This window comes from Stylophora pistillata, chromosome 4, assembly GCF_964205215.1.
Source record: "Stylophora pistillata chromosome 4, jaStyPist1.2, whole genome shotgun sequence".
NCBI classification, from domain to species: Eukaryota; Metazoa; Cnidaria; class Anthozoa; order Scleractinia; family Pocilloporidae; genus Stylophora; species Stylophora pistillata.
In genome coordinates this window covers 1,215,705-1,351,064 of record NC_142522.1, presented here as the reverse complement: position 1 = coordinate 1,351,064, position 135,360 = coordinate 1,215,705, and the positions used below count along the sequence as shown (strand labels likewise).

The window sequence follows — 135,360 nt, the reverse complement described above, 5'->3', positions numbered from 1 at the left end:
GTGGTCAGTCACTTGTTCTTCAATCGCCTTACTGTGACGCAGAAGAAAGCAAATTGGTCAAGTGAAGCTACTTGAAAGGTTTCATCTCGATTTGACTGTACTCCGCGCCTGTGCTGGTTTGGAATGATATTTTTAGAAACGGCCGGGGAATACATCTAGAACGAACAATCAAACGCAGTTTTAGAGGAATATGATAACAAAATGGCGTTCAGTTATGTCCTTAAACAATGACTCTACTCTCAAAACATTTCCTTTGATAAGTGAACTTTCTAGAAATCATTAAATGACGAATATCCGAACCATCAACAAATGTTAGCGGCAAGATCCGGAAATATGTAAGATCAGGAAGGAAGAGAATTGCTCTCACACAGTATGGAAACATAGTTTATTTAACCCGCGAGCCTACAATAAAATACTTTTCATTTTTCCAGACGTCAATGACGCGAATTCACTAAAATATATAACACAAGAGAGGCATAGACGTTGGAGTGTCTCAATGGGGTCAAACGGCCAAAATTTTACCACCAGCCCGTAAAAAGGATAAATTTTAACCATGAACCGTCAAAAAATAGCTCAAAGTTAGCCGTCAAACGGTTCAAAGTCCTTTCAAATCTCCGCATTATTTTAGTTGCTTGCCACGAGTAGTTTAAGATCCCGAAGAATTGAGGAACCAGTAGTCTCAGTCAAACATATTTCCCTTACAGTCATTTTGTCTAATTTTCGCCTTAACTGGCAATTTGAAAGTATAAATGTATAACTTGTTACTGTGATATCTGAAAAAAAGCTGACTCTTTCTGACCACGTCTCGCCTCGCCAATCTCGCCGTCCGACCAAACAAAAACTTATAGCAAGTTGGGATCATGTCGAACGTCCTGCAATCCGACGGTCTTCACCTTTTATCGCAAAAGCGGGAGAAAAACCTCGTGAGGGATACAAGAAACGAGTTTTACAGTCTAAAAAACCAACAATAATTCGAGTGGAGCTATCACAATTTTTGTCCGGCCGAAGACACGCAGAGAGCGGGTTAAACGGCGAGACGTGCTCATAGGTATTGACTTGTTGCAAATGTTATTGTTGCGAAGTGTCAAGGTTCAAGGTTTTTCAAGGTTAGCATTATTGTTGAATAGTCTAAAAACCCCACAAATCGAGTTTCCTGATTATCGTCTGCTTTGTCTACTTGTCTGAATTGTCTTTCTGAATTGGTCGTGTTTTTTACTTTATTATGAGTTCTTTTTCTTAAAGCCGTTTAGGTTTGATTGATTATTCTGAGGTCCTCATGTCCGTCTTGTGCACGAGAGCCTGCAAGACCGAACTCGTTGTTTTTACCTTTGAGTAGTTTGTTAAACGTGCTTCTGGAACAATGACTTCCAACGGAGGTCATGTTTGGATTTATCTACCGACCGGCTTGGTTAGGACCAACACCAGAGTTCCTGTTTTGGTTACAGTGTCCACAGATCGGCTCTTTATTAGGAGAATATCAAACACTTTGTTGCTTAGTTCTACGGTGCCATGAAAGTATCTGGCTTAGCGCCTTGGTCAAGAGATTTAATCCTCCAAAGTCAATCGCCTATAACCCAAATATGTTGGCCAATAGAGAAATATGTTGGCCAATAGAGAACCTAGGGGTATGCACGAGGGAGACGGTTTAGCAGAATAAGTGGTTGGCTTTAGAGGGTATGAAAAATAATAATAATAATATTAATAATAATAATAATAATAATAATTATAATAATAATAATATGAAGAAGAAGAAGAAGAAGAAGAAGAAGAAGAAGAAGAAGAGGAAAAAGCGCAAAGAAGAGTATTGGCCCCTCTCGCCAGCGCGGGTCGGCCTCTCTGACAAAAGTTAGTAGGGAGCTTCAGCAGCCACGACGAAAGGGACGACGACGAAGTCAAGCAATCGCGGAGGGTCTGGAACGAGGACGTCGTTTTTAGCGGGAAAATGAAACTTAGGCAGTGAAGTTGCTCAAGGACGGCGACGTCTGAAATCTTGAAATCTTGTTTATTCTCGCTTCGGATCAGTTTAAGAAATGACATCGTTCATAGACGTCCAAAACCTTCTTCTTCTCACTCATGGATCAAATTTCTTCGTATATATCGAAAGTTCGAGAGTAGGTTATTCAATTCTTGAACATCAACAGTCCAAGGAATTATTAAGCTTTAGCTTTATTTACAATAATTTACGCATCGCAAAAGTTTAAAATATTAAATTTTACGCAAGTTGTTTGAGATTTAAATTCAGTTCTAAGTGTAAACAAACCTATTTTGCACCAGGTTTGTCTGATTTTCAACATGCTTTAGCCTGATTTGTTCTACCTTTGATGCTCCTTCCTTTGGCGAGCAAACGACGTAAGTCTGTCAATGTTAGCTAGCGATCGGCACAGATAGTAGTCGTTGCGCTTCACCCAAGAATACTATTTTTCCCGTGTGATTTTGTCGGAATAATTTTTGTGGCTGTAAATCTATATCAAACATTTTGAAAATAGATTCGGAAAACCTGACAGGTATTCAAACTCATGTTAACACACCGATCTGAAGAATTCTTTGTTGTTTAAAGCGTCTCGATTGAAGAACAGCAACACGCAAAATTTTTAAGTAGCAATAAACCGGCATTTCCATACACAGCTTTTGACCGAGCACAGAGGTGTATTACACTGCCATTTAAAAATTTTCATTTAATAAAAATGATAAACAGCACTCTTACATAAAATATACTCAAATAAATTTAAACCTGACGTGGTCGCTTTCACCGCTTGACTTGACATCTGTTGTGCGGAGGAAGGAATATGAGTTGGTGGGTTTTCGAGTTTTATTTGTTTAGGAAATTGAACAGGGTGGTTTAAATCAAACGAAGAAGCGAATAAAAACTCCAACCGGCTATAGACTGTCTAAAATCTGACAACAAACCCGCACTTTTTGATGAGAAAAACTGCTTTGAAGTTCGGAAGTTCACGACGACGTGAAACAGGTCCGTCTCAAGTCGTCGACGACAAGACGGCGGCGGAATTCTTGGTTCGCGCTTGCGCAGTGACTTTCTTGCTACTTCCGGTCATCGTCCTCCGTTTGTCGTCGTGGTTACTTAAGCTCCCTAGTTTCTCCGTCACTACGACGTAACATAGTATTGCAACGTAACATTGTATAACAGAGTTTGTTTTCTTTGCCGTCGACACCCTCCAACCGCTTTTACGTGAACGGCAAGAGTGACCACGTGACCTTCTTTTTCCCGCCATTTTTTCTCGCTTCCTGGTTACGCTTTGCGGCTTTTACTTGAAAGTAACCTGTTTTGCAGTTGCCGTGTACGTAAGATTTTCTTCACTTTTTTCTCCCACAAAGTAGAAGTTAATGACCGAGAAAAGGGCATCAAAACTTTTCCTTCTAAGTCATACAAGGGCGCCTTCAAATTAACCATGACGTAAGCTCACGCCAAGCTAAAGCAGCAAAGTTCACGCTATATTGCGTGAAACGTGAAAGGGCAAGCCGAAGATTGCCGTTTCACGTAAACGCGGTGCTAAATCTCCCTGTTAACTAAAAATATGGAACAGGTCAACTTCTCTTGGACAATTTTGTCAAACTGAAAGTTACGATAGTGATAAGAACTGCGAAAAAATTTAAAGGGAGACTTCTTTCACAGAGTGGATTTAACTGCCAGTTCTCAAATGAGTCAATAAAGAAATTTATGATCATCGGTTGGCTGAATTGGGTTTTTAGATGTTAGTGAGAAGGTTAAGGGATATCGCGTCAGTGATACCACGTCATTGAGCGTAAAAGACTCAGTGGGGTAGGGTGGGAACCGCCACAGTCTTTCAGTGTTCATTCTCCAAAGTGAAGTAATTGAATTATCCCCCAAATGGTAAAAAAACGAACACAGAGTTTTGATAAAGCAAGGAAGTTATTTATTCATAACTGACTGTTGATTCATATTACGAAAATGAATGGTTTGAATTATAAATATATGCCTTTTTCAAAGGTTTGGTAAATGTACAAGATATCACTCGATGACTATTTACAAGATGAAGCCTATAAAGATGCCTGCAGAACACTATCACTGTATTGAAGAATTACTCGGTAGGGGAATAACAATAAAAACCATAGTTTGAAAATTTCCAGTATTTTGTCGTCTATTTTTTAACTTAAAGTCTGGTTATTCCTGACTATCAAAAAGTGCATCTTGTTTTTTTACAACCTAAATGAGATTTAAATGAGTTGGAATAAAAAAAATTTTTTTCATAACTTAATCAGGTTATTTCTGAAAGACTATTCCCTCTTATTCCACATACTTCCTTGTCTTTGTACAGGGTTGGAACAGGAATATTTAAAAAATGACATGAACTATAAAATGACTGTTGACTACACAGGCGAATTATCTACATTCTGGTGTGTATAAAAGGCGAAAAATCGAAACGTAAGCATAAACTTTAGTCAACGTCAGTAACTATACAATCTGGAAAGACACAGTGCTGCTAAAAGCACTTTTAGAGTGTGAGTTTTCCCTTTACAGAACGTTATCAAATGTAAAAACCTCGTGTGTGTCATGAATCAGTAATTGTCTCTGGGAAAACACTCGTAGAGAGATCTTTTGTGCTTGCTAAGTTGCGATGCTTGTGAAAATGTTTTGTAGCACTTGTTGCAGGTAAAAGGCCTTTCTCCTGTGTGGGTTCGGACGTGGTTGTTAAGAGTTGTTGCTCCGGCGAAAGTCCGCGAGCAAAACCCGCATTTGAATGGTTTTTTCCCTGAATGAATGACAGCATGCGTACGCAACTCGTTAGGATGCGCAAACTCCTGCGAACAGTGGCCGCATTGGTAAGGTCTGTTTGGATTTCTTGCACAGATGTGCATTTGAAGCAAGCTGCGCTGAGCGAAAGACTTGTCGCATTGACCACAATGCCAGATCTTTGGTTCGCCATTTTCCAAGATGAATTCCCCATCAGCAACACGAGGCCATTCACATGGCAACTCCGTCTTGTCCTGTAGGTCCTTGAGACGCGCTTCCTCCAATTTCCTAAGCATCTCCTTTGGTCCGTCAGTCTTGGGCGTGTTCTGCATCTTCGCCTTCTTGTTGCTGCCATTGCTATCTTCACATTTCCTCTTGATGTTTTCCTTTCGAGCCTGTTTTTTTACATGGACCTCTCCTTCTGTCGCGCTTGGAGTCTGCGTAGGTCTTGTCGGAGGTGAGTCACTTGGTGATCTCCTATTAGAAGATGTTTGTAATTGAGCAGAGGCTTGTTTTCCAGCTGTTATTGACGGAGGAGGAATGGGGGAGACCTGTTGTCCATCTGTGTAAGTCGTTGCCATTACTGGGTAAGGCCTGGATCCTAAAGAGCAAAGTAAACTAAAATTAGTATCATAGTCGAACTTCGAAAACTGCCTGACAAGTCTGACATTTCTTGTTATCAATTAAATCGCAAGAGTGTCATGTCAAACTCGTCTTCAATATTGTTTTAGCCATTCGCTTTCTTGTCAATTCTATCTTTATTTTTCCTATAACAACGACAAGGGGAATGAATGGAAACAAAGGCGATATAGCCAGTTGTGTGGCATTCTACGTATCGTATGTCAGAGAAATATCGAGAAAAACTGGTCTTACCCGTTGAATTCAAGTCGTGAATGCTTATTGGAATACCAAAATATTGTGGGTAGATATCTTCGTACCACACAAGCAGCTCTGTTCCTACAGGAATATCCGTGAACGCTCGGTAATAAATGTTGCCACAGTACTGGAAAGCAAACAGGTTTTGCTCGCTTCTGTGGCGTGCACATTTAATGAATCGCATCCAGCTGGACGAGTTCTCGTCCGTTGCATCGAGGTAATACAAAATTTGGCCATCTTTGTAGATCTAAAATGAATAAGAGTCAGGTTAAAAATCATCCATCGAAATGTATGCACAATAGAAAGTTCTTTATACATTCTGTTTACTGTGTTCGTTTAGGTAAATGCAATGTAAACGTGCGACATTAATTGATGAAGTGAATTGACGATTAGAAAGCAAACTGCGTCGTCTTCATCTTAAGACTGCGCGTCCTAGAAATCTTGCTTTTGAGCTTAGTTTTAGGTTTTTCAATATAAAAATCTTCCTCAATACCTAACTTGAAACTGATATAGGTGTTTTTGTTTTGTCTCGTACCTCCCACAGGTAAGAAGAGTCCATACTGGGTTTGACATCTTCGGGATTAATCCGTTTTCCCTCATAGGGTCCGATCCACGTCCCCACAGGAATGTGTTGTTTCGCGGACACTCCATGCTTCTTGCCAGGTATGCTGGACTTACACAGCTGAACTACATCTGGGAAAGATTTCAAGGCGTAGCTGTTCCAGTCTCCTGGCAGGCTCGGCGCCGATTGGCTAGAGGGTGGATGAATAGGGCAGCGGATTGTATAGATCTTGTTACAGATTCTGCAAACTGAGGAAAAGGATTGGAATGAAATTTGTTTTCTTCTTAACTTTGGCGATGATATATGTATATATCCACTCACAAAAAAAAGGAGGGAAGGTGCTTTTGTTATCCAAATTCTTACCAGGAACCATTCGCTCCCAAATTTGCACTTTACGTTTTGTTAGACTTAGGCTTTAGGCCGTGCAAATCCACGAAATCAAGAAACGTTTTTATATGATACTGTTGTCGATTTATTTCGATTTGAAAGTGCTTCAATGAAAACGGACCAGCCATTTTGGAATAAAGGTCAGCAGAATCGTTTACGTCTGGAACCGAACGATGGCCTCACAGAAAGCAAACAAACACTGAATTGATTGATTCAATCAAGAAACAATAATTCGAATAAACAAGCAAGTCTAAAAAAAGACATCAACCTACATGAAGAAGGTTTCTCCATTCCTGAACCATTTTCTTCCAGTTTCTTGCTCTTAGACTCTTCAATGTTAATTGTCTCAACATTTCCAGTTTTCTGGTGCAGATAATTGTACAGGTCCTCGGCCGTGAAGGCAAAACCCCGCGGTTTTATGATTGCTTCTTTTGGCCGTTTTTCCTTGACAGTGCTAAGCTGTGGTCTCGGGAATGCCGCTGCCTTTTCAACAGTGGATGCCTGCATCGCAAGAAAGACAGTAAAAGTGTAACTAGAAGAACAGGATTACTTAGTTACGGTAAGAAGGCCGTTAAATATATCTACCGGTCAAATGCGAGGTTGTTTTATTACAAAGCTACATCCACACGCGTCACAAAGCAAAAATAGCGATAAATATAAACATGAACTCAATATATGAGTCACATATTGGCTTCTGTTGTTTTACTGACGCTTGTTTTTCAGCGCTATTGAAAATCGATAAACCGGTAAGTTTTGTTAGATAATCAAAAACCACTCTTGTATCAACACCTAAACCAGATTCTAGAAACAACAGCACAAACAGTTGCAAGGACGTTTAACGGTAGGCAAATTCTGGGTTGTTTTCAGAGACTCCTCAGTGGTACTTCTAATAAAAGGCGGGATACCTTGACTCGGCATCACAGTCCAAGACTTTTTTAAGAACAATTGCAACGTGTCCTGACAAAGCTATATCATTACTTCTTGCAAGATTTGGCGAAAAAGTGTTAATGTAGTAAAAATAAAACTTCTTGGTGTTAAGTTCAATTAATATTCGTTTCTTAACAACAATCACATCTTATTCAAGTAAGGATACAACTCTGTGCTTTTTCTTACTTCGTTAATTTTGTATCAGTTTCCTCGCCCAGGAGAGGAAAATGTGAATAATGGATTCATCGAGATGTGTCTGTTTGTGGCTAGAGGTTCAACTGGTTCCATTGTTTTTGTTTTCTTTTTTTTTTTTTTTTTGCTCAGTAAGCATTGCTTAAGCAAGACAGCCCTTGGGGTCATTTGGGAACGGAAAAGAGTCATCATAAGATAAAGTACTAATGAGTTGTTTTGCAGAAGTGCATCATTTCAAAGTCGGGAGTAGCTCTGCTAACGTCAGCACTGACGCAAAAACGCATAAAAATGAAAACAATGAAAATCCATTTAATGCGATGTTTGTTCAATCGGAAAATCAGCGATGGTATCATGAAAAAAAACTAAACAATCGTTAACCACCTTATATTGGTATAGCCAAAATGATTCATTCGTCCACCAAATATTTATTTGCATTTCTCAGTTTCTATCAGATAAAGAGTTTTAAAGTGGAATCGGAAAGATGGTGCAAACGTCTTTTTGACATTTTAGGTGTAGATTTCTCAGAGTTTTTATCCAATAATTGAAAAAGAAAATTATGTGTTTCTGTGTTCCTTTTAGAAGATTATCGCTACTCAAGCAACCAATATCATGGTTCGAAACGAACGAAAAATTCAAGGAAGAAAAAACTTAAAGCTGAGAGAACGATTCTGAAGAAATAGATTATCGTGTAAACGGAGAGCACTTTTCTGAATTCTTCGTCTGGAGAAGTTGAAAACTGTGTAACGACAAGCATGTGGAATTCAAAGATATATAACACCTCCCTGATCAATGACATCATAAGCTGTTTTTGGCGCAATCGCGTCTATTATGAATAGACTCACCATCTCTTATAAATCAACAGGGAATCTTTGCTCCTTTCTTCCCACAGGACCTCAGACCTCTTTATCTGATTACGTTTTGGCGACTTTCTGCACTTAAAATTTCCTCGCAGAATAAAGAGCCCTCACTGTGACTCCAATTTGTAAAGGATCTTACCCAAATAAAACGATTATCAATAAAAAGTGGCATTATCAAGGGAGCAATACTTGTTGTTATGTTGTGAAGTACTCTGAATATACTCTAGTTCTTTGCTATGGTAACCTGGCAAAACGTGTGAAAAGGCTTGCATCTTACAAAGAAATTTACAAATTTAACTCTGCCCAAAGGTTGAAGTGTAAGATTATTCAGTAATGTTGTGGTACTCACGTCACATTTCACTTTGACGTAAAGCAGCTAATGATATACATTGCAAGTGTATTTAAAGAAAAGATCATTAGTTTTGATTTTAATAATGAGGCCTCCATAGCGTTGCACGTGGCGTTGAGACAAGGGTAAAGAATAGCACGTGCATTAATTAACCTCAATGACAGTAAACGGCCAAATTGAAGTTGAAAGGCCTAATTATTTCAAAGAAAAACACGAGCAAAACAACCGTACGTGACCTCTCCCAAAGTTGTCTTGTTTTGATATTTTTGTGTTGAGCGAATTTGCAAATAACAAAAATATAGTTCAGCAACAATTAAAAGTATTTTTTCCAGCTTTATGCAATCATCTCCTTACTTGAATCAATATATCTAAAAGGCCCGTATAGATATAGTCATCTCGCCATAACAGTTGGAGATATCGAGAGATAGATATTGGAGTCAACAGCTATGTGTCGAGACGGAATAAGAAAGGAGTACCTGTGAAAGTGGAAGAGCTTTTTTTTCTGGATTGCAGAAGAAAACAACAACAACAGCAACAACAACAACAACAACAACAACTTTCGTTTGAAAAACGAAGGGAGATCGTTTTGTTAGCTTACATCGTAGCCACGAGGAATAGCTGCTGTGTTCTACCACCAAACTGTTTCACTTATCCAATTATAAGAACTCGAGATATTGAACTTTGTATTTTAAGGACAGACGGAGCAATCAAAGGCTAAAAAAGCGACGTCTGTCTTAATCTGTCGTATTCTCAGGTATTTTTAAACCTTGAAATAGTGCCAAAAGATAATTCCGTCTGACTCGTGAATCCGAAAAAAAAATTATATACAGATGAAACGACGGACTTTTTTTTATTAAGCTGTAAAGAGTTAACACAATCCATATATTACGAAGCAGATTTGTGGCAAAGAGATCGAAATTTGCACCAGCCAAAACAAGACATGAGGAAATTGTCTATCGTAGGTATATTGTTTCTGAAATATATTGTTTCTTCGCTGCTTGCCGCTTCAGCCAATACTACGATACTACAAGTTCTTAAAAATCAGCACTGTAACAAATAAGAGCCTTCTTATTCCAGATATTAGGAGTCATTACTGGATATATTGTCTGTTTTATCTCCAAGAGAATTACTCCGCTATGAGTAGCTATACTCTGTTTACACTATAATGTTTTATTCGGTTTCCAAGTGACGAAATAGCAGAACAAAAAGTCCACTATTGAAGCCGCTGATTTTCATATTCATTTGGTCTCAAAATAGTTTGTTTGACGCTTTGATTACCCAAAATAGAAAACTTTTGTTGATTACTTTACTTCGTCAAATTAAAATAATAAAAAGAGATTTTCATAATGGACTATTTTGCTAAAATTACATCATACCTCACAAATAGAATATATCGTTTCTGGCCGTGATTTGTAATCTCAAAACTAAAAGCACACGTCCTGAATTTTCGATTCTTGATAAGACAGGAGAGAAATTATGAAACTCGGAGAATTAAATTAAAAGTTATGATGTAATCGTATATTTTAAAAAATTGATCATTTATTGATAATTCAAATGGACATGACAAACTCAAAGGCGATTTTTCAGAGCTTTAAAATCCTTCGTTTCAAAGGTCTTATCTCTGTTTTTATCTTCATTATCTACTTTGTGATATTGTCAAAGTTTTTGCAACTAAGCAAGATGCAGATTCTTGACATCAATAAAATAGACAATACTTTCTTCAAGGATGTACTGAATAACGTGCATCTCAGGAATTTTTTTAAGAAAGATGACACACCAAAATATAGCAACGAGGTTATTACTTAACTTTGAGATCGCTTTTATAATGCTCGATCATTTTCCTAGTTACGAAAGTGAAATTCAGCTGATGTAACTAAATATTCGAAAGTGAATCAAGTGTTCTCAAGCGCACATTTTTGGCGTGTTGAAAGTAATTAATTTTCCACTCCAGTGATTGCACATGTTTTTATGAATAGGACCGCAGTCATGCGTGAATTGCAGAAGTCGGCCGCAACACGTTATACGGCCTCTGTACTTTTCGGCAGCATTAGCTCTAATATTGAATAATCCATCCATTAGGCGCCTGACCACTGGCACTAAAAATATCCGTCAATCTCCACTGCAAGAAGCTTAATAATAACACACTCCACGACGAGAATGAAAAAAAATTTCCGAAACAGGAAAAAATACCAAAGTCTTTGGGTGTAGTAATGAATAGTAAATAAGGTAGCTGTTTTACACGGGTAACTTTGTGGCAAAAAGACCATCGTTACATGCAGATAAGTTTTGCTGAGTAAAAACGCTACAAAAACTACATTTCTTTCCTTCAGCTACTATGAAGGCAAGCGCTCTCTGATTTCCTCTTTAGTAGTGGTTCAATTCTATGTCATGGTTCGAAAGTTGTCTAAATTATATCAGTTTCGGCGCGAAAACTTACCATCATCTTTGTATCTGTAAACTGCGTCGCCAGACAAGTAAGTTGTTCCTCTTCAAAATCCTCAGATATCCCCTGTTACACGAAGATTGAAAAAATTCTAATGATTTTGGCTCTGAGCACGACTTTTGGAAGAGTAGGAGTGTAACGTATGTTGTTCACCCTGGAGCCTAACGTCTCGCAACTGGCGCGCGCCGTTGAACACTATGGGCTATTATGATGTCAAAACTTCTTCGGTCGTTGCGAAAACAAGTGATCATGTGTCTCTTGTTATGGTAATGGTTCACCACGGTTGAAGGAACAAAGCTCTTTCTAAATACAATATAGACAATAAAAGGGAAAAAAACAACTTAACTATTAATTAACGAACTTTCGTGCGGCTAGATAATTCGATTCGAACCGTATAGGTCGATTTTATCGAGTTGCGAAGATCGCAAGTTTTTCACGGTAGATGAGTCTTTCCCAGTGGCAACTGAGAGTGAGAGGTTTGTATTAAAATGCAGAGGTTTTTGCGCAAATGGGCTTCAAGCTATTCACCCGCGAGGCTTAGGCTTCACTCAGTTTGCATTTTGAGGGCTTTGTCTCAACACGTTTCGAGTTTTGGAAATTTAGCATCAAAGAGAGACGCCTTTGTTAACGTAATAGAATTTAATATCGTGTGCTTTTGTGTTCGCTTTTCTGCGCATCGCTTACTCCCAGCTGCTTTCAAAAGTTTTTCCTGTTTCGCTGATATAATTAACCGACAGAAAATTCTCTGATTTTAAGATAAAACTACTGGCCAAAAACGAGCACTGATAAAGCATACCCTTGAAGATGTTTGCGTAGGTTTAGCTTCTATCAAAAATCGTCCTTAGGCAAATCTTAGAGGTTTAATATTATATTGTCAAAGTAATTTCATTTTCGTCGTTTTCAACTGATCCATTTGGTTTGCTTTCGTCAGCATCTCAGAGGCCACGTTTCAATTGCAAAAGTAAACTCTAAATTTAATGAATGTGAATTGGGTAAATATATCGATGCGCTGTAAGTAAACACGAACTACGTGATATTTCAAAGACTTTTTCCAAAACAGGAATGCCCTAACACAAAGGCAAACGACTTTTTGAAGGTGCAATATGAATAGAAACATGAACTGGTTTCCTGACAGACTTTCAAACAACGAAGCAGGGAGGAAAATATCATTGTTGGAAGAGGTTTTTTTCAGATTTCTTAAAAACATTTGAAAAGCGTATCAGCAGCACTTTTGTATACGATAGACGGTTTTATTTCAACGCAGATAGTTTTCTTCTATATATTGCTTTACGATTGTGTTTTTCCCAGTTGATTAGTAAAGATTCTGCTATCTTTCCCTCTGATGTCAGCTTGGTTTACATCATCAGGTCATGACGGAAACTGAACCTAATCATTCCTAATCAAAGCAAGAATTAACATGGAAAAAATTATGTTCATGTGGAAAACTATGCAATGGAATATAAAACTGAATTTCATCATATTTGCAACAAGATAACAATATCACTTTTATGCCGCTAAGTAGTACGTTATCGATTTTTTTCTGAAACCAATATAGCTTCTTTGTTGTCCTTTAGTTTGGTTTCCAATTGAATGCATAAATTCGATCGAGTTCCGCATTGCCAGGCTTAATTATTGTGAATACTTTGCGCGCCATACCAACGTTAAGAGCTTTTTGCAAAAGAAACTCTCGAAAATGAACGAAATTTTCTCGAGAATTCGGCCATGGAGTTTTTCTTCTAACTGAAGGGTTTTATTGCACGCTTTACGTAATAAAACAAAATCACCAAACTTTTCTTCAAAGCGTTGATTTTGTACCTTTTCTAAATTTGTAAACATTTTGTTGTGCGAGCTGTCAAGTTCAAAACAAGTCAGATTTTCTCGGCCTCGACCGAGCAAATTCATGTTTCATTAACTTTTATTATCCACTAGGTTGTCAAACTTTGAAAAAAAACTAGCCTTCATCTTCTTGAGATTAACATCGCCTACAATAACACATGACTGAGTTCCTCTCATATTTATGAACGCGTGATTAGTCAAGCTCGGAGTTAAAAACGACAGATGCTGTTTAGTCATGCTTGGGCTTCGACCCTCTTCTTAAGAAACGCTGGCTCCGTCGTAACATTATTTCGAAAATTATTCTAAAACTTTACTGAATAAACGTGTGCAGAGAAAATAGTAGAAGTCTCTTATTTCATAACAAAGTTACGAGTTTAAACGAATGAGTGGATTTTGGTTTAACCTTTGGAATTGACGTAGTTTCTTTTTTTTTTTTTTTGTAATCGTTTGGAAGTCAAACAGTACTCGAAATAAATATACTGCATTGTGATAATGATAATTGAGCAAAAAGCCGACCTGAACGAGCGATAAATTGGCTTTAATTTCTCTTATAGTCTCGATGAACTTAAGTTTGATGTTCTGCCTGTTTGTTCAGTTTCTCCCTTTCTCGCCTTAAGATATCATTTAATTGCCCAGAATCATCATATCGCAGCACTGAGTGAAAACATGACAACAAAGCAGAGTCAACAAATTAAAAGCAAATATACGTCAGAGAAACATCTGTTCACCTATCTGCGTATCATATGAAGAGAGGCTGATAGTTTCGAAAGAAACTGTTTGGGGCTGCGTCGGTGGGAGTAACGAAATAATTTGGATATATCAACAAAGATGAAATGGTAAATCGGCCACCGTAACGATTACAAAAGCTGACGTTTCGAGCGTTAGCCCTTCGTCGGAGCGAAGGACGAAGGGCTAACGCTCGAAACGTCAGCTTTTGTAATCGTTACGGTGGCAGATTTACCATTTCAACTTTCTTGATATATCCAAATTATATCATATGAAGAGATCTACTTAACGCCCCGCGTGGCTAACTGGTATGAGCGGAGTTATCGTCCAACAACATTTAGAAACGACGGGTGCTGCCCGGTCAAATTAAGGCTGAGTAACGTAGTCATATCATCTATATGTCAGTGTTAAATGGAACAGACAGACCATGAAAGGAAACGCAAGGTAATAGGTTTAAGCTTAAAGACACTGTTTCTTTAAAAGATAGTTATTCCAGTTTAGACCTGACCTACACTGTACTTAATCAACTGAATACGTTTTTAGTCCATCTTAAATTTTAAAATCCTTTGAGGTTTAGAAAGATTTTTAAGAAAGGAAAACAATAAAAAGCTCTCGTAGCTGATGGTTTGAATTTCTCGGCGTCGTTTGATCCGTTTCTTCCTAGGGGAAAAAAGTGGTCAGTGATTAATAAATATATGGCACAACACGTTGCTACTTCAAAAAAATCCTGATAAAGAAAAAAATTCCGCTCTCAAGTCAAATTGAAACGTAGAACGTGGGAGTTCTAACCGCCCACGATTTCCGTCAGGGTGTAGTGCCACTTTCAGCCTCTTTTTCCTTTAAGATACAATCAAAATTGCACGAGAAGAAGTCGCGACAACATTAGATTTATACGGGGTAAGACGGTCAATTTCTAAACAAAAATTCCCCTGCACATTCCGAACAGACATCTTTATAAGCTGCATCAATTTATATGCATAACTCTGTTGATAAATCCCGTAGGTTTTAGCTAATAAAAATTCAAAGCCCATACGTTTGTAGTTTACACTCAGCTGCACCTCATTGTTCGCGCCACTTGCTACGTGAACAGTTTTTCCGCTTTCATTGACGTCAAGTCGTGAGTAATTGCCCTACACGCTAGAAACCAATTTTACGCTCTGTAAGTTTTCCTGTTTGTGCTCTGGTGACGCCGTCGAAACCGAAAAATGTTTTGCTTGAAATTTTCTGCGAATGAGTTTCGAAGCAGTTAATGTTTTGTTAGTTTCAAAACCTTCGTGGAAGCATATTTTTTTAAAGTTTTTGAACAACATACGAGTATTTCTAATCATCGGGCATTTGTAGCAAGGTGGAACAGGAAGAACGCAGAAACTTATTGAACGGATGTTATATTGCAAATATTCAATACCCCTGATGAACTCGAAAAATTAATCAATATACAAACAACTTCATTAATTTGCTTAATTATACCGCTCATTTGAGCTTCCCGGGTTACTCGTTTTCTAGTGGTAAAATATGACGAATTTAATCCTATTTTGGGAAAAGTTCTCGAAGGACTTCTAAATTAACGTTTATAAAAAATAGTTAATCGTGAAAGAAGGCTAGGCCAAAGGTTAATTGCACTGTTTTGACGGATATGATTTATCTATGAGTATGAGGAAAAAGTGTCTATTTATAACTCAATCAGGTTATTGTCCAATTTCCACTGAAGTCACAGTCTTAACAGAACAGAACTGCCGAGCTCAGGTACGTATATGCAGTACGATGAGATACTGACACCCTGTGGGATACAGCGAGTAGCTGGTCACATCATTCGTTTATAGAGCTGAACCCAGTTGTTCGAAGGCTGATTAGCACAAACCCAAGGTTAAATTCTAATCAGGGTTTCTTTAATCCCTTGTTCAAAAGTCTTTTTTGGGATAATATTCCTTACACTTTTTAGAGCATCCAATCACCAAGGTGTAGACTAAAAGAATTCCACTGAATTTCCTTTCAAAGCTTTCAGATCTGATATCAGATTTTACAGTAACCCTGGGTTATCTTAATCCAGCTTTGAACAACCGGGGCCTGGACGCTAACCTCTGTGTCATGATAACATCTCCTCTTATCTTCTAATCTTATTTCCTTATCAATAATAAACATGACAATATTTTATCCTGCTGCAATTTTTCAAGCTAACACAATGTAGAAGAGGGTTGATTCGGTGCAGTGAAAGATACTTTGGTGCAATAGAAGGTAACAATATGTTAAGCCAGGCTTTGAGCTTTTCGCCGCAAATAACTTATCAATACATCTAAAAAAATGTTGTTTTAATTGAAAGCGACTTTTTTTGACTGTAAGCACACCGTGACTCGCGCGCTTTGCTTCTGCATGATTATGGAAAAAATGTATGTCAATTTTTTTTCCTACATATGATCAATAAGTTGTTACATGATATTTCCCTAAACGCGTATAAATTATCTTGAAGAATACAAATTGCACTTGCCCATGGACTCGTACAATTTCGCTTGCTTTTTTAAAAAATAACTCGTTATTTATCCTAAATTGCATTCGAAATTATGTGATTACCTATATTCAAGTTTATTAGATCTCATCGTGATAAAATCGCACACCTCATCCTTCCCTCAATATAACCAACCACCAAATCGAACCTGGATTCGCTTGGGGCCTGGGATGGATTTTGTGAATGGCTCCCAGATCTAATTGTAGTCAATCGGGATCAGCATTAATTTTTCTGCGCAGGGGAGGGGAGGTGGAACGCGCTCATCCTACTTTCGAGTGAATGTTCATGATACTTACGAAGCCGTGAGGCTAAATGAATTGTTCATCAGCAAATCCATTAAAACACATAAATCGGAGGAGGTCGTCTTGAATGAATTACCCATAGTTTTAGATCAGAACTTTACATTCTATCCTAAGATACCTGAGATAGGTTTAGAAATCATCCAAATCTTAGACTTTCTCGCCTCTTGAGCAAATAAATGATCCTCCTGATCAAGTCTCATTCGAAGACTAAGTTGCAGTTAAAAGAGTCATGAAAATGTACATTCTCCAACGGGTTTCGAACCAGTCACGACTCCCAAATGCTAATTTGGCGCTACCTTTCGCTTGGAAATACCATTTGATCTTCATTTTATTCCAAGAAGTTTCATAAAGTAGAATATTTTGTCACCCTAACATGATGATTCAAAGTACCCTTGATAAGATTTTTACGTCCAGGTATTTGCTCCAAAATTCTTGCATTTCACAAATGAACTAATATGCACCAATAGACACCAATAAACACCAATATACACCAATATACACCAATAGACACCAATATGACAACACTTACGTGGAAACGCTATCGATATGGCAAAAACTTTTCAACCGCAGAAGTATACTGGTTGTATTAGAAATATGAACAACTCTTGTAGCAATACAACCAATATAGTTGTAGCAATAAAGTTACAGTTATCTCGATATCTTAACAATACCTCTTTGGTAGCAGACCGTATTTGCTCCTCCCGATTTAACTCTACAACTTTCTCTTTAAACGAAGTCTACACATCCTAAGATAATCTGGTTTCAGTCAACTGAATTGATAATGTAAGTTGGCCGCCGCAAAGAGTTCCTAAAGCTAACGTTTCGAGCGTTAGCCCTTCGTTAGAGCGAATAACGAAGGGCTAATGTTCGAAACTTGAGCTTTAAAAACCTTTTAAGTTGACCAGTTAAAATTATCAGCTGAAATAATAAAGCCAAGTTTTCATGTAGTCCTCCCCACCGACCCAGCACCACAAATGCTCAGTGCATCCTAAAAATTCCTCACAAGATCACATTTTTTTTAATTGTGAACGAATGAGGTCTAATGACTGATTGATTCAGGGTTTATTTTAGTAATACTTCAGTAGAGTGCTAGTATTACAATATCGCCACTCCAATTTTGCAGACGAATGTCCCTTCCTCCATCCTTAGATTATGTGAATGGGAAACTCATAAATCGACAAAAACAAACATGAAATGGGGAGACTGAGTAACTGGGAAACGAAATATTTTATTACATTATCGTCAATATGATTGAAGGTGCATTACAACTAGCCTTTTTACATCATCAGCTTTTGTACATAGCCACTAACGAGAGATAAATATTCAAAGACGCTATGCGCCTTATCTGTCGGTGCACAACAATGATAAATATTAGCCTTCCAGTGCCAAAAAAGGTTTTTATATTTTGAAAAGTATGAATTGCATTAGAAATTTTTAAAAATGAGTTGATTTGAATATAAGTTAATCAGATGGCCTGAAGAGCAACCAAGTCTGTTTACGACGAGACAGCGAAATAAAAGGAATGTTTATGTATTAAGGATAGGTGAGAGAGAGAAAAACCAAGTTGAATTACATTACAACGTTGTTCATTTAAAGAACTTACTCTAATTCTTACTTACTTCTTGATATATGTTCCTAATTGCTCAATAGACTTAAAAATTTTTACCACCTGTACATGTGAAGCTAAATTCAAACTATAAAACGCCTCTGATTGCAATTCAGTGGTGTTTTGCTCACGCTAACTGGAATTCTTCAACCTTATTTATAATTCATTTTGAGAATTATTACTTTTAAGATTTTCGCCAAAATACGGCTAACTTCATGAGGGCTTAAAAATATTTTTGATAAATTTTAATTTATGCAAATCCTACGATGTCGACTTAGCTGGGAAGCTTGTGAAAAAGACTTTCCACACCGTTCACATGAAAATGGCTTCTCTCCAGTATGCGTGCGCATGTGATTATTCAAAGTAGTCGCTCCGCTGAACGATCGCAGGCAGTAACCGCATTTGAAGGGCTTCTCACTCACGTGAACAACTGCGTGCATGCGCAGTTCTTTAGGTTGCGCAAAAGATTCATGACAATGGCCACATCGATAGGGCTTACAAGGCATGCGCGAACAGAGATGATTATTCAGAAGAGAGCGTTGAGTGAAGGACATTTTGCACTGACCACATTTGAAATCATCGCTTTCCCTGATGTTCTCCAACACTTTATCATATATCTTACGGTATCCTGTGGTCAGCTGAATTCCTGTGGTGGTAACCGAGTTGTTTTCTGCTGGTGAGGTACCATTGCTCGATTCTTGTTGCATTCGGGGCAGCTTGAGGGGTCGTTCTGTTTCTTGAGGGAATGATTTGTCAACCTGCCGCTTACAAGGAGGGAGGCTGTTTTTGACACAAGACTTGCTGCTCCTCTCTTGATGGTTAGTTTCATGACTCATATTAACTGGAGAAGTTTCTTGTTCACTCTGTGATTCATGGGCGCTTGAAATAGTGACATTGCCTGCATGTTGCGTGCTCGATGCTTTCCCTTTAAAAACTAGAAAAGAAATGGAGTTACATTTTGTCATATATTTGCTCGTCGTCTGTGTACGTCCTGTTACAGGACAAGAGTTTGACCAAATCGAATTATGTAATGAATTAAGGCTGATAGTTTCTAAAGAAAATGTTTGGGGCTGCGTCGGTGGGGGTAACGAAATAATTTGGATATATCAACAAAGTTGAAATGATAAATTGGCGACCGTAACGATTACAAAAGCTGACGTTTCGAGCGTTAGCCCATCGTCGGAGCGAATAGAGGAATTGTGGGTTGTGTGTGCTTTTAAACACGAAGGCGCGCTGTATAAAGAAGCCTTCCCTGGGAAGACCTAGGTTCATTTGTCACTCACCGTTAACGTGTGCGGGTCAAATTCAAATGCTGGTAGAGGAACAAAAGGAGCTAATGCATGAGATATCTACTGTTTACTTCCACCAGCATGGTGGCATGAGGTAACGTGCGAACCACCTACTTCAATCTCAAATTTACCGCCACAAATAAAGACAGTTTCCATTGGAGAAAGGAAATACAAATCTCATTCTTGTATTGTGATGAAGAAATAAAACAATTTTAAGGAATGCGCCCGCTGTTCACTGCTTTGGAGGAGCTGTAGCTCAAGCTGACTTGACTCTAAGAGTTCTACATCACACGACGGTTGATTGACAAATGGTCCAGTGGGACCTAAGGCTCCTTTTATAGCGCGCCTTCGTGTTTAAGGGCAGAAAATGGAGCTACGTTATTGGAGGGAACATGGCATCGAGAAAAACACGAATGAATTAGTGGAATGAAAAGCGTTCGTTGATCACTGTGGGATTTAGACTGCCGGTTTGAAAGAAGGCAGTAATTTATTCCTGTTTTTCTCGTTGCCATGTTCCCACCAATAACGTAGCTCCATTTTCTGCCCTTAAAAGCACACACGACTCACAATTCCTCTGTTTGCTCCGACGAAGGGCTAACGCTCGAAACGTCAGCTTTTGTAATCGTTACGGTGGCCAATTTGCCATTTCAACTTTGTTGATATATCCAAATTATTATGTAATGAATTGCTGACACAACATCTAATTCAAAATAGTCAATAAACAATGTCTTAATTCGCGCATTTATATTTTCTGAACTCAGGAATTGAAAGGCAACGTTTTTGGAATTCGTTGTTGAAAAAAAAAAAACTAACGTATGTGACCTCCTTATTTTGGACTACATTTGCTAATTATGGCATCAGAGCCATCTTTTTTTAGGCATACAATGATCCAGTTTCAGTTACTAAGAAATCTCTCACCTGGAAAGTGCTGTGAAATGTCCTTATCCCAGTTACTAACAGGTATTCCCATGTGCTGGAGGTAATATTTGTCATCATACCAGACCAATAACTCCGTGCCACTCGGTATTTCACGGAAAGCGCGATAAAAGATACTCTTGTTGTGCTGGAATGCAAACATGTTTTGCTCCTCCTTGTGACGAGCACAGCGAATAAAGCGCATCCAGCTAGAGGTATCCGTATCACTTCCGTCCAAAAAAAATGCCAGCTTACCGTTGTCGTAGACCTGCAGCAAGAAAGAATAACGTATTAATGTTGGTGCTGGTCTTAGTGCTACTGGATTTCCGAAAGAAATGACAAAAACGAACAAAGAAACAGAAAAAAAATACCATAATCGATGTTATTTTCTCAGCTATTGAGTTATGATTCATTTGTCTAGAGCTTTACAGGAGGAAACAAGTTGAGTGTTGGTTCGAATTCAGTAATAAAACCTAAAAAGCCTGGTGCATGATTTGTCAATAAAGTGAACTTGCAGTGATTCAAGAAACACAGTGTAAGTATGTGAAATTTAGTCATAAGCCTGATTTCAATATTGTAATATTGAAAAATTTAAAAGTCAATTCATTAATCTTAAAGTGATAAACCTATAGTCTACAAGCGAACATACCTCCCACATGTATGACGTGTCTATATCCGGGGTAACGTTAACGTTGTCAGTTTCCAATGAAAGACACTTTCCTTCGTATGGACCAATCCATGTTCCCGCAGGAATATGATGCTTTGCGCAAACTCCGTGGCCCTCCCCTGGGATTCCAGACAGGCAAAGTTTCACTTCATCCGGGAACGAGGACACAGCGTAACATAGCTTTGTATTTCTTGCGGACTTACTTTGACCTGTCTCCATGGCGACGTTAATCCATCTTTTGTCTGGTGCTGTTTTGAGAAACTCGGGTTGTTGTTCTTTTGGATAACAGTGAGAGTCAAATGAAATAAATTGATTATTACGAGCTAATTAATTTTTTTTTCCTAGAAGCTTTTGTCGGAGACAAGCAAATAAAGGATCTCTCCCTATAATTTTCAAAATAAGATAGAGTTTTACTATATTGATTGTACACATTGATCGGTTTCTTTTATATAGAAAAATTAGTTAGCACATATTACTCGGTTTTTATGTAAGAAATGTTTTTTCAATTAATTTTTTTTAATATCAATTTTTATTTCTCCACTTCACTCTATCAGTGGACCCAATTGCCTTGTCAAAAACAAAATATACTGACACTTACACAAAAGTCTACACCATACCATGCCTTAAGCGCAACTGAAATGTTCTTATATGTTAACACATACATTTGATTTGATCAGTGTCACATAATTTCAGTTATGTTAAAAGTTTCATTTTACTTAATAACAGAAAGGTTATTTAATGTTAGTGTTTCAGTATAGAGGATGCTGGTTGGCTGAGCGCGTTTATAAATTTTGTCTTTGAGTGCAAATAGACTCTGTTTGTTGTATAGTTCGTTATTACATATTCCGATAAAATTTAAAGCAATTTTCTAGATACAAAACCTAATTACCGATCTTTCAGTCCCAGGCAGAAGCAAATTTAAATCCGAATCTGCCGATTCTAAGAGAGGTTTTGATTCATTATATTTATGGGAGTTTCAGGGCTCAAAGTTAGCGACCAGCTGGTCGCACATGCGACTAGATTTTTAATTGTGCGCCTAAAAATTCATGTGTGATCGCACTTGCGCCCCTATAAATCGCAGAGATTAGTGCGACTGAGCTTATCGCCACTCAACTCTGTTTTCCTACCTGATCATTCTAAAATGACTCCGACTGGTTGGACATGAAACGGAAGATTGAAATAATAAGTTCAATCGTAGGTATGACATAATCGGGCTGCAAACAATAAAGTTATCATTTTCCTTGCATCAGTGTGCGTTTTATTGGTCTTTATCTGCTGTGGCTTCTCCGAACTCGGAGCTCCATGTTCCCATTCTATCCCAGTCCTATTCGGTTTTGCAAATACTCCGCTGACGCATGCGAGTGAAGGCTACCTATAAAGCACGTGCTTCTCGGCAATCAAGTTCACCGGTCGATGTGAAAGGTAAAGCCAGAGGCAAGAATGTCTAAACAACCTGGTTTAAAAGACTTTTTTTCTTCACGGCGGGAGCAATTTAAATAAAACGACGAATAATAAATTACTTTATTGTATTGTATTGTATTGTACATCTCAGTTAAGTCAATGGCAATCAATGTAATTTATTCTCTTACGAAACGCTCATTTGCATAACTATAGTTTGTTATTGAACAGCCGGCCGGCGCCTTCTTCTTCAGCTTCGAACTCGAAAACTTCTTCAGTGTCCAGCTCCATTGATAGTGCTTTACTCCAAGATATAGAGGACGAACCAGAGACAACAAAAAAAGAAAAGTATATAAGTTTCAGAGAGCATGGCTGAAGGAATTCGAATGGCTTGAATGCGATTCAGAAAAAGAGTTGATTCGCTGCCGATGCTGTAAAGCCTTCCCATCCTTAGTCAATGGATGCAGCAATTTTAAACATGAGACACTTACTAAGCGCTCGAAGAGTAAGAGCCATGTTTATTGCAGGGATTGTTATTTGAACCGTAGCGGTCAGAGACCAAGGCGTCCCAACTTTGCTTAGAGAAAGAGGCCAGATGAACTAATCTCAGTTGCTGACTCGTGGCACTCACAGGATTTCGAATGATCGAGTTAATGTTGTATTAAGGACATGGTTCCACGTCCAAGTCTGTTTCAGCTTTAAACTGAAGGTGTATTCATTGGAAATCAAATGAAAGTTGTGAACAGTAAACTGGCAGTGTATTTTTTCTTAGTTATTCACGCTCATTTCAAAGGAAATGAATACGGAATTTTTCTGTTACCTTGAATGTACCGGGACCATGAAGTGCAATACTTCTTGAGATGGAGAAGTTAATTGAAAAAAAACCTAACAGTATGATAACAGTATTATTGTTATCTCTAGTGTAGAGTAGTAGCCTGAAGGTGGGAACAAACACAGATCCGTTTAAAATAAAAGACAACATGCCGATAAATGATTACTTATACAACGTCTGAAGCTTTCTGTTTTTTTTTTTTTTGGTTCCACCAGTATTTTAAGCTGTGCTCCTAACATTTTTCGCTGTGCGCCTAGAATTTTAGTAGTGCGCCTAAAATTTTACATCTGGTAGCACGAGTGCTCCCAGAGCCAAAATTCAACTTTGAGCCCTGAGTTTTGTAGAATGTTAACTGTCCCTTTTAATTTTATTTATATGATCTTTAACAATGGTTTAACAGAAGATTGACTTTAACTTATGTAACTCTCCTAGTTTTATACGTTGAGCCATAGAATGTTTTTTTTTTTGATAAAATTTAATTACGGTCGTGAAAATTTGATTGCGTAGGTTTCTACATGCAAGAAATCCGTCCATAAGTATTTTACTTCCAATGGTATATTTTTCAGAGGGTCCCAACGGGGTTAACAGTTAGCCGTAAGACAAAAAAATTAGCACCTAGTGCGAGAAATTGGTCCTTGGTGTTTTCTGTAAGTACAGACCTCGTTGCAATAGCTCCCTACCGTTAAGACCTCGCCCTAGGTCAATAACATGTATGCGTGGAACTCGAAGTTTAATTTACCTGAGCTGTCCATGTCTTCTTCAGTCGTCGTTTTTAAAATTTGTACCACCTCCACAGGATTTCTCCCGTACAGAACATATTGCAGATCTTGTTCAGTAAAATGCACACGGTACTGTGAAGATCCTGTTGATGATGGCGAACCGTCCATCTAGTACAAGTAAAGTATAAATTAATGGAATATTTCAGCTAGTATTATTATTCGTTTATAACCAACAGAGTGGGGTTTTAAGTTTGGCAATTCGTCTGTAATGATTTTGCCAAGCGTAAATACGATGAATTTTGCCTGAATTTGACAACTGGGCTGTCGTATTTAGTGAAGATTATTAAAGAAATCCAAATGGCGAGGTACCTTAAGGGAGACTACAGATCACCTTGCGTGAATAAAGACCATTATGATGAGGGACCATTATGATGAGGGACCATTATGATGAGGGACCATTATGATGAGGGCGTCAATGGTGCTGACCGTTAGCCGTAAAATGGCCAAAATTTTAACTGTTAGCTGTATAAGCCATCACCCATTGAGATCCTTGTATTTTGCTGAGATTTGAAACATATCGAGCTAATTATTTTTAACCCAAGCAAGAAAAATGTTCTCTTTGCTTATATCAAAGATTGCGTAACAATTTTTGCTAAAGATAATGTTTTGTTGGTTTTCGTGTAACGGTATTTTCGTTATCCATTTACCTCATTGCCGGACAATGCTGTCATCCTTATTCAAGTGTATAAGATAAATTTTAAGCATACATAATAAATTCTGGAATGTGTTCTTTGAGATACCTTCCCGACACAAATGTTTCAACTTAGTACGGGTTACTTGAGAAATAAGTTGCCGTATTCACCAGACTTTCATTTGTCTGAAAAATCGTTCAAAACAGTGTCCAATGAAATTGTGTCGCATGGTATCGTTTCGCAGTGTTCCAACGAAGTCAATTCCGGAAACGTCTGCGGAACCAATCAGATTTATAGAAATGTTCATGGAAAAGCATTTTCTGTCAATACTGGTCAATCCATCTCATTTTATTTCAAATTAGAGGAAGGCTCATATCCGCTTAATCTAGTGAACTCTTCGTAATTGATCAGTGCGAAACTGCCATGAGTAATTGAAACTCGATCTCTAATTGGTCAAATTCCAGCCGCGCCATTAGAGGAAACCACTTCAGGTGACATCGAAACTTCTTGTTAAATTTAAAAGAACGACGGAGGAAATTATGGGCAATGTTGAGATCCTCTATGATACATCAAAACTTCGGGTTTATCGCATTTTTCTGAGATTCGAAACATATCGAACAATTAATTTTTTTACCCAAGCAGGAAAAATGTTCTCTTCGCTTAAACCATAGCTTGCGTAACATTTTTTTGCATGGTAAAGATAATGTTGCGTTGGTTTTCATGTTATGGTAATTTCATTATCTATTTACCTCACTGGTGGACAGTGCTGTTATCCTGATTAAAGTACTTGATAAATTCTGAATTGTGTTCTTCGGCCGAGATACCTTCCTGACACAGATTGTTTGAACTTAGGACGGGATACTTGAGAAATTGGTTGCCGTATTCACCAGACTTTCATTTGTCGGAAAAATCGTTCTAAGCAGTGTCCAATGAAATTCTGTCGCATGGTATCGTTTCGCAGTGCTCCAACGAAGTTAATTCCGGAAGAAATGTCTGCGGAACCAATCAGATTTATGGAATAATACATGGAAAAGCATTTTCTGTCACTTTTGGTCAATTCATCTCAATTCATTTACAAATTAGAAGAGAAACTTTGGCATGTCAGGTCAATCAAGTGATTCTTATTAACTGATTATTGCGAAACTGCCTTAGGGCTGGGTCGCACTAGAGCGAATTTTAGCAAATTTTGTTTGCATAAGTAATAAATCTGTCACCAAGTAGCGTAAAATAAGTGCGACCCCAGTTTTAAAAACTCGCCAATTTTTTGCGGATTGCCAAATTTTCGCCAATCTTTAAAGAAGCCGAAGTGCTTTAACCACTGAGCTGTCATTTTTCTTCAAAATACTTGGATCAAGTTACGGCGGGAAAAATTACTTTGTTAGGCTAGTGCAGGTTAGCGGTACGATGTCGGGACAAAATTATTTTTTTTCTCGGTCCATCTAACCATTATTTCTATGGATTTTACAGTGGAAACGCGGAATTCGAGCGGCAATTTTTTGGAAATGCCTATGACTCCTACCCTGGATCCGGATACCGGCACCAAATCAGTAAAAAACTAAAAAACGCTGCGTTTTTCTGTTGAGACTGAAACACAAAATTCAACAAAAGCCCGAAAGCCGCGAAAATAATCATCTGTATATCACGATCCATTCTTGCACAATCAGTGCGCGAGATGTTTTCTTGACTGTAGATCTCGTGACATGACATATATGTTAATCAGCAAAGTTTTGGCTCAAACATGTTGGTCCAATGCGACCACCGCCAAAATTTGGCCCTTGCGAAATTTTTGCCAATTTTTTCCTCGCCAATAATTGGAAGTAAACAAAATTGGCTCTAGTGCGACCTGGCCCTTAGTCGGTTTCGCAAGATGCTTAATTAAGGCTAATTGAAACTCGATCTCAAATGGATGTTACTAAAACTGGTAACGGGGAACGGGGAACGGGGAACGGGGAACGGGGAACGGGGAACGGCGAACGGGGAACGGGGAACGGCGAACGGGGAACGGGGAACGGGGAACGGCGAACGGGGAACGGGTGTACAGCGGTAACCCACCTGAGAATTCAAAATGGCGTAGTAAACGATGTTTACAAACACTGATTTTATCGCTAGGTCGCTGCTTGCAGCGAAATTAGACGACTCGCTTTTATTTAACTATTGCCCAGGCGAAGCCACGAGGCCTAGTATTCCGAGGCGAGAATTCGAAGTCAACGTTTCTGCAATGGTTGCCGCCATTTGTTCTGACGTCTCTCTTAGTTTTTCCTTCCTGAAATCTGCATCTTTTAGCAGAGTTTTGGTATGTTGCCCAACAGCATTTTCTGCAGATAAGTAGCAAGGAGGTAACATCTTAGATTAACAGAAATGAGCTAGGAAACGTTATAACCAGCCTAGTTATTAAAATTACTACATGCAGATATCTGCTTACCTTACCGCAAAATAACATCAGGAACATATCTTTGTATCGACCCATAAACTTCCATGTAAACAATAGAGAAATCAAACATTGACAGAACTTTTAATAACTTTTAATTTAACAGGAAAACATGAGTTATGTCTTAAAGAATGTAGGTGTATGAATTCACATTCATGCTAATGCTTACAATAATATTTACACTGCATTGATCATATTCAAGAGAAAGTGATTCCCATAATGGACGTGAAAGTCATTTAGCTGTTTGCTTTACAACATTATTGATATTGCTGGGTTATAATGGTGAAGATATTAGAGGCAAACTTCATTACCTTGCAGTACAATTACTCTGTGAATATAAGAATAAATGCCGCGAGCTTGTAGTTCTGAGTTGATTGTTCAAATGTTGTGCATGAATTGTAAGATACTCACCTCTCCAAGGATTTGATTTCTATGCAACCTGCAATGTGTGCCAGACAAAAACTAAATTTATGAGGCACTCAACATTTAAAAGTAAAATCCTTCAATAAAACCTACACTTACCGTCCATGCTTTTTACTCCGACGATCGCGTTCGAAGAGCACGTGCTCAAAACTAGTTGCCAGACCCTTTTAATTCCCTTTACTCCGCCATTTTGAATTCTCAGGCGGGTTACCGCTGTACACCCGTTCCCCGTTCCCCGTTCCCCGTTCCCCGTTCTTCGTTCTCCGTTCTCCATTCCCCGTTCCCCGTTCCCGTTCCCGTTCCCCGTTCCCCATTCCCCGTTCCCCGTTCCCCATTCCCCGTTCCCCGTTCCCCGTTCCCGTTTCCCGTTTCCGTTCGCCGTTCGCCGTTCGCCGTTCGCCGTTCGCCGTTCCCCGTTCGCCGTTCCCCGTTCCCCGTTCCCCGTTCCCCGTTCCCCTTTCGCCGTTCCCCGTTCGCCGTTCCCCGTTCCCCGTTCCCCGTTCCCCGTTCCCCGTTCCCCGTTCCTCGTTCCCCGTTCCCCGTTCCCCGTTACCAATTTTAGTAACATCCATCTCAAATTGGTCAAATGCTTGATGTTTTCATGAACGTTGAAAATCGTATGCATCACAAGAAGAGGGTCTCAATGGGGCTAACCGTTAGCCGTAAAAGGGCAAAAATTTTGTCGTTAGGCGTAAAAACTGACAAATTTTAACCGTTGGGCGTAAAAAAAGTTATCAGAGTCCAGTTCCTCAAAACTGAAATATAATTTCGATAAGATAACGAGTTTAATGACCCAAAATTAACGGCGTATGATTTGAGTTAGTAACGTAATTGTCAGTTACCAGCTGGTAAGTTTGCCCATCTTTAGAATGAAATGGCTCAAGGAAAGCGTCATTGCTTGAAATGATGACGAATGACGTTAAAACTTAAATGTGTCACTGTTTCTGTTAAAAGTTAATTTTTTAAACGCACAATTCAGCTCTTTATTTCGTCCTGCGGAAAAGAAAAATCCCAAAATTTGAACTAAAATCGTCAAACCAACAAGCGGTATTTAATCGATTACGAAATGAAAAAGACAAGAGCGAAAGTCTTTTTCAATTCATGGATACAATAGTTTATATTGAACAGCTTACGAGAGAGCTTCCATTGACACCTCAGTCACTGACTGGTCTCATGTCTCTCCTAACACTCCGATGTGCATGTTTCAATGACAATTCCAAGTCAAAATACGATTTATGCGCACAGAAATAGTTTTCACTAATCCAACATAATGGGGCTGGTGTATTCTTTGTTTTTGGTGACGTTTTTGTTTAAAGATTTTTGCGAAAGTCAACAAAAGGCGGCCAGGGACCATTACGACGGCTGCAGAACCACTTACATTAGAAAGGAGTCAAGCAAAGGAAGGCTCGCAAAGTAAATAGAAAAAAAAAACTTTTAAGACAAACAACTGGAGAATGATGAACAGTCGAAACTATTATACAGTAATGATGGCAAAACTGAGCTGACTTTTCACCACAAAATTCCCTGAGAAAAGAGGCGGCAGCAAAATGGAAAACTGTGCCAAGAGGGAACCGAACAAAACTCGCTCTCACATTATTCCATTTTGCTCGTATACCTCATGACCGAAACGGTGAAATAATTCCCTTTCTTTCAGTAATCATCAAGAATAAAAAGGCCTACTTTTCCCTACCTTCGAAAACGCTTGGATCTCTTCCAAGTTCCTCGCCGCCTAATCAACCAGCAAGTGTTTCTCGAAACGCCTTGTTAATCTAATGCATACCAACTTTGCCGAATGTAATTCGGTCATTCAATCGACCAATTAGATCATTTGGAGCACGAGGCCTCCTTACATCTAGCACAAATCTGTGGTTATTTTAAGAACAGTCTATTAAGAATCCTTCTTACCCTCGCGGTGTTTAAAAGTACTCTGCATTTGTGGAACATTGTAGACAATATAATAAATATTTAATGAGGGCGGCCATATCAATGGCTAGCTTCAAAAACGAGCGAAAAATAACTTCCGATATCTTGTCTTGAAAGCTGGAATAATAAGTATTTAAACATGAGAATAGTCTGTTAGATTTTTAACACCCTTTTTTAACACCCTGGTTCAGCATCAAAGTGAGATAAATGACCGCAGTAAGTATTTCGCTTTGGAGCCGTTATCAATACCTAAAGCAAAGGGTACGGTGCACGAATCACGACATACTATCCTGTTGCTTCAATCAAACTGCAAAAACAGCAAAAAAGAGACGATTTATGTTTTGCGTTCAAGCAGCGAGGTACTCGTTTATCGCAGAGGGAAGAACAAAGATTTGTCTTTCAGCTCCCCTAAATTGATTTGTGACATGCAACAAGTGCTGTGATCTGACAACGAAGTGGCAAAGTACCGCAAAAATAAAGCCTTGAAAGGAAGTATAAATGCCGCAGTTTAACCGCAGTGCTAAGATATAAAAATTACCTACAAAATTTTTTCTCATAGTGTTTGTCAATTATGTAGCAACGAGATGCAGCTTTAATTTTTGTGCTTTGAATTGCATTAGAATGAAGATGAATGACCACACTTGAACGCACGTGCTGGGCTGGTGGTCTTTCAATGCATGACAGCAGTAGATCAGGGTGGGGTTTATTTGACAATAGTGAGCTGGACTCTTGAATACTTTCTGCTCAAAATAACAAAAAGACAAACAATTGGAAACATTTTGGAAACAGCCTATTCAAATGCTTTTACAGTCCAAAAGAAACGGCTTCGACAAATATTTGTTTTTTCTTTTAAACCCATTTCAAAGAGGAATTCAACATGGCTTTTAAACGGGACAGAATTGCCACGATGCTTTTGATGTAAACAAATGACAAGGAATTCAAAACCCTGTCGTACCTGCATAAAATTGCAAAAATAAAATTCACGCTTTTCTAGAATATTAATGGATAGTAAATCTTACAAATTTCAGTGACATTTCAAAGTAAATAACACAAATTTGTCAAGATAATTAATCGTACCTTGTATGTCAACGAACGTTGCTGATTTGCTTTTAGCAGGGTTAAGGAGGCTAACGTTTCAACAAATTCAACTTTCTTTTACAACGTCTTCGAACCATCAATTCGTTTGACATTTTCGCAATTAAATTGACTGTTTCTCTTACGGCCATATGGCATTTTTCTGAGAGCTAACAAATTGAAAGTTAAGTTTCAAAATTGACACTCTCTATAATGATATCACCCTTGCATATAAACGGATTATAGCACGCGATGTATAAGCTCCAGTTTTTAAATCAAATGTAACAAAAAATTGATCACGTATAAAATCGCTAAACATCCTCATATGAGGAGATATAATATGCCTACGTACAGCAGTTGGTGTGTCCAGCAAAAGCTTTTAAACGATAAGTGCTCAACTAAAATTTACAAGAATCGATTATCTCTCTTAGTGGAGGTCTGATATTTCCTATGAAACCTAAAACAAGGTATGTATCTGTGGTGTAAATTTCAAAATATTTAATGGCATAAAATTGGCTTAAATTAAATACAAAAGCATGTAATACTTCGGTTGTTGCCTAGCACTGCAGTTGGGTTGTTTTACTAGTGGTGTAAAGCAAGAACATATTCTTATAATTCCAGTTGATTTTGCGTGTCTTGTTTCCACTTCCTGTCACTTGAATTAATTATTCATTATAAACATGATACTTTGTAATGAGCTAAGAGTGAAGCCGAAGTCCTAAAATGGAACTCGAAGCTGAAACCTTGGCTGCTGGGTCAGTTAAAGCCTAGGCAAGCCAGCTGAACAAGATGTGGAAGCCACTTAAGAATCTCTTGAAATTCGGTATTCTTGCTTTCATTTCCCGTCTGTCGCAGCTTTTAGTGAGCAAATTCTTCCATTAATGCACTTTTTATCGTATGTACAGACTTCTGCCATCTGTTACTCGTGGAACCTCTCTTCCATATCGAACAGAGACAAACTGTCAGGCACATGGCTAAGGCGAGTTCTTTACGACTCTTAGCTTTGCATGGTGGAATATCAACAAAACCTTTACGCGTTCACAAAGGAGCAGCGTTTTCAAGCGAAAAACATCTGTATCCTCCTTTTTAATCATTAATGAAGAGTTATTGGCTGAAGCGTACTTGTCAGTAGCTTAAAACTTCAACGCTTTTCCTAAACTAAATGGTGTAACATTTACATCAAGGAGGATGACAAAAAGATAGTAATTAACGCAACGAAGACAGCCTTCCGAAGCCGATTGCCTCTGTATTGACTAGCATTTATCATTGCTCACACTTTTGTTCAGTCTAGTTTGAAAATTACTGCATGGTATTAGTTACTTGTAATATTCATCTTACTTAAGCACCCAGATTTTTTCCCGCCATTTTTTGGCGCATGTGCAGAGCCTCTGCACTCATGTGACAAATTTCTGTGATGATTGTAGCCTGCACTCACCTTTGCGCTGTTTTCAAAAGGATCAAAAACGTATCAGCTTCCTTCAGTGAGTGTCAAATAACTTTTTCCTGCCAAGGTTGTACTTATGCTTCAAAACAAATTCTTTCAGTTTAAATAAAGGCTTACAGATGTTCTCCAGACAACACGATTCCATTTGATCCTCCATAAATTGGTCATTCTTTTTACCAATGTTCTTTAGTGTTAAACGCTCCCCAGAGCCAAATGATCGCGGATCACGGGTGAACTTGTGAATCGATGTTTTACCAACATAACAAGCAGTCACTACAACGATCCTATTTGTTACAAAAATACCTAAGAACTTCTTAACATTAAGTACTGTAGTTTAAAACCAACTATTGCAGTAATTGGTTTTACTGAAACGCGCAAATGTTTACAGATATGATTTTATTTCACGCTACCTGAAGTTACTAGTAAATTCAGATAATTCAAGATGCTTCTTTCATTTGCCTCGACCGAAAAAAAACGATGCCAGGTGCTAGGTTTTGCATTCAATTTCAAGGTCATAACTGTCCTTTGATAACCGTCCTTTCAATCAGTTATACTGCTATTGAATTACTTCTGGGAAATTTACGTTTTGCCTCTAATTCAGTTGTCAGGATTCACAATTCTGAGAACTAATATACGGGCATGGTGTTCAATATACAAATATTCAAATATACCGTTTACGCATATTACACTCAGTTTCAGTCGTTTGAAACTTGTTCATGAAGACCAGTCCGTTGGAAAAAGACTAAAAATTTGAGTCGTGGTAAATACCAGGCTTACTAAATCCTCCGGAACTCCTTTCGTGACCAAGCGCGAATAACAAACTTTTTTTTCTGATTTATCAAAGATTTTCCGTGTTGCGGTTAAATGATGTTATTCTTAATGAGGTAATGGCCTAGACGAGAGTAATATTATATAAAACAATCATTTCTATAGTGCAGAATAAATTGCTTGCTGGATAGTACAAAGTTCCGCATACATTGTCCGCGATCAAATACAGGTCCGACTTCAGAAACCCCCACACGGGCGCGTATTCCGTTTCCAATGAGGAATGTCTTATATTGCTCGGGAAATTTTTCAAGTTTTCCGTTTCCAGGTTTCCTATATAAGATGAGCATTTAGATCTAAATATCTCACACGGATATATGTGCAAGGATATTTTTCTTTCAAAATTTCCTTGAATTGTACTTTTTGCCGCGAAGGAATGTTAGGTTAAGCCTTCTTACTCAAGATCGACATTAACAGACAATTCGGTCTCAGAATTTCCAAGAAGGAATTGGCTCTTTGTAGATATGTGTAACAATTTATTTTGATTCTCTGCCAGACTTGAATATAGCGCTATCCCGGTTTAGCTAAAAACTTGTCGCAAAAAAAAAAAAAAAATGTAGATGGTCTTTTTAGTTCTCAATCTATATTTAAACGCACTTGAGAGAATGAGCATTAGATACTGTCTTCGAAAAGCTTCGTTTCTAAGTAAACAAACAAATAAAAACCTAGTATTTCTCTGCCGGGTACTCCATCAACAATATTTTGTAGAGCTGCCAATAAACATGTTCACGTAATGAGTGAGTAATTAAATCTACTTTGCATATACAGACTCTATGAGTCAGCTTGTTTTCGCCACTTTTCGATAACTTATTTTGATGCATTTTGAGTTGAAGGAGCCACCACACTTTACAAACAGGCCTTGATTTCGTATTCTATAGCCGAAATGTTTTTTTTTTTTTAAGAAATTAAGCTGCACAAAGAAGTGTAAACACGCGCAGTCTGCTGAGCCAAACTGTCATGGCGGGTCATGACACAGCCACCGGAATGCGGAATTTTTGAGAACAATAATTATTGTCGGCATGGAAGTACAAAAGGTTAAGGGTATATTATCTTTTTTATGCCCCGTAAGAGTGATACAAGAAAGTTTTCCTTGTACTTCCACACATCTGGAGATCTAACGAAGGCAGCATAGTTTTGCTATCAAAACGAACTAAATGACCAGCTTCGAGGAAGAAGTGAAGAGATAGCTTTATTCTGGTGAGTACAGTTTAACTGGCTTGGACCTTATTTTAATAAATAAGACAGTGGAGAAACATAGAGCTCTACAAAATTAACATTCAGATTGCACTTTGAGCCCATCGACCTAAACCAAACCACCATTGAAGAGTTTTCTGCAATAAATCAACGGGATATTGTCGCCATTTATGTGAGCATGCTTTGGTATAAAGCCTCGTGGGACAGAGTGGTTTGAACATCACTTCCATGTGGACATATTCAGCCTGCAGCAGTTAAATCTTAGAGAAATTTTGCGGTCAGCAGGAGAAAAAATAAACAGAAGACGCGCTCACAGACATGTTCCCTTAAAAAACATACGTGGTGTTTGCTTCCTTTCTTTAACCGGTCAGCCAACATACAGCCATTTGATATCAACCTCGTAATCTCCTCCACGCCTCATGTTAAACAGTGCTCTGTTATACAAGGAATGGCTTTAAAACGATTTTTCCTGTTCTCACTTGTGGTGTGCCTGGCTTGAAAAAACCCTTTGGTTCATGGCCTGCGGTCATGAAAACAAACGGGAAAACTTGAAAAATTAGTTTTTCACTGCACAAGAAAACGAACAAGGAAAAAATTCGAACAAAGTTACGCAGTGAGAAGAGTCAGTGAATAATTCAACACGTTTTTCTCGACATTAGAACAAAAACGGCGGAAAAGGAAAGTGTATCCATCGATCTTGCGCTCCGGAAATTCTTTGCATAAATATAATCCATCGAGATCATATCAAATCATTACATATACGTACAATTCAAATCTGCTTGGGCCAACTTGTTATAAACGCTAGCCAAGTTTTAGCCCCAGTTCAATACAGAGGCTCAACAATATGCATCACTTGTAATTTACTACTTCAATTCAAGGTGAAAGAAAAGGTAAAGTTCTGAAACAAGTTTGATCTTTACGTGACTGTAGACAACACAAAGTTCAGTATTTGATCCAAAATTGTATTTTGTATCCCAGGAGAAATATTAACCTAACATCGTAAATAATACTTTAACTTAAAATATACCCATCATCATTTTAATACCTCTCAGATTCGACGCTGCAGATCTGGTTTGTGTCAACGATTGAGAGGGAATTATTGAACTTAAGTTACTATGATAAGTTAATGTTTAAAAAAGTAGGATGCGCTGCTAAAAAAATACACAGAAAAGGCCTTTTGTGTGTCGCTGAAAAGCAAAATGAGTAAACACCTTCTAAAAATAACCAGTGGAACGAACTTTCCAACCTCACTGCTTTTCAAAATTTACCAGTGCATTCCACTTGATAATGAAATACAGCGTTAAAATGTCTACTTTTGAAGTCCGCTTTCGTTGACACAAAAGAGGTTTAGTGTTATAGTTCAAACATAATGTTTAAATAATGAAATCGTGCATGCTTCTTTCTCACGTAGCATAAACCAGCTGGTTACAAATGGAAGACAAAACCGGCCCAAAACAAGAAAACACAAAGGACTACACTGGAGGAAATGGTTATTGTCTGATCGACGAGAGAACTCTAAATTTAGTCTTATATGGTTCTCACCAAGTCAGGGTTATAGATTTGCAGAAACTGAAACGGAAGGCCGGAGATGAACAAGGTACGAAAATAGCTTATTAACATGACGGTAAAAGCAATCTTTTATCGAGTGCGCCTGACAAAATCGCTAAAAACAATATCACTGATATTTTTGATAAAGGAGGGAATTTAACTCAGCTCTTAAAACTACCATGAAGCAATACAAGCCCGTTTCTACTTCCAAAGAAAACCGTACCACAAAGTGTCTAGAGTGTTCACGAATATGTTAATATTCAGGATAGCATTGATAACGTTGTTATTCTCTTTTGTCGACATTGCATTAATTTGATTGTTCTAAAAAGTTCCGCTTTCAATGTTTTGTTTACGAGGTTTCTGCGCCTGCCCTGAAGGATTACCACAAAAAATTTGCATGGGCAGAAATTTCAAGCCAATATATTGCCTTGTGCGTATTGTTCACTTAAACTTTCCTTCATGCAGAGGTAATACATTTCGGATGCAGTGGAAACATTTGAAACTCGGCAAATCCTGTGCAAAAATTTCATCAAATAAAAATTGCGTAAAAAGGAAAACGTGCGAGTTTTCCGGTTTATCTCGAGGTTTCAAGTGACAATAATACGTCTTTGTCTTTGACAGTTGTCAAAAGAGTTTTATTCATTGGTATCTGGGCCACAAATTAACTGTTCATTTTCGAGATCCTCTTTTCAAATACACATTTTTCAATAGCCATAGAGTGCATTTGAGTCAGAAGAGTTTAGGCTCCGGTGAAAGGTTTTAGAAAGGGGCCTTTTTTAAAATGTAGGTAAAAAACAGATCAGAAATGATCTCTCATGCTGCGGTTTGGTCATGTGTGGTCTGTTTATTCTGTAAGTAAGAGCTCTTTATAAGCATGTCAGGGATCTGCATTTGGTTTGACAGGATTCCTAGCTTTATTTGTGGCACCATTACTTTGTTTATGTCCTTATTGTTTATGCTGTGATCTCGATTCACGGTGTAGAGGCTCTGGTAGTCAAGGTCGTGGCTAGCTCTCTTCCATCGCACTACGCGATCTCGGACTGCTACATTTTTCATGACATCTGACAGGCACGTGATTATGACGCATGTCATGTCAGCCTCTCAAGTATTCTATCGACTTTAATCACTGCCCTACCCGCGAGTGGGAGGCGATGTCCAGACTTCAACACTTTCAAAAATAATTGTTGTACAGTTCTTAAGAACAGAACAAACATGCGTTTGACCTCATAAGTTGTCTCGATAAGGTTTCCTAGTTATGGGTACTCGTGGTATCTAAAGTATTTTAGATTATGTAGTTTTAACAGTTTTTGAGTACTTTATGTAAATAGTGAATGTTTCTTGTGAGTCGTTAGTTTTTAGCTAGTATGACGGATGTAGAGCTACCATGTAGAAATACTGTCGATAAATCATCATTATTATTATCATTATTATCATTATCCTTGTTTGAATTATCATTATTATTTATTACAGGAGGTTTGTCTTCAAAAAAACAGAAGAATACCGCAGACCATGAGATGCCTCGGCTCACAAACGCTATTCGATCATTCCCGGATGAAGTGCACCTCTGTATATCAAGTATTCCTGGGGCTGGTTATGGAGTGTGCGCGAGAGAGCACATTCCGCTGGGCACATGGATAGGTCCATATGAGGGAAGCCGGCTGCCAGCTCGAAATTTTCCGTCAAATTATGAAACAACATATCTATGGGAGGTAAGATTTGAACAGCATTTAGTGTGTTCTTATATGGAGTCTAGGCTTTGGTAGATAGTACTGGCATAATTTTAAGCATAATTCAGCAAAACGAGCATTATTTTCAGCTTTTATTTCAGTTTAGCACTGCTGGCATAATCCGAGCTTTCATGCGTTGAAAACAACAACAACAACAGAAAACCATCATAGCTCTAGAATAATTCAGTTTGTATTTTATTTTTGTATTGTTTTTGGAAAATATTGAGGTCTGTGCTAAGGCCCATGGTCAAATATGGTCCGGCAGGCGGCAGAGGTCACCCTGTGCATAAGACTGAGACTCAGGCCACCACGCTTATGGCTGGGCGGCTCGGCCCCTCAGGCCTCAGATCAAAGATGGTGTCGTCCTCGAGTACATCCACTTCCACCACTTCAAGCACTTCCAGTGCCATACCGAGAGCTTTAATCTCTAGAGAACGTATCATTTGTATCATTTGTTAATCATTTGGCTTTTCGAGGTACGCACATGCGTATTTGCGATGCTAAAGACTGTAAGACTGGAAGGTGGACTATGTGAATGTTCATTAAAGTCAAAATTGATAGAGTTAAGCCACTGATGATCTTTATTTTCCTTAAAATCAGTGTAAAATGTAAGTAGCATAATTTGGATGACAGAGAGCATAATTTTCAGAAAGTAGCATAATTTTAGCATAATTTCTAAAAAATATGAGCACTGCTAGAAGCATAATATGCTTTTTTTTCGAGCACAATCTACCAAAGCCTAATGGAGTGCAATCCTTAATATGGGGCTCAATTCTTAATATGGGGCCCAATCCTCTTGAAGTATTTTAAGATTTTTCTCCTTTTTCGGAGTTCCTAAATCTATATGTCTGTAAATATATTTTGAGCCATATATAACTTGAAAAATAATTCAGAGAACAATTATAAATAGGTAAAATATTCTAAATATATATCTTCCTATAAATATCTGATATGGTATGACAGGTGTCTTAAAGTTCATGTTGTGGATATATTGTTTATCCAAAACAAATTAATCAAAATTGTGCGTTTATTTTGAGCATAACATTATGACTATCAACATATTTCAAGGAAATAGATATACTGACTCCATATAAAAGATTTAAAAGATTTAGGATTTCTTTAGAGATCTAATTCCGGAAAATTGTTATCAATATGTTGGGAGAGAAATGATTAAGGTTTTTTTTAGGACTTGGAAATAATTCATAGTGTGGTAACCCAGTAAGTTACAGGGAGGAGGGGGCAGGGAGTTGAACTTGGAGCGCGTCTAGTATCTTAACCCCACGGTCAAGTTGCCCCTCGTCCTCTTGCCTCGCTACACCTGCGCAACCTGACGCAGTGAGATGTTGAATATTCAGATTCTTGCTTTATAGATCTACAAAGATGGCCGACTAAGTCACTATATTGACGGACGCGATGAACACAATTCCAGTTGGATGCGATTTATTCAATGTGCGCGTCATGTGAAGGAGCAGAATCTGTACGCTTTTCAATACTGTGGCAATATTTTTTACCGAGCGTTCAAAGAGGTTCCGCCAGGAACAGAATTACTGGTCTGGTATGATGAAAAATATCCACAATTCCTTGGAATTCCTCTAGGTATTCAGGACTATGAACTCTTCAGAGAATCTGGTAAGGCAATGCTGATTTTTACCACTTACCTAAAAAAACGATTTCTTATTTTCAATATCGGGTTTAAAGAGAACTAGTTAACGTTTCAGTTGAGAATAATTTGCAAGGTTTTGTTTCGAGTTAGTCAAACTAACAATTAAAAAGGAAATATGTAAGCAGTTTAATAAATGGAGAAGTTACCCCTATATCTTATTGTCATATTTTTAAATCAGCGACCAAGAGTTAGTGTGTAAATCGAAGCCACCAAGCATAACTTTCAAGTGTTTTATCTGTTCTGAGTAACCCAACCTTCTCTTAATGGCCTTTTGAAATATGCTAAGAATTCTTGATTCCTCAGAATGAGAACCCCATTACAAACTCTCACATTGCTTGTAAATTAAGACCGCCTGACTGAGATGTTACGTTTATCTCTCCTTTTTTATTTCACAGTGCCATCTTCCAATGCTCAAAGCTCTCCGGTCAGCAGTCCCGCCAGTTCGTTTGTCGACCCAATGGCACGATTTTCAAAAACCTGCGGATTTCAAGAATCACGTGATAATCCTAATATGGGTAATTTTAGATTCCCTTCACCACGTGAGCCAGCTCCACGCTTCGTGCGCCCCGCGAGTAGTTTGGGTAATGTTTTCCCTCGAGACAAGCTTGGCACTTCTGGAAATAGAGGTAGCCCCAGCATGGCTGCAAGTTCGGTTGAAAGTATAATGGTTAAGACAGATTTAACTGCAACGACGACAGTTGACAGACAATTTTCCAGGAATCTTTTGCAAATGCCTACGTCCAATGATGACAATTTTTATTCATTGCAATTAAGGAACAAGGACTCGCGAGAAAAAGTTTTGAAAACTGAAAATTCAACCCGAGGATATTTGTCTGATAAACATTGGGAACAGCAAAGAGATGAGGATTCCTTGTCTAATCACGAAAGAAGACTGCCACCGAAAATAAACGCTTTGCGTGAAATGCCGCCCTTACAATTCTTCGATAGTGAGTACTAAATTTATTCACTTTAAAAAGAAAGCTTCCACACAGGGTCGATTTAATAAAATTAGGCTTGTTTATGAAAGTCCTTAGCATGTAACCCGTTATTTGCAGGCCGACGCGTTTCATAGAGGCTTTCATTTGCTTTCGACGCATTCAAATATTTCCATGAAATGAGTCCTTTTTTCAAGGGTCGTATTTTAAAGCTTGTTAGGCTGGAACATAACCTCTTATGGGTTAACGTATTGGCATGCCGCTTGTTGATATAAATCTTAAGATAGCAACGCCAAAACTATGACTTTTCCAGATGATCAACAAAATTTTCCACGCACAAGTGAAGGACAAGCTCTCAAGCGGAACGGAGAAGCAGCGAAGTGTGTAATGCCTGCGCTTCGTCCAGTCATACCCCCACTTCTCCACACGCCCCAACATCATGAATACTCAGGAACTAACATATCAGGAATCTCTCTGTCTCCGGACGAATTTGGCATGTGGAGGTGCCGGCAGTGCTTAAAGACTTTCACTCAGCGGGTTCTTCTTCAAATGCATGAGTGTTCCCAGACCCCTGATAAACCGTATCAGTGCGGCCAGTGTACGCTTTCATATGGGACGCCGACAGAACTCAGAAGTCACGTGGACACGCATACCAATGAAAAGTTGTTTAAGTGCGGGTTCTGTTCGCGCTCTTTCTCAGGGGCTACCACCTTAAATAACCACATACGTACTCACACTGGCGAGAAGCCATTCAACTGCGAGAAATGCCACAAGACATTTTCACAAGCCAGTCATTTAGCGAGACATCAACGAGTCCCTGGGGACTGTGTCCCATAGCAGATGGAATAGATAAAAAATCAACTTTCCTGTTGCAAATTAATAAACAGACTCGGTTAAAATGCTCTCTTGCGATCCAAATCAGATCATACGGTTATTTTCTTGGGAGGTTAAAACTGTGCAATTTGTAACACGGGACTAAAAGCAAGGATGTCGGTGCAAATAAAGAAACTTCAACCTCCCAATTGAATAATCAACCGATCTGATCGCTGGGAACACAGTAGCAACCCGCCAAGCGGCCCTATCTTTCCAATCCATGCTTAAGCGATCGAGATGTTAAAGAAATCCAGACCAAACGATCATCGACCAGCACGATCGGGAACATCTCTTGCTTCCGAATAGAATTGGATTTGTGCTTAAAAGAGCACTCTTACGAAACCGCCCTATAATTTGAAAACCCGAAAAATTCAGTTATTTCATTATAACATGAATTTTTAGCGATTAATAAAGCGTTTTCAATAATAATTTTAGTTGAAAGTCAATTCTAGGGTGAGAAATTACGATTTGAAAACCGTTCCGCCATTAATTTTAGTAATCACTTGCCAGACTCAAGAAGACTGGCGCGAGTTTGGAGCGTGGCGCAGATTACTCATTTGACGCGCCGTGCTCGTGGCTAATTTTTAAAAACAGTATTTTGATTGTATGTATTGCTTTTATAACACTAAAACTATTTCACTAAATTTCACGAGGTTTTTGGTGCGCTCGACTCCGGATCGAGTGGTCCGGGTTCGAGCCCCGGCCGGAACATTGTGTTGTCTAAGGGCAAGACACTTTACTCTCACAGTGCCTCTCTCCACCCAGGTGTTTAAATGAGTACCGGCAATTTAATGCTGGGGGTAACCCTTCGATGGACTGGCATCCCATCCTGGGGAGTAGAAATACTCGTAGTCGTTTCATGCTACAGAAACCGGAGTTAAGCACCGGCCTGATGAGCCACTAGGCTCGTCGTAAACAGACTTTACCTTTTACCTTTAAGACTTTTTCATTAAATTTCACGAGGTTTCCGTATAAATATAAAATGACGCCAACAGTGTTTTGAGTAATCTACGTCACAGTGGGAGTGACCGCTGACCGAAGATAAGTTGGCCGTGATTACGAAAATTAATGGCGGAACGGTTTTCAAATCGTAATTTCTCGCCTTAGAATTGACTTTCAACTAAAACTATTATTGAAAAGGCTTTATTAATCGCTAAAAATTCATATTATAATGAAATAACTGAATTTTTCGGGTTTTCAAATTAAAGGGCGGTTTCGTAAGAGTGCTACTTTAAGCCTGATTCCTGGCACTTGGTCGCCTGAATCGTCCCAATCGCCCAGAAAACGTGCGTGAACGAGATGATCCAGATTGTAACATGGGAATCAGCCCTAAATCTAACCGCATATTTATTCTAATGTTTATCCACAAAAAAGTTCAATTAATGAAAATCGTAAACGGTAGCGTTCATTTTCAAACTGAATTAGTCTGAGGTCCATTTCTGTTTCTTTTTCTTTTTTTTTACTGCACTAATACAACTTTGTCCAGATTTTCTAGAGTCTCTAAAATATCCCTCATCCAGTGACACTCATCCACTTCGTTTCTTGAAATATCTAGTTTACGATGAATTACTCAAGAAACGAAGTATTTTGTCATTAGAGATATCTTTTATTAAAAATCTGAAATGAAAAGAGTGACAGAAATGCTGTATGAAGATTCCTGTTTGTACTTGTTTCGACCCGGCTAGCCTGACGTGGCCTCCGATCAAAGTTCTGCTGTCTATTGTAGCTGATGTCTTCGCTGACACGTGTAATACGATCTATAACTTCTCCTCGTAGTGAATACCGTTATCTATGACCTCTTAACAATTGGAAATTGGTTGAACCAGATTGCTCTGGAAATACGTATCCATGCAGTTGCTTAGTATAAACAAAAAGTGGTTTAACATCTTCGCAGGAAAATAGAACATTTACAGATTTAAGATCTTTTTTTCTTTACATGTCACAGGTCTCTGTGCGCCATAATTTTTTTTTTTTTTTTGTACGGTGAAAGATTAACTATTTACAAGGTTTATGTTTCTGGCAAATTTCCTCTATTTCTCAAGTCTGAACTATTACGTGTTTCTCCGTTTTCCTCAGTAACGATGATATGGTAGTGCTCGATCGCCAAATGAAAATAAAAAATAATAATGTCAAAGCTGGATCAAAGAAATAGTAAGTTTAGTTTCTAAAAGTGTGCAAACATAAGGCCAGTCTAAATTTAATAAACTAAGACAATGTCCAACAAGTGGGGGCCTCTTTCTTTACTTCGAGAAATGGATCGAAGGAATTCAACTGCTGCGCTTGCGTGCATAACTTTGTAGACCAGCAATTTTTCATGGAACGTTTTCATTTCTCTTTTGCCAGAATTGAGAAAGGATCAGGCACATCAGTAGTACTGTTTATCACAATGGCTCTTCGCTGGGAGTTTAGGCCCTGTTGTCCATAATGGTTCGTCTGTGAATGGCGACGTTTCTTTCGCTCATGACCAGATTGATGATCATCTGCAGTCACGAGATAATTTGCGTGGTATTGTGCATATTCAGGGGGAAGTGAAACAACTGCTGACCAAGAATTTTGAATCACTGGTGATTTATGGGGTGACATTTGTGGGATGTTTTTCCAGCCAGAGAATTCCTTTGGTGGTCTAAGCTCGACCGGTGAACCACAATGTGCTGAAGAACCTGGGTAAGATATACGATAAGTCGCGATTAGAGTCATTTCAAATTAAACATCGAAAGTTATCCGGGATTGCTTCGGTTTTATTTAGCTTTGCTCTGCGATTGGTCCAGAAAACTTGTATCATCTCCTCAACCAATCAAGTGTACAAAAAACTATCGAAACTTGGTTATTCGCCAGCTTTCCTGCGCTTCAAGAAGTCCGCTTGTTTTCGCTTTGAGTTCTCATTGGCTAAAGCTAATGTTAAGCTTTGGTCTGATTGGTAGCTGGGATTACTATGGTATTGGTTTTTCTACACTCGATTGAAAGCTGCTCTAGTATAGACATGGTTTGATGTTACTCTGGTTTAAAGACTTAATTAATTAATGTAACCGGGAAGTTACAATTCACATACCCAACGTTTCGGTACTCCTGTCTAGTGCTTTTATCAGGGCTGACCTAGGCACTAGATGAAGGCATGAGACAGGAGTGTCGAAACATTGGGTCTATCAATTGTAACTTCTCGGTTACATTCATTAAATCTTTAACCAGAGTAGCATCAAACCATGTCTGATTGTCCACTGGTTGCTATTGGGAACTTTAATATATGCTCTAGTATAGTTTTGCATTGGATTGGTTGACATGATGAGGCAGTGTTTTTGAACAAATCAATGAACGGTAAATAGATCAAAACAAGACAAATTTTCAGTCTTCAGATGCCCTTGATTGTAATTTACCTTAAGGGTTTTTCTGATTAGTAATACGTACTTGCGCCATAAACCTCTAAACTGATATCGGTGATCTTGAGTGGTATACCCATGTACTGTGGGTATGTATCTTCGTACCACACCAGTAGTTCTGAGCCTGCAGGAATGTCTGCAAATGCTCTGTAATAAATCTCTTTGTTATATTGAAACGCGTAAAGGTTCTGTTCCTCTTTGTGACGAGCGCATCTTATAAAACGCATCCAACTAGACGTGTTTTCGTCTCTACCGTCCACATAATGAAGCAGTTTACCATTTTCGTATATCTGAAAAAAAAATTGTTAGATTGAAGACTCAAGATGTTTCCAGATCGTCTACCCATGGGCGCGTGCACTCTGCGTCCAAAGAGGAGGTCTGGGAGCTGCACTTACTAGGGGAACACTGACGATCTTAGGGTTAGTTTCGGTCAACGAGGGACCTCAGTGTTTTTTCTTACTATAGAGCTGGAATTCTTTAAAATGGCACAACAAGACCAGAAAACGTGTCGAGGTTACCCCATGTCCTTTGAGCGTTTCTCAAGAGTTAAGAAATCAGAATCAATTGTTATCGCAGAATTCCCGCCAGTATCCCGAATTTAGCCGCTGACATCCGTCAGTTTACTTTTATAACAGAAAATAGTTGATATTTGGTTTGAGTTCACCACGTTCTATGACTGGCTTGGTTGCATGCCATTTCCCGCACTAAGCGCTGAGTGTTGTATGTACATCAAGTTGTCAATGCTAGATGTTGATTGGCCAACTTGAATTTAAGTACCGATTTGATATTACGATGGCATTACGGTATTACGAAGAAGTAAAACTCCCTTACCTCCCACATGTATGAGGTATCCGTGGCGGCGGTGACTTCTTTAGGTTTTACAATATTGCCTTGATATGGACCCATCCAAGTTCCTTCTGGGATAATTTGCTTTGTGCGGATTCCTAATTGAAAACCAGTGGTTGATGGACAAAGATCGAGTTCATCCGGGCAAGATGATTTTGCAAACGTCGGTTTTTCGCTATTTTTCTTTTTCGTTGTTATTTTAGACGTTGACACTGAACCTTTAAAGGTACAAAATGAAATAAAATGAATTTGGAAAATTATTCGTAATGAGCAGACCAGTTTGGTATAATCTCAAATAAATGCGTGCCGACAAGAATTCCTGAAAGAAGAATCAAAGGTTGGTGGGAATAGAGTCAGACAGATGGTAAACTTTGAGCTTGATAAGCGAACAAAGAAATATCTTTTTCCTTTTGTCAAGAACGTGGAACAAAAAAATTCTGAAACTTCTTTGCACCCCAAGAAGAATCCTTCTTTATACCGCGACCTACATTTAAAACTCAGATGATTTCTGTGTCACGTGCTCGAGACGAAACGGAGAACATCTTCCTTTGAAAGTCAGTTTGTTTTTATCAAGAGTATCCGATGATGTAAAAATTTAAAAGTACGTTTGGGTAAAGGGCAGCCTGATTGAACTTCTTCATAGTGGCGTTTAATTATTTGAAAACCTTAGTGGAATCAAAATACACATCATACTTGGTCCCAGTCTCATATGCTGCGAGGATCCATAGTACCAAAAGGCATAGAAACGATGCTAACTTTGAGCTCAGTTTTCGAATGAATAAAGATGATTTGAAACATTTGTATCAACCTAAGCTTAGCTAGAGGAAAAAAAAACACACTTTTGTTATCAACATCTTCACTATTGATGAGCTGCATCTATTGAAATCCTCACGCTATATCAATTATATTGTCTTGGTTTCAAGGTGAATGCTAGATATACATCATACTCTCAGACTACGTGACCTGAAGATAAGATAAGATTCATTGTCACTAGGCAACAGAAATACTACATGCACATCCTAAAATATCTTTAGCCAGTTTTAAGAATGCTTTACCTTTTCGCCCCGGTGCACTTGTCACTTTCCCTGCAGTTGCTTGACTGGTTGATTCTTCATTACGTTGATACAAACATTTGTATAAATTTTCATACGTGAACGAAAATGGCTCGCATCTTGAAGAAACTGATGGATTGACATCGTGATTAACAAACTGTGAGAAACGCGGTCTTGTGTTCGCCATTGTGACCGCTGTAAATACTGCTCCAAACTGAAAATAAAAAAAATTGTGAGTACAATACTGATGTCATTATGCCAAAAGGCACCAATCTCGAATTTCTATTAAACGTTTTCTAACGCCTTTTGTCGGCATGGAGAGTTTTTCTCGAATTAAGCGGTTCTGCTCGCCGAATTAAAGAGAAAGTCTAAAACTTTTGCAACAGGGCAAAGGCTAAAGTCTCCAAATTGACAACGTTATCAACTTTATCTCAAGGGCCTAATGTAAAGTTCCTTTGCTAATGGATTATAATCGACCTTGCCCGGTTAGATAGTACGTGCCAGTTGCTAAACCTCTATACGTATTCATGTTCTTAAAACCGCTCTGATTGAAATGTCTGGAGGGTAAGACTTGAGCGTACAGAAAGAAAGGTACAGATTCCATAGTCTGCGTCGGAGAGCAGTTCGTCTGCAGCCATTATATAGTAAACCACAGAAATCTTTTAATTATACATAAGTGTGACACTGGTTAGAACATTTTCTCTTGAATTTACCGCTCGTTGTTGTAAACTGAGTACGAAAGTGTCAAGATGACAGAGTTGTTCCAAATGTCTGGCTATTTAATATTCTGTTAGTAAGAAATGTTTAACGTGTCAAAAAACGAAACAAAACTAAAAAAAAACTTACGACTAGGCTTGTTAAATTTGAGTACAAGGTGAAAGAAGATTAGAAGTACCGATGGCATTAAAATTGCTTGTTATGTATATTTCTTGCATAACGAGGATGTGTTTGCTCTGACGGGGGCCAAGGGCCGGCACTGTATATGGCTGAAATCACGTTCGGTTCTCTGATATCGTACAAAGATGATCAGATTAGATGTCGATTTAAAGGAGATATTGCTCACTACTAAAATTTTCACTGAGAACCATTGTAGTTACAAGAAAGAATTATCTAGAACAGTTAAATTCGTGATGAGCAAAGAATGAAAACCGTTCAGTTATACAGAAAAATACTATCGCTATAACACAATATGTTTGTGACAAATATAAGAAGCCAATATCCTTCATCGAGCTAAATGTACTGCGTAGCTGGAGAACGCTTTGAAGCAATATTACTAAATATTGTAGTTTAACAATTCAGAATTATTGTCATTTGAGATGTGCATTTTCATAATTACTTACCGTCGTATTCTGTGGATTGTGAAAGTAATTCTGGCAGGTTTTCGAAGTTTGTAGACTTTTGCTGGTGCGATTAAGAAGTTGTTTATATGTTTTCAAGATCAAAGTCGATTGGCTTCGCGTCGTTTCACCACAAAACAAAACCTTCATCAGTCACACATCGTCAATTCGTAGTTTAACTGCCTAAGTATTTGTCGAATTGTAATCCATGCATTGCAAATTAACAATGTGTGGAAAGCTACGTTATGCCTAAGACTTGGGAACCTCACGCTAACAGTTGCTATGGTAAAATGCTTTAGTGTCAGCATGAAAACTGCTAATTCTTTAAGGAAGCGCAAATATCAGCTTACAAAAATTTTTTACCAGAGTAAACTTACGATCTTCGGTGATTTTTTTAAAGCAGATTTTCAAGTTGGTTCCACCAAGAGGTAACGAAAACAATGGAAAAATTATAAATGACGTATTTAGTCTTACCCAGAAGGGTCGGAAGAGATGAACGGAAGTCAGTGACAGTTTAACACAATACGCACCACTGTTCCATGGCTACCTCAGCTACTTCAATAACACGTGCATTATTTTCCAGGTTTTTTCCCACGCAATTAGTGAATTCCGTCGAAATCGAAAACCTGTTTTATCACAAACTGATTGCGTTTTAGTGACTTAAAAAACTGAATAAAATTGGCAAGCCTTGCTATCGCGTGAGAATGGGGATTGACGCAGACAGAAAAAAAATTAATGTAAATGCTGTTAAAAATTCACTTACCGTGTGGTTTGTCAAAAATGCAGAATATTTGAATAACCCAAAACATATAAATTGAATTAAAGAGAGTTCTGCTATATTCATGACAATTTCATTAGTAAGTTTGATGACATGGTGCGGGCTACACCTCTTCTAAAATAACAGCTAAAACAAACAATAAAAATACGGTGGTCAGATCATATTATCCAAATTGTTTTAAAATTATCCATGATCGTGTAAAAATCACCTTCTTGTTAAGAGATGACATAAATAGATAAGAAATTTCAGTTGCTATAATGATGAAGGCGCGAATTTGACTGCGTAGTTTACAAAGCATTTTCTTAAGGAAACCGCTTTAAGATGGGCAACGAAAAAAATGTATACGTCGAATTCGTACGTAAAAAAAAATTTAAAGGTGATTTCAAAATGACTGACACATTGATAAAGAAAAAAAAATCCAAAATGTGTTGAAGTTATATTTGTTTTCCAGTGACAAATTATGTTCTGTTATTCGAAATTAATGTTTAACATTGACACAACCTTTACTAAACAATACTCTGATGATTCTATCTTGTATCATAAATGCAAAAACGAATAACAAGCAGCTAAGAGTTTTTTTTTTTTTTTTTAAGCCACGCTTGTCACAAATCGTAGTTCCTGGCTATCAGTATTTGTTTTTGAAACCGTTAGGAAGTTTCCCTTGTGAACCAAGTGAATGATAAGAATTTTAAAAGTTGCTTCTTGAAGGCACAAATGTATACGACCCAGCGTTTGTCAAACACATTTGACCCTTCCTTCGTCGCTTTTGAGATCCTCTATTACTCATTTACATGTAACAGACCCGAATGTGTGAATACAGCTTTCTACAGCTTTACATTTTAATCAAAGAAACAATGTTTGTTTGTTTCTGAAATTAATTTCAATGTAAGAAAACATACATAAGAAAACTAAATACATAGCTCAGCTTGAGTGTAATTTTAAGTAGCCTAGTGCGTGTCTAGTGCTATTGCCTTATTCTTACTCACCGAAATATTTCTTGTGGCATTTATCCATGTAAACGATATTCTGTTTTCTGCCGAGCTTGGGTATGGACATGTATATCCCTGGAGTAATATGTAAATGACGCCGGATTTCGAAAGATATCAATCATTTATCTCTCTCGTAAATTGAACAATGACCCGTACTTAAAACTTTAACCCTGTTCTATGTTCCGGTGGTCGGCACTTCCGGTGCACTAACTTTCCCGCGATGCTTGGAGTTCAAGTGTATGTCACTGATAACCTTGTCGGCCTCAGTGAAAGGCCTCTCGGCAAAATTTCTAACGTTTTAAGCTGATTTTGTTCATTTTGCAGGTAACTTGTTTTTTCCTACGCGGAACTGGCAAGAGCAAGCGTTCTACTCAATATTTGAATAACTTAAAATAAATTTTATAAACGACTCGATAGCAGCAGGTATTAGGGTATTGACGTCATATTCTTTATGTAGGTTCTTAAAACAATGTCGGAAGTTTCAAAAGACATAATATCAGCGCCTTACTCGAAACAGTGGCTATGACGTCAATTATTTCGCAACATTTGACACGCTTGGGCGATCACCCCACGGAGTTTAGAACACAACGATTTCGAAATTACTTCGCCTCTGCACATCTTCCTGTTAATTTAAAACGAGTACAAAAATTTTCTTTATCTAAGCAACTTGCCTCAGACTTTCTTGTTTTCAAGAGTATGCGAGTTCAGATTGGAATATTTTCAAGTTTTGGAAGTTAACTCAAACTGTACGTGATCTGTAGCGGCCACTACCTGTGGCTCTATAGAATTTTAGGTAAGTACATTCACTTTTTTTGTTAAAAAAAAAAAAAAATGTATGCTCGAAGAAATAATGTTTTTAAGAAAACAGAATATCACCTACCGAGTGTCAAACACTTACTGTCAATAGATGCTGCCAAACAACAAAGTCCTTCCGATTACTTGGTTAATTTTTGATATGGGAAACTTTTTTTTGGCATGCTAGGACGTATATCGGGACCTTTTTTTCAAGTGAGGACATTGTTATATTATCATTGTAGCGATATTTGCACGATTTTGCAACAATTTATCTCGTTAGTCATGCAAATGAAGCTTTCTGTTATTTTTTTAAAAAAAAAACTTCCCGCCTTGCGAAGGTCAACTAAAAAATACGAATAGCAATTAATTCTGCTTTTTCGTTAAGGCAGATTTTACGTTCGTTGTAGTTCGTGTGAAAAGTTAACGATATTTTCTGATCGGAATAATGACTCTTTAAATGTTTCGGACCAGACAGTAAGATCGTTTGAGATACCTGAGTCACAAAACTAAGAGAGTGAAATAATGAAAAATGGGATAAGCGCCGCGCTGAGATCGAAGTCGAACCATTTTAGCAGTCAATTGGCTCTGGTAAACGAGGATGGAATTTAGATTGAGGGCGTTATCCATTTGTCAGGTCTCAGTGCCGATTTTTTAAAAAAAATAAATTTTTTTCATGGTTAATGGAAGCCAAAAATTCACTCTTGGCGTTTACACATGTTAAAATCCGTTGTACGTATTTTGTTTTTATGGAAAAGCATTAGAATTCAATTTTCACACCAATATTAGAAGCTCATAACCACCGCGAATTTCGCGAGCAGTCTTTGCAAGAGCGAGGAAACTGACTGACCCTACCCCACTCACTGGGTTAGTTTGGCTAAAGCCAATCGATGGAAAGAACGGGACGAATTGATTGCAAGTTTTGGCAAATGGAAACCTGGCATCAGATTGAGGATTGTGCGGCCATGAAGCGCAAACGAGAAAAATTTGACGAGTTTAGCTGTGCATATTGGCAGCTAATGTGGCTCGAAATTTGTCTTAATCTGGTTAGATCTCCTGAGTAAGAAGTTCTAAGCGATAGGAATACAGTCACCTCACTTTCTCTTGGTTCGGATCTTGTTCTGGATCAAATCCATGGCAGAGCGGCTCTACTATTCAACTAACTGAACTTTCCATCGGTTCACAGGCAGGAATAATAACCCACAGCGAACGATGGAAGAACGGTTTTTGGCGTGTTTTCCCAATATCCAATTTCCGACGATAAAGCCATAAAGATTGAATCTTTCGCTTTTCTTTTCTTTTCTTTTCTGTTGCAGTACAGTCAATCCAAGTTAGAATTTTTAGTTTCCTATGAGTTTACCTTAACTGTGGAAAGTAGAGTTTTAACTAATTCACCTCCTGTGGTTTGTGACTAAATATAGGACGACCCTTCCCAACTCATCAGATCATCTGCTGAAAGAATGCCGGCCCTCAAAAGATGTTAAGTCCTTTTAGCAATGGCTCGAGTGCCAGCGACCTGCGAACGTGATTTCCGTTTCTCATAGCCCGCATAGCTTGCGGTTTTGTCTACCCTTTTATGCATTGAGCGGTGGAGTATCGAGAGGTTTGCGATGGAGTAAAATGACAGCTCAAAGTTCCATAGACTGTCAGCTCGGTTTTTTTTTTTTTTTTTTAATTTCCTGAAGCTCCCAAAAACAAATACGGCCAACTATGTTTGCTAAGAGTTCAACGCCAGTGCTGGTGCTTGGCTTTCTTCCAACTGCTGTTGACCCACTTCTCTTAATCCTCCCCCTACTCAATTGCGGCTGCGCATGAAACACCATTTTCGTGCGTACCCGTTTTGATATCTCACTGGTGGCTGCATATGTACTGGTGTGCTCGAGCGAACTGTTCGAGCAATCCAATGAAGCGAATTCATTTAGTCGTTGACTCGGCCATGCCATGCCAGCTTGTCAGTCTCATGGAATTTTAAATAACTACAAAGATGTCGTGTTTGCCTCAACACCACACACCCTTTTTCTGCTAACGCCTCGTTTCAGGTCAGGAAAACACAAAGATAAATTACATTGGGTAGTGCCTCAACTGCGGTGGGAGCTTTATTAGCATCAGAGCTAAAAAAAAGTGGACAGTGATAAGCAAAAAGAGATGTGATGATGAGGTCACGGGTTTGACTTTATCGTTCTCAAACGTGACGATCCCCTTGTTTCCTTTCAGGTTTCGACATCATTGCCTTTCATGGTGCTTTGCTTTCTTCATGTACTGATAATCGTGATTATTACTATTATTTGAATCATTTATGGTTTCCTGATCCTCACAAGGAATGGTTTTTTCACACAGAACCCCGTGGCTGGTCTGCTCATACTTGCTTCTAATTGCTCCACCCCATCAAGTGTAGCGCTCAAACGCTATTTCAAAGCCTGAATTGTGTACACGCACAAAGAATACGTTTGTATACGACCTTAATTTTTTACTTTATCATTTGTTTTGTGTTCATCTTTTAAGTGTCCGGCTCTAACACACCGACAAACACCAAACTCCACCAAGTGAAACTAAAGTTTGCGGTTACGTAATAATTTCCGGGTTATCAAAACAGAAAAAGGATTTATCTCTAAGCTTTTGGGTATGACACCACTTGAAGCTTTTCATTTCTGGACGAATTAGTTTACTTAATACACTTAGTACGCTGAAACTGCAGTGATATATGAATTTTCATGTACTTTTTCATAACAGAAGGTTTGACATAGCAATTTTCCCTGCATTGATCCAAAAAAACAATTTATCACATAAAAAGGAAAAGTTCGCAAAAATATAACGAGTATATAGTTGCATGAAAAGAAGTGCCTAATTTACTTAATGACCAAAAGCAATTAATTTTTAAACCTTTTTTTCAAAATTGGTAATATTTATAGCCATCTAAAACTTTTTTTTCTTTTGACCTTGTTAATCTTCTCTAATCCACCCGCTGTGCATTTTCTATTAAACAGATTCACAAAATTTCGATATATTACATATTATCTATTATATTGTATATTACTTCGCAAGAAGGACATTTTACTTATTTCATAAATACCACCTCGCAATATAAATAGGACAGATAGCGAAAAAAAAATTAATAAATGAAATAAACCGCAAAGTGACGCAGAACTATTTTTGTTGAAACCAAATCTGGTGTCATGTCTCAGATTTACCAACTTTTTAAACTCCAACATGAAGTTATAGGTTTCCAGAAGCGAACAACGTGCACGCGACAAGCAATGCATGTAGCAACAAGCTTATTCTGTCACGGTCAAGCACAGTGCACCTTTACCCTCTTTACCACCTTTCAAGAAAACAAATTATCAGGTTGCATGCAGATTATGCGGCAGATCTAGCGCAAGATGTCAGAAATGGCATTGGTGAAATTCAGTACATGCAGCGTTCGCGCTTTTGTAGATCTGACCTGTGCAATGACTCGGCACGGTTACTTTCATATCCTGCTGTAAGGACTGTTTACCATATAACCCTACGACTGGCTGTTAATATGTTAGTTCAAGGGGAAATCGTGACAGCTCACTTCTTCCAAGCGAAGGACGCACAGAACGCGCTGTGTAAATATTGACAAGACACCCTTATCAGCGAAAATGGAATGGAGTTTTTGATGACTTTTGAAATTTGAAGTTAGCGGACAGACCGAGCGCTAGGAATTGGAAGTTTTATCTTCACAAAATTATATCGCGAAATCTAATTAACAAAGCGACATTTAAATAATGGTCGTCTGGAGTTATCAATTTTCAATCATTTAATTTTTATGATTGGTAATGTCGGCAAATCCAGATCGCCATACCAAACAAGCCTGCACGCAAACAGGACTGCCGCGGCTAAGAGCTCTAAAGAATCCCTTACCTTTAGAACTGAAGTCCCTAAGTCATGATCTATATTGTAATGGCGGTGTTTGGCCTTTAAAGACTTCCCAGTCTCATAACAGTGTTATTCTAATTCAGCATGGTGAGGGACGCGTATACACAACCTATTATGTCGCAGACATGTCGGAATAACATATCAGCCCCCATATCAAACGTGCGATACGAGATTTGGCAGTGTCCCAAGCTGTCAAAAACTTTTGACGTTTACCCAGAATGATTGACACATACCCGACCGAGGTTCAGAGAAAAACGCGAGTGAAAGAACATGCCGCTCACTGTTCCAAGCCAAATGTTTGTTGTGATTATCAAGTGACAAGGCCCTCAGTTTGGCAGAACCAACTAAGCCTGTTTTGAGTGGCCAAACTGAACACCAGACCGTTCTTAAATTGGGTCTTTGATGCAAGAAATTGCGCTTTGAAAAACTGGCGTCCTGGAAAAGATAAGGTTTGTATGTGCCATTTAGTAATAAGTGTATAATGTTTGCGTGAGTAATGCTGTAACTAATTCGCGACAGACTTACACTATTAGAATGTTATCAAAACTTTGACACACACATGCATCTTAATACTGTCTCTTTTATCTTTTTGCCATCACATGTTTTTTCCTTTGTTGAGACCTAAGAAGTGCCCGATTCAAACCAGTCTTTGTGGAGTATTCGACTATAAATTTGATGCTAAATTCATTTCAATTCTTATTGTTTTTCCCTTTTTGTCGAAACAGATTTTCTAGTAACTACTGAGTATTCAGAAGTTTCAATGTGATAAACAGCCCGGGCGTATTCTTTACATTTCTGCCTTTTTTTGCCTTGAGCCTATCCATATCAGTGCAGCAAAGAGGCACTACCCTGCGATAAAAGAGCGTTCTACATCGATCGGTTCTAATCCTCTTCTGCTCTAAAACGGTTTTCACTTCCGCGCGTCCATCCAATTACGATATTTGACATAATGTTTTATTTTCTGACACGCATGCAAACAAGAGTACAAAACTTTTTTCAAAAACTTTCACGAACTTCTTAGTTCTAAAGATTATACTCTCAGCCTGGATGCTATATCTTGCGACATATCATGCATTTTTTCTGTAATCGTTGAGTGGTTAGTTTCAGCCGCGGAAAGTTTATACTGTAAACAGTTATTACATTGTGGCTTGCGAGTTTTTCACTGTGCCTTGCTCATCAGCACCTCGTGGGGCGGGACCTAACCTATCGCATTGAAGCCAAATTCCTTCTCGTACTCTCAACTGATATAGATATCTAAAAAAAAGATTAACTTTTAACTCTTCAATGTAAGTAAAGCCATCTCTGTTTGTCTATAAAAGGGTGTTCTTGTGTTATCTGCGGGAGTTTATTCACCAATTAATCTGGCGTAAAACATTTAAGAAAGGAATGTTTCTCTGCGCATATAAGAAGTCTTTAGAAATATTGTTCTAAGCTCCTATTGTTTCTTTGAAATTGCCGACACAGCCGGATCTCGCGCGCAGTTTGGCAGGTATAAAAAAACAAAAGTTTTTCATCGAGTCTCCATGCGGAAATATCAATAAATTGAATAAAGGTAAACTAAAGCGGATGATTCTCTCAATGGCCATTTTTAGTTGCTCATCAGCCTACTCGTAGATTTCGGTATTTATTCGGACTAAATTCCAACATTTTCGTTCCGGGGTATTAATAGCAAGGCTTTAAAGATAACAAATCTTTATTTGCTTGTGACAGAACTTTTAAATCTATCTGAAATACGAAGCCGTCCTTTTGTTAAATACCTGCTTAATCATATGATAGAGGAAGTTCTTAAACTTTATCTCATTCATGCCCTCTAGCTAGCATTTTTGCCGCAAAATTGCTTGGTATTTCAACATCAATGCATAATTGATTTCAAAGTCGCTTTATTAAGACAATCAAACCTTGTCCGCTTTTCAACAAATGACAAAAAAAAACTATGACACTTTCACTTTTGGCATCTGAGAAGACACAAATTATTCAGTACCGACCCATTGTGTTCAAATGTGTTAAGGAAGTCGCTTCTCATTGCGGCAAGTCTTTGAACTTATCTTCCAGCGGATTGCCATTCCCCTGGGTTCAGTTTTCCTTGGAAAATACGACCCTTATCAAATTGTCCAATTTCCGGCTGAAACAACAAACTTGGCAGTTAATCAACTCATCTCATGAGTCTGAACTTTTTTGGTCTTGAAACGCGACTTTTGTCATTCAAAATAGAGTGACGTAACATCTGGAGAGATCAATATTTCAACCATCCAGTAAGATTAGAAATAAAGAACTGTCCTGCATAGTAGGCAAGAAAAATTCGAGTCCTGTGAGATTCATTGACGCATCTTCTGCAGTAGGAACGAATCTAACACTTGGTAGGTTTTCTCTTAAACTGATTTTGTTATAGGAATTATTGATGATGGTAACTGGTTTTTACAAAAAAAAAATCGGGTATTCGAGTGAAAGTGTCGTTACAAGAAACTCCTTAAAGGTTTAAATTGAATTTTGGTAGAAAAGCATAAGTTCTAGATTGTACAGCGTCAAGTTCCACGCTGGACTTAACATGCTAGTCACTTTGAAAGGTTTTGTGAATGTTATCACAAACATACGTACAGCTTTCATTTAATAGGATGACCACACATGAGGGCTTCATTAGGGGCCTGGCTTACAAACTCATGGAATTTGTCAGACATAGACTGGAAAATCGCTGAAGTTCCTCTGGTTATAACATTAAATTGTAAAAAAATGAATCGTGTAACAGCCCCTCTCAATTTTAAAGTGGTGCGATCTAAATCGAAAGCAATACTTACTAAACTAACTTCTATGTAAGTTCAAGAACGTTGCTGTTTACCCTGAGCGTTTCATTCATTATCGTGGATTTTTAACTTATTACGCCCGTGATTGTTGCGTAAGGTGGCAATTCATTGAGAAATAATACTTTTATTTTTGACGTTTTTGTCGCGATTTTTTGTGGTTTGCTTATATAGCGCCAAAAAAATACATTTTGTTTAACTGTCCTTTATTTTGTCTCCCAAAGAGACTAACCTCGTCACTACAGCTTATCTTGATTGTTTTGTTACTGACTGATAGATGTTATCTACGTTAGCGTCGCTTCAGACAGGATTACGACAGCGATAGATACAAGATAGAGAGACTCGAAAAACATAGATGACTTGAGCACATCGACTCTCTGACGGCTACAACTAAATTTAAGCAGCATAGTGTTTACTACGACCTCTTCCGTTAGCAACAGTTATCTGTTTGACAAAGCTTTAATTGATAGTGAGAATTTGTGAGTTATGTGTTTTATTTTCTTATTACAGATAAGCAGGGAATTTGATTTTATCATTATTTTTCATGTTACATTGAAAAAATGCCATTCTCTACTGTTACAACTTCTTTGTTTTAGTTTTCCGAAGCATATTCGCACGAAAATGGCGCGAAACGGGATGGCGTTCACAGCTCATTTTCCCGCCAGTCAAGCATCTCTGCAAAACACTGCACCGCACAATTCCAAGCATTTTACATTTACTTACGACGACTTATACAACTGTTTATATCGCCACAACGAGCTGCAACTCATCGATATTGAAGCATTCAAAGCACAAAGAAAATCAAGTCAAACAGAGGCGGAAAAACAAAAGGAAACGTCAAGTAAGTGAACAAAGCAAACCGTTTTAATCTTCGTTATATTGCGTGCCATATTATAAAAGTCATGTATTACTTAATAACGATATTAGCTCGAATTCAACCTTGCATCCGGTAAATTTGTCTTGCATTAATCTTATTGCTGCTGTCAATTTGTAATCCAAAGGCCTTTTGCAAGTTAATCTCTCTGTGCATTTTTGTGTCATAGAAACAAGCTGTGGAGAAGTAGCATAAGAAAAGAACATCGACAGCTTGCGTTCAAGAAAGGGAGGGATATTCTTAACCGCAAAAGTAAAACATTTGTTATTTTTTCAAAACCCATTTTTCCGGTTTCAACCGAAAGGGAAGTGAGTTGTGAGTATTTGCTAGTTACAGGGGAAGACCCCCTGAAGTAGAATGTTATGATTACACAAATACCGCATTGAACACGAGAAACTAGAACATTCGAAGGAAAAAAAACCGTTTTCTTATAAAATAGACTTTGTTTGTTGTGGTGATAAAAATAGTACTTGTTAATCTTTATTCTGCCGCCAGACATACCATGGTGAAAGCGGTTTTTGTCCATTGTAGACAACAGTGTAGCTAAAACAGAAATTGTAATTACTTCCTTCTTTATAGAAAGGATCTTCTTAAAAGCGAAAATCCAAAATTGGACAGATTTTCTTTAATAGATTTCCAAAGTCTGCTCTTGTTTGCTTCGCCCGCCCAACTGGACGAATAAATCGCCCGTGAAGCTCGCTTGAACCGATCTACCACTTAAGGTCACGACATTTCCGGCAAGCGGAAACTTCGGCAAATTTTGTTTTATCATCATTGCATTGAAAATCCCCACGATGCAAGATTTGGTGGGCGGAGCTATTATGGCGCGCGAGCACACGCAGATGACAGAACGCTTTGTTGAAATTTTTAACATTTTTCAATTACGTGTCTGGAGATAACTCTCCGTATCCAATGTCGGAAGAAATTTTTAAGCTTTGCCAATGTCGGCACCTTTGAAACTGAATTAGTATCTATCGTTAACAGCGTTCTCTTGATTTCTAAGTGAATAATTCTTGCAATTACCCTGATTATGAAAATAACCTGAACAACTGCTCTTCGAAAAGAAAGGTAAAAAAAAAAAAGGAAAAGAAAGGTAAGACTGAGGAGAGGTATTCACCAGCAATATTTACGACCTCACGCTGGGAGCTCTATTTTAGAATTGAACTGTTACTACATTCTCATCCGTTTTGTCTCTTCTTTTTCTTTAGCTTTGTAAAGGTAACTCCCTGACAAAATGTCACTCTCGTAGTTCCTTCAACAAAGCGTCTTTTCCCTTTAAACTGAATGAACAAATCTTAAGAAATGGTTCCGAACTGCGTCAAAAGCTTCCTTCGTGTAAAGCTCCACGATTCTCCCTTTTTGTCCCGGTCTGCGTGCGTTTGCACTGTTTGAAAATTATCGGGACAAGTAATATTGAAGACAAGAATTTTTCTGTGAACTTCGATGTTTGACTCAAACGACACAGAACAGCCTTTTCGTGAGCACTACCATATGTTCTATGAGAATGCTGAAACCACGAATGTGACTAGCATGACGTGGATTATGGCATAAAAATGATTAGTCTCGTGTTTGTACCGTGGCCCTAGTTTTTTATGGAGAACTTACCTTGAGTACAACTATTTTTCTGCTGAACTTTGTGCCATTTTCGTTCGGTGAGATTCTGTTACAAAACGGAAAGGGTGGTGGAATCCATTTTTTAAGGGATCAGAGGTCAATTTTTTCTGGCACTTTCTGACGTCGTGTTTTGATGATTATAACATTTTAATCAGGAAAAAAGCGTTTCCTCCTGATCAGACTAAACACGTGTAGTTAAGACTGTAAACATATGTTGACCAAAGGTAACTTGTGCGGAATGTGGGCTAATGCATATTTATTTTTCTTTTAATCATTATGTTTTAAAAGGTGTTGATTAGAATGACTTGCGCCAAAACTTTCTCGTCTTACCTGACTTAAATTCACTCTCCTCGACAGTACTTTTTTTGTGTTGTGAGTTTGGATTAGCTCCAACAGGTTTGTTTGTCTGCCAAAAGAAACCACGTCCGAGATAAGCGAGGGTGGGAGAGAGGGGGTGACTCCGTACCCAAGGGGTGGGGAGATTTTGCTACCAATACAAACGCTGCTTGTACAATAATGAAAGATACCTCTTTTTACTGCCGTAAAATCAGATGATAATTTTTCATTTTTGAATTCTCAGACTGTGATGCGTGTCGTTCAAAGCAAGACGTATGCCCAATGCATAAAGTTCCAAATTCTGGGAGGAAACTTCTTATTCCAGGACAGAAACAACCAGTCAAATTAAGTTACGCCATTGCGTCCTTTCCCGAGGAAGTGCAGCTCTGTGTGTCGAGTATTCCTGGGGCAGGTTGTGGGGTCTGCGCAAAGCAACATATTCCTGTAGGCACGTGGATTGGACCATATGAGGGAAAACTCGTCAAATATGATGACGTCAAACCCAACACAGACACCTCTTACATGTGGGAGGTAAGTCACCTATTTTGGAACAAAAAAGAAAGTCAAAATCTAAGTACCCAAAGAAGTATTTAATTTGAGAATGAACACCTCATTACCAAATCTTGACTGAAGTGTTATTTATTTCGACCCCCAGGTCCACTTCACTCGTGCTTTTTTTTTTTTTCTTCTTTTTTTTTTTTTTTTTTTTTTTTTTTATCTTGCTGCCATAGATGTATTGTTTGGTTTAGTTACAGAGTCATAACTTCTTTATTTTTGCACTGACCATTTGTAGATTTACCAAGATGGCAAGTTATCCCATTACTTGGATGCTAGCGACGAAAACACCTCGAGTTGGATGCGATTTATCCATTGCGCGCGATACAGGGAAGAGCAGAACCTTTTCTCGTTTCAGTACTGCGGAAATATCTATTATCGGGCTTTTAGAGAGATATCCATAGGGACGGAACTTCTCGTGTGGTACGATGAAAAATATCCCCAGGATATGGGAATACCACTGGAAGTCCAAGATATGGCATTAGTGGACCCCAACGGTATGTCATAACAATGACGAAGCGACTTAGTTTAGGTAATTGAAAAAATATTACTCTTAAGAGCTCAGTGCTTAAAATACGAGCCAAAAGTGTGAAGTTCTAGGGTCAGTGATCGGCTTGGTGTGATTCCTTTCATATGACAGATTTTATCTTCTCAAAGGGAATTTAAAACTGTAAATGGCAAACACCAATCATTTTTCATTCCGAAGAAGGTCTTCTCACTCTCATTGTGCCCTCGAATTAAAGGGGAGCCCAATCTGCTTAAACGTAATTTTGCTTTAAATCATTTCATCAGATCGCTTGTCCTCCTTTTGCTTATTAAATGGTATTCACAGACTTCACCGTCCTTTTGTCTAGGTACCAGACTGCTTCAAGAGGTATTAGCAGCACAAGGTCAAGCGCAACCCCCAGATCGACCGATCAACACCAGGAAATATTCTGTGCCTGTAGTTTCAAGTCAGCCAACAGTCGTCTCGAGTACTCCTACGATGACATCTTCCCGAAAATCACCCCTCCCTGTCTCACGTGATAACATGAAAGAGAGAACCTCACCTACGTCACCAAATGACACTCGTATTTCATGGCACCACAAGGTTTCAAATCCTGCTATTTCTCACCTCAACATACCCATAGGGAACAATTTCGTTCAGGCTGAGCGGTCAAGAAAAGTGGACCCGGTCACTTTAAAAGAAGAAAGGGTTGTTATTGAGGATTGCGATGACGACAGAAGGTTCAGTTTAGCTGAAGGATCAGAAATGAGCCTTATGAAATGCGGTCAATGTAGTCAGTCATTCGCACAGAAGAACATGCTCCAGGTTCATGTATGTCCACGCATGCCCAGGAGACCTTACACTTGTAACTACTGCTCTGAATCTTTCTCTTTACCTAACGAACTGCGCACGCACGTCGTCACTCATGCTAATGATAAGCCATTCAAGTGCGGGTATTGCTCGCGCACATTTGCTGGAGCGACAACGCTGAACAACCATATTAGGACACACACAGGAGAGCGACCATTTCTGTGTGATAAATGTGGCAAATCTTTCACGCAGGCATCCCAACTGAGCAAACATCAACGAATTCCTCACGAATGCAAGTACTAGGTCTGCAATTTAGTATTACTGTTATCATTAACATCACATTTTGACAAAAGAATTTCATCGCCTACACGACACATATTTTTATTTAGCCTTTTTGACGACAGGATTTTGTCCCCACATTATGAAAACTTTTATCAATATTTCTTGGATTCTTTGAAATAAGATAATTTGATCCTTGGTTACAATATAAGTCGTAACTGGTTTAGTGAGTGTGATAGCTCGCTTGAAATTTTGGCGCATTTTGTAGCAAAATTTATATTCAGCAGGTGCTGGCAAGCGCGACTACACAAAGCTTCAACTGTCCGAGAATGAGACATAATTCAAGCCGACGCGACTACTTCACAGACCGATAGTGGAGTGTTATGATTCTGTATCCGAAATCTGCTTGTTATGTTTTTTATTTGAAAAAAAAAAAAAAAAAAATCACCACAATGGTCATTTCATAGTTCATTTGATCCGCAACCTATTTACTATCAAATTTCTATTTTCATATCTGACATGGTTTTCTTTACACCACGAAGAATTTTTTATCGCTAAACGATGAACCGCGTATCAAGCGAGGAGTATGAAAAAAATGTAAACAAATGTACATTGAATTGTGTAAATAAATAAATAAATAAATAAAAAGATCCTATCCTAAAAAAAATTTCTTGGTACTTCACCTCTATTTTTCCAAGCCTTGCAGATATTTATTAGCCTCAGCTGAACTCTTGGTCAGTGGAGGAAAGGAAAAAGCGGGCGAGCAAAAAAAAATGACTGGATTGTTCAAAGGAAACATTCCTCCCGTTTCCACTTACCAAAGGAGCCTGGTACAGAAACATATGCTTACTATACAGTAAATGGTATGAACCCGGGGGGTAACATGTGAAAATGTAGTCTGATCGTCCGGGTGAGTGTAGTCCTGAGAAGGACAGTTGTCGGTGGTGGTGACTGACGTTTCGAAAACCTGTGTGGAAGTCACCATCAGAGTCAATACGCTTACTCTCTTTACACGCAACATGATTTTACAAACCTCAAAATACTAACAGGCAACGTTCAAATGGGGTTTCTCGCGAGGATAAGCAGTGCAAAGCGTGAACTTGTGGAACCGGATCAAAGAGCCATGTGTAGCCGAGGAGGTAAAGGGGGACGGCAATCGCTAACATGTTTTTAAATTAGTGAGAGGGAGGTGACAATTTTCGCTTTGAGTCTGGTCCCTCTCAAAGGAAACAACACCCAAAAGACAATTAACGTTGGAAAGGGCTCGAATTAAAACTTTTAACAATCAATCGCGCGTAACATCCACGATTTGTCATCAAGTTTTTCCTGAGTTTTATTTTTCAGTTTTTAACGTAAGCCCTTGTTTTACAATATTTAACTAAAGATAATTTAGTGCAATGCAAAGTGGTCTGAAATGCCACACATTTCGTGATACGATATCAAAGTCCTCGTTTATTTTGGTCACGTGGTAGGAGAAAAGGACAGAGTAACTCGAAAGGGCAAGTGCAACCGAGTGGCTTTGGGGACGAGAAAGTATCTGACTCAGGTAAACGTCCTAAACGCTGATTTGAATTCTCGTGATTCGTTTGTTTCTTAGAATTCAAATAAATTTCTTAAATCAACTTAAAATTCTCTGTTATAATTTACCTTTTTCATTCAACTTCAAATATAGTTTACATTAGTCACTTTTACTGAATATAATTTTGTTTAAGTATAACGAGTATAAAAACAAACGAAAAGTGACAATAAATCTTAACTCCAGCTTTTTAACGATAATGTGACAAACATAAGAAAAGAAAAGAAAGAAATAAGAGAAAGGAGAGGAAAGGAAAAGTGCACGTGAAAATGTATGCAAAAGTAAACTAGGCCGTCTTAGTGCCACTCGACATAATAGTTTAAACAGTATTTTAACTTGAATTTCATGATGAACAATTGAACAATCACAACCTAAGGGAGGTGGGGTGGGTTGGCATCATACATATTGAGTCATTTTTTAACCCGCCGGCAGGTTGCTCCTCCCAACCCCCCCCCCCCCAGACCTCTACCCCTTCCCACCCCCTCTCTTTTCCATAAACACCTCCTAAGGTTCATTGACAACTAAAAGAAAAAATAATCATCAACAGGTCTGTAACTTTTGGAGAGATTATATCACATTCTTTGTTTCTAGAGACCGTAAAATTTCTTTTCTTAGCAAATAAACAATTGTGACCAAAAATAATTTTAAAATAAAAACTACTTAATACATTTGTTGTAATATTATTGACTGGAGACTTGTCGCTTAAATTTCCAAACTGTGTTACTGCCAATGTCTGCTACATACACAGCACCATCTTTACTTGAAGTGACGTCATGAGGTTGTGAGAAACCCTAAAATTACAAATTGATTCCAAAATAAGTACAAAAGGTTTAGTCGAGTCAGCAAACAAAACAAAAAACAAAACAAAAAATACACAGCCACAACTGCTCTCGGTTTGCTATGCACTTAATGATTAGACTGAATGTTTGTCCATTGCAAATTATCCCCACGTAATAAGACCGACCCAACCTTCACAAAGTTGAATTCATATTTTAGCGGAGCTCACAAAGCGCGCGAAGCGTAACGCCATGATTAAGAAAATTTGGTAAACCATCAAGCCGAGAAAATACCCTTCGACAGTCCAATCGCACGAACGCAGTTCTACTTCTAACATGTGTTTGCAGCTATATTGCAAGCACATCCACACACTACACTGCCCCAAACAACTAAGCACGACAAGTGCGCAAGATGTAATGTAATTTTCAATCACAAAAAATAACATGCGTAGGGGTTTACTTGACTGAATTTTAATTATAGTAAAACTCATCCTATCCTACGTTTACTAAGTACTCACCAAGACTGGTTCCCAGTGCTGTAATACATTGCCTTTGTTCAAAATGAACGTGAAACCCTGGGCTCCAGAGAAGGAAGGGCCGTTAACCACATGTAACACACCACCTTGCAAAATTTAAGATAGTTATATAGCAACATATCTTGAGCAGTGTAGATTTAGTCATTATTTGATTAATGTAAGGAAATTCCATATGCATACCTTGTTCAGGATGGTAGTGTACGGCGAAAACCCTTTCCCCAAATGCTTTGATTTCTCGAACGAGATGACCGTTAACAGAATCAAACTGTAGCACTCGGCTGTTTTCTCTATCCGCCACAAACAACCTACGGTTCTTCTCGTCGAGAGACAAGCCGTGAGGGATCTCGAAGTTATTTGGAACTGAAAAAAGGAAGACCAATGATCACTGAGGTTTGTCTCTGAACCTTTTGAAATGCTCCGAGATATGTTCTAAAAGATAAAGTCTTTGAACCAAGTAAGGGTGAAAGGGAAAATCGATCTCATCAACAATAATTAACAGTTATTACTTCATGACAAGAAACATTTTAAACAGTTAAACACTGGGAATGGACGTAAATGTTAAAATCCACCACTCAGACAATCGTTTAGAGTTCTTTGGAAAAGAATATTGACCTACCAAGCCCTTGTAAGTTTTCATTTGTTAACATCAAAAGTACTTTTTTGCCGTCGGGGGAAAACTTTATTACCCGACTATTACAGTACCTGAAATGAAAGAAAAAAAACTCAGAATCAGGAAAGATCAAATAATAAATATCATACGACAGTCTAAAACCAGCAAATACAACGCAAAGAGTACACAAATCGAAACACCACAAGAGTGTTATAGTTTACCCGTCAGTAACAAAGATGTTTAACACCACAAGAGTGTTATAGTTTACCCGTCAGTAACAAAGATGTTTAACACCACAAGAGTGTTATAGTTTACCCGTCAGTAACAAAGATGTTTAACACCACAAGAGTGTTATAGTTTACCCGTCAGTAACAAAGATGTTTAACACCACAAGAGTGTTATAGTTTACCCGTCAGTAACAAAGATGTTTAACACCACAAGAGTGTTATAGTTTACCCGTCAGTAACAAAGATATTTCCCTCCGAGTCGACTGCGACATCGGTTGGTTTACAAAAATGACTTTCATCTCTCCCCGGAACAAACTGTGTTCCCAGTGTTAGTGAAGCTCGCTTTTTCTCCCCCGGAGGAAACTTGAAAACCTGTAAAAAGAAACAGACATACTCGAAAACTAATATGTGAAAATTAAGCAAGAAATTGGAGACCTTTTTAGGTAAAACAGTCCCACGACTTTATAATTCCATGAAGCCAAGAATATATCGCAAACCTGATGCATTGCTACATCCGTTAGCCAAATGTTTCCCTTTTGATCAATGGTCAGCCCATGAGGCATGAAGAACCTGGATAGAGGAAGACGAGAAGTTCAAGGAATGGAGGTAGATCAGAAGGAAGGCAGGTACAATATAGGATGCAGGAGGAAGGCAGGTACAATACAGGATGCAGAAGGAAGGCAGGTACAATATAGGCAGCAGGAGCAAGGCAGGTACAATATAGGATGCAGAAGGAAGGCAGGTACAATATAGGATGCAGAAGGAAGGCAGGTACAATATGGGATGCAGAAGGAAGGCAGGTACAATATAGGCAGCAGGAGGAAGGCAGGTACAATATAGGATGCAGGAGGAAGGCAGGTACAATATAGGCAGCAGGAGGAAGGCAGGTACAATATAGGCAGCAGGAGGAAGGCAGGTACAATTTAGGCAGCAGGAGGAAGGCAGGTACAATATAGGATGCAGAAGGAAGGCAGGTACAATATAGGATGCAGAAGGAAGGCAGGTACAATATAGGCAGCAGGAGGAAGGCAGGTACAATATAGGATGCAGAAGGAAGGCAGGTACAATATGGGATGCAGAAGGAAGGCAGGTACAATATAGGATGCAGAAGGAAGGCAGGTACAGTATAGGCAGCAGGAGGAAGGCAGGTACAATATAGGCAACAGAAGGAAGGCAGGTACAATATAGGATGCAGAAGGAAGGCAGGTACAATATGGGCAGCAGGAGGAAGGCAGGTACAATATAGGATGCAGGAGACAGAAGGTGGTGGGGATGAGCGGAAAAGAGGTAGGGAAATTACGGGCAGAGATGGCAGGAGAGGGTGGACATCAAAATATAACGAGGGCAAACGGCAAAGGGGAAGTAGGAAGCTAGAAATTGAGGGAGAAAATGAGAATTTATGCAGCTGGTGAGAGGGAAGGAGGCCGTCAATGCAGGAAGTAACTGAAGCGGGAGCATAAGGAGTTAAATAGAGAACGAAAAGGGATGATCTGAGGATTACGGAATCGAGAAAGAGAAGGAGGGAGAATATGTGTCAATAATAATTGATAGATATGAACCAACACCAAACGAACATACTTACATTCTCTCTCCCCAGCTGTCAATAACTGTCCCTGTTTTTGGATCCAACTTCATCACAGTCGGTTCTGGAATGGGATCGCTTGTGGCGGAGAAGATATTGTGCTCATCGAACGAACTATAACAAGAAAAAAAAAAGGTCTTTAAGTTGGATTTGAGGCGCGGCATGTAATACAGTTAAAAAAAATATGCTGAGTTATCTCTAGGGCGCTTTAGACCCTTTCACCGTAACATCAGCAAGCATATTTTTCTTATTGTTTGCTATACATTTCCAAAGGTGCCGATGACTAGGAACATTTTTAACGATCAAGAGCTTCTTTAGTTGGTGATTATTTCCTTTATTCTTGTAACCTTAATGTGTGATTCAGGGCTGATATTGTAAGGAGAAATTAGATGCTGGTCACTCTTAAGGGTTAAAGAGTTTAAACCGGACTTTCGTTGCAGACACTTACTCAGCTCGCCATGTTCTTGACGCTCGATGGAATATGAGCACTTTTCCTTCCGAATCAGTGTCGACTGCAGTAACTTGACCAAATTTACTCGACCGCCTCATGCCGTCAGCCAGCTTATTTCCCTGCCAACTCTGATCTTCTTCAAGTAGCGAAGGCGAACTCTTGTCATCGCAATTCGGTTCGCAGAATCCTGAAATTAGGCACAGCTTTATAAGATTAAACGGTATTACCTTGAGTACTTTCATCTTTCAACACTATGGCGAAGCAAGATCTGGTATAACCCAAACAAAAAATGGCAGAGATCACCAAAACCAACTCACACCCACCCGAAATGCCTTTTTCATACATCCAACATTAGATACTGACCATTCAAGTCATTGCTAGTCGCTTCTAGAGTACATACGAGGATAAGAAGAAAGAGTGAGATGGTAAGATAATTTATTACCACCTGGTTAAACCCTTTACAACCTAACATCAATATGCATACTCTCCAAACTGTTCTCTATACATTTCCTAGGGTACTGACAAGGAGAATTTGTCCAAAAATCAACAACTTCTCCAGTTGGTGATCATTTCCTCAACTCTCACGACCTTAATGTGTGATTTAGGGATGATATTGTAAGGAGAAATTACATGCTGGTCACTCTTAGGGTTAAGGCGCGCGTTACTATTCCTTATCTATGAAGAGATGAGATCTTCACATCCTTTATCAAATTAAATAAGCAGTCATTATTCTCAGCTAGTCTGGATGTAGTTGTTTCCTCCGACTTTCTCTTCATATCTCTCGTCCAACTTTTACTTTACCATGAGAAGTCCTGAATTAATGTAAATTGACTATCGAACTACCGTGTGAAAAGGGATTAGGGGGGAAGGGATTGCACAAGGGAGGAGGGGAGGAAGCAGTGCACAAAGGAGGCAGAAGGAGTAGAAAAAGGGACGGGGGAGGAATCACACAAGGCACAATGCACAAAGGAGGGAGGAAGTTGAGCACAAAGTAGGGAGAACGAATAGAAAAAGGGATGGCGAAGAGTTGCATAAGGGGGAAGCATTGTAAAAGGGGAGAGGAATTGCACAATGCACAAGAGAGGGCGAGGGTATTTACGAAGGGAGGGAGAAGAAAAAAACAAAGGAAGTGGGAAGGATTGCAGGAGGGAGAAGGGAGGAGTTGCACAAGGGATGAGGGAATAACTCCATGTTTGGGAGGAGAGTTGATCTTGTTTCTGAGAGTAACAAAACCTTAAGGTGAAGGATTAGATGGAATGGAAAAAGAAAAAGTTGACACCAGTTATTTAATATGGGTATGCTGAATGTGATGTTAGCTGGTCATCATTTCTAATTGTTAAATACATCATAAGAAAGAGGGAAAGATGCGATAACATCTTGATCAAATAAGACAGACAAACACGGTGATCATGCAGGAAACAGTACGTTTATTCTTAATTGTGGTGCAATCTAACTTCAATAGAAGTTATAACAAGCCATCAGTGTTTTAACACTGATGATTAAAATTAGTTATAAACATAATTCATAATCCAATGGGTTTAAAATAAATACACAGCACTGGGTGCAAAAATATATTGTCGGTTACATTAATCTTTAAAATCATAGGCGTTCAAGTTAAAATTGTTAAATTCTCGTTAATTAGTTTTTTAAATAACATCGTTTATTAATATCTTCTTTCAAAACATTTTTCATCCAGTTCTTTCATCAGATCGCGCCTTTTAATGCTGATCACTTTCATCAAAGCTGGCCTGCGATTAAAAGAAACGAAACAAAAAAATCAGCGCTTTGTTTAGCTCGACCACGAGAAGGATTTTGCGGTCAGAGAGATGAAAGTGATGGCAGCAGAGTCAAGTGCGCAGAAAAGGGCAGATAAAACTGGAAAAATAGAAAAGCGCCAACCAACCACTCCGCATAGAACCCGAAACCACCCATGTAAAACCCAAAACCTCCTGGGCAAAACCCGAAACCACCCGAGCAAAACCTGAAAGATCCTAAGAAGCCTACTGAAAACGACTTGAAACCGAAACCCGCTAACAATCAGAAAATGGCCAAAACCCACTGCTAGCAGAGGCTTTATATACTGAAAAGCAAACGAAATAGAAAAACAGAACAATACGCGATCGACTGATAATCACGGGTTGAATTCACGTGCTAATTTCCAATAAAAACAAACAGTCTAAAGCTTCATTGTATCAACCACCTACTTTCGCCAAGGTTTCTTTTCATCTCCATTTTTGGTCCACTGCCCGGTAATGGGACATCAGAATCTGAGGGGAAGTCAAGCTGTCCCTCGTCAAGAAACTGACAAGCGTCTTCGATACTGGCACCTCCAAAGTCACTCAATTTCGGGTCATACCAGTACATCATGTAAAAATTACACATTTCGTCATTCATAGTTGCTCTGCAAAGTAAAGGGAATAAGTCAAAAAGTAAGCTGTAACTTAAGTGAGTGATGTACAACTATAGTAAACAATAAGCTACTTCGGAGTTCTAACCTTCTAGCTTCTGGAATGTGGCTTAGTGCGAAACTTTTCAAGTGATAATGAGTTGTCTTTGTGAAATAATGAAACATAATTTTCGATCTTAATGGCTTCGCACTCACTCCTATGTAACCTTAACGACATCTGCTTCTAATTTCTCTCTTCTGGAAACTATAAATGTCCTTGTAGAGAAATTTCCAATCGAGTTTCGAGGGTAATCAAAGATCACATTTGTTTTAATTTAGTACGCTGTGTAATTGGTCCAGAGAACTCGCGCCATTCAATCAACCAATCAGATTAAAAACCAAAACCACTCGCACCTTTTTCACGCGCATTTTCCCGCGCTTTGAGAAGTCTGCTTAATGTGATGTTTTCCTTTCTTCTTATTAGCTGTTTGGTTTAACGACATTTAATTGAAATGCACTCTAAATTAACAGTATCTAGTTTAAAGGTAAATATACCCGATATCTGTTACTTGGTCTCTCTGCATGGAATTGTAAGTGCATCGGGCAGCCTGGCGATTGAGAGTATTTCAAATTAGACATCAAGGAAAACAACACAGGTTCTGCTACAAGTTTCACGAGGAAACAACTTCTGAGTCGTGAACCACATACAAGACACATAGGTTAAAACAGACACTTGTGAAACTAGCAAGAAAGCCGTGCGAAATGAGAGAGATGGAATACAAGATATTTAAAGGAAAGAATAGAATACGACGAAGATGCCAGAAACAAAACGAGAAACGCGCAAATTACGAGTGGAAACGAGGGAGAAGAGAGAGGGGCGGGAGAAACGAATCATGCGAGGAGAAGCCCGAAAGATGAGGGAAAAAAGCGCGAAATAGAGAGGTGTCCATTGAAGAGAATAAGGAGACAAACGAGGTGGAAAAATGGAGCGAGTATCGCGTTCCATCTTTGCACATACGTTCAAACTAGCTCCGTTTGTTGTTCACTGCACCCACGACCAAAGCCGCAACCAAAACAGGGACACAACATTTTAGAAAGAAAAACAAGGTCAAGTTTTTTTTTTTTTTACCATAGAATCCCCGCTTCTTATCTCCATATCTTTATCCACTGGGTAAAATGCCTGAAAATGATTAAAAAGATAAATTAGGGCCAGAATACACTGGGAAATGCCAACAAAGTTTACACTATATCCTGTTAGTTGTGTGCAAGAATTCAACGTCCAGCCCATCTGAAGAATAAAACTCCTTTCAATAAAGTGTTTAAACTCAAAACTGAAAATGTATCACGCAAGAACACGGGCTACCGTAACCATCAAGCTTTCATTTTTTGGTTTACATAAAATCATTACAAAATGTGGTAGTTGCTTTTGTAAGCATGTGATAGTCGGTGGTCATTAATCTCTGATTTACCAAAGGTCGCTAAAAGATGACTTTACCTGTGGCCGCTGTGGATCCCCTTTCCCTATGAGAGTCCATTTCCCATCACGTATTCTGTAGCCAGTAATAACACTACCTGTAACAATTCCACAGTGAAAAAATAGAAATACTCCTTAAAATATACCTGCGTTCGCACATAATTACCGCATCATTCTACGCTTTGAGAACTCCGTAACGTAAACAGTCCCACAATGACCGAGGCTAAGCTTACCAAGAGAATGGGCGTGGACTCTGAAGGCAAAAGGGTGTAAGACTGGTCCAGAGCGGTAACCACATCCAGTGTCTAAATGCCAGGCTAAGTGTGGAAAAAGGACAGGTAAAGTAAAAAATATAGATATGATGATTTGCCGTACTTAGACTGGTCACCAGTTGGTAAAATAACGAAAATTAAAAGGTACAAGTAAAATAAATATCGTCTGTGTATAACTTGCCAAATGCTTTTGTTGAAACAATTTGCAGTTCAGCTCAGAATACTATCGACAAGGAATGTGTTTATTTCAATATGGAACAAGCCGACCTCGCTATAGATAGTCATCCGACATATTGACAACATACATGTACCACAACTTCTACCAATGAACACTATTCACTTGAAAATGGACTTCAGCCAACCATGCCTGCCTTAAACGGTCCTGGCCTTGATTACAGGGTTTCTAGTTGTGTGACTATTTGAAAGTGTGAACCAAGCTGTATAGCTATTTCAGAAAGGGTTGCTGTACTTTAGCAGTACGTGTACAATTTTCCCAAAATTAATTCAGCCTTCTCATTGGCAGATATATGATACATAATCAACTTTAATGCCAGAAGTTAGGGAGCATCAGCAATCAATTCGTGCAATCATGTTGTCTGGTTGTCCAGACAAAGGTTGTTCTGAGATGGGCTGTTGTCAGTAGTAGTGACTAACGTTTCGACAATCAGAGCGGAAGTCATTATCAGAATCAAGTGGAGAGTTGCTGTCTGTAGAGTGTATAAAGTCCAGTTGTTGCTACAATAATTTCAGTAGTTGTTTAAGCTTATCAGGCGATGTCAGCTGTCATTGCTCTTACAATGTAAAGATATGTGTTCAATTGGTCAAGTTGAGTACATTGAAACGATTTGGATAATGAGATAAATAACATTAGTCAACCTTTCTGCCTTGCAGGAATAAGTCCACCAGAGGCTAAAAGAAATATTGCAGCCAAATGACTAGGTCTGTGATAAGAAGAGAAACAAAACTGTAAGAATGGAGTTTAAAGATCAAATCACAATTAGACTTATTGTCATGGAAATGTTGGCGCATGAGGATTTTATCTCATTTTTGAGCAAGTTTTGCCACAGAGAACTTGAAAAAATGAAAAAGAAGAGGGGATTTGTGCCAAAATTAAGTCACATGGCTGAAATCAGTATCGCTATCAGGGTCAGGGAGTTTCTTACAGAAAATATTTGCTGTTACATCAAGTTGCCAGTGGATTTAAGATGAGTTTCATTCAGTTGTGGCTTTATTTGGCCCTAGTGTGAAGTATTAAGCTGTTTCACAAATCCAATCATGATATCCAGAGAAACTTTCCTCAATAACAAATATAACAATGCTACATTCAAACAAATAGTAACAACAGCAATTAAGACACCTAAAATTACAAGCAAAATCACACACAAAAAAAAAAACTAACTGCAGGCTAGGAGAGGAATGATTATTTTAGACCAAAAAGTCACAGTGTTTGCATTGCCCCAGACAACAGGTCAGCCATTAACTGACACCAAAATTAAGATGCTGACAATTTTGATGGGTGAATGGGAAAGCATTTATGTACTTTGTTGGAGAGGAGACTGTCAGAAATAAAAAAACAGAAAGATTGAAGTGAAGAATATCTTGCAAACACACAACCAGTCCAATCTGGCTATTAAGCCACATTTTAGGTTTCAAAGTTCTTTGAAGGATGGTGTAATCACCATAGAAAGTGCAAATTTAAGAGTAAAATCCAGCTCTTATACCTAGATTAACAGACTTCATGTGGAAATGATTTCTTTGGCATCTCAAAGAGGAAAGTGAATAAGTCACCACATTATCACCAACTCATTTTGTTGGCAACAGTTTTATAATTACAAAGATTTGCATCAGACTGGCCATTGACTAGCCTTTTTTGGTGTTCCACCATGTAGCTAATACTAATTATGTTTTTATCTGCAACTTACTGCAGAAACAACTGCAGTAATTTTGATCTACAAGAACCTCTTAACTGATGAATGGAAATTTGACAACAGGATGAAAAATCATAAATAACATTTTTAGATTTTAGAACTTTTATATGTATAGTTTAAATACCAGTCCTTCAATTGAATGCATTTTTGAAAATTTGTGGATTTTAGTTTATGTCATGTCCAAACAACATTTAGTTTCAGAAAACAATTTAGACATTTTAGTCAAAGAAAAGGAGAGAGCATTAGGCAAGTTATACACTTAATATCATGCAATAAAAAATTGATCTTTATTTTTTAAAACCTGAGTTTTACTGTCGCGTTTAATTTCTGAAATAAACATTTTATACTTTGAAGTTGTCACTTTAAAAATAGTTTACTTGTTTTATAGTGACTGATTTTATGTTATAATTCAAAATACATTCATAGTAATTTAATTCATTATTTCAACCTTGTTTTTTAGGTGGAACAAGTGACCAACTAACAGCCAGGATCTTGATGCCAGCCTTGTACTGCGGCCTACATGTAGCAGGAGGTGCAAGGGAATCTGTTTTATTTGTGACTATTTCCTCACAAGACAAAGTGGTAAAGAAGGGAACAAAAAGAAAGAGGGAAGGAAGCAAGCAAGGTGAAAAGAAGCAGAAACTGAAATGAAGGGATGATGTAGGAAAGACAGGGGGGTGAGTGAAGAAAAAAGAACAGGAGGGAGGGAAGGGTAAAGAGAAAAAGAAGGAAGGGAGGAAAGGTAACAGAAAACAATCAAAGGAAACTATGAATAAGTCATGGACACACTGCATTTGAATGAGTTTTGAACATAATTAAATTCCAATGAGTGACTCCCAGATACAGTTGAAACTACTTGGTATTACTTTGAACTGCTGGGGTGATGTTGGGTGAATGGTCAGAATTCACATTTTAGCTATCGGTCAGTACAAAATAGAGACTGCAAACCGGGTACGAAATGCAGACTAGGTACAAAATGCAGACTGCAGAATGCAGATTGGGCCAGAATATAGACTGGAAATTTTGAAAACTGTTATTTTGTCAGACACTTGATAACATATGACTTGTCATCTTACAACTTACTGAGTGTCATGCAATTGCCTTTTAGCAATCACTTTCATGATCATTTGCACTATTTGGGAATATTCCTTTGCCTGTTTCCTTGCATATTTTGTTTTTAACAAGGTGACCACTGAATTCTGTTTTTAAAAAAGTGACCACAATCGTTCTCAAATAGAATTTCAAGCTGTCGTATAGTCTTCTCATTTTGTGCGCGAGATGTCAGTATTGAGAAAAAAAGACAGCTTTTGTATGTGTTACGAACTCTTCACCTTTTAAACCAATATGAATATATTTTAAATTTTGTTGTCAAAAATGTGGACTTGGACCAAAACTGTTCCTTCGACTTGATATATTTTTAACGTTCAGGGGTGTACACACAATGATTTTCACAAATTAATGTTTGTGTAGTCACCAAACAGATAAGATGTAAAACCATCAGAAAAGTAAACAACTGGCCAGTCACGAAAACAATGTTTCGCATTCCCCTATAAAAATTCGCCGCTTACTCATTTTAGCGATAGATAACGATATAAATACTGACGGCTCACAGTGAGAAGAATGAAGGCTTGAAATTGTAGAGCAATTGTGGCCTGAACACTTTGTTAAAAATAAAACATGCCCAGCAATGGCATGGAATATTCCACAATAATGCAAATGATGGTGAAAGATAATCACAGAAAAGCGATTGCATTAAGCATTTTCAGCTCGCAGTGAGAAGAATGAAGGCTTAAAACTGTATTTAAGAATGACTATGGCTTGGACACTTTGTTAAAAACAAAATATACCCAGGAATGGCGAAGAATATTCCACAATAATGCAAACGGTGGCGAAAGATGATCGCGGAAAAGCAATTGCATTAAGCGTCTTCACTCATAGTTACACCTTTAGTCTTTCAAAGAGCTTTAACTCGGTTACACATGTGCTAACTGCTACGAGTATTTTAATTAAACTCAAAACTCCTTTGAACAAAAAGGTTGAGTTAAATTTTAATGTTGCAGCATAATACTTTGGAAATGTGATAGAGGCATTCCCATATAATTTTGGAAGGTTGCTATCAAAATTATTGGTCTGCTGTTGACATATCGATTTGTTTACATCTGAGTAAGTGACACATTCGCATATTCTGCCCCATTCTAATAGTCATTTGTACGCTTTGTGTACAAATGGCTATTAGAATGGCTAAATATGAAGGAAGAGAAGACGACAGATAGAGAAATTTATGGGAGGGGAAGCAATCTCATAAAGCTATTTCAGAAAATAATAGCAGCCCATTTGTCTTTGATACAGCAAGTATTTGTTTTCTCTAGTTATTGGTACTTAAACCAGCACTTGGACAACACCAAGTCTTTTTACCTCAGTCTTCAGTTTGTGATTATCTTTCCATGACAACTAATAGGTTAAACAATGTATGACCAGCTACTTAAGGTGAGTTTTAGGTGTCACTCTGCCCTGACTCCTGCACTACCTAGGAAGCAATTAACCCATAAAAGTACTTACTGCACTCTTGTAGTTTGAAGATCCACTCCTGAGTAGTCTTTTAGAGAAGTATTTGCTGTGGAAAGTTCAAACATATACCTCAGATGCACACTCACAAGAAATTTTAAAAAATTTTTCTGTTGGCCTTAAATCCCTGTCAGGAGGGACATGAAGTAGACAGTTATCATAAAACTCACCCACAAAGTTGTCCACTTTTCCATAGTGAACTTGAAGTACAAGATAATTGACACCAACTTTGCCACCCACTTCAAAGGCAACATCTATAAAATCAAATCAACAACTGTAATTATCAAAGTCTACTGCAGTTGAAGAATTTGTGACCAAAAACATAATATATGTTCTTAACCTACATTTTCATCGTAAGTACTAAAAGAAGGAATGACCTAAAACCACCTACAACCATCTAAAACCACCTACAACCACCACCTACAACCATATAAAACCACCTACAACCACCTTCAGAATACTATTGTGTGACAATTTGTGACAATTTAAATGCACACCGGAAATGTTGTCCCATGTCTCACATGTCATGACCAGGGAAAAACACCAAGAGAATTTTTTACTAAAACAAGGAATGACCTACCATGACCTACAATGAGCTACCGTGGGAACAAGGACTGACCTAAAATGATCCACAACGATTTACAATATGACCTACAATGAGCTACAATGACCTACAGGGAGCTATTGTGAGTGTTACGAAAAATTGTGGCGTGGCTTGCGTGACTTTCTAGCCCCATGATGGTGTGATGGCCTTTTTGTTTTGCTCTCTAAAAATATCAATGAGTTAAAGGTGTTGGCAGGCCAAATACATCTCATAGTCTCACGGTGCTGTGATGTGACCTTATTAAGGGTTTTGATATGAAAATATCAATGAGAAAAAGGTGTTGACAGGCCAAATATGACTCATAGCCTCATGAAAGTGTAAAATTATGGGAGGCTTGTTATATAAGACCCTCAAAGACATCTTGAGCCAAAGGTTTTTCGCATTTTTTTATCATTATCGTCATTAGACATGTCTCATTATAATACACCGTAAATTTATCTCCAAGCTAAAAATTCTGTTATGTTAATGCACACATAATTCAAATACGTTACGTTAATGCACACGTCTCTTGTTTTTTTTTTTCGCCTTTTTTCTAAAATCTTCATTTACTTCATTGCAGGGATCTTACAGTAGCTCACTGTAGGTCATTCCTTGTTTTAGTAACTACGTGTAAAAAATTCTCTTGTTTTCCCTGGTCATGACATGCGAGACATGCAACAACATTTCCAGTGTGCATTTACATTGTCACAAATTGTCACACAATAGTATCCTGAAGGTGGTTGTAGGTGGTTTTAGATGGTTACAGGTGGTGGTTGTGGGTGGTTGTAGGTGGTTTTAGATGGTTGTAGGTGGTTTTAGATCATTCCTTCTTTTAGTAATTATGACATTTTCATCTGCCTGACTGCCATTGTGTACAAGTAACAACTGCATTTGAAAGACTGCCTGTTAATGAATTCTTTTCAAGAAAAACAGATGGTTGACAAACTAGACACTACTGCTTACAAAGAATGCAAAAAGGTTTTCTTAAGCCAATAAACTGTAATTTGAGTGGAGGAATGTGTTTGGCAGGGTATACAGTGAGCCACTTCAACCCCCCCCTCCCCCGCCAACACTCCACTACCTTTAGGAAGATATGTGATGTGATGATGATGACAACAGGAACAAGTTATTTCCTGGCCTTACCCTTTGGCAGCTTCAATACAGGAGCATTTCTTCCCCAAGCATACAATATTCTCTCCCCAGCACCACGACATACACCAGATCCCATATCACCGCAGTTCCTAGAAATTAAGAACTTATCTAAGTATTTCCATAAGGTCGTAGTAGTGGCAAAAATCTAAAAGCCATGGTAGTTTATCAATTTTCTTGTGCAGGATGTAATTCCCGTTATATTGGCGAAACTAGTCGCCACTTCTCTACTAGGATAAAGGAGCACATGGAGAGCGATAAAAGCTCACATATTTTTAAGCATTTCAACACATCTCCTTCTTGCAAGAACAAATACTCCCTTTCTTGCTTTAGTATTCTGGATTCTGCTAACAACTCAATTGATGTCAAACTCAAAGAAGCTTTTTATATAAATAAGATCAAACCTGAACTTAGCAAACAATTACAGCATTATACACTTTTCTTGCATTTTAGTTCACACCTTTGATGTTTGGTGTCACGTTGCAATTAGTACCTGTTTTTGTATTACATCATACTGTAAATATTTTATTCATCCACTTATCATCTACTCACATTCTGTTACTCATTGATTGAAGATGGCATAAGCATGCCAAAACATTTCTCTCAAAAAAGTTGTCTATTTCTTACAATTATCTAAGTATATATTTAATAAGCATTCATTTAACAAATTATCAATAGTCACCTATTGTTTAAAGCCTGTACTGCAATATTACAACACTTTTCATCACAATATTGCAACATTTAAACTAAGTTTTCTTTTAAGAATGTAAATAAACAGTACTGGGGAATAAAAGCTTTGCATATTGCATGTATTTATTTATTTTTAATAACTTTAATTGCACAACAACACTGTTTACATGAGATGACTTGATCAGAGAGCAAGAACTTTCAAAACATTTTGAGCAATACTCATTCCTGGCTTTACTTTCTATAAATTAAAGCTCTTCTTGTCAGAATGGTGATCTGAGAAAATGTGATTGCACTGAATAAATTAAAAAATTGTCTTAACAGGGTACGTTATTAGAAGCAGTGTAAAGAGGAACCGGAAAGCAAAATCTTTCAACCAGTGCTTTCTCCTACAATGAAAGCCATGTGCCATAAAATTTACTACATTTTGGCCATACAAATTTTAATGCCTCTAGCATATCGACATTTGATTAAGAATTTAACATACCAATATTTTCCTTCACTTGCTAAAGCATTTTGTCCTGGTGTTGGACATCCAAACAATAACATATGATGTGCTGTGTGCATTTCAGCATGAGGTTTAAATCCAGCTGAAATGATTAAGACAGAAAGCTGTTAATTGTGGTGTTGTTCAGCTCTGTGCAAAGGTGTTTATAATGACATGGTTATGTTCTAACATTATAGAAATGTATGCCATATAATGTTCACCCCAGAGCTATGCTTGTCCAACTCCTCCCCGTTAGAACTGTATCCTATCAGCCTTTGTATCATCCTTCAATTTTCAGCTCTTCTTCATACATTTCACATCAACAACACTGAACTTCTTATCTATCAACAAATTCTTGGTAACCTGCCCCGTTGTATTCGTCCACAATGATTAATAATGCACAGATATTGTTTTAGAACCAAACCCTGATCTTTACTTTTTTCCTTCTCATCAAAAACTTAGTCTCAGTTACACAAAAGTAAAATTAATAATAAATATCCCACCTATGTATGTTTTCTTGTTCCTGAGATCCACAGCAGTACATAGGTAGGTATCATGCTGCAATATAATTATATTGTATGAATTGCAAACTAAAACTGCAGCACCCAATATATCTACAATATGACTGAATGACTGATAACCATCCCTAAAAAATAATTCATTTTCATTCATTCAAGAATTTCACATATCATGTATATATATCTTAACATTATTTACAAATTATTTTTAAATTTAATGCACGTACAGGGCTCAACATTGATGGTAGCCCACTAGTCACAGACTAATAGAAATTCAGTTTTGGCCAGTGGTTTTCGATTTCCACTTGCCAGTTTGACTAGTAAACAGACTGAAATTGTTGTAACATCTAAGTTGTCACTAGCCACTTGACTAGTAAGTTGAAACGTTAGTGATGAGCCCAGATGTTATAAACAAGATTTTTCAATTCACATCTCTTGGTATAAATATCCTCTTTTTATCACTAGGATAAAGCTCTCCATTTCTATTAAACAATCTATGTTAATGGCACAGAAGTTGAACTGGTAAAGACTTGCAGGAAAGTTATTAATCAGATACAATGAATATATGAAGTTCATATATTTTAAACTGTGGTATTAAATACATATGATGCACGATCCTTCGCGGTAGATTGCGCTATTTATGCAATAGCAAAAATCAGACCTGAAAAAAATCAGGCCTGTATGGGATTCGAACCACTGACCTCTGCAATACTAGTGCAGTGCTCTACCAATTGAGCTAACAATTAAGCCAACTGGGAGCAGGCCGTTAAGTTGATTCGTAATAAACCCGTGATGATAAATGAGATACAATGAATGTATGAAGTTCATATAATTTGAACTGCGGTATTAAATACGTATGATGCACGATCCTTCACAGTAGATAGCGCTATTTATGGCCTGCTCCCAGTTGGCTTGTTAGCTCAATTGGTAGAGCACTGCACTAGTATCGCAGAGGTCAGTGGTTCGAATCCCGTACAGGGCTGATTTTTTTCAGGTCTGATTTTCGCTATTGCATAAATAGCGCTATCTACTGCGAAGGATCGTGCATCATACGTATTTAAAACCGCAGTTCAAAATATATGAACTTCATATATTCATTGTATCTGATTTATCATCACGGGTTTATTACGAGTCAACTTAACAGCCTGCTCCCAGTTGGCTTGTTAGCTCAATTGGTAGAGCGCTGCACTAGTATCGCAGAGGTCAGTGGTTCGAATCTCGTACAGGCCTGATTTTTTTCAGGTCTGATTTTCGCTATTGCATAAATAGCGCTGTCTACTGCAAAGGATCGTGCATCATATGTAAAGTTATTAATATTGAGTAAAACAATATTTATTTGGTGAAATAAGTGTCGAGCTTTTCCACAAAAAAACAAAGCAAGCAAGCGTGATATAAAACAGTTTCTTCACGGTCATCCAGCACTTGAGTTATTGTTATCTCTTGTTGCATGAAGAAAGTTTAATTTTTCGGTGGTGTTTTGCATCACTTTGTCAAACTCACTGGATTTTTATTAAAAAAATAAACCTCTCATTCGAATTCACTTAAAATCAATCATATTTAGGTTGCGTAATTTTTTTTTCTCATTCCATTTGTGGTTCATACGGTTTCCAAAAAATAAAAAAAATCGCTCACACAAGAATAAATTAAGAGAAACAGCTGTACGGAAAATGATTATGCTAATTGAATGAAATATAATTGACAGCACATGAAAAGCTTAGCTTATGAATATACCTGCGGTCAACTGCCAAATTCATTCGACAAACATCTCCTCCATTTTATTATTATTATTGTTGAAATTCAAGCTATTTGGTTAAAACGGAGAAACTGTTGTACTCACAAAGATCGAGGCTTTAAATCATTCTCTGTTAAACTTTTACGTACGATTTGCACTTTCGAGCAATTAATTTTGGCGCACAAACATGGAAAAAATTTCAGGACACGATCTTGACGTTCACAAAACTACTATGTACACTCTGTCTTTTCCTCTTTATGTCCTTCTATAAGATTCAAGAAAAAATTTTAAAAACTCCGGATTAGCTTTTCTTCAAGTGTAACAAGGCGAAATATATAAAAAATAATTAGCCGCCCATCGAAACCAGGTGATAGAAAATAACTGAACCATGGAAGACGATCGAGATTCGGATGAGTCGGGAAGATTAAGTGGAACAAACTAATCATTTCTTCCCGTAAAATGAATCCTTCGGGCTCGTTTTCAGCTATAACATCTTATAAAAAATTCTAACTGTTTCCAAAATGAAATTCCCTGAGATATCAACTCGAAGAGCTCGAAAAATAATCTGTAAAAGGGATAATTAAAGAAAGCACCGCTTACCTTCGTTGGATGAACGCCAGGCATGGTAAGCTTCAGTATTTCTGAAGATTTGCCTTCACTTTCTTGCTCTTTAACAGACGATCTTTGGTACAGATTATCGTAATAATCTCTCAACTGTTCATCGTAGTCTCCGTAGGAGATAGCCATCGTTATGAATGGAACGGTCCAAAAGAAAACGGAGGCGAATTTCCCGATCATTTTGATCTTGTATAACAGGGAAACAAAAATTAACACCGTTCAATTCCCTGTTCGTAAAATACCGTAGAATATCGTTGAATCCGAGAGCGCGTTAAATTCCCTTGATGTTCCACAACATATCTTCTTCTAATATGAAAAGGGAAACAGAACAATTCTCTGTTTATTAATTTGTGATCTACGAAGACACCCGCCAATGTACCCCCTTCTACCCTTTGTTAGTTATGTATGCGAACTCTCATCGCGAAATGATGCAGTGGAGCGGAAAAAAAAATTAATCAGACAGACCTGTGATTGGTCCATTGTTGAAGGTTTCTCACCTGTGACAGCTGATGAGCGTAATCGTCAGCTTACGGGGGAATATCGAAGTGTTTTGATCGCTGTAAAAGTAGTTTCTTTTTTCGAATTTGAAATTAAAGACGAAACACTCTTCTAAAAATAAAAAATTGGGTGAAATTTTGCAACTCCTTAGCTGCTTGACCTTCCTAGATACGACGCAATTTCTTAGCTGTTTGATCTTCCTAGATACGACGCATAGCAAGCAAGATTAAAATACTATTTAGTATTTTCCTATGGCGTTCATGATTGCCCTGTATTCAAACTGTATTGTATTCTCCAATTGTTCCAAGCCATTTTCGGCTTTTGAGATAATTCTAAATTTATTTGTGACTTAAAATTCGGCTTCCAGATCGATATTCATCCAACAAAACTGTTTATACATCTGTATTCCCATCCCAGCTAACAAAAATCTGTCTCCTTCATCCATATTTCGACAAAGCAAAAGATGAAATACTTGAGCGCTCAAAACCCATCACATAAGTCTCCTTTTTTTTTATTCAATTCTACTCTGAAGTTTTTGAAGCATATAATTTCTCCTCAGGCATTTTACTGAGGTTATACTTTTTTTAATTGTAAGAATTTAAGCGAAGCGCGAATTTAAACTTTGATTAACACGAAATTAGCTTCCGATATTTTCATTGAATCCTTATTTGCGTCAGCTAATCGCGTTTTTTACCCTGCGTGGTAGATCTCCATAGTTTCCCTCGATTTTTCGTCCAACGCCCACACACTCAGGATGTTAGGAAATCAGAAGATGCGAAAAAGCATGAATTTGAGTAGATTATGAAACAGAGTACGGATCGCTTTAACGAAAAAAACGCTGGTTTACGATCAATGTTTTGCACGAAATTATCCTTGGGTTTCACCCACGTGACCTGTCTAGTTATGTAACATCCCAAGGGGTATATCTCTATAAAAGAGAACACGCACTTCGAAACTGCAGAGGGGACAAGGTTTACTCCGGGAAAGGAATACAGAATTGTAAGTACAATTAAAACATAGTTGTTAATAGTAGTAGTAGTGGTAGTAGTAGTTTATTAAACTCCCTTGCAGTAACTTACTGAATTAACGAGTTATGATACAATGAAAACTTACTAAGAACGACTGCGTACATTTCTGCATACATTAAGTACAAGTTATATACACTACACGGAACATACATCACATTTGTTAAAAACACTTAAAAGTTAAAAAGTCTTCGGTGCGCTTCGTTCTACAGGTAGTAACGTTTCTGTAAAGATACAACTGGTCTGATTTATGCCTGAGGTTATAGGGACAGATATCGTCTTAGCGTGTTGGTAGAAGAGGATGGAGAGGATGGTTTAAGTCCTTCATTTTGCACACATACTCTTTACATATCTTATCTCTTCTATACGCAAGGTTCTCCACCCGTGCTAACTCGAGGGCTTCTGAGTAACTATCGGTACATGGGAAAATTATCTTAAGCGCCCTCTTCTGTATGGATTCAATTCTGTCAGACAGATAACGTGGAATTGATTGCCATAATGGTACGGCGAATTGTTGTTTGAATTAGTTCAGGCACACTACGGCACAGTGCCTGAAAGCGATTGTAATTTGTCTATTTCAGTTTGACTCTATTTGCTTCTAGAAAGAAGGAGTGCAGAAATAAATTCCACATATTTCCCAAGCTGTTGAGGTCTAAACAATCAATTTGCCTTTGCAATAACATCGCCTCTAACAAACTCGCCACCACTGAGAGTCCAATCGCCACCACTGAGAGTCTAATCGCCACCGGTGGCGATATGACCAGGGCGTTATGTATAGCCTCTCGTATGAAACTTTCATCAAATGTATCAGTTTATTGCAAAACTCGAATGATATTTATCCCCATATCAGCTGTGCTCACTACCAGTGATATCAAACAGTTATAAACTGTTTATTAAGACTCATTGCAGCAATATACAAAATGGCTGAATTACAGAGCTATTTACAAAACATATAATACTAAAATATAATATAATAAATTCAATAATACTAAAAAGCATAATTAAACCATTCGAGCAGCTGATGCCAGTATCCATTATATTTACGCTAGGAAGGGAAACCTCGCACTTATATGATAGTGAGATTTAGACCCTCATAACGGAAGGTAACAGAAATACTCGACACTTCCTAAAATTAAAAACTTTAAGTTTATTTCAAAGAAATCGCTTGTTAACGTCTGTTGACCAATTCGTAAGTGTGAGACAAAACACCAACAACAGAGGCAAGTTAGCAGTTCTGTATGAAAAAATAGTTGGGTGAGCTACACTAATAATACTGCACAGCTGGAAGTCAAAGGAAAATTTTTGTTTCTTTTCTTAAACTTGGAAACATCGTCCTGAAAAAACACACTAAAACAGAAGCTGTGATTTTGGTACTCAACTGATCGACAAGGAGGTATCATTTTTTTCTCTCCAGAAAGGGGGAATAAATTATGACTACACAGAATTTGCTTGTTGATAAACTTACCGGAAAAATGTGCAATAATGCCGAATTTCAAAAATAGTCCTCAAAATTTCTTATTCTTTTTTAATCTTCTTTTCTTTTTAACAATGAGGTATACTTTCTGAGTTGGATCTTTCCTATATCCTCATCAGCCACCTCCTACTCGTAGGGACCCCGTTTCGGTGGAAATTTATCCTCTCCCCAACTTTCCTCTGTCTTGCAAATCCACGCTGGCGGTCCGACGCGCCAGAGAGTAGTTTTCGTACGGTTTCCATGAAACTGGTCCATAGAAGTGATTTTTTAGTCTAAAAACTGGGGTCTGAAGCTGAGACGTAATATCTTTTTCTGTACAAAGGTGCACGTATAGTTTCCAATTTTGATTTTGTGAGGTGGACATGTGAACCTAGTTGAACTGATTTTCTCTTGGTATCACCAAAAGCAATTTATAGGCATACATCTGACAACACATGATTTCTTAGACAGAATGTCCCATAGAGGTCCTTGCTCCGCCTTAAATCTGATCACAGGTAAGGTACAACTAACTCAAAAATATAAAAAGGTAGTTCTTGGGAGTTCCTTTTAATATCGATCAGTTTCATCTGAGCTCACAGCGGACCTGCAAACAAATCGAATAATGACGATGAAACAAAAGTTACTGCTCTCTTTACCATGACCTGATGATATTGGCTCAGTGGTCGGGAAGATTAAAGCACAGCATGCATAATTTAAAGAACAATTTGGATATATCAACAAAGTTGAAATGGTAAATTGGCCACCGTAATGATTACAAAAGCTGACGTTTCGAGCGTTAGCCCTTCGTAAACAACCCACAATTCCTCTATTCGCTCCGACGAAGGGCTAACGCTCGAAACGTCAGCTTTTGTAATCATTACGGTGGCCAATTTACCATTTCAACTTTATCCGTATATGTGCACGATCCTTCGCAGTAAAGCACCATTTAAGCAATAGAGAAAAATCAGACCTGAAAAAAATTCAGGCCTGTACGGGATTCGAACCACTGACCTCTGCGATACTAGTGCAGCGCTCTACCAATTGAGCTAACAAGCCAACTGGGAGCAGGCCACCAAATTAATACTGAATTTTTTTCAGGTCTGATTTTCACTATTGCTTAAATGGTGCTTTACTGCGAAGGATCGTGCACATATACGTTTCATAACCGCAGTTCATATATATGTATTTCATATGTTTGTTGTTTGATTTATCATCTTACGGGTTTATGTCGAATTAATTTGATGGCCTGCTCCCAGTTGGCTTGTTAGCTCAATTGGTAGAGCGCTGCACTAGTATCGCAGAGGTCTGTGGTTCGAATCCCGTACAGGCCTGAATTTTTTTCAGGTCTGATTTTCACTATTGCTTAAATGGTGCTTTACTGCGAAGGATCGTGCACATATACGTTTCATAACCGCAGTTCATATATATGTATTTCATATGTTTGTTGTTTCATTTCAACTTTGTTGATATATCCAAATTATTTCGTTACTCCCACCGACGCAGCCCCAAACAGTTTCTTTCGAAACTATCAGCCTTTATTAATTTAAAGAACTGCCTGCAGATGAACTGGATATAGTAAACATGACCACTGACCTGTCTTCAGAGTATGGCAGATGCACGCATGATTTTTTCCTGTCTTGCTACACATTTCTCGCTATAGAATCCGTTTTGCATGCACATGATTTTGTTAAGTTCTGCCATACTCTGCAGACTGAACCACTGAATATGAAATATTTTGTACAGTTCTACTTTAAATTACTGGTTGCTGTGCTTAATGTTCCGCACAAAACCCAAAACATACCGTGCCTCACCTGAAACTTCCTTTATGTCATTAATACGAATTGAAATGTCCCATACACTAGCTAATCCCACCCTCACAGCTTAAAACATGGTATATACAATATCAGAACTCTTTTCACTCCACACAGGTAAGTTTTTTGAGGATGAGAATTTTTTCTCATAACTTTTAGGTAACAATGTCTTGCTGGGGAACCACTTACCCATACTTTTGTCAAGGTTTATTTCACCACCAGGTTTGCTCTTTTAGTTGGTAGTGGCACATCAGAATCTGCTGGGTAATCAAGGTCATTTGGATCCAGAAGCTGACACAAGTCTCTGAGATTGCTGGCTGCCTTTCCTTGTTTTGGATCATACCAGTACATCATGTAAAAATTGCACATTTCATCTTCATGGGTTAATCTGGTCACAGAAATAGAGATAGAATCCCTTAGTTTGTGCAAGTAAATACACTTCTAAGTTAAGTACTCAAAACATCAACTTAAGAAACTCTCTACATAAAACATACATACATAAACTTTATGTATACTCAAGTTTTAGAGCGCTAACAAGGCAATATCTTCGAGCCAAGACAACAAGTGCTTGAAAATCCCCACTGGCAGGAGGCAGACCATTCAGTTATTTAAAAAGTGCAGCTGGGGAGTTGAACTTGGGGCTACCGAGAACAAATCCAGTGAGTAGCAGGGTGTAGGACTTGAACCTAGGACATTGAACTACAAGTCCAGCACCCTACCACACCGCCACCAAACTACATGGCCAAGCAATTTACTTTATCAACTCTTTTCATGAGACCAAATTATTTTGTAATACCCTAACTAGTTCAACACCACAGTTCCTTTTCCCTAGTCTGGTCTGGTCTGGTAAGATGATGGTCACAATGATACTAAACAAGCATACCCTGAGTGTGTTACTCTGTTTCTCTGCATTGAATTGAAAGTGCAACGGGCAGCCTGTAAATAAGGATTATTTTATGCTTTAACAAAAAGAAGCAAACCTAATCTATGTTTCTAGAAGCACATCCAAAAAATTCAGTTGTAAAGTCTGAAGTTGGAGATGCACCACACATGGGACAAAATGAATGAAATTTACAAGAAATGAAAAACAAGAGGGTGGATATGTATGGTTGGGAAGAACAGGAGAGGTGACAATGGAGATCTGGAGAGTAAACATGAGAGTCGAGTGCTAGAGAGGTGAGGAGATGGAAAAAACAAGGCAGGAGACTTAAAAGATTAGGTAGGAATTATAGTTTCTTTATACTGTTTAAGAATACCAGTGCTTACTATAGTGTCTCCACTTTTTATATCCACTAGATTATCAACTGGGTAAAATGCCTGAAAAATTAAACCAAATATGAGATTGTAATGAAATAAACCATTTGTTTCCTCTATAATTCTGTTTACTGTGTACAGACTTTCAGAGAGGATCTTTGAGAGTGGATGAATATTTACTTATCAGTGCCAAATTTCCTACAGGTGATGGGTAATTTATACAAACTTGAAATTTATATTTTTACTTTACATGGAAGTCAATTATGCAACTGCTGAAGAATTAACTTACCTGTGGTCGCTGTGGATCCATTTTACCTATTAGAGTCCATTTTCCATCACGTATTCTGTAGCCAGTCACTACCGTCCCTGGAGCAATTCCAGAATTAAGCTCAACTTAGTATGCAAATATGATATCCAAACTTTACACCAGCATCCTTAAATCTTTTTAAACTTGAAAAGTTGTTTTGAATCAGTTACTTTTCTCTTAATTTATACAAATAAGTGTTTTCAAATTAACAGGTTACAAGGCACAGAAGTGGATTTACAATCAAATGCCAGCATTAATATCATTAAATCTGAAAACCAGAATTCAAAACCTTAAAAGAACGGAGAACCACACACAGAAACATCGCCAAAATATTTTTAGAGACCAGAAGAGTGATAAGTGATAAACAGAATTCTTTATCTGTCACAAAGGTACACTGATTGAAAGAATCCCTCGGAAGACCTTGGATTTCAGGAATCCCTCTCAAATAATTTTTGAAATACTGAATTTGCCAATCTTGTTCAGTCTGTAAATTTTGCCCATTAATAATCATTCATCTGCAAATTATCAACTAAAAAACATCTGTAGCAACATGCTACATATTCATGACTCATATGTACCATTATTCTAAAAGGACTTTAAAATACCCTTAATACCCCTAAAATACCCCTAAAGGAACATAAAAGGAGTCACTTGTAAAGGGAATTCACTGTTTATGAACCCTCTGTTAGCCCTATAAACCCTTCACAAACCCTTCAGAAACTTGATGCTAGTCATACTAATGGGTAAAAGGGGAAAAAAAGAAAACCCTTAACCCCAAGATGGGAAAAACTTCCCTCCTTCATATGACTGGAAACTGAATATGGTCTAAAATGTTATCAGCACAGTGGAACTCACCGATGCCATGAGTGTGGACTCTAAAGTCAAAAGGATGTAAGACTGGTCCATCATGATATTGACATCCAATGTCAAAATGCCAAGCTGGATAAAGAAGAAACACAGTATTTAGTTAAAAGGCAGGTGATCTGCTGAGCAGGCAGGAGAGTGACCTCAAAGATTTTAGTTTACCTTTCTTCTTTGGTGGAATGTCTCCAAATGGTTGTAAGAGAAATACAGCAGCCAGTTGACTGGGTCTGTGAAGCAAAAGTGAGAAGCAGAACCACTGAAACCTTGGGAACAGTAATGAATTTTTTTACTCATTTGTTCATGTTGAACTTAAGAAGGTTTCATTTCACTTGATTATTTAGATTTCCCATTAATTCTTTTCCACCAGGACTAGGAAGAGAATGTAAAAAGTATTGTGTCATGGCTGAGGTATGGTTTCATGGCTGAGATTAGGAATGTAGAGGCTAGGTTTAGCTAAAAGTCACTCCAAACAAGTACCTGCAGTAACTGTGACAGCTAACTACATGCAAATTATTTTTAGGAAGAACAAATTACCACCCTACGGCCAGGAGGTAATGAATTCATTTCATAGGTTCATAACCTTTTCCAATTATAATGCAGTAAAGGGAGGAGAAGGTCAAGAAAAGAAATTGAATTGGAGGGAAAGACAAGAAACCACATGAAGATCTGAGGGATGGGAGGGGAGAAAAAAAAGAAGGGAAAAAAATAAGGAAGAAAAAGACAAGGAGTAATTGAGAAAATTAATAAACTTTTTCCTCTTCATATTTTTGTTGTGGCAAGTATTAATGTTTTTTGATTTTGCTATTGCTCAAAGCTGAGTTGGTTGAAGCATGAAACAGACTTTACAAACTCCAACATTATGATGTTAAATGTTTTTTCAGTTCCCCCTATTTGCACTTATAAGTTTTGAACAAGGCTTACATTGTTGCAACACCTTGAGGAACTGAAATAATTTTCAACTACAGTTACTCACCGTACTGACGTCATGTGCAATTCTGCCCCAGCGTAATCTTTTAGAGTAGGATCAGCTGTGGAGAGGTTGAACAATCAATATTACAAGTCAGATAAGGATTGATTTTAGACCATGAGCTCCATCTAATCCCAGTTATCAACAACTGGTTAGAATCCCCTGTCCCTTAAAAAGCAAGTTTCTAAGTTATAGATTTGATATTAGAAGATTCATTAACACAGTCCTATAGTAAAGAATTTGAATATATGAAAATCATGTATGTGTACTGCGGTTTCATGAAATGTACAAAAGTGATCCTCACAGTAATGAACCCTACATATGTAGTAATAATAATAGTAATAATAAAATATTTATATAGCGCCTATCCTTTTTAGTGCTAAGCGCTTTACAATGCTTTTAAAGGGATTAAAATTGTATACCTATACATAATGACAAAATTACAAAATGGAGAACCTAGGATAGTTCATAAACTTTCTTAAAAAGAAAGGTCTTCAATCTAGATTTGAACTTGTTTACATCGTCGATTGATCCAATGTCAAGAGGTAAATCGTTCCAAAGTATAGGGGCAATAACTGAGAAAGCCCTTAAACCATATGTCTTTAAGTTATAGGGTTTGATAATAAGACGCCACTTGTCTGAAGATGAGCGAAGGTACCTCGTAAGTTCATAAACATGAATTAGGTCAACAAAATAATCAGGAGCTAAATTCTTGAGTAACTTAAAACAAGTAAGATTAATCTTAAAGATTATTCTTTGCTCCACCGACAGCCAGTGGAGCAAAGAAGTAGTGGAAATAAGGCCTCAAATAAAATTCGGGCTTGTATGGAATTTGAACTTATGACCTCTGTGATGCTGTTGCAGGGCTCAACCAACTAAGCTAATGAGCCAACTGGGAGCTGGTCATTATGTTGGTTCATATTAAACTGGTTGAAGTGATGACAATGAATTTGAATATGTGAAAATCATATACCCATCTGTGTACTGTGGCTTCATGAAATGTATGAAAGTGATCCTCGCAGTAATGAACCCTACTTATGTAATAGTGGATATAAGCCCTGAAAAAAATTCAGGCCCATACAGGATTTGAACCCATGGCCTCTGTGATGCTGGTGTAGTGCTTGAACAACTGAGCCAACAAGCCAGCTGGGATCTGGTCATTACATTGGTTTGTCTTGAACCCATCCAAGTGATAACAATGAATTTGAACATATCAAGATCATATATGTGTACTGTCGTTTCATAAAATGTATAAAAGGGATCCTTGCACCCTACTTATGTAGTAGTTGAAATAAGGCCTGAAAAAAAACCATGTAGTTTTTACCAGCTGTAATCTAGGAAACAATAAAGATGGGGAAACAAAATCATAAATGTAATTGTAACTCTCACACCTAAAAAAAACTGAAATTAAAAGACTGTTAAACTTAGCATCTGCATTTATTTGCCACCAAGAAGGACCTGAAGGAAACACCATTGACCAAACATGAAACTCACCTAAAAACTTGTCTACACTTGCATAGTGAACTTCAAGGACAAGGTAACTATGATCAGATTTGCCACCCACTTCAATGGCAGTGTCTAGAAAATTAGCAACAAATTCTTCAGCAGGAGTTGAAGAAATAAAAAATTTAAATTAAGAAATTCTCCAAAAACATTTAATTTTTGATTGCCACAACATTTATTTGTACTACAAGAGTCTTTTAGGTGACTTTCGAATGACTTTTTCTCTCAGTGTATTTAATGTACTATCTCAGATCAAAGATATATAACATGCAATTACCAGGTATTGTTGGGGAAGTTGGTAATGGAGAAACAGGTTAAGAAAGGCCACCACATAGCAGTGAAAATGGCATTAAGCATTCCTATTATTAGTAATGATGAAAACAACACTACGATATAGGTGAATATTGACATGCAGTACCAGGTGGTAAGTCCAACTCTGGGGCATTTCTTCCCCAAGCATACAGTATTTCATCAGTAGAACCATGGCTGCATTTTTTGAGTCCACTTTCTCCACATGTCCTAAAAAAAAAACAACAAAAAAAAAGTGTAAGTTAATTATTTTGTATACTTAATTAACAAATACCTGTTATTGTATTAACTGAGAACATTTACAGCAAACAAGAAGACACAAAGCCAAAAACTATTGTGAACTCCAGTAATTTTTATACTTTGTGTCACTCAAAACCCTCCATGGCTAATTATGAGTCAGAAAAAGTAATTACGTTATTTATGATAAGGTGAATTAAATGTGCATTTTAATTGCATGTTGCTGTGGGTTTACAGAGTCTGTGGAAATAACGGCAACATACTCAGCGACACCTCGTGTGCCACCATTATGGTTTTACCACATTTTGACATTATCTGCCATATATTACTGAACACATGCACAGAAACATGGAATTCATTTATTAATTTTACAAGAATTATCCTCAATAAGATCTGTACTTGCATGGCAAAACCTACTGAACCAAGCTTTTCTTTGCTACAATTGAAGGCCATATGCAAAACATTAGTTATCGTAAGAGCATTATTGACTTTATACTATCCTTTAATCAACATACCAATATTTTCCATCATTAGCAAAAGCATAATTTGCTGGCTGTGAGCATCCAACTATCATCAAATGGTGGACTGTGTGCATGTCAACAAGGGGTTTAATTGCAACTGAAAAGAATGCCAAATCATCAGTGACACATTTCTGCCTGTTTTCCATAGTGTAATGATGTGTAATATTAATTTTGTTTAAATAATTATTGATGCATTTTGATGTGAAGTCAAACACATTTTCTTTTGAAAAGTATTGACCCTAAAGTGCTTGAAGATTTTAGGTCTCTTTGATAAATGTTCGTTAAAAGAACGGGACCTGCATGATCTACCAATTTATTTTTAAAAAGAAAATAATTAGTCAGTATCTTTGTGTATTAATTTTTTTACTATAGGAAAATTAAAGCTGTTAGACATAATGTTATGTACTGTAAAACACTCTACCAATATATTCTTCCTTTCTACGGAGATCCACAGCAGTACAGAGGTGCATGTCTTCCTGCAATGTGGAATATTTTGTGCTCAATAAGTTGTGGCAGCTATGTATGATGCATGCATTGTCAGGGCTTGATGCTAACTTTTCAACTTACTAACCAAGTGGCTAGTGACAACTTAGATGATATGACAATTTCAGTTTGTTTACTAGCCAAACTGGATTGTGGAAATGGAAAACCATAAGCCAAAACTGAATTTCTACTAGTCGGTGGCTACTTGGCTACCATTAGTGTCGAGCCCTGATTGTTATTGATGTGGTTATAATGCTAATAAAAATTGTGATAAGCTATAATGCTAATAAAAATTATCACACTCAAGTTACATGTTGGTGATATTTCTTTTCTATTTCAATCGTTTTTAAAGGAACCATTTGTTTTGAGTAATACTCTTAAAAGAACGGTTTTATGATTGTCAAGTCAATACCATTTTGGGTGAGAGCAGAAGCAAACTGCTTTGAAAGGATCCACCGCAACTTGGGAGCAACTTCAGAATACCCGTCCACCTCATGTACATGTGTCAGAACTTTGAAGAATGAGGCATAACATGATAGACCCTATTCTTATTTAATGACGTGTTATTTAATGACATGCTCTATCCATTGATCTAACCGGGAGTCGGTTAGCTCATAGTTAGTAGAGGGGACTGGTTAGGAAACGCGGCAAACTTCAGTCGGATAGGTTATTGTTCGATTTTATCGAGATCACGTGACAATGACCCTGCACACATAAATCCAAAATGGCGCCGTAGGCTTGTTTCGACAGTCACGTAGCGTTTATTTTTTTGGATTTTCTCCGTGATCGAGCGACATCGTACCTTCAAAATATAGCTAAAAGCATTAATCAAGTCAGTGTACATAATGCCAGGTGAAAATTGTTCAGTATTTGGCTGTGGAACGTGTAGGAGAAGTAAAGGAATTGGAATCTGGAAGCTACCGGCGCCGCGAAACGCAGAGTACAAGAAGTGGCGAGAAGACTGGTTCAACGAGCTCACTAAAACTAGAGTTGTTGATGCTAACTTCCGCCAACTGATAGAAAAAGACAGGGTGTTTACCTGTGAGAAGCACTTTAAGCCCGAAGACATAGAGAAATGTAAGTAAACACACTGTATGGTTCAGTAGTGGGACTTAGCTTAGTAGGCTAAGCGAAGGCTCGCGACTGTTTGTTGATAAAGTGTGCGTCTCTAACTCTTTATATACAGCATTGCTCTTTAATGATAACTTATGTTTTTGTATTTTTCAGTTGAAACCGAGAAGATGCTCAAGACTAAGCCTAGATTTGGCGCTATACCTACTTTAAATATGCCTAAGAAGTCGCATCAAACTGAACCAGTGAAGACACGAGCTGCAAGATCGGTAGTCAAAGATGTCGCTCCTGAACAAAATACCAAGTATTATAAAAGCTTCAAAGACTTGGTATCAAGACTAAAGGCCTTGAAATCCATTAAAGATTGGACTCTAGAAGAACTGAGCGATAGGATTGTGCTAAAGAAAGTCACGACTGCTCTACTACCTGAACTTCAGATAATGATCGATGACAGCTTGGGCTTCACTATCTCTGTGTCTGGATGGCTACTGCCTGACGATCATGAACTTTATATGAAAACGTTGAGATCTGTAAGGAATATTACAGTATCTGAACTTATTAGGAGTACAGAAGTGTTGTTTGTTTGCCCTGGTGTTAAGCCAACTGCTTCTTTTAGTGAATTAAGACACCATGTTATTTCAAAGCCAAGAGATCCCTTGTTTGATTCTGATGATGGCGAAGATTCATTCCCATGCAAAGAGTTTTGGAGAACTTGTAATTGTTCTGTTTTGTGCGAAACAGATGATCAGTGCCCAAGCTGTTGTAGTTTTCAACATAAGCAAACACTTTCTGACAATGCAAAATGCCGAAAACTAGCTGAACCAGCACATCTGTTTGCACCTGTTTCAAAAACATCTCCTCAAAGAATTATGGCAACATTACAACTTCAAAGACTTAAATGTGCTGAACTTGAAAAGCAGCTTTACAACATGAGATGTGAAATCCAGAAATCCAGTCTTAAAGTTGATGATGAACTGAGTAGGGATATAACTTCGATACTCAGCAATTCAAGTGAGAATAACACTCCATTTATGAATCTCTTTTGGCAGGAACAAAAAAAGATCTTATCTGCCAGTACCACTGGAGTGAAGTATCATCCTATGATAGTTCGCTTTTGTTGTATGTGCTGTGGGACTGTAAACATTGTTCACCTTGCTATAAAGCTTGTGCAGTACATATCCTCCAATATATTGTAACCCTGCCATTTCTCTATCACACAGTTTAGTGGGGGTATTGGGATTTGGTGATTCACCTTTCTGTTTGCTGTGAGCTATCAAACACTCAGCCACTTTGGTACTAAGCAATATTGCCGCATTACTTGACAACCCCACAAAAATCTTTGTTGAATTGAGGCCTATTGTTGAATAGTACTTCGAGTAGAATTGTTCTGCATTTCCAGTTTTAACCAAACGCATATACATGGATTCTACTTCTGAGAAGTCCATATTTTCTTGATCCCAGGCAATCGTTTATCTTCGTAGCTCTTCTCTTACGCTTTGAGGGTAGATTTTTCTTTCAATTATTTTATCTCGTGCTTTCATTGATAACGCTTCGAAGTCTTCAGCAGTGAATTTGGCTTCTTGAGTCGGTTAATTTCCCCGCGCTTGTTCCTCCTTACGCTTTACTGTCTTATGTCTTTTTAATCCAGCCTTAGTCTTGCATTTCTTTTGGCACAACTCGCAAACAATTCCCTCGTCGTATTGAACCTCAAAATCGAAAGACTTTCAGTAAAAAAAATGTTGTACTACGACCGATGCCGTTGCTAAGGGCATCAATAACTACAAAGTTTTTGGGCGAAAATAACGTTTTAAAGGCTTCTCAAAGACTTAGAGAGTCAGCTGCTTCGACAAAGTGCTCTTGTAATTCTTCGTCGTTTTCCAAAGTTCCAATATGGCATTAAATTCGTCGCCGAAGAAAAATAAGTCGTTCATGTCCGCCATGTTGTTTTGGTTCTGTGCAGGGTCATTGGTCACGTGACGTTCTATCGAAGCTCAGGGGACAGACAATAGGCCGGCCCTTTGAAGCTTACCGCGTTTCCTAACCAGTCCCCTCTACTAACTATGGTTAGCTCATTGGATAAATCGCTGAACTGTTGTGCGGGAGGTCGAGGGTTCAAGCCCTGGCCGGACCAACACTCAGGGTCTTAAAATAATTGAGAAGAATATGCTACCTTTCTATAACATCAAGAAATGGTTAGATATTCTAGTCTTCTCGGATTGGGACGAATAAATGGAGGTCCCGTCTCCTGCAGGGTTAGGGGCAGGAGACGTTAATTTCCCACGCACGAGATTACTGTGTAATGGATGTCCTCCCCACGGGTGGGATGGGTGGGTAACAGGACCCCCGTTGATACCAGTGTTTACTTCACTGAAGGGGCTATCCTGTATAAATTAAAATAATATATACTAAATGAGTGGCTGGGTATTCTGAAGTTTAGGGGCAACTTGAGCTCGTCCTAGTCTCCTCCATAGTCCAAACTTGTAACAACTCGTTCCCGACAAAGTAAACGAAACGAAAATATTTCTTTCTTAAGCATTACTTCCAATTTCGATAAAAAAAAGTAATAATAACAGATAAACAGCCAGATAACGACATCGATCAAATATGAGGATGTACATAAATCTTGCCAGGAAACGAGTGATATATTTCGTGCATGTAATGAAGACAAACACTTCATTTACATAAAATTTCACGACTATTGAACCCCTCACTGTTTGAATTTCGAGAAACCATTGATAAACCAGACCGCACTGCTCTCTTTACCTTCGTCGGGTGGACACCGGGCAAGGCGAATTTCAAAATTTCTGATGACTCATCTCTATCTTGCTGCTTTTCAGCATGAGATCTCTGGGATAGGATGTCGTCAAAATTCCAAATCGGTTCTTTGTCGTCTTCATATGCAGTGCACATCGTTACATACGAAATTGCCAACACGAAAATTGTGGCAAATGTTGTGCTCATCATGTTGGACGCGTTGAGTTGAGCATCAACAAATGCTATGGTTCGGCTGACTCACAGTAAAAGTAGCAGCAAGAAATTATGATGATAACGCCCTTCTAGCCTCTTTGATGAGGCTCTAGGGTGTGACACGGGTAACGCTCGGTAACGCTATCTCGAAGGATCGAAGGCGTTCGTCGAGGGTCGAACACACAAATTTATAGTACAGCGGTCGTTAAAAATACCTTATGTAAGCAGTAGCACTTATTCCCCACGCAAAGTTCAAACCCGGAATGTGTATTCAATCATTCATTCATTCATTCTTTTATTCACACTTATTCTACTAAAAATACAACAACGAGAAACAGAAAAAGTAAAAAAAAAAAAAAAAAGAGAAGAGAGTTCTAACTATACATGAATTTACACAAAGCAGTGGAAAGAGTGTGTAGTAGCCAAAGGAGCCAAGCTTTCAAGTTGGCCACTACCACAGAGCAGTTACGGATCTGTGATGCCACCACACTAAATCTTGCTAGACCATAATTGGTTCTAGAGAATGGTCTGTACAAGTTTTGATTAGTGGCATACCTAGTAGAGTAATTATGGACAGCTGAAGCCGGTTGGGCTAGATCATAGAGGACTGGAGGTATATACTTTTTTTGATAGTGGATTTTATGCACAAGAGAGCAAATTTTTAATTTAAAAATATTCTCTAATCTTAAGATTTCTAATAGTGTGAAATATGGTGTAGAACTTTCTCTTTTGCTAGGAAAGAAGATGCTTCGGATACCGTTGTTTTGACTTATTTTGATTTTATTTAACCTGGTTTGGTATGCAGTTCACCAGCACATCAATCCATATGTTAGATATGGATATATGAGAGTATAGTACAGTTGTTTGAGTGTGCTCACAGGTAAATAATGTCTAAGCTTAAATTGAATTCCGATGTTTTTTGTTATTTTATTGTTTATGTGCTGGAGCTGAGCATCCCATTTTAAATGTTCATCAATAAAAACCGCACTGAACAAAGTATATATTTAGTTCTTATTAACCGAGCGGGAGGTCTGTATGGGAGAATCTTGACTGAGGTCGCCAGTACAGAGCGACCGAGGTCAAGATTCTCCCCTACAGACCGACCTAGCTCGGTTAATAAGATGTTTATTATATGAATAAAGGCTGATAGTTTCTAAAGAAACTGTTTGGGGCTGCGTCGGTGGGGGTAACGAAATAATTTGAAACCTATCACCAAAGTTGAAATGGGAAGTTGGCCACCGTTACGATTATAAAAGCTGACGTTTCGAGCGTTAGCCCTGCGTCGGAGCTGTTATTATGTGGCTGTGTCTTATATGCCAATTTTTTATATTCTTTGTACCTTTTTTTTCTAGACAGTTCTAGATGCCGGTCTAGATGGGAAAATCTAGACCGCTTTCAATATTGATTTCAGCCAATCAAATTCGTGAATTCGGTAGTTCACAGTCCTTGTGAGACACAGCCACATAATAAAAAGATATACAAAAGCTGACAAAAGCTAATACAAATGTTTTCTGTATGTTTGAGCTAATTTACAAGGTTGGCAATGTGCCAATAAACCTAACAGTAATGTTTGAATTTTAGACGGTAACTTCGTCTCTTAAAAAGTAAAGTCCGAGAGAGATTCTCCTTGCAGCGTTGAGTCAATTTTTTCTAACGTAATACCAGGCGCGTAGCGTGGTCATTTTTTCAAGTACGCACAAGTACATATGATCTAGAAACCTAAGTAAACTGAGCGAAAAATACTGTGTTCTTAATGGCTGTTTTCAGGGCTGGCTTCTGCCGGCTAAGGGGGGCTGTTTGTTCTGGCATTGGACGCACGTGTATCCCTGGGGCTGTGTACCGGGGCCACTGTAAGTGGAAGGTTGCTACCGGTTGGTGGGGTTACATGTGTTTCGCTCTGATTCCTTGGTCTTAGATGTTCCCTAGTCCTCTGGTAGATTGTTCCTTGGATGTCTACTGCGTAAGTTCGAGGGCGTTCTGTTGGTTTTGGCCTATTCAGCACGGTTCCTGGCTGCCAGATATTCTTGAAGGTGTTCCAGACAAATAATGATTCCCGGTTGGTAAGGGGTCGCTTGTCACTGCCGGCCTTTCTGTTGTAGAATATTACCTGCTTTTCTTGTCGTCCCTGGTTAGCTTCCCGGTGGAGCTCATTATTTGGGTGTTTGGACTTCAGCGCACTTCTTCGGTCTGGGAGTGTTGTTTGGGGTTTGCGTCCAAACAGATATTCGTAGGGTGATGGTGTTTGGTCATCAAGAGGAGTCATTCGGTACGTCCATAGGGCTGTGTACGGGCATTCTTTCTCCTCTAGTGCTTTCAACAATAGCGACTTGCAGGTTCCAATTGCTCTTTCTGCCAGGCTGTTGGCTTGATGATGGTATGGGGAACTGCAACATAATGTGATGCCGCTTTCTTTGCATTTTGATTGGAACCTTTCACTGATGTATTGAGATCCGAAGTCAGCAACGATAGGGGTTGATAAGCCGTATTCTGCTAGGATGCTTGCGAAGTGGTTGCACACAGTGTGACTGGTCATGTTGTTGAGGAGTCTTATCAAGGGAAATCTTGAAAAGTAATCAACGACCATTAAGTATTTCGCCCCGTTGAATTAAAAAATGTCTGTACCGAGTTTTTCCCATGGCCGGGTAGGGAGGTCTGGTTGTATGAGGGGTAGTTTTGGCTGAGTTGGTTGGTGCTTGTTACATGGGTCGCAGGTCTTCACCATCTGCCTGATGTCAGTGGAGTTGCCGGGCCAGAACACCGATTCTCTAGCTCGAAGAATACATTTGTTCTCTCCTTGATGCCCTTGGTGGATTGCTTGGAGGACTTCATTTCTCATGGTTGGTGGGACAACGATCCTGTCACCTTTGAGTACTAGGCCATCTTCTACTGTGAGGTCGCACCGAAAGAACCAAAATTCCCATAGTTCCTACGGGCATTGCTTTCTGTAGGGGGGCCAGCCACTGAAGATGATATCCTTCAGTAGGTTCATTGTAGGATCTAATGTGGTAGAGGATTTCACTGCTGTCAGGTCAATAGGGGTGGATGTGAAGTGGATATTACGCTGTGGTATGGAGTCTTCCGTCATATTTTTGGCAGAGGGTGTGATTTTCTTGTGGCAAACTCGCGCTAGGGCGTCAGCGACTGGAATGGTCCTTCCTTGCCTGCACTGCACATTGACGTCAAATCGTAAGCATCGATCTAAGGAGCGGTCTCTGCAACCGGCTCGGGGCCTCATTGATGTTCTTCTTTAAAATTTGTTCCAAAGGGGAATGGTCAGTTTCGACGATTACGTTCGGCCGAGTAGGTAGTTCTCAAACTTTTCCAATCCATAGGTAACTGCCAGGCATTCATGCTCAAGATTTGAATATCTTGAATCAGCGTCTGTGAGTGACCAGGACGCCATCGCAACGATGCGCTCATTTCCTTGGGAATCCAACTGCCTCAGTCAGGCCCCGATGCCTGTTTTGCTTGAGTCACACTGAAGGATTGTGGGTGTATTCGGTTCTGGGTCACAATAAGAGATAAGTTGGGATGTGCAGAGTTCTTGCTCGATTTTATCGAGAGCCTGTTGATGGTGGAGTTCCCAGCTGAAACGCACGTGCTTTTTGGTTAGTTCTCTTAGTGGTGATGTGAGGTCTGTCAACTTTGTCGAGAAACGGTTCAGGTAAGTGATTATCGCCAAAATAGTCTGAAGCTCCCCTGTGTTTGACGGGCTCTTTATATTGCGAATTGCCTCAAGTTTCTCTTTTGCTGATTGTAACCCATTCTCTGTCAGGGTGTGTCCGTAGAAAGTGACTAGTGTCTGCTTGAACTGTAGCTTTTCAGAATTTAGGCTGACATTGTTTTTACGAGTAGCCTTGAGCATTTCGCGGAAGGCTTGATCGTGCTCTGCTTCGGTTGAACCACATACGAAGATGTCGTCTGCAATCCCCATTACATTGGGGATGCCCCTGTAGACTTCATCGAGCTTGCGTTGGAAGATGTCTTGGGAGAGCGTGATCCCGAAAGGGAAACGTCTGAAACGGTAACGTCCGAAGGGGGTGTTAAATGTGCACAACAAACTTGACTCGTGGTCTAAGGCCACATAGCAATAACCTTTCTTCGTGTCGACCACGGAAAAGAACTTCTTACCATGTAGCTGCGGCAGGAGTTCATCGATGGTGTGGGTGTAGTAGTGCTCTCGGCGTATGTTCTTATTGAGTTCCTTGGGGTCGAGGCAAAATCTGATCTTTCTCTTGCCCTCGGGAGTTTTTCTGATGTTACATACGATTGAGTTTACCCAGTCAGTTGGTTGGGTTACGGCTGTGATGACGCCGTCGGCAATCATGTTGCTGAGTTCCTCTTTGTATAAGGGTAGTATGTGTACTGGAACGGTGCGTGGCGGGTGGATGACTGGAACGGGGTGGTGAATTAGCTGAATATGGTACTTCTCTCCTGGAAAGCAGCCCAGCTTGTCGAAGCAATCTTGCTATTCTTCCAGGACAGTCAGTTTGGATAGCTGACCACGTTGTGCCTCCGTTTCGGTCTTGGTTGGGGAGATGGTGCTAACTTCATATAAGTTGACTCTGATGATGACTTCCGCACAGGTTGTCGAAACGTCAGTCACTACCACCGACAACAGTCCTTCTCAGGACTACACTCACCCGGACGATCAGACTACACCTTCACTTCATATAAGTTTGTTGATATTATTCCCAGGTCTTGGCTCTTTCGGCACCCCAGCATGGATGAGCTTTCTGGGGCTTCCACAATGTTGAATCTAATATCGGCTGTCTTGTCCTTGAAAGAGACCTTTAATGTGGTGACTCCAAGGTTTTCTATCTCAGAACCTCCATAGCCTCTAAGAACGTTATTGCATAGAGCGATGGCGATTGGGAAGGGGAAGTGTTGGAGGTCTGTGGTGGTGATTACGCAGGCGTCCGCCCCCGTATCTATTTTAAGGCTCATGTCGTGGCGTTCGTTAATCGTGACTTTGGCGAAGATTTTGTCTGGGTGGCTATTGATAGCGTTAAGTGAAATTCCTTGGGTTTGTCGGCCCTTTGCTGAAGGGAGAGTTCCGAAGAACACAGTAATGGGTTCTGTGTCGCTAGTTTCCTCGATCGTCTGAGCTTTCATTACGAGCGTAAGCGTAACCATCCTTGTGGGGATACTCATCCTTTAGGTGGATGTCTTGGCCCTGATACTCTGGGTACTCACGATTTGATGGACCTTTTGGAGGCGTTGTTGCATGCACGCTCCTGCGTAGTGGCCGGTCTTGCTGCAGTGCTTGCATTTTGAATTTTTTGCAGAGAAACTTGCTTGTTCGTCATGAGTGTTTCCGCATCTGAAGCACCCTTTTGATTTGAACTGCAATCGGCGAGGTTTTCTGCTTGGAGGATCTCTTTGGCTTTGGTCGTGGTGGGGAGTTTGGTGTGTGAACTGAAGTGTTTTTAGTCGGACGGGCGGGTCTTCTATCAACTGCGTGAAGGTCTGATTTCTCTTCGCCTTTGCTAATTATTTTCATATGGGCTTTAGTGCTTTCCTCAACCTTTGCTAGGTCGTAGACTTGCTTGAAGGTTAGCTGGTTGCCGAGTGCTATCGCATCTTTGATTACTTTATCAGATGTCACACCAAGTACAAGTGTGTCTCGGAGGGTTCTTTCTTTAACGGCAGGATCGTATCCGCCATCTTCTATTAATAGCCGCGCTTCGGTTACGAATTCTTCAAGTGGTCTGTCTCCCTGCCTTAGGTATCGGAGTTGATACCTAGCGAGGATATGATTATTTTGGGGCTTTGTATAAGCTTCAAGCGCCGCCATAACTGGGACGATTTTGAGGTTGTCGCCATCGCTGGCTCACGTGGTCGTATTATAGATTTCGAGGCCTCAGTCGCCAATCCATAACAGCAGCAATCTCACCTTTTTCGCCTCTTCAACTTTGTCAAGTGGTCCTGCGAAAACGAGTCCGTATTTCTGCTAGAAGAGTTTGAAACGCTTGTGAATGTCCCCTGGGGTGGTCCAATCCATAGACGGTGGTTTGAATCGATCGGCCATGTTTTTTGCGAATCTTCGATATAATTGAGCTTTATTTGCGCCCCTACTCTTGCTGGTTAAAAGGTATGTCCTCACGTGTTAAATGCTTCTCCTGGAGGATCCAATGTCTTCACAGGATCCCACTCCTGACACCATATTAGGATTTTGCGTTTAATGAACTGTAACGATAAGTATGATATAAAATAAAGTTACTTGAAGCATGCTTGCCTTATGTAGACACATCATGTGACACACCATGTATGGTGTGTCACGCTAGACATACTATATTCATGACACTCTTACTTTGACTCTTAACTGTATATCAGGATCAAACTTCATGCTTAGCAAGATTAAAGGATATGCAGCTTGGAAACAAGCTGTGACTTAGGTTACTTACTCGTGGATGTCACCGTAACAACAGCCAAACACCATAGACGTTATTCGCGCACGTTCGGTTGCTATGTCGAAAGCTGCATCTACAGAGGATTCTTCGCATAAACATCTTGCAAACTGAAAGAAACGATCGAAAATGACAATCAGTCATTGGGAAAAATGAGTGAAGAATATGCAATATTCTTTAAATTCCTTTTGAGGCAGAAACTATTGGTTGTTAAGGTATACTGAAATAATCGCCGAAATGCACTTCTTCCAGCGGCTAGCATGTCGAAAGGTAATGTTCGTTATTTTTTGAGGGTAAAGGTTTCGTACCTTAACACCTCATGCCATAGTAACTTCTGTATTAAACTTAAACTAAAAGTCGCATGTGGGTGCATAGCGAGTTAGCTACTTACGAGACAGATGAGAATTCCGCAGTTGTACCCATCCTTCTGTTTAAAGTACACCGGCTCGATGCAAGGCCATGATAGAGAAAGCCAGCCCGTTTTGGTGTCTGCGACCTCACTACAAATATAATGACAAGCAAGTAAAAGGTTACTTTTTTCTCACATTGACTACCGTTCTAAATCAATGGAACGGGTTTTTTTTCACTTACGACTTTATAACTTTACACTTGTTATAAGTATTGAAAGTAGAATTTCAGCACGCCTATCATGTTCGCTCTTCTGTTGGCAGAACAGGGCAAGTCAAAAAGTCATGTCTACAGTACTTAGTCTCGCCTTATCTTATCTAACAGTGATGCGAGAGGAAGATTTATGAAGGGACTTATTTCTCGTTGGACATCTCCTGCCAAAGGGTCAAAGTAGTACCTGGTCGCAGTCGATTTGTCCAAGACCTTCGCGAAAAAAAGTTAGGGTTCTTGTTTTCATCTCAAATACACCTTTCCTTAATCACATTTGCTAAGAGTTGGTTATCTCTTTCAGCAAACCAGTTCAATTAAGTTTTAAAAAAAGCCTACCAAAAGCGTCCAGTGGTTTCCAGACTTTACGAGCGGAACAAATATCCTGGTAACATTTGAGAAGCTTTCTCCTGACCAAACCAAACGCGTACTACGTCCAAGTTTAACAATTTCGCCCAAAGTGCTGTCTGCACAAAACAGGCCGTTATACACTGTTGGGTCGATTTCCATAGCACAGCTTCCACAACCTGGTATAATAGAAGAAGCACAAAAATGAGACAAAGTCCGCCACCTACAAGGAGATTGTTCTTGATTAGGATATACAAAATAATATTTTATGCCGCAGATTGTTTTATGAACATGGTACCTTGTCCATGAGCCAACCCCCGACAAAGTACTTAATAGAGCTCGTCTCCGAGGAGTGTTGCACGGCCACATGCGGAGGAAGAAGTGTCCACTGGTCACCAACCGTTAGTCTTGATGGTCCGATCTCAAGCATGACGTATTGTATCCCTAGGTTAACTCCCTTCGCATTGAGAAGACACGTGACGGGGTCACATTTCCAAATTCGCTGTGGGCCATCAAAGGCACTGTCTGTGAAAGAGACAGAGACGAAAAATAGAAACAACGGCGAAATTTGCTGAAGCATTACCTCCTTAAAATCAAAGAGCTTAGCCTGATAAATTATCTAACTGCGTACTGTTTGTTGTTTGCTTGGATTCTTCAGAAATTGTATGTTCTGTTTCTTTTTCCTGGACGCTGTCCTCGCAACTCAAAGTCAAGTCCACAGTTTTTTACTTCTTCAGTTTGCCGAAAAAATGATGAACAATTTAAGCGGTAGGAACGCTATTTCTGCCGTTTTTATGCGATGGAAAGAACGATCTGATCACGTAGAGGAAAACTAGTTCCCTAAGATTTCCTGTGTAAATACCTCATTTCTTTTTAAGATGACTAAATAAGCTGTATTCAAATATACGTATCTATATTTTTTTATAGTTAAGTTACCTCGCTCATTATCTTTCGGCGTCCTTCAAGTTCGTCTAGCAACACGATAGGTGTAGAAGTCCTCTTTTTCCATTTCCTCCGTTTAGGTAGCTTTTTGTGAAACACCTGGTGGTATTCAACTTGATTTAGTTTTAATTTATTTTTCACTGGACTATTTCTAAGAGAAAGGCCGTGATTTTTGGGACTATTTTTTGTCAGCATGTCGTAGACCACCTTTACGCCGCTTAATGCCTCCCTGAGTATGTTGTTGTCATCTACGAGGAAAGCAGCATCTTTCACAGCGTTCAGTTGCTCTTGAAGGCTCTTTCTCATTCTTGTGCTGAGGGAAGGCTGACCAGTTTTAACCCCTTCAGTTGCTCTTCCCCCAACTTGTGTCTTGTGTTTCTTTGATATCCTTAGGAGTTTCCTTGATATCTCGCATTTCTGACGAGCTGCTTTCACTAAAAGCATCTTCCGTCTCTTCAGTAGAATTGTCTTTTCTTTTACGAGCGGCAAGCAGTGGTGCATCTTGTTCACCGGAGACCGGGAAATTAACATTCAAATGTTCGGTATCAAGAGTGATGAATACACTGGTTTTATAGTCCTTTGGAAGAGCATTAAAGTCCCACTCTTGGTAGGCTCTGAACACCGCGAAGAAGTGCTTACAAGGGTATTGGGACTTCTGCCATGCTTCACAGGTGCAACTTGGAATTTTTAACTGGACATTTTTGTTGCTGCTTCGACTTACTGGAACTTTTCACGTGAAATTCACCTTTCTGGAAATTAACGGAGGATACATCGTCATCTTGGTATTCGCCTGCCTGAAAGCGAGATTTCAAGCAGTACTTCATGAATTATGGGAGTCTGTTTTGCAGCTAAGCAGGAACAGAGGAAATGTACCTCCCATAAGCACTACTGCATTGCGTGAGTTTCTACAAAAAATCAAACGATCAGGTCTTTACGAGGTCCACTCCCAATTTATAAAGGCAAAAAATCAGCTGAAAATAAAAGAAACTACCAATCATTTTTCGAAAACCTCTTGTGATTTAACTCCTTTGAGTGCAAGGCCTTCTTTACAAAGCATGTGGAACTTAAAAGGAGAAACCTCTCGAGCATATCCTCGAACTCGTCTCTTTTCCCATCGAAATAACCCAAGAAGTACTGGTTTTTAACAGAAAAATTTTCAAGGTTTTCCTCAAGGAACTCAATCTCCGATTTGTTTAAAGAAGATTGAATAGCCGCCGCCATCATTACGCACTCTAGTGTCTTATTCAAAAACTGTTTTCAGTTTTAATGTCATCCTTTCGCAATATTCGCGGGTTTTAATTTCCCCGCTGACCAAACTTACCGTTTACTCTTACCCTCGACAACGCCTTCGATATAGCGTCATCCTAGCCATTTGGTCTGGCCTGTAAAGGGGCGACAATAACAGCCGGAACGGCGGAATAGCGGAAAATTACCCCAAATGCTAAAACACGGAACGGCGGAAAATGACCCCAAATACTAAAACATGGAATGGCGGAAAATGACCCCAAATTCTAGAACACGGAATGGATGTCAGGGCATCTTGCACGGATTTTGTACAAAGACACTCAAGCGCTTGGCTCATTCATCCCCAGGACGATAACGCGCGTGACTAAAATAACTGTTATTACTTTTTTTTCTTTTACTGTGTGGTATAAATAATGATGTCCTTTATGCATAAAAGATAGCTGAGTTTTTGCGTTGTAAACCTGTTTAATTACCTTTTGTTATGCTAAATTTGCCACGGGTTTAAAGTCGTAGCATAAAAAATCACACAGCACGTTTCAGCGCTTCCGGGTCAAGTCTGCACAGGAACATTTTCAGGTTACTTGAAATATAACGACGTTCAGCCCCAGCTCCAAACTTAGACTAGCGTGAGAGCACGCCCCCGTTAGGAGCCCTTCAATACGAGCGTTTCTTCGTCAGTCCACGAAAAAGTTTTAGGCCTTAAGTAACACGAGGTGAAGTTTGCATGAAGTCATGCGCGCGGGAATTTCTCATGGCCATAGAGTTGACGATTTGCAATTTGTTGAGAAACAGAAGAAATCCGCTGAACGAATTGGTGAAATAGCCTCTTTTTTGTCCAGAAAGTTTATTTCTTCCGCTGATCTGTAAGCCGTAAATTAATAGTAGGATGGTGGTGTTTTGGACACCTGGTCGCGAAGAAATTCTTCAAATTCTTCTTGACGGCTTTCTTCTGCTAACTTTCTTTTTCACGCCATGAGAAATTCCTACGCGCGTGACCCCCAGCAAACCTCTCTTCACCTAATGTCACTCAAGGGGTCTCTGTAAAACGAGGACCGGATATATGCGGATGGCGGATGCGGATAGAAATATGCGGATGAAAATTGCGGATGGAAAAATGCGGATAGAAAAAAAAAACCGGTTGGAAAAACAAATGTCATTACAGTAAAATAGGGGGTTGACAGGCCTACACGACTCCCCAGCGCGTGTTTAGAATAGCCTACCGTATTTACTCGAATGAGCGCCGCCCTCGATTAAGCGCCGCTCTCGAATAAGCGCCGCATCTGGGACAAAAAAAGTTATAATTAAGAAGCGCCGCCCTCGAATAAGTGCCGCACCCCCGATGCGGCGCTTATTCGTGGAATTCCGTATAACCAAGAAAAACACTATAAAACAATTTTAACACAGCATCGGCAATTTATATTCTTTAAATGTGATGTTCTATAGTTCAAAGTGACTCTATTATTCTGCTCGGGTTATCACGAAACGCTCGGGGTTTTTTCACCGCATGAATTTCTCTCGTAATTCTAGATTTACTATCAGTTTAGCATCAGTCCATAGGAAAATTGACAGATAGAAAGTGTACCGTTGAATAAAAATATAGAAAAAGTAAATTTGTCTGGTACAATTTTTAAATAACGGCAGCACTTGTGGCGCGAAAAATTAAATAAGCACCGCGGCGTTTATTCGAGTAAATACGGTATTCAAAGTTTGGCTCGAGTATGTTTGGTCACGAGTATGTCTTTGAGCGATCGCCCCCTTTTGTAAGATATGAGCGACGGATTTTTGTATAATTCGCTCAGTACTGGTTGTGTTTCTATTAAATGCCAGTGTCTCATGAGAATTTGCTTTAGGTTTGGCACTGATGGTTGGTATTGTGTAACAAAAGGCAAGATTCGTTGGTTCGTCTTCGGTTTCTGTTGAAGAGCTAGTTTCCTGTTTTTGAAATTCACCTCTGAGAAGGTTATGTTAATGAGGTCCTCTGGGTAGCCTCTCTTTAGCAAATGCACTTTGAAATCTGCAATTTTCTCCTCGAATATTGTTTGAGAGGAGTTTGTTCTGAGAGGTCTAAGGACCTCTCCTTTTATGACGCCTTTCTTAACTCCTTGTAGGTGACAGGAACTATGTGTATACTGAAATGTCTCAGTTTGTTTAAAATGAGTACGCACATCAAGGATTGCGTCCTTTTCGAATTGTTCGCCTTTGTAGATGTAGGTGTCCAGGAATGTTGTTTCCTTATCGGAAATTTCAGCCGTAAATTTTATTGTTGGGTGATGATAGTTTGCTTTTTCAATGAAACGTTCTATTGTTGCTTTGTTTGTACTCCATAACAAGAAGATGTCGTCTATGTAACGTTTCCAAACAAGGGGTTTGAAAAGGCTTTTGTCAAGGATTTCTGTCTCTACCTTGTTCATGAAAATATTAGAAAAGGCGACTGCCATTTTCGTGCCCATATTGCCGTACCATGTCTTTGAAGGTAGTGCTTTCCATTAAAATGGAAGGAATTTTCCTGGAGAATTAGCCTAAGCGCTTGTTTTAGTAGTTGTGTAGGGATAGGAGTTCCGTTTCTATAGAATATTTCGTATGCTTTGCATACAGTGTCTATTCCCTCCTCTTGTGGTATATTTGTATATAAGCTCGTAACCTCCATTGAAACAAGTATTACGTTCTCCGGGACTTTCGTATTTTCTATGAAATTGACGAAGACTGTATTATCCTTAAGATACGACTTTTGTTTTTGTGCTATAGCGGGGGTTCGACATAGCGGGGTTCGACTGTAATGACATGTATAATGTTGTTGTTGTTGTTTTTTTTTTTTTCCAATCGATTATTTTTTTCTATCCACATTTTTCCATCCGCAACTTTTCTATCCGCATCCGCCATCCGCATCTATCCGGTCCTCGTTTTACAAAGACTCGCCGTTAACTAACGTTTCGAGCGTTAGCCCATCTCTGACGAAGGGCTAAAGCTCGAAACGTCAGCTTTTTAACTCTTTACGGTGGCCAATTTACAATTTCAACTTAGTTGATATTACCAAATTACCTTGTTACCCCCACCGACGCAGCACCACAGTTTCTTTAGAAACTTACCCCTTTATTCCTTGGTTTATAAGCTCCACAAAAATTGATCTCAAATTTAGACATAAAGATTGACTGGTAATTTAGACAACGAATCTCACTCGTTACGCCTTACTAAAAGATTAAAATTTGACGCCTAAAAACCACTCAGCCGTGTAAGGTCAAAATCTCCGCAATGCTTCCGCGACGTCGTATAACGGGACGGATTTTGCCGAAAAGGAAGGACCTCTCGCATGTAAAAAATTTGTCCTTTACTGAGGCAAGACGATGACACCTTTGAAGATTGGCAAGGCTTGACACAATTTGGCAGAAAAAAAAAAAAGTCACAGGGCACTTATGTCTCATCGAACTGATGACAGATTGTTTTGCAAAATAAACAATTTGACCTGTGCGCTCCGGACATGAGCAATGGTACCCCTTGTGACAATCCATCAAGCCAAGCCAAGAGGCTAGACGTCACATCAAAATTTTTTGCAGCTCCTTGTATTGTGAGCCAGCCGAACCATAGCATTTGTTGATGCTCAATTCAACGCGTCCAACATGATGAGCAGAACATTTGCCACAATTTTCGTGTTGGTAAGTTCGTATGTAACGATGTGCACTGCATATGAAGACGACAAAGAACCGATTTGGGATTTTGACGACATCCTGTCCCAAAGATCTCAAGCTGAAAAGCAGCAAGATAGAGATGAGTCATCAGAAATTTTGAAATTCGCCATGCCCGGCGTCCATCCGACAAAGGTAAGGAGAGCAGTGCGGTCTGGTTTATCGATGATTTCTCGAAATTCAAACGGTGAGGGGTTCAAAAGTCGTTGTGAAATTTTATGTAAATGAAGTGTTTGTCTTCTGCTTCATTACATGCACGAAATATATCACTTGTTTTCGGAAGATGACAAAACGCGGAGCCCTACTCCATGGAGTACCCTATGGAGTACCCCTAACAATCATGTATTAGTCAGATAAAATACTTTGTAAGGAAATCATTTAGTTGTACACATCTTAATGTATTTTGATCTTGCCAGCGGTATGATTGTCACAGTTCGATACAGTCCCACATTGACCGCCATCTTGAATATAACATTAAACGACTGGCCACTTCAAACGGAAGGCTTAATGAAATGTAATCTGTGAACGTTTTCTTTAGTGGACCGATTACCATCTTCATCTTATGATCTTCAAGAAGCCAAAAGTACGGACGTACTTCAATCGGCAGCGGGTTTTACGTCTTTCAAAATACCTGTTTATGTGGGGTGTCTGCAAGAGGTGTGGCGTTTAATCTATCAACACAAGTTACTCAAGGCCTCATTTGTTTCTTAATTGTGTGAAGCGATGAGGATAAAAGCTAGGACTTAAAAAGAAGTAATTCATGTGTTTAAACTGACCTTCTCTTCACCCATCTATCCGTAGTGTAATAAAATTGAGATATGTAAAGGAACAACAACAACAACAAAAAAACACCGATGGGTCAGCAAACACATATGACTGGGGCGGTTGATTTGGAAAATGCAGTAAGCTGAAATATACCTCATGCAAAACTCAAAACAGTGGGTTTTGTTCATCATTTGGAGTTTTTCGTCTTCCGGTCAAAGGACTCATTACGCAGCAGTAAAACCAAAATGAAGGAACCACTAAGACTGAGAGCCCCGTGCCCCCAAGAAAACTGGACTGCATCGAACTGCAACAATCGAAGAGCTGGCAAGCTCAAAATGTATTAATTACAAGATGTGTACATCTATACGATTTACCATGTTTGTGAAGTATTTTATTTGACCAATACATAACTTTTAGGGGTACTCCATTGAAATACTCCATAAGGTACTACTTGGAGTAGGGCTCCATGGTTTGTCATCTCCCACTAGGGAGAAGCTCAAGCTGCAATGGATCCCTTTCAAAGCAGTTTGGTTCTTCTCTTACCCAAAATGGAATTGACTTCACAATCATAAAACCGTTCTTTTAAGATTAGTATGCTAAACAAAATGGTTCCCCTTACGGAATGGACAGATATGTAAAGTAACTTTATCTGTCTTGTATCTGTTACAGTACGGTTTTATTCATATCTGCAGCATATCTGCAATTATATTTACAGATATTTCACAGATATTTCACAGATATGTAGGAACTTCTTTCAAATATTGGCAAAGTATCTGGGGAAATGGACATATATTTAACATATATATAGGTGATCAAACAGGGTGAGTTAGAAATCAAGGACCCATCTTTTGTCATCAGAAGCCAGTCATGATATTTGAATTTTCCCCTACTAGGAGACCATACTTGGCTAAATGCTGACCAAAAATTGAGTGTCCAAACTACCACACTTTTAAACAATTAATTTTGCAAAACTACTAAGATCTTTATAGAAAATAGCATATTGAGTGACATATGTAACTGTTTACAAAAGGGGTCTTCTCAGCCATGATGTCTTTATAAATCCTCTTTATTGTGGTATTTAACCTGTGTCCTTCAACAAGAACAAATACTGATTAAAAAATAATGTGAGGTAAGTCTGTTTAGGAGCCTATAGTGGCCCATTAGGCCGGCGCTTAACTCTGGTTTCTGTAGCATGAAGCGACTATAGGAGTATTTCTACTCCCCCCTGGATGGGATGCCAGTCCATCGCAGGGTTACTCTCAGCATTAAATTGCCTCTCTTCACCCAGGTGTATAAATGGTTACCGGCAACAAAATAATAAAGGGTCCAGAAAAATATTCACACAATCAATTTTCTATTTGTACATCAATTTATCAATTTACTTGCTTTGCAAATCTAACGTGAAAACAGCTCAACCTTTAAATAAACAAGACGGCTTTTGTTTCCTTCAAAAGTGTTAATTAAGCTTACTGTACTTGCATCAGCTGTCCCATTATCTTCAACTTAAAACCTATATCTGGAATTATTTCATTACTGTTCGGTTCTTCTACGTTTTCATAAACATGTGAAGGAAGTTCTTCATAATTTTGTACTTCAATGCTCTCCACAAGTGAGCCTGAATCAAAACATGTGTCCTGCAGTGTGAATCCTGATCATCCATTTTCAGCTGTTGAAGAATTCGAAACCAGTGATCCATTCGTATGGAGTGTCATTACCGCAAATATTCAGCTACTGTTTTTTTTTATAAAATGGTGCTTAAGATATGAAGCCAATCATGCTTTATGCAGCTAAACAATTTATAAAATGGTGCCTTAAAAAATATGGAGTACTAATTTTATGAAGCCAATTTTGTTTTATGCAGCTAATCATTTTATAAAATGATTAGCTGCCTATAAAAGGCTTAATGGTAATGGCACCCCCATACATTCGAACCATCGATGTGATCTTCAAAACACCGTGGAGTTAATGGAGGGGTTGGTCTCAAATTATTACAGCTTGGAGCTTCGATTAAAGCATCCCTCACAAGACAACTCAAACTTTGGTGGCAAAGGATTTGCAACGCAACGAAAAGGTGTTGAAAACGCTTGCATTTCCTTGAGTCAATCCGTTTGTCCGCCATCTTGCTTTACACTGTAGATAGACGAGGGGGAATGGAACCTAAAGTATAAAACGCGTTTGATTGGGTATGCTGCAATTTCACAGCTTTTTCGGTGAACTTTGTTCTTGTTTTCTTTTTGGGGTGTGATATATTTCAGTTATTCAAACGCTTGCACTTGGCGTCGTTTTAGCGTGCTGCAGACTTAAAGTTTGGCTTACAGAAAGAGCAGCTCTGAAAAATGTCAAAAAGGAATCAATGAATTGCCAAATTAAAGCATCAACATGTTTTCAAGAGGATAATGGTGAGTGACACCCATTTTTTTTGAGTGGTGAAACTTAAAACTTTTTTTGTTTATTTCGTTCATAGTTGTAAATGACCTTATCGAAACTATGAAATACTTGTTTGTAGCAAGACTTACTTCAAATGAATAATCTTAGTTGCTGATACCTTGTTTCCCTATAGACTTTCACCTTGTGAAATTTACTGAGGGTGGAATAAAGTGCCTGTTCGGTAGAGGTAAAGTTGAGATTGCCGGTGATGATGTTAAGGCAGGCTACTTGTGTGATGCGTTCTGGGAGGATGCAAATAGCAAAGGGCTGGTTTCCAGCGATAATTCTCACTTTTGGTGGTAGGTAAACTGAATGACCTCTCATTCTCTCTTTTTTATCTCAATAATTTCAATTCCTTAAATAGTCCTTTGCCTCTTACCCTGCTGGCAGAGGCGTTAATTTGTTAACTTCCCCTACGGTCCACGTAAAAGTAAAGTCCTCTGTGCTCGGCCTGTTAAATCTTCTTCGAGCATGCGCAGCCTGTTGCTTAGAAACAAATTAGTTCCCAGTAGTACTCGGCTGATCGTGGGCTCACACTTGGTCTTGCCATATAGCTAAATAGGATGTGTGCGCATAAAAACGTGTTTAAAACAGGTTCTGACTGGTTTTGCAAATCAGATTATCCACAACCTTGGATAATTCCCAGGCGCATGCTTGAAGAAGATTTAACAGGCCGAGCACAGAGGACTTTATTTTTACGTGGACCATAGGGGAAGTTAACAAATAAATGCCTCTGCCAGCAGGGTATTTGCCTCTATATCATGTTTCAAAGGTAAAGAGTGTTTGACAAAATTAATATGAATTACTTTCTTCTTTTCCAGGAACTAAGCCATCATGATGATATTTTTTTATGAAGTGACAGTCTTTTGCAGAATGGATTACTACTTCCCTGGCTCACCAAGCTTACACTCTTACTTTGGACCATGTCTTTCATCATTTTGATTGATTGATTCTAGTTAGGGAAGGGGGCTATTCAAGTGCATGGTGATCTCATCAATCTCTGGCAATCTAGGTACAGTATGCATAGTCAAACAGACTACTGTACTCTCCTTCATGGTTGAAATTTTTGTTAGAATTTAGATTATGAAACTCCATGTTACCAACATAATCAACTTTGTTGGGTTGTTTGTTGGTAATCGACAATTTCAATCATTTGAGAACTGACTTGAACATTTGTCTTTTCATTGCTTCCTAGGTTTTGTTCTGGATGAGAAAAATTACAGAAAGCAGGCTGCCACAATTGTAAATAAACCCTGCAAGATAAGTGCTGTTGAGCTTATAAAGAAGTATTATAAAAAAAAAAATAAAAAAAAACAGCTAGAACTTTATCACAATTTTATGATTATTCCTGTCTTTTTAAATGATTTTTGAAGTTTTATATATTCTTGCTGATTAGAAGAGAAATGAAAATTGCATACATACTTTTAAATTTATATCAATAAACTTTGTCAAATAGATAATATTGCAGTGTCTTATTCACTTGTTCTTAATTAATGAACTACACCCTATGCCCCCCCCCCTTGATAGTCTCCCCTATAGCCACAGTAGGGATCCACAGACAGCTAACATATCTGTAGTAGCAGATATTTCCACAGATATGGATGTACTGTTGGTTTTTTGCATCTGTCACAATATATCTGTCACAGTTAGAAATTTTGGGCCAAATTCCCATATGTTACAGATATGTTACAGATAGGGCATGCAGGTATTTCACAGATATGCTGCAGACCTGAGGAACATATCTGTAGCCCATCTGTCTGTTTGGTGAGGGTCCTTTAAAAGCAATTGAAGTAAAAAAGAAATATCACCAACAATGAGTGTGATAATTATTAACGTTATAGCTTGTTATAACCAAGTCAACCAAAATCAGGGCTCGACACTAATGGTAGCCAAGTAGCCACAGACTAGTAGAAATTCAGTTTTGGCTTATGGTTTTGGATTTCCACTAGCCAGTTTGGCTAGTAAACATACTGAAATTGTATCATCCAAGTTGTCACTTGCCACATCATTTTGGTTTGTAATTTGAAAAGTTAGTGTCAAGCCCTGACAATGCATGCATCACATGTAGCTGCCACAACTTACTGAGTGCAAAATATTACACATTGCAGGAAGACACGTACCTCTGTACTGCTGTGGATCTACATAGAAAGGAAGAATATATTGGTAGAGTGTTTTACAGTACATAACATTATGTCTAACAGAGCTTTAATTTTCCCATAGTAAAAAAATTCAGAGCTACTGACTATTTTTTTTTTTTAACAATAAAACAGTAGATCATACAGTTCCCGTTCTTGTAACAAAAATATATTTAATAAGAGACCTAAAAACTTTGGGTCAATACTTTTCAAAAGAAAACGTTTTTGACTTTGTATCAAAATGTGTCAATAACTATTTAAATGAATATTACACATCATTATACTATGGAGAACAAGCGCAAATGTGTCACTGATGATTGGGCATGCATTCTTTTCAGTTGCAATTAAACCCCTTGTTGACATGCACACAGCCCACCATTTGATGATATTTGGATGCCCAGAGCCAGCAAATTATGCTTTTGCTAATGATGGAAAATATTGGTATGTTGATTAAAGAATAGTATTAAGTCAATAATGCTCTTATGATATGACTAATATTTCACATGTGGTCTTCAATTGTAGCAAAGAAAAGCTTTGTTCAGTAGGTTTTGCCATCCAAGTACAGATCTTATTGAGGATAATTCTTGTAAAATTAATAAATGAATTTCATGTTGCTGTGCATGCGTTCAGTAATATATGGCAGATAATATCAAAATGTGGTAAAAACATAATGGTGGCACATGAGGTGCTGCTGAATATGTTGCCATTATTTCCACTTTGTGACATCTAGTATAATCTACCACAGACTCTGCAAACCCACAGCAACATGCAATTAGAATCAATTTATTTTATATAAAAAAAAGCAAAATGTTCATGATGCATGGTAACACAAACCAATCAAAATGTGCATTTAATTCACCTTATCATAAAAAATGTAATTACTTTCCCTGACTCATAACTATAGCCATGGAGGTATACTATGATAAAACCCTTTCTTATAAACTTCCAAATCGTGAGGGTGTAAGTTAATGACGTTACTTTTTAACTTGATTGTAAATAATATCAATGATAATCATTATTATTTTGGATTCCCATACTTCTACGATTACAATTGTTATTACTATGTTGTAAATTATATATTGGGGCTGAATATCCAATGGGATATCGTCCTGTTTCCTTCCCCAGTTGCTGATGTTATTTTGTAAGCGCAACAAATTCAATAAAGTTCAAAGAGTGACACAAAGGATGAAAATTGCTGGAGTTCAAAATAGTTTTTGGCTTTGTGTCTTCTTGCTTGCTGTAAATGTTCTCAGAAGAATGCAAAAATTACTTAATACAATAACAGGTATTTGCTACTTAAGTATACAAAATAATTAACTTACACATCTTTTTTTGTTTTTTTTTCTTTTTCTTTTTGTAGGACATGTGGAGAAAGTGGACCCAATAAATGCAGCCATGGTTCTACTGCAAAAATATTGTATGCTTGGGGAAGAAATGCTCCAGAGTTGGACTTACCACCTGGTACTGCACGCCAATATTCACCTATATCGTAGTGTTGTTATCATCAATACAAATAATAGGAATGCTTAACGCCATTTTCACTGTGATTTCATGGCCTTTCCTTAACCTGTTTCTCCATTACCAACTTCCCCAACAATAATTGCATGTTACATATCTTTGATCTGAGATATTACATTAAATGGGCTGAGAGAAAGAGTCATTTATAAGTCACTTAAAAGACTCTTGTAGTACAAATAAATGTTGTGGCAGTCAAAAATAAAATGTTTTTGGAGAATTTCTTAATTGAAATTTTTGATTTCTTCAACTCCTGCTGAAGAATTTGTTGCTAATTTTCTAGACACTGCCATTGAAGTGGGTGGCAAATCTGATCATAGTTACCTTGTGCTTGAAGTTCACTATGCAAGTGTAGACAAGTTTTTAGGTGAGTTTCCTGTTTGGTTGAAGGTGTTCCCTTCGGGTCCTTCTTGGAGCACAAATAAGTGTAGAGGTTAAGTTTAACAATCTTTTAATTTCAGTTTTTTTAGGTGTAAGACTTACAATTAAGTTTTAGGATTTTGTTTCCCCATCTTTATTGTTTCCTAGATTACAGCTGGTAAAAACTACATGATTTTTGTTTTTCAGGCCTTATTTCGACTTCTACATAAGTAGGGTGCAAGGATCACTTTTATACATTTTATGAAACCACAGTACTCATATATGATTTTCATAAATTCGAATTCATTGTAAGTTATCACTTGGACAGGTTTAATACAAACCAACATAATGACCAGATCCCAGTTGGCTTGTTAGTTCAGTTGGTCAAGCACTGCACTGGCATCACAGAGGTCATGGGTTCAACTCCTGTATGGGCCTGAATTTTTTTCAGGCCTAATTTCCACTACTACATAAGTAGGGTTCATTACTGCGAGGATCACTTTCATACATTTCATGAAACCACAGTACACAGTCATATGATTTTCACATATTCAAAGTCATTGATATCAGTTCGAATTCCATAAGAGCCTGAATTTTTTTCAGGCCTTATTTCCACTACTACATATGTAGGGTTCATTACTGTGAGGATCACTTTGGTACATTTCATGAAACCGCAGTACATATATTTGATTTTCATATTTTCAAATTCTTTACTAAAGGATTGTGTTATAAAAGCTATATAATAATAATAATAGTTTATTAAACTCTCTGGCAGTAACTTACTGAATTAACGAGTTATGATACAATGAAAACTTAATAAGAACGACTATGTACATTATTCCTGTATACATTAAGTACAAGTTATATACACCACATGGAACATACGTCACATTTGTTAAAAATACTTAAAAGTTAAAAAGTCTTCGGTGCACTTTGTTCTACAGGTAGTAACGTTTCTGTAAAGATACAACTGGTCTGATTTGTGCCTGAGGTTATAGGGACAGGTATCATCTAAGCGTGTCGGTAGAAGAGGATGGAGAGGGTGGTTTAAGTCCTTCATTTTGCACATATACTCTTTACATATCTTATCTCTTCTATACGCAAGGGTCTCCACCCGTGCTAACTTGAGGGCTTCTGAGTAACTATCAGCACATGGGAAAATTATCTTAAGCACCTTTTTCTGTATGGATTAAATTTTGTCAGACAGATAACCTGGAATGGATTGCCATACTGGTACGACATACTCTATAACAGATCTAACAGTGCTTGTATAGACCTTTAACATGCTACCTTGGTCAACGCAGGCTCGACGTTGAGCTTCTTGCAAGCTTTTTTTCTATATTAGTTAACATGACTATTCCACCTAAGGTCGCTATTGATGAATACTCCTAGAATCTTGTAAGTCGATTCATGTTCTATAATGTTATTACCAATAACTAATGGTCTGAGAGTAAAATTAGGATACGAGATAAAGTTAATTAACATCTCTTTACATTCAGTAGGGTTTAGTCTCATATTATGGTCCATGGAGAATTCATAAATGTTAGAAATGGTCGTATTGAGCAGACTGATAGAGTTCCTGGGTAGTATTTCTGTGGCAGACTTGTCATCCACAAACTTGACTCTCAGGTGCCAATCAGCTAAGAGATTGTTTGTCATTATTGTGAAAAGTATCACTCCTAATTTAGTTCCCTGCAGCACACCTCCCTTGAGGAATTTCCAATCTGATAGCGTTGTACCTATTCTTAGAGCTTGCTGTCTGTTGGTTAGAAACGCCGCAATCCAACTGATGAGCGCTGGATCAACCTCTAGTTTTCGCAACTCAGTCATTAAAATGTTGTGGTCAATCAGATAAAAGCCTTTCGAGAAGTCAGCGAAGAAGACCTGAGCTCCTAGATCAGTACAATCTACTGCCTCGTAAATGGCTTGTAACATGAATAGAAGGGCATCTGTTGTCGAGTGGCCTCTATGCGCAAACTGTTGCGGGTCGATTTTTCCATGTAACTGTGGCAGTAGTTTATTGCATGTGAATCCCTCCATGACTTTTGCCAGAGTACATGTGAGCGATATCAGGTGGAGATCGCTCTTTATTTCTCTTGGTGGGTTTACATTTGGGATTGGGGTGACGATGGAAGATTTTAGAAGTGATGGGATGTATCCCTCCTTAAGAGACTGGTTATAGATGCTTCAAATGACAGAGGCTAGTTCGTGTGCAAAGTCCTTAAGCAATTTATTTGAAGTCCTTATGCAATTTATTTTAACATAGAAACTTGCTTTTTAAGGGACAGAGGATTCTAACCAGTTGTTGATAACTGGGATCAGATGGAGCTCATGGTGTAAAAATCAATCCTTATCTGACTTGTAATATTGATTGTTCAACCTCTCTACAGCTGATCCTACTCTAAAAGATTATCAGATGGAGCTCATGGTGTAAAAATCAATCCTTATCTGACTTGTAATATTTATTGTTCAACCTCTCCACAGCTGATCCTACTCTAAAAGATTACGCTGGGGCAGAATTGCACATGATGTCAGTGCGGTGAGTAACTGTAGTTGCAAATTACTTCAGTCCTCATTCTAAGCCTTGTTCAAAACTTAATTAGTACAAATAAGGGGAACTGAAAAACCATTTAACATCATATTGTTGGAGTTTGTAAAGTCTGTTTCATGCTTTGAACAACTCAGCTTTGAGCAATAGCAAAATCAAAAAACATTTATTTTTACTTCAACAAAAACATGAAGAGCAAAAAGTTGATTAATTTTCTCAATTACTCCTTGTCTTTTTCTTCCTTATTTTCTTCCCTTCTCCTTTTTTTTTCTCCCCTTCCCCCCCTCCCCATCCCTGAGATCTTCGTGTGGTTTCCTGTCTTTCCCTCCAATTCAATTTCTTTTCTTGACCTTCTCCTCCTATTACTGCATTATAATTGGAAAAGGTTATGAACCTATGAAATGAATTCACTACCTCCTGGCCGTAGGGTGGTATTTTGTTCTTCCTAAAAACAATTTGCATGTAGTTAGCTGTCGCAATTACTGTAGGTACTTGTTTGAAGTGACTTCTACCTAAACTTAGCCTCTACAGTCCTAATCTCAGCCATGAAACCATACCTCAGCCATGACACAATACTTTGTTACATTCTCTTCCTAGTCCTGGTGGAAAAGAATTAATGGGAAATCTAAATAATCAAGTGAAATTAAACCTTCATAAGTTGAAAATGAACAAATGAGTAAAACAGTTCATAACTGTTCCCAAGGTTTCAGTTATAACAGTTCTGCTTCTCACTTTTGCTTCACAGACCCAGTCAACTGGCTGCTGTATTTCTCTTACAACCATTTGGAGACATTCCACCAAAGAAGAAAGGTAAACTAAAATCTTTGAAGTCACTCCCCTGCCTGCTCAGCATATCACCTGCCTAATAACTAAATACTGTGTTTCTTCTTTATCCAGCTTGGCATTTTGACATTGGATGTCAATATCATGATGGACCAGTCTTACATCCTTTTGACTTTAGAGTCCACACTCATGGAATTGGTGAGTTCCATTGTACTGATAGTATTTAGATGGAATTTTTTCCCCTCTTGGAGTTAAGGGTTTTCTTTTTTTCCCCTTTTACCCATTAGTATGACTAGCATCAAGTTTCTCCGTACAATATCACCAATGAATCACAAAGCAAGGTCATGAGAATGGAGGAAATGATCACCAATAGGACCCCTTCTATGTCTCTTTAGGGTTATTAAGTCCTTTTAGAATAATGGTACAATATATGAGTCATGAATATGTGGCATGTTGCTAGAGATGTTGTTTAGTCAATAATTTATAGATGGATGATTATTAATGGGCAAAATTTAGACTGAACAAGATTGGAAAATTCAGTATTTCAAAAATCAGTTGAGAGGGATTCCTGAAATCCAAGGTCTTCTCAGGGATTCTTTCAATCAGTGTACCTTTGTAGCAGATAAAGAATTCTGTTTATCACTTATCACTCTTCTGGTCTCTAAAAATATTTTGACGATCTTTCTGTGTGTGGTTCTCCGTTGTTTTTAAAGGTTTTTGAATTTTGGTTTTCAGATTTAATGATATTAATGCTGGCATTTGATCCTAAATCCACTTCTGTGTCTTGTAACCTGTTAATTTGCAAACACATAATAGTATAAATTAAGAGAAAACCAAATGATTCAAAACAACTTTTCAAGTTTAAAAAGATTTAAGGTGTAAAGTTTGGATATCATATTTGCATACTAAGTCGAGCTTAACTCTGGAATTGCTCCAGGGACGGTAGTGACTGGCTACAGAATACGTGATGGGAAATGGACTCTAATAGGTAAAATGGATCCACAGCGACCACAGGTAAGTTAAATCTTCAGCAGTTGCATAATTGACTTCCATGTAAAGTAAAAATATAAATTTCAAGTTTGTATAAATTACCCATCACCTGTAGGAAATTTGGCACTGAAAAGTAAATATTCATCAACTCTCAAAGAGCCTCTCTGAAAGTCTGTACACAGTAAACAGAATTATAGAGGAAAAAAATTGGTTTATTTCATTGATATCTCATATTTGGTTTAATTTTTCAGGCATTCTACCCAGTAGATAATCTAGTGGATATAAAAAGTGGAGACACTATAGTAAGCACTGGTATTCTTAAACAGTATAAAGTAATTACAATTCCTACCCAATCTTTAAGTCTCTTGCCTTGTTTTTTCCATCTCCTCACCTCTCTAGCACTCGACTCTCATGTTTACTCTCCAGATCTCCATTGTCACCTCTCCTGTTCTTTCCCGACCATACATTTCTGCCCTCTTGTTTTTCATTTCTTGTAAATTTCATTCATTTTTTCCCATATCCGGTGCATCTCCAACTTCAGACTTTACAACTGAATTTTTTGGATGTGCTTCTAGAAACATAGATTAGGTTTGCTTCTTTTTGTTAAAGCATAAAATAATCTTTATTTACAGGCTGCCCGTTGCACTTTCAATTCAATGCAGAGAAACAGAGTAACACACTCAGGGTATGCTTGTTTATAGTATCATTATGACCATCATCTTACCAGACCAGACCAGACTAGGGAAAAGGAACTGTGGTGTTGAACTAGTTAGGGTATTACAAAATAATTTGGTCTCATGGAAAGAGTTGATAAAGTAAATTGGCCACTGTAGTTTGGTGGCGGTGTGGCTGAGTGGCTAGGTAGCTGGAGTTGTAATTCAGTGTCCTGCACCCTGCTACTCACTGGATTTGTTCTCGGTTGCCCCGAGTTCAACTCCCCAGCTACGCTTTATAAATAGCTTACTGGTCTGCCTCCTGCCAGTAGGGATTTTTAAGCACTTGTTGTCTCAGCTCAAAGATATTAGCTTGTTAGCTGCTCTAAAAAACTCAAGTACCGGTATACATAAAGTTTATGTACATATGTTTATGTAGGGAGTTTTAAAAGCTGATGTTTTGAGTACTTCACTTAGAAGTGTATTTACTCGCACAAACTAAGGGATTCTATGTCTATTTCTGTGACCAGATTAACCCATGAAGATGAAATGTGCAATTTTTACATGATGTACTGGTATGATCCAAAACAAGGAAAGGCAGCCAGCAATCCCAGAGACTTTTGTCAGCTTCTGGATCCAAACAACCTTGATTACCCAGCAGATTCTGATGTACCACTACCAACTAAAAGAGCAATACTGGCAATGAAATAAACCTTGACAAAAGTATGGGTAAGTGGTTCCCCAGCAAGACATTGTTACCTAAAAGTTATGAGAAAAAATTCTCATCCTCAAAAAACTTACCTGTGTGGGTGTGGAGTGAAAAGAGTTTTGATATTGTATATACCATGTTTTAAGCTGTGAGGGTGGGATTAGCTAGTGTAGGGGACATTTCAATTCGTGTTAATGACATAAAGGAAGTTTCAGGTGAGGCCCAGTATGTTTTGGGTTTTGTGGGGAACATCAAGCACAGCAACCAGTAATTTAAAGTAGAACTGTACAAAACATTTCATAATCAGTGGTTCAGTCTGCAGAGTATGGCAGAACTTAACAAAGTCTTGTGCATGCAAAACGGATTCGATAGCGAGAAGTGTTTAGTAAGACAGGAAAAAATCATGCGTGCATCTGCCATACTCTGAAGACAGGTCAGTGGTCATGTTTACTATTTCCAGTTCGTCTGCAGGCTGTTCTTTAAATTATGCATGCTGTACTTTAATCTTCCCGACCACTGAGCCAATATCAGGTCATGGTAAAGAGAACAGTAACTTTTGTTTCATTGTCATTATTCGATTTGTTTGCAGGTCAGCTGTGAGCTCAGATGAAACTGATCGATATTAAAAGGAACTCCCAAGAACTACCTTTTTATATTTTCGCGTTAGTTGTACCTTACCTGTGATCGGATTTAAGGCGGAGCAAGGACCTCTATGGGACATTCTGTCTAAGAAATCATGTGTTGTCAGATGTATGCCTATAAGTTGCTTTTGGTGATTCCTAGAGAAAATCAGTTCAACCAGGTTCACATGTCCACCTCACAATATCAAAGCAGGAAACTATACGTGCGCCTTTGTACAGAAAAAGATATTACATCTCAGCTTCAGACCTCAGTTTTTAGACTTTAAAAAATCACTTCTATAGATCAGTTTCATGTAAACCGTACGGAACTAATAGCCAGTACGTGTTTTCGCAGCTCTATAAGTCACTGGTCAGGCCCATACTGGAGTATGCGGCTCCTGTTGGAGTCCGTATTGGATTAAGGATATTACGGCTCTAGAAACGGTTCAACGAAGAGCTTCGCGACTAGCTTTAAGGCAGAAACGAGGCAAAATTAATTACGAACACCGTTGTAGCTTACTAAAATGGCAAACACTAGGAAAGCGGAGAGAATTTCTATCTCTGGTTCAATGTTATAAGATAGTTTTTGGTATTGATCACCTCTCTTTCCCAGATTTCTTTGTGTTTGCCAATAAGCATACAAGAGCTAACCACGACTATAAACTTTACCTCAAAAGAGCAGTTTGTAATTGTTACAAATATTCTTTCTTCATTCGCATTGTGGGGAAATGGAATAGCTTGCCAGGATACATTGTACATGCCGAATCATTGTCTTTTTTAACAGAAGACTTAAAATTTATTTGATTATTTATTGAACATTTATTGAATCTGTAGCCATTAAATTTTATCTTTTGTATGTTTTTTGTCAGGGAAATTGTTTGTATACAGGGCTAACCTCACGATTTTCCCTTTTCAGGATGTATTTTTTACATTTGCGTTGTAGCTTCCCGAATAAATGTTATGTTATGTTGTTATGATATGTTAACTACTCTCGGGCGCATCGGACCGCTAGCTTGAATTTGCAAGACATAGGAAAGTTGGGGAGAGGATAAATTTCCACCGGAGCGGGGTCCCTACGAAGTGGCTGATGAGGATATAGGAAAGATACAACTCGGAAAGTATACCTCATTGTAAAAAAAAAAAACGGAAGAAAAATTTAAAATATGTTTTATACAAGTGCTAACTTTAAACACCTTGAATCTGTTATGAATGAGGAATTAAAATTAGTTTTCAAGTAGTGTAACGCTAATAAACTATTCATTAACCTAACAAACTATCCATTAACCAAACTAAGACTAACTATATGGTAATTTCATCCTCAAGAATAGGTGGACATATACATATACATAAAATTGAGCGACGGTGAATGTCAAATAAAGTATTTAGGTGTATTTATTGATCAAAATTTACATTGGGGACCCCAAGTCCAGCATATCAACAATAAATTAAGGAAAAATGTAGGAATTATTAATAAATTACGCTATTATGTAGATGTTCATACTCTAAAACAGTTTTATTACACGACTCGGGAAGTCAGAGGGCCAATAACTAAAATCAACCAATCAAAATGCTCTATTGCCGGTCAATATTCTCTCAGTATTGGACCGGGCACTGTCCCGAATGGTCCCGAATGATACCGCACTTGTGTCCCTTTGAACTTCAGTCGTGTAATAAATCTCTTATTAACCAAGCTTTCTCGGGACCGTACTGGAAGAATATTGGCCCTCGGTCTTTTTTGTACGCACCTCGCTGCGCTCGGTCCGTACTGTCAAGACCTCGGGCCGATATTCTCCCAGTACGGCCCTCGCGCTTGGTTAATAAGATATATGTATTATTCCTTCATTTATCCATATCTAACTTATAGTATTATAAGCTGGGGTAGTGCCAGTAAAACTAGATTAGAGAAGGTCAAAACAAAACAGAAAAATGCGGTTTACGCAGCATGTTCTTTGCTCATAGCACAGATAATGCTCTGCCCTATTTCACTCTTTTGCAAATTCTCACACTCGGAAACATCTATAAATTTAAATTAGCTCTCTTTCTACACAAAATTAAAAATGACCCCACAAACATCCCAGCAATATTTTCTGGAGCTCTTACACTAGCTTCTGAGGTTCATACCCATAATACCAGATTTGCGACTAATTTTAATATTTACAGACCAAAAGCAAGTAATAACTATGGCACTTCTACATTTGCTTTTGTGGCTTCAATTATCCGGGAATCTATCCCCTTTGAACTAAAAGAAACTTTCTTGTAATTGTTTCTACAAGCAATACAAAACGTATCTTTTAAATACTCAATCTGTTTCCTGAGTGTAGTTTGCTTTTGTTTTTACTGTTATGTAAATGCTTGTAATGTGCATGTTCATGCCAATTAATTGTCTGTGGCAGTGACCAACTCGAAAGCCAACACGAAGGCGCGCTATAAAAGGAGCCTTAGGTCCCACTGTACCATTTGTCAATCAACCGTCGTGTGATGTAGAACTCTTAGAGCCAAGTCAGCTTGAGCTACAGCTACTCCAAAGCAGTGAACAGCGGGCGCATTCCTCAAAATTGTTTTATGTCTTCATCACAATATAAGAATTTTTGAGATTTGTATTTCCTTTCTCCAATGGAAACTGTCTTTATTTGTGGCGGTAAATTGGAGATCAAAGTAGGTGGTTCGCACGTTACCTCATGCCACCATGCTGGTGGAAGTAAACAATAGATATCTCATTAGCTCCTTTTGTTCGTCTACCAGCATTTAAATTTGACCCGCTTACGTCAACGGTGAGTGATAAATGAGCCTAGGTCTACGGTGGCTTCAAAGGGACATACACTTTCCTCTCTCTTTTTTTTCACGTGCGACTAAGTTGCTACTTTCTTGCGACTTAGCTGCATCTTTCTTGCTACTTTCTTGCGACTTAGCTGCGACTTTCTTGAGACTTAGCTGCGACTTTCTTGCTACTTTCTTGCGACTTAGCTGCGACTTTCTTGCTACTTTCTTGCGACTTAGCTGCGACTTTCTTGCTACTTTCTTGCTACTTTCTTGCGACTTAGCTGCGACTTTCTTGCTACTTTCTTGCGACTTATCTGCGACTTGCTACTTTCTTGCGACTTAGCTGCGACTTAGCTGCTACTTTCCTGCTACTTTCTTGCGACTTATCCGCGACTTGCTTCTTTCTTGCGACTTAGCTGCGACTTTCTTGCTACTTTCTTGCGACTTAGCTGCGACTTTCTTGCTACTTTCTTGCGACTTAGCTGCCTGGCTACCTAGCTGGGCCGTGTGGGACGCAGGCTAGGTTGCATTGCCGATAAACAACATGGATTCTCTAGAAGAACAGCTAGTTCCGGAGGTCCGAACCAGGTATTTTGACACTTTCTCCTGTCATTCGTTCAAATTAGAAATGCTGAAGGTACAAAAACTTATATTTGGCTTCATTCTCTCTAGATTTTCATTTTTTTTAAAAAAAAACGTGGGATCAAAGATGGCGTTTGCCAACAGTTTAAAGACGAAAGGGTAAGAATTCATTACGAACCGTTTCCTGTGCTGGACTCGAGATTGTGGCGCACTTAAATTTGATATCTCAGATTGTCTTTTTACACTTTCCTTACCTTCTCGTTACGTCTGGTTTACATTCGAGAAACCTTTAATCATTTAACTTCAAGATGGGACGGTTATTTGTGCTTCACTGGGAATAGTTTTGACCCTTTTCATAAATGGCTGCCAATTAAATTTTTTTTGTAAGTACTAAAACTAGCCAGACTAACCTCGGTTTTGCGTTTATAATTTGAAAGAAATTTTACTCCCAAACGAGTTTAGTGAAGTTAATTTCATTGCCTACAAAATAATTTTTATATTGGTAGCTATTTATCATTCCTTGAATCCAAGGTAACTGATTTGGAAATAATTGGATGAGAGAAAAAAAGTTTTTTTTTTAAATTTAATTGCTTCCAAATTGGACAAGCATGTAGTCCTTTACCCACTAATTTATGTAACATTCCAAAGTAGATGAACTTGATGTAGGGCAAACGTTGGGCCTGATATATGGCATGTACATGTTGAACATGATATACGGCAAATGTTGCTTGTATACATATGGAATTTCTCTTCTTGTATTAAACTCAAGATCTTACTTATTTACTGCTTGATATATTAAGTTGGACACTTGCAGAGAAATTCCATATAAACTCAAGATCTTATTTGTTTGCTGTACATGATATATTGAGTTGAGCACTTCCATATCTGTGTACATCCATGTATTATTCTATAGTATCTGTTGCCATTTTTTCCTTTTTGTGTTTCTTATCTTGGGAAATATACCCATGGGACCTGCAAGTATTTTATGTATTTTTTTCACAGTTTACGTATTCGTATTACACCTCAAGTGGCTTATTTTACTTGACTAGTTTAACTCCTTACTATTCTCTAAGATAAACTCATTTTTCCTTACTACAGATGGACTTTACAGCTGTGAGGATGGCAACAGATGGAGATTTGCAAGCTCTTGGTTCGGTTTGCGGGGGCGACATACTTGCACTGAGATAATAAGGATAATGCTGCTCATTGCAATAGGGGATTAATTATTCTTTTCTTTTTATACATGTCATTCATGTGTACTCTAATAGGTTATGTTAACATAACACTTTTAAAGTGGAATGGAAAATAGTTCGTTACCTGCTATTTACTTTGCTGTTCTACCTTGTTGAGTTCATAGATTTTGAATTACCAGGCCAGATGATATCTTTACAATACACTGTACTGTAAAGAGTGTGAATGGTGGGTCAGGCAATTTCTCTCCCCCACAGGTGTGTAGTTTATGAATGAAAATAATCCGTTCTTAGTGTCAAGAGTTTAAGTTCCTTTCCACATTTAGAAAACATGTTGGAAACAGAGAAGAAATAAAGTTGATTTTAATTAGCATTTTTAATTAATTTACTTGTGTGGCTCGGTATCCAGCTACAAAATGATAGCGGCATTAGATCTTACCAACAATAAATACCTTCCGATGTACATTTGGCCACACTGAATATTTGGGAACCTAACATAGCCCCTTAACTAACCGCATACACAGCTTTGTTTTTGAGTGTACCAAAAACACTGCTCATGCTGGGTAGCCTGTGAACAGGAATGAAATTCAACCATTCTTCTATGGTATGGCATTAATATGGTCCAGTAGATCTAAGTAGAGTTGGAGAGCTTCCTCTGCTGTTGTAGCTGGTTCTAGACCTTCATCCTCCATGATTAGATCGCAGAGCTCTTTAAAGTAGGGACATCCTTTCGCTTGTGGTTGCTCGGCACACGTATCCTGTGCGATTTTGATTTCGTCGATGTCAACAGGAGTCATGTAATCTTGACTCTCAGCTGATGCTGGAACGAAGTAGAGTACATCTGGCTTTCCCGACGGAGATTCCACATTGCTAGACGGTCGAATTCGGTGAACATTCCATTCCAGTGCAGCTCTGTGTAGTTCACTTTGTATGACATCCATGAAACAGAACTTCAGGCATTCGCGGTGTATTATATCATCATCGTGATACAAACCAGAATCTCTCAAGTCCTTAAAAAATGTAATCCACCATCTGCACATCCTTGCCTCAAACGTCTCCACCATGCTTCAATTCTTTGGTTTGCTGTAGATTTCCCATACATGAAACTTTTATTACCTGCAAAGTCGTCATTCATGGACCGCCGAAAAAAACGCTGAATAGCTGCTAAGTTCCTGTTCTCAGATCCCCTATCTCCACGTACAATCCTTGCCGTACCTCCTAACTGTCTTGCATTGTCTAAGAAATATTGAGCTACTATACGAGGGTCGTTCGAAGATGCAACCTCCAGCCATAGGATCCTTCGACTAAAGCCATCAATTGCACCATGAATGCAGAATCCAAACGGTTTTAGTTTGTCGTAGCCGTCAATGTGCCATAAGTAATTTGGTCCTTTACACCTGTAAATTCGTCGTCGTAGTCTATGCTGTGACCTATGCTCCACCCCTTCAGGATCAAAAACCCTCAAAACATGTCGAACGACTTCCCTCGTAGTAACAAGACCGTGCTGATTGATGAGTCACTGATGCATTGCTCGATATCCGAGAAGGCTTCCACTCCCCTTCAGTTCCTCCTCGACTGCTTCTACCACCTCATTCAAATTACTTCGACGCCGACGTCTTGTACATCCCAACCGTCTGAGTATTCTTTTCAATTGTCTTAACGAGATCCCGATACCATGTACACTTACGAGAAATAATGCAATTTCAGGTGCACTAGATTGAAGTAGTCCTTGATTATCTCGTCGCGTATTACTGCATTGTTCCTTATTGCCGGAGAGTAAGATGGAAGCACTGCCAGCGATGTAGAGCACACCGAAATGAAAAAGAAAACGGCGAAAAACTTCATAGCTATACTGTAAAGCCAAGGCAAAACAGACTACCTATTGTTTATAGGAGTCTACGTTGTTTTCAAATAAAACAACCTGGCCGGCTGATGCACCAGGCAGCTAAGTCGCAAGAAAGTAGCAAGAAAGTCGCAGCTAAGTCGCAAGAAAGTCGCAGCTAAGTCGCAAGAAAGTAGCAAAAAAATCGCAGCTAAGTCGCAAGAAAGTAGCAAGAAAGTCGCAGCTAAGTCGCAAGAAAGTAGCAAGAAAGTCGCAGCTAAGTCGCAAGAAAGTAGCAGCTAAGTCGCAAGTGAAAAAAAAGAGAGAGGAAAGTGTATGTCCCTTTGAAGCCACCGTATAGGTCTTCCCAGGGAAGACTTCCTTATATAGCGTGCCTTTGTGTTTTAAGCTACTTTGGTCACTGCGCACACTTTGCTTTTCACTACTTGTGTAATTTAGTTTGCTTGTGTCTCTCCTTTTTAATGTACTTTGATGTAGAAGTAATTAATAGTAAATTGTGCAAAAAAATAAAGATAAAGATAAAAGGAATTTTGATGACGAGTTTTGAAATTTGGCATTATTGCACACTTTTCTGGTAAGTTTATCAACAGGCAAATTTCGTGTAGTCATAATTTATACCTCGCTCTGGAGAAAAAAAAATTGATATCTCGTTGTCGATCAGTTGAGTACCAAAATCACAGCTTCTATTTTAGTGTGTTTTTTCAGGAAGATGTTTCCAAGTTTAAGAAAAGAAACAAAAATTTTCCTTTGACTTTCAGCAGTGCAGTATTATTAGTAACTCACCCAACTATTTGTTCTTACAGAACTACCAACTAGCCTCTAGATTTTTTGTTGGTGTTTTGTCTCACACTTATGAATTGGTCAACAGACGTTAACAAGCGACTATTTTGAAATAATCTTAAAGTTTTTATTTTTAGGGAGTGTCGAGTATTTCTGTTACATTCCGTTATGAGGGTCTAAATCTCACTAACATATTAGTGCGAGGCTTCCCTTCCCAGCGCGGTAAACGTAATGGATACTGGCATCAGCTGCTCGAATGGTATCAGGGATATTCAAGTTTATCGAAAAATCGATCTGATATAAGACTGGTTATCACTGAAATAACTAATATCACTGGTAGTTTGCACAACTGATATGGGGATAAATATCATTCGAGTTTCGCAATAAACTGGTACATTTAAGGTAAGTTTCATACGAGAGGCTATACATAACGCCTGAGCCTCACCACTGGTGGCGATTAGACTCTTAGTGGTGGCGAGTTTGGTAAATGCGATTTAATTACAGAGGCAAATTGATCGTAAACCAGCGTTTTTTTCGATAAAGCGATTCGTACTCCGTTTCACAGTCTACTCAAATTCATGCTTTTTCGCACCTTCTGATTTCCTAATATCCTGAGTGTGTGGGCGTTGGACGAAAAATTGACGAAAAACTATGGAGATCTACCACGCAGGTTAAAAAACGCGATTAGCTGACGCAAATAAGGATTCAATAAAGATATCCGAAGCTATTTTCGTGTTAATCAAAGTTTAAATTCGCGCTTCCTTGGCAGCCAAGTCTTAAGATAAAAAAGTATAAGTCAAAATGGTTGAGGAGAAATTTTATGCTTCAAAAACTTCAGACTGGTATTGAATAAAATAAAAAGGAGACTTATGGGTTTTGAGTGTTCAAGTATTTTATCTTTTGCTTTGTCGAAATATGGATGAAGGAGGCAGATTTTTGTTAGCTGGGATGGGGATACAGATGTATAAATTTAAACGGTTTTGTTGGATGAATATCGATCTGGAAGCCGAATTTTAAGTCCTAAATAAATTTCGAATTATCTCAAAAGCCGAAAATGGATTGGAACAATAGGAGAATACAATACAGTTTGAAACACAGGGCAATCATGAACGCCATAGGAAAATACTAAATAGTATTTTACTCATTTGCTTGCTATGCGTCGTATCTAGGAAGATCAAACAGCTAAGAAATTGCGTCGTATCTAGGAAGGTAGAGCACCTAAAGACTTGCAAAATTTCACCCAATTTCTTATTCTTAAAGAGTGTTTGGCTTTTTATTTCAAATTCGAAGGAAGAAACTATATTTCTACAGCGATCGAAACACTTCGATATTCTCCCGCAAGCTGGCGATCACGCTCATCAGGTGTCACAGGTGAAAAACCTTCAAGAATGGACCAATCACAGGTCTGTCTCATTTTTCCGCTACAACGACATCACTTCGCGATGAGAGATCGTATACTTAACTAACAAAGTGTAGAATGGTGTACACTGGCGGGCGTCTTTGTTGATCACAAATTAATAAACAGAGAATTGCTCTGTTTCCCTTTTCATATTAGAAAAAGATATGTTGTGGAACATACATGTATAGCTTTATTTGTTATTGCTGATTGGTAAATTGGCAGCCAATGGTTCCATCAAGGGAATATAACGCGCTCTCGAATTCAACGATATTCTACGATATTTTACGAACAGGGAATTGAACGGTGTTAATTTTTGTTTCCCTGTTATACGAGATCAACATGATCGGGAAATTCGCCTCCGTTTTCTTTTGGACCGTTCCATTTATAACGATGGCTATCTCCTACGGAGACTACGATGAACAGATGAGAAATTATTATGATAATCTGTACCAAAGATCGTCTGTTAAAGAGCAAGAAAGTGAAGGCAAATCTTCAGAAATACTGTAGCTTACCATGCCTGGCGTTCATCCAACGAAGGTAAGCGGTGCTTTCTCTAATTATCCCTTTTACAGATTATTTTTCGAGCTCTTCGAGTTGATATCTCAGGGAATTGCATTTTGAAAACAGTTAGAGTTTTCAAACAACAACAAACATATGAAACATATGTGTGAACTGCGGTTATGAGACGTATATGAGAACGATCCTTCGCAGTAAAGCACTATTTGAGCAATAGTGAAAATCAGACCTGAAAAAAATTTCAGGCCTGTACGGGATTCGAACCACTGACCTCTGCGATACTAGTGCAGCGCTCTACCAATTGAGCTAACAAGCCAACTGGGAGCAGGCCATCAAATTAATTCGATATAAACCCGTAGATGATAAATCAAACAACAACAAACATATGAAACATATGTGTGAACTGCGGTTAGGAGACGTATATGAGAAATTCTGAAATTTTTTTCAGGTCTGATTTTCACTATTGCTCAAATAGTGCTTTACTGCGAAGGATCGTTCTCATATAAGTTAGAGTTTTGTATAAGATGTTATAACTGAAAACGAGCGCGAAGGATTCATTTTTCGGGAAGAACTGATTAGTTTGTTCCACTTAATCTTCCCGACTCATCCGAATTTCGATCGTCTTCCACGGTTCAGTTATTTTCTATCACCTGGTTTCGATGGGCGGCTAATTTATTTTTTATATATTTCGCATACATGCCAACTCCCCCGGTATATCCGGGAGTCTCCCGGATACAGAACGAATCTCCCCGCCGGTCTCCCGTAAGGATAACCAAATCTCTCGCATAAAAGCGACTTTGAACCTTTGCACCACTGGGAGCTAACGTCATGCCTCAAATATCCAAATGAAAACAATTTCGGTGTTTTAACCTCAACTCGCGTTTTCAGGCACTTTTTTAAGCATGCGCAATTTTTTAACCACGAAACCACATCATGTTGACGGAAACTAAACATACCCTTTTTCACGGCCATACAACAGACTGTCTGATTGGATCTCTGGTAGTTTGGTTATATCAACTAAGTTGAAATTGTAAATTAGCCACCGTAACGAATAAAAAAGCTCCCGTTTCGAGCGTTAGCCCTTCGTCAGAGCGAATGACGAAGGGTTAACGGCTTGAAACGTCAGCACCATGGCCGATAGTGGATGTTTTTGACGTGTTGAGGACAAACTCTACGTTTTTACTTCATTGTTCATCGATATACTTGAGGATCATGCACCAGTTAAAACGTTTAAATTACGCGGCAACAAACCCAACCTATGTATCACTGATGATATTCGCACCCTAATGAAGACCAGAGATTACTGGCGCAAGGAAGCAAGAAAAACCGGTGACCCTATCGTTTGGCGTACTTACCGAGAACTAAGGCAGGAAGTAAAGACTGAATGCAGAATTAATGTATGGGGTTATATGGTACTCTTGCCCTTATTTATATAGCGCTCATATCCTGAGCTCATGGCGCTTTACAACACTGTGCGGGGGACTTTACCAGACTGCTAAGCAGTTTACAATCAATAAAGGCTAATCTAACAGATGCCCCCCCCCCCAATTTCCAGTAAACAGGCCAGACCACATCACAGTAATCTCGTGAGTGGGTTCTTTAAGGTCATCTGCCTAATCAAATTAACTAATTAAGAGATGCAGGAGACGGGACCTACGGTATATTTGTCCTTATCCGAGAAGACTAGCATGTCTATCCATTTCTTGATGTTATAGAAAGATAGCACATTCTCCTCAATTATTTTAAGACCTTGAGTGTTGGTCCGACCGGGGCTTGAACTCTCGACCTCCCGCACAACAGTCCGGCCCTCTAACCAATTGAGCTAACCGGGAGGCTATACTTTCAAATGTATGACAGGACGAGTCCCAAAACACCTCTCATCCCAATTTATCAAACGCGAGGAGGTTAGCGGTCGTAAGACCAGAAACTTCCAAATGTTGCATATTCCCCTCTTTTTAAAAAACTAATAGTGGTCAAAAGATCTTTTGTTTTAGATCAGTTCATATTTGGAATAATCTTGAGCACTCTTTTAAAATTTGTGATTCCACACACGTTGTTAAGCATCGCCTAATTAATAAGATACGTGATAATTTTGTAGATTAATATTATGCATTACATATTATATTGTATTGTCATTATTAGATTGTATTGTCACGGTATATTGTATTTATTTGGGATATTGTCTTTGAAAAGCCCCATTGGGGGGGGGAAAGTCGAGAAAGTATGTATATATGTATGTAACTAGACATACCACATTACTATAAAAAATTGTAACTTTGATACGTTTTCAAATCACGTCTGCATTGATTTAATGAAACAAAAATGTGAGAACATCACAGGAACGTTTTCAGGCTTCTCAAAATATAACGACGTTCAGCCCCAGTTCCAAACTTAGACCAGCGTGAGAGCAAACCCTCGTTAGGAGCCCTTCAATACGAGCGTTTCTTCGTCCACGAAAAA

General features: G+C 38.5%; 11 protein-coding genes, 5 long non-coding RNA genes and 1 pseudogene across 37 annotated transcripts; 8 read left to right on the top strand and 9 right to left on the bottom strand.

The window, feature by feature from the left end:
* Positions 1-3,870: 3,870 nt before the first annotated feature.
* On the bottom strand, positions 3,871-11,513 carry LOC111335791 (putative histone-lysine N-methyltransferase PRDM6). Of its 4 annotated transcripts, none has more exons than XM_022941816.2 (5): positions 11,299-11,513; positions 6,809-7,037; positions 6,123-6,397; positions 5,585-5,834; positions 3,871-5,312 (listed from the first exon to the last, which is right to left on the bottom strand). In XM_022941816.2, the coding sequence occupies exons 1-5, from the start codon at positions 11,302-11,304 to the stop codon at positions 4,537-4,539; spliced, it is 1,536 nt and encodes a 511-aa protein (XP_022797551.2). In that variant the 5' UTR covers positions 11,305-11,513; the 3' UTR covers positions 3,871-4,536. The 4 variants fall into 4 exon arrangements, with proteins under 4 accessions (XP_022797551.2, XP_088614536.1, XP_088614537.1 ...); XM_088758410.1 differs by lacking the exon at positions 11,299-11,513 and adding an exon at positions 8,498-8,517; XM_088758411.1 differs by lacking the exon at positions 11,299-11,513 and adding an exon at positions 7,650-8,082.
* A 6,363-nt stretch (positions 11,514-17,876) lies between these two features.
* On the bottom strand, positions 17,877-30,725 carry LOC111322790 (putative histone-lysine N-methyltransferase PRDM6). Of its 6 annotated transcripts, none has more exons than XM_088758418.1 (7): positions 27,626-27,886; positions 26,839-27,256; positions 25,536-25,779; positions 24,115-24,262; positions 21,128-21,420; positions 20,482-20,746; positions 17,877-19,208 (listed from the first exon to the last, which is right to left on the bottom strand). In XM_088758418.1, exons 4-7 carry the CDS (start codon positions 24,260-24,262, stop codon positions 18,520-18,522), a joined length of 1,395 nt encoding a protein of 464 aa, XP_088614544.1. In that variant the 5' UTR covers positions 25,536-25,779; positions 26,839-27,256; positions 27,626-27,886; the 3' UTR covers positions 17,877-18,519. The 6 variants fall into 6 exon arrangements, with proteins under 6 accessions (XP_088614544.1, XP_088614546.1, XP_088614543.1 ...); XM_088758420.1 differs by having other exon boundaries at positions 27,209-27,256; XM_088758417.1 differs by having other exon boundaries at positions 26,839-27,886.
* LOC148731986 (uncharacterized) lies at positions 20,724-22,389 on the top strand. Its single transcript, XR_016000521.1, has 2 exons — positions 20,724-21,013; positions 21,491-22,389. It is a non-coding gene; the product is annotated as an uncharacterized LOC148731986 (long non-coding RNA).
* Positions 30,726-33,669: 2,944 nt separating the features above from the next.
* LOC111322434 (uncharacterized) lies at positions 33,670-44,393 on the top strand. Its single transcript, XM_022925566.2, has 6 exons — positions 33,670-34,100; positions 35,509-35,694; positions 37,116-37,354; positions 38,743-39,001; positions 39,431-39,982; positions 40,284-44,393. Exons 2-6 carry the CDS (start codon positions 35,529-35,531, stop codon positions 40,805-40,807), a joined length of 1,740 nt encoding a protein of 579 aa, XP_022781301.2. The 5' UTR covers positions 33,670-34,100; positions 35,509-35,528; the 3' UTR covers positions 40,808-44,393.
* LOC148731985 (uncharacterized) lies at positions 34,075-35,638 on the bottom strand. The gene is made up of 2 exons (XR_016000522.1): positions 35,505-35,638; positions 34,075-34,617 (listed from the first exon to the last, which is right to left on the bottom strand). It is a non-coding gene; the product is annotated as an uncharacterized LOC148731985 (long non-coding RNA).
* Positions 42,427-59,204, bottom strand: LOC111322987 (uncharacterized). 5 transcript variants are annotated; one of them, XM_022926505.2, is made up of 5 exons: positions 59,183-59,204; positions 46,119-46,329; positions 45,049-45,281; positions 44,246-44,507; positions 42,427-43,503 (listed from the first exon to the last, which is right to left on the bottom strand). In XM_022926505.2, exons 2-5 carry the CDS (start codon positions 46,300-46,302, stop codon positions 43,169-43,171), a joined length of 1,014 nt encoding a protein of 337 aa, XP_022782240.1. In that variant the 5' UTR covers positions 46,303-46,329; positions 59,183-59,204; the 3' UTR covers positions 42,427-43,168. The 5 variants fall into 5 exon arrangements, with proteins under 5 accessions (XP_022782240.1, XP_022782088.1, XP_088614549.1 ...); XM_022926353.2 differs by lacking the exon at positions 59,183-59,204 and adding an exon at positions 53,894-54,034; XM_088758423.1 differs by lacking the exon at positions 59,183-59,204 and adding an exon at positions 51,407-51,431.
* LOC111322526 (putative histone-lysine N-methyltransferase PRDM6) lies at positions 54,051-62,308 on the top strand. 5 transcript variants are annotated; one of them, XM_022925673.2, is made up of 5 exons: positions 54,051-54,357; positions 57,300-57,544; positions 59,772-60,058; positions 60,321-60,579; positions 60,937-62,308. In XM_022925673.2, exons 2-5 carry the CDS (start codon positions 57,325-57,327, stop codon positions 61,680-61,682), a joined length of 1,512 nt encoding a protein of 503 aa, XP_022781408.2. In that variant the 5' UTR covers positions 54,051-54,357; positions 57,300-57,324; the 3' UTR covers positions 61,683-62,308. The 5 variants fall into 5 exon arrangements, with proteins under 5 accessions (XP_022781408.2, XP_022781478.2, XP_022781551.2 ...); XM_022925743.2 differs by lacking the exon at positions 54,051-54,357 and adding an exon at positions 56,106-56,265; XM_022925816.2 differs by lacking the exon at positions 54,051-54,357 and adding an exon at positions 57,042-57,182.
* Positions 62,309-62,966: 658 nt separating this feature from the next.
* On the bottom strand, positions 62,967-82,234 carry LOC111331755 (peptidyl-glycine alpha-amidating monooxygenase A). Of its 3 annotated transcripts, none has more exons than XM_088758403.1 (20): positions 81,798-82,234; positions 79,451-79,505; positions 78,948-79,050; positions 77,768-77,865; positions 76,212-76,295; positions 76,036-76,090; positions 73,925-73,992; positions 71,510-71,593; positions 71,298-71,374; positions 70,932-70,982; positions 70,358-70,410; positions 69,621-69,817; positions 67,414-67,603; positions 66,966-67,079; positions 65,881-65,953; positions 65,613-65,755; positions 65,163-65,248; positions 64,727-64,906; positions 64,529-64,632; positions 62,967-64,025 (listed from the first exon to the last, which is right to left on the bottom strand). In XM_088758403.1, the coding sequence occupies exons 1-20, from the start codon at positions 81,993-81,995 to the stop codon at positions 63,915-63,917; spliced, it is 2,124 nt and encodes a 707-aa protein (XP_088614529.1). In that variant the 5' UTR covers positions 81,996-82,234; the 3' UTR covers positions 62,967-63,914. The 3 variants fall into 3 exon arrangements, with proteins under 3 accessions (XP_088614529.1, XP_088614531.1, XP_088614532.1); XM_088758405.1 differs by lacking the exon at positions 73,925-73,992 and adding an exon at positions 72,425-72,489; XM_088758406.1 differs by lacking the exons at positions 79,451-79,505; positions 81,798-82,234 and adding an exon at positions 79,169-79,225.
* A 770-nt stretch (positions 82,235-83,004) lies between these two features.
* LOC148731984 (uncharacterized) lies at positions 83,005-90,057 on the top strand. The gene is made up of 2 exons (XR_016000520.1): positions 83,005-83,312; positions 83,712-90,057. It is a non-coding gene; the product is annotated as an uncharacterized LOC148731984 (long non-coding RNA).
* Positions 84,205-97,225, bottom strand: LOC111336516 (peptidyl-glycine alpha-amidating monooxygenase). Of its 3 annotated transcripts, none has more exons than XM_022942659.2 (13): positions 96,882-97,225; positions 92,986-93,040; positions 92,559-92,661; positions 91,916-92,016; positions 91,489-91,572; positions 90,001-90,055; positions 89,190-89,254; positions 89,019-89,102; positions 88,146-88,222; positions 87,869-87,919; positions 87,486-87,538; positions 86,792-86,990; positions 84,205-85,395 (listed from the first exon to the last, which is right to left on the bottom strand). In XM_022942659.2, exons 1-12 carry the CDS (start codon positions 97,080-97,082, stop codon positions 86,810-86,812), a joined length of 1,110 nt encoding a protein of 369 aa, XP_022798394.2. In that variant the 5' UTR covers positions 97,083-97,225; the 3' UTR covers positions 84,205-85,395; positions 86,792-86,809. The 3 variants fall into 3 exon arrangements, with proteins under 3 accessions (XP_022798394.2, XP_088614551.1, XP_088614550.1); XM_088758425.1 differs by lacking the exon at positions 96,882-97,225 and adding an exon at positions 94,545-94,684; XM_088758424.1 differs by lacking the exon at positions 96,882-97,225 and adding an exon at positions 93,460-93,763.
* On the top strand, positions 93,783-96,040 carry LOC148731983 (uncharacterized). The gene is made up of 2 exons (XM_088758422.1): positions 93,783-94,124; positions 94,275-96,040. The coding sequence occupies exons 1-2, from the start codon at positions 93,893-93,895 to the stop codon at positions 95,312-95,314; spliced, it is 1,272 nt and encodes a 423-aa protein (XP_088614548.1). The 5' UTR covers positions 93,783-93,892; the 3' UTR covers positions 95,315-96,040.
* Positions 97,226-98,868: 1,643 nt separating the features above from the next.
* LOC111335472 (uncharacterized) lies at positions 98,869-99,618 on the bottom strand. The gene has a single exon (XM_022941415.1). The coding sequence runs from the start codon at positions 99,616-99,618 to the stop codon at positions 98,869-98,871; it is 750 nt and encodes a 249-aa protein (XP_022797150.1).
* Positions 99,619-106,771: 7,153 nt separating this feature from the next.
* Positions 106,772-109,727, bottom strand: LOC148731982 (uncharacterized). The gene has a single exon (XM_088758806.1). It carries the CDS (start codon positions 109,093-109,095, stop codon positions 108,346-108,348), a length of 750 nt encoding a protein of 249 aa, XP_088614932.1. The 5' UTR covers positions 109,096-109,727; the 3' UTR covers positions 106,772-108,345.
* A 190-nt stretch (positions 109,728-109,917) lies between these two features.
* Positions 109,918-124,804, top strand: LOC111335044 (peptidyl-glycine alpha-amidating monooxygenase). Its single transcript, XM_088758805.1, has 13 exons — positions 109,918-110,460; positions 115,626-115,680; positions 115,991-116,093; positions 117,013-117,113; positions 117,451-117,534; positions 120,012-120,066; positions 120,821-120,885; positions 120,973-121,056; positions 121,796-121,872; positions 122,100-122,150; positions 122,481-122,533; positions 123,032-123,230; positions 123,800-124,804. The coding sequence occupies exons 1-12, from the start codon at positions 110,260-110,262 to the stop codon at positions 123,210-123,212; spliced, it is 1,110 nt and encodes a 369-aa protein (XP_088614931.1). The 5' UTR covers positions 109,918-110,259; the 3' UTR covers positions 123,213-123,230; positions 123,800-124,804.
* Positions 111,918-114,979, top strand: LOC111333701 (uncharacterized). Its single transcript, XR_016000685.1, has 4 exons — positions 111,918-113,489; positions 113,651-113,816; positions 114,339-114,529; positions 114,713-114,979. It is a non-coding gene; the product is annotated as an uncharacterized LOC111333701 (long non-coding RNA).
* Positions 124,805-126,738: 1,934 nt separating the features above from the next.
* On the top strand, positions 126,739-128,735 carry LOC148731981 (uncharacterized). Of its 2 annotated transcripts, XR_016000687.1 has the most exons (3): positions 126,841-127,178; positions 127,263-127,331; positions 128,271-128,735. It is a non-coding gene; the product is annotated as an uncharacterized LOC148731981 (long non-coding RNA). The 2 variants fall into 2 exon arrangements; XR_016000686.1 differs by having other exon boundaries at positions 126,739-127,331.
* A 226-nt stretch (positions 128,736-128,961) lies between these two features.
* Positions 128,962-129,878, bottom strand: LOC148731980 (uncharacterized; annotated as a pseudogene).
* Positions 129,879-135,360: the final 5,482 nt, after the last annotated feature.

Coding starts and splice junctions, on each gene's coding strand:
- LOC111335791 (XM_022941816.2), bottom strand. Junction 5,835..6,122: donor ACTCTTCTTACCTGTGGGAG/GTACGAGACAAA, acceptor TATTCATTTTAG/ATCTACAAAGATGGCCAAAT. Junction 5,313..5,584: donor TCACGACTTGAATTCAACGG/GTAAGACCAGTT, acceptor TTTGCTCTTTAG/GATCCAGGCCTTACCCAGTA.
- LOC111322790 (XM_022926163.2), bottom strand. CDS start 24,262: ATGGACGGTTCGCCATCATCAACAGGATCTTCACAGTACCGTGTGCAT. Junction 20,747..21,127: donor ACACGTCATACATGTGGGAG/GTATGTTCGCTT, acceptor TTCTTGCTGCAG/GTCTACGACAACGGTAAGCT. Junction 19,209..20,481: donor CATTTCACAGCACTTTCCAG/GTGAGAGATTTC, acceptor TTTCTTTTCTAG/TTTTTAAAGGGAAAGCATCG.
- LOC111322434 (XM_022925566.2), top strand. CDS start 35,529: ATGGAAGACAAAACCGGCCCAAAACAAGAAAACACAAAGGACTACACT. Junction 39,002..39,430: donor TGAACTCTTCAGAGAATCTG/GTAAGGCAATGC, acceptor TTTATTTCACAG/TGCCATCTTCCAATGCTCAA. Junction 39,983..40,283: donor GCCCTTACAATTCTTCGATA/GTGAGTACTAAA, acceptor TGACTTTTCCAG/ATGATCAACAAAATTTTCCA.
- LOC111322987 (XM_022926276.2), bottom strand. CDS start 47,602: ATGAAGGTTTTGTTTTGTGGTGAAACGACGCGAAGCCAATCGACTTTG. Junction 46,330..47,455: donor ACAATCCACAGAATACGACG/GTAAGTAATTAT, acceptor TTTTATTTTCAG/TTTGGAGCAGTATTTACAGC. Junction 43,504..44,245: donor TTTAGAGGTTTATGGCGCAA/GTACGTATTACT, acceptor TATCTTACCCAG/GTTCTTCAGCACATTGTGGT.
- LOC111322526 (XM_022925673.2), top strand. CDS start 57,325: ATGGCGCGAAACGGGATGGCGTTCACAGCTCATTTTCCCGCCAGTCAA. Junction 60,059..60,320: donor ACACCTCTTACATGTGGGAG/GTAAGTCACCTA, acceptor GACCATTTGTAG/ATTTACCAAGATGGCAAGTT. Junction 60,580..60,936: donor GGCATTAGTGGACCCCAACG/GTATGTCATAAC, acceptor CCTTTTGTCTAG/GTACCAGACTGCTTCAAGAG.
- LOC111331755 (XM_088758403.1), bottom strand. CDS start 81,995: ATGATCGGGAAATTCGCCTCCGTTTTCTTTTGGACCGTTCCATTCATA. Junction 71,594..73,924: donor TGTTCCACCTAAAAAACAAG/GTTGAAATAATG, acceptor TTCCACACTTAG/CCTGGCATTTAGACACTGGA. Junction 69,818..70,357: donor GACCAAGTAACAGATATCGG/GTATATTTACCT, acceptor TTTACTTTGCAG/AGCAACTATGAATGACGAAA.
- LOC148731983 (XM_088758422.1), top strand. CDS start 93,893: ATGCCAGGTGAAAATTGTTCAGTATTTGGCTGTGGAACGTGTAGGAGA. Junction 94,125..94,274: donor GCCCGAAGACATAGAGAAAT/GTAAGTAAACAC, acceptor TGTATTTTTCAG/TTGAAACCGAGAAGATGCTC.
- LOC111336516 (XM_022942659.2), bottom strand. CDS start 97,082: ATGATGAGCACAACATTTGCCACAATTTTCGTGTTGGCAATTTCGTAT. Junction 92,017..92,558: donor GCTAATGATGGAAAATATTG/GTATGTTGATTA, acceptor TTTTTTTTTTAG/GACATGTGGAGAAAGTGGAC. Junction 87,539..87,868: donor TAAAAAGTGGAGACACTATA/GTAAGCACTGGT, acceptor CCTTATTTACAG/GCTGCCCGTTGCACTTTCAA.
- LOC111335472 (XM_022941415.1), bottom strand. CDS start 99,618: ATGACCAGTCACACTGTGTGCAACCACTTCGCAAGCATCCTAGCAGAA.
- LOC148731982 (XM_088758806.1), bottom strand. CDS start 109,095: ATGGGCACGAAAATGGCAGTCGCCTTTTCTAATATTTTCATGAACAAG.
- LOC111335044 (XM_088758805.1), top strand. CDS start 110,260: ATGATGAGCAGAACATTTGCCACAATTTTCGTGTTGGTAAGTTCGTAT. Junction 110,461..115,625: donor CCGGCGTCCATCCGACAAAG/GTAAGGAGAGCA, acceptor TACACATTGCAG/GAAGACACGTACCTCTGTAC. Junction 121,057..121,795: donor AGTCCACACTCATGGAATTG/GTGAGTTCCATT, acceptor GAATTGCTCCAG/GGACGGTAGTGACTGGCTAC.